This window comes from Canis lupus, chromosome 2, assembly GCF_003254725.2.
Source record: "Canis lupus dingo isolate Sandy chromosome 2, ASM325472v2, whole genome shotgun sequence".
Taxonomy (NCBI): Eukaryota; Metazoa; Chordata; class Mammalia; order Carnivora; family Canidae; genus Canis; species Canis lupus.
The window spans coordinates 62,619,090-62,744,830 of NC_064244.1; the positions used below are offsets into that span (position 1 = coordinate 62,619,090).

General features: G+C 44.8%; 1 protein-coding gene and 3 long non-coding RNA genes across 7 annotated transcripts; 3 read left to right on the forward strand and 1 right to left on the reverse strand.

Annotated features, from left to right (window-relative positions):
• Positions 1-52,459: 52,459 nt before the first annotated feature.
• On the forward strand, positions 52,460-61,422 carry LOC118354084 (uncharacterized). Its single transcript, XM_049099355.1, has 4 exons — positions 52,460-52,597; positions 53,653-53,751; positions 59,975-60,247; positions 60,940-61,422. Exons 1-4 carry the CDS (start codon positions 52,460-52,462, stop codon positions 61,075-61,077), a joined length of 648 nt encoding a protein of 215 aa, XP_048955312.1. The 3' UTR covers positions 61,078-61,422.
• A 2,240-nt stretch (positions 61,423-63,662) lies between these two features.
• On the forward strand, positions 63,663-65,182 carry LOC112660337 (uncharacterized). The gene is made up of 2 exons (XR_003136855.3): positions 63,663-64,382; positions 64,864-65,182. It is a non-coding gene; the product is annotated as an uncharacterized LOC112660337 (long non-coding RNA).
• A 6,225-nt stretch (positions 65,183-71,407) lies between these two features.
• LOC112660336 (uncharacterized) lies at positions 71,408-85,745 on the forward strand. Of its 3 annotated transcripts, XR_007407527.1 has the most exons (5): positions 71,427-71,544; positions 78,922-79,088; positions 80,963-81,042; positions 81,479-81,637; positions 84,030-85,745. It is a non-coding gene; the product is annotated as an uncharacterized LOC112660336 (long non-coding RNA). The 3 variants fall into 3 exon arrangements; XR_007407528.1 differs by lacking the exon at positions 80,963-81,042 and having other exon boundaries at positions 84,030-85,742; XR_003136852.3 differs by lacking the exons at positions 78,922-79,088; positions 80,963-81,042 and having other exon boundaries at positions 71,408-71,544; positions 84,030-85,741.
• Positions 85,746-103,153: 17,408 nt separating this feature from the next.
• On the reverse strand, positions 103,154-108,176 carry LOC112660335 (uncharacterized). 2 transcript variants are annotated; one of them, XR_003136850.3, is made up of 4 exons: positions 108,010-108,176; positions 106,705-106,796; positions 104,388-104,511; positions 103,154-103,451 (listed from the first exon to the last, which is right to left on the reverse strand). It is a non-coding gene; the product is annotated as an uncharacterized LOC112660335 (long non-coding RNA). The 2 variants fall into 2 exon arrangements; XR_004813996.2 differs by lacking the exon at positions 106,705-106,796.
• Between the last annotated feature and the right edge of the window lie 17,565 nt (positions 108,177-125,741).

A 125,741-nucleotide genomic window follows, 5' to 3' on the forward strand; every position in this document is an offset into this window, starting at 1 on the left:
CTTCATGACATGTTGGAATAGATAAATCAACCAATGCTTTATTCTATCCCACCTCTGAACTTACAGTTCTATAAATTACACCAGCTGCTTGTTTAAGCTACTTGAATTCAACTTTCTGTTGCAGAAAATGTATTCAAAGTAGTACAATTACAAACACATCAATGCAAGTATTGAAAATTGAGGCCAAAGACAACTCTCCCAAAGAAAAAGATACAAAATGAGTGAAGACTCTATAAATTCAAATTAGCAACATATAAGTTCCAACACATGCAAAAATAGACTGTGGTAAAATAACCAGAGTATAGTCCTACCATGGGATGTACCAGGGAGGAGAAGGAATGAAGCATTGGTACATGCTAGAACATGAATGAATCTTGGAAGCGTTATGCTTCCAAGAAAGAAGCACAAAAGATCCGTATTATATGAATCTATTTCTTTTAAAGATTACCTATTTGACAAAGAGAGAATGCACGAGAGAGCACAAGCAGGGGAAACAGTAGAGGGAGAGGGAGAAGCAGGCCCCCCCACCAAGCAGGAAGCCCAACACAGGGATTGATCCCAGGACCGTGAGATCATGACCTGAGCTGAAGGTAGATGCTTAACCTACTGAGCCACACAGGTGCTCCTATATGATTCTATTTCTATGAAATATCTAGAGTAGGCATATCTATAGAGACAAATTAGACTAGTGGTTGCCTACGGGTAGAGATGGGCATGGGATAATAAGAGAGGAAGGGGAATGACAGCTAGTGGGCACCTGTTTTATTTTGACAGCTAGTGGGCACCTGTTTTATTTTGTTGAGATGATAAAATTTTCTAAAACTGATTGTGATGATGCTTGCACAACTCTGTGAATATACAAAAAAAAAAACCTTGAATTGTGTAGTATTTGAACATGCCTCAATAAAGCTGTTAAAATAATTTTAAAATTATAGAAGAAAATATTTTACTCACAAAAGTTCATATTGAACAGAAATACCAAATACTGAGCAGGATTGAAAAACAAACTTCATATTTCGACTCCATTTTTATAAAAATCTACAGAGAGCAAGAACCAGTCATCTATAAAGTATGAGACTCAGGACTGCATCTAACTTGTGACAAACAATACAGGATACTGGAAGAACATGGACAAATAATCTAAACATAATAAAAAGACATGATTTTGAGTCTAGAATATTATATTCCACTCAACTATAAAAATTATGAGTTTAAGGGAGGGGTGGGTGGGGCTAAAGATATTTTCCAGACATCAAAGGATTCTAAGGTTTTCTCCTGCATATCTTTTCCCCAAACATACTTGACAATATACTACAGAAAACAGAAACAGAAGAAGAGAATACACAGATTCAATCAACACGGAGTCTGACTGAAGACTGAAGTAAGGAGCAATTCCTGGATGAGTTTCATGGAACAGATTTAAGAAAGAGTATATCCAAATTTGAATTAGAAGTCAAGGCTGTAAGCTTTCGAGAAGAAAGTAGGCTTATTCTTACCAATACTGTGATGGAGTAGCTGCATGATCTTAATCAGGGCACAAAAGTATAATTTTAGTCAACTAGAAAAAAACCCAGCAGCTTTAGAAGGAAAATATAATAAAAAGTATTGGCACAAATAAAGTCAAACTCACAAGTGGCATAAAGCAGAGCACCAGAGTGGGGTGCGTTACTTTCCTATGATGCTCTAACAAATGACTACAGACCTACTGGCTTAAGATAATAAAACATGGGGCACCTGGATGGCTCAGTGGTTGAGCATATGCCGTTGGCTCAGGTCGTGATTCCGGAATCCTGGGATCTAGTCCAGCATCAGGCTCCCCACAGGGAGCCTGCTTCTCCCTCTGCCTATGTCTCTGCCTCTCTCTGCCTCTCATGAATAAATAAATAAAATGTTTTTTTAAAAAAGATAATAAAACTTAATGCTCTTCCAGTTCTGGAGATCAGAAATCCAAATTGCTCTTACTGTGCAAGTCAAAGTGTCATCAGGTTTGGTTTCTTCTAGAGGCTCTAGTGGAGGCTCCCCTTCCCTGCCTTTCCAGCTCCTGGAGGTTCCTACACTCCTTGGCTCATGGCCCCATCTAGTATTTTCAAAGTCAGCAATGTAGTATCTTCAAATCTCCCCCTGACATCCTGTCTCTTCTTCTGAAGAGGATTCAAATATGCCATCCCCAAATACACCAATTTGGCATAAAAATTATTTCAGGCTGAAGGTATTTGAATACCTGAAATCCCTTATCTGCCTAAAAGAAGAGTCTCCTCAAAGAACGCAATTGTCATAAATCCCCTCCCTGGAAACAATTCTACTTTTCTTCTCTTGGAGAGAAGTTGGCACTCACACCCAGATAGACATCTTCACAAACCATCGTATCTCCCATCTATTCTCCGAAGGGACTGTTCCTCCTTCCAAAAAGGTTTTTGCGGCAGCCCTATGGCCCAGTGGTTTGGCGCCGCCTTCAGCCCGGGGTGTGATCCTGGAGACCCGGGATGGAGTCCCACAGTCGGGCACCTGCTTCTCCCTCTGCCTTTGTCTCTGCCTCTCTCTCTCTCTCTCTCTCTCTCTCCCCCTCTGTCATGAATACATAAATAAAATCTTTTTTTAAATATTTTTTTAAAAGGGTTTTGCTTTTTGGAAGTACCCTTTCTTTCCCTTCCTTCCCTCTATTAAGTTAGATATATAGACCCCAAATCTTAACCACTCCTTCGAGTTACTTATTTCTGGGCGCTCTCAAGTGTGTGCACCATGCACAGGAGAATAAACTTCTGTTGGTTTTTCTCTTGTTAATTTGTCTTTTGTTAGTTTAACATACAAATCTCTAGTTGGAGCATTTAGAGGGATGGAAAGAAACAGAATCTTTCCCTCCCCATACTTCCTTAATCACACTCCTTTTTCTCACTCTGACACTTCTCTCTCCATCTTAAAAGGATCCTTGTGATTACATTGGACCTAGCCAGATAATTGATAACCCAGGATAATCCCCCATCTCAAAATGAGGTCTTTCTCCTTATATGGTGACATAGTCACAGATTAGGGGATTAGGATGTGGACACCTTTTAGGAGGTCTCTACCACATAGAGAAATGGGGAAGCCACAAGGCCAATGGTAGGAACATTCTCTTAAAAGCTATACCACTGCAGTTTATTAGGTTTCAACCAGTAGAAAAAAAGTTGATTATTGATTATAGTTATAGGACATGTGTGTTATAAACCTTGACAATGTAAAAATAATGATATGGTTGATAGAAAGGAAAGAAAGTGGAAGGAGTATGTAGAAGTGTTAATTTCCTTCAAATTACAACGGGAAGAAATGAGATACAACGTGATGTTATCAGATTAAGAAAGACAACTATGTTATGTAGTAGTTAAAAACCCCTGAACAGAAAAATTTTAAAAAATATTTTAAAAATTTAAAAATATATATATAACTAAAAACGCTGAGAGGAGAAGGAGGGCAGAATGGGTTCAGATCTTCATCTTTTTTATCAGGAAGTTGATAGATAATAACAGACTGAGAGGTAAAATTGTATTTTGTGTAGCCATTTGAAATCAACTCAGGAAACTAAAAACAAACAAATATGTTTACCTCTGTGGGATGGGGATGAGAATTGGGAGAGCAGGTGAAGGGGATGCTTTGCTTTTCATTTCAGAACCAGGTATATTGGAAATGCACTTGGAATGAAGGAGATTGCTGCCCCAGCTGTTGGGAGTACCACCTGAAAACAGTCCCCAGCTATCAGCACTCTTCAGGACATGCCTCCACCTCACCTGAGTTCCCACCTCCTACAGAGGCAGCCTACGTAAAATGGTGGGTCTGGAGCAGTGAGAAAAGCCCCGACTTCTTCAGTCCCATGCAGGACCATTCTTAAGGACCATCCCAGTTTCAAGGCTTCCTATGGGGCCATCGGACCATTGATACAGCCCTGCAGCAACCAACCCCCCGCCACAGTCCCTTTCCTTGACAGCTGTTGATCCAAGAGTCTTCCATCATGAACTTCCTACATGCAAATTTCCTTCTCTGAGTCTGCTTCCTGCCTAACCTGGGTTAAATGCTTTCTACTAACTTTTTTTTGTCTGTGCCTAAACTACATTTTATAAATGTCAACACAGAGCTCAACACAGAGCTCTGGACATACTCATTTGTTTTCTCTTAGAAATGAAGGTCCAGGGATCCCTGGGTGGAGCAGCGGTTTAGTGCCTGCCTTTGGCCCAGGGTCTGATCTTGGAGACTGGGGATCGAATCCCGCGTTGGGCTCCCGGTGCATGGAGCCTGTTTCTCCCTCTGCCTGTGTCTCTGCCTCTCTCTCTCTGTGTGACTATCATAAATAAAAAAATTTAAAAAAAAAGAAATGAAGGTCCATTGATATACTATACTATATGTTGGCAAATTGAATTTAAATTAAAAAAGAAAAGAAAGAGTTAAAAATAAAATTACCCTATGATACAGCAATTGCATCACTGGGTATTTACCTAAAGAGTACAAGAACACAAATTCAGAGGGATACATGCACCCCTATGTTACAGCAGCATTATTTATAATAGCCATAGCATGAAAGCAGCCCAAGCAGAGGGATAAATAGGTGACAGGGAATAAGGAGCACTGGATGATACATAGAATTGTTGAATCACTAAATTGTACACCTGAAGCTAATATAACACTGTATATTAACTTATTGCCTGAAATTAAAATAAAAACCTTAAAACCCAAAAATTAAAAGAAAAAAGAAGGTCCATTTAATACTGGAGGGAAGATGGAATTTTTATTTGAGGAAAATGCTTCGAGATCATTTGCCTATGCAGAATTACACCAACCCCCCACGTCGATAATGGAGAGATTTTAAACAATGAAAACTGAACTGTTTTGCACTGTAATAAAAAAGATTATCCTTTTGGAGTGTAGGTGGCCTCCCATCTTCTCAGAATCCTTTGACGCAGTGTCTTTCAACGGTAGGGCTCATAAGTGGGCTGCGAACTCAACTTGGAAAGTCAAAGTCAGCATTTTTCTTCTTAAAGAAACAATAGGGTGTTGCTATGCTCTTACCAGATATGTGAATATATAGAAATTATTATCAGAAGCACCTATTGCTGTGGGAAACTATGTGGTCTTGGTAATTACTGTCAATCATTTTCTCCTAACACTAAAATCAAATCTAAAATCCAAATCAAGTTTTACCAGGCTCTACAAGGTGTCACCTCCATCTTTACCTTGGTTCACGCCCTATCACTCTCACTCTACTCATTGCTCTGGAGTCACACTTTCTCTTTGCCAACCTTGGAACTTACTAAACCTGATATCTGCCTCAGGACCTTAGCACCAGCAGTTCCCTCTGCTTTAAATGTCCTCTTGAGTTCCTCTTCCCTTGGACTTTGCTCTATCTTGTCATTCCGGTTGGCTCAAACACCACCTTAGCAATGCTCTCCTTCTCCTCTATTATATCAGCCTTATTTTCTCCACAGCACTCACCAACAACTGGAGTTGTCTTGTATATTTGTTTACTGGTTTATGATCTACTCTCCTTGTTCCCCTGGAAGGTAACCTTTTCAGAACAGGACCTTTCTTCATCTTGGCTCTGATGTCTGGGCTGTAAGTAGGCCCTATTAGGGCCAGGCTAACTAGATAATTATTGAATAAGCAAACAGTATAATAGTACTGGAATTTAGTATATTAGAAATGTCATTCCAAATTATTGGGAAAGGGCTTTTTTTTTTTTTTTTTCCCAAGAAATTAGGGGAGAGATAGCCCAAGGAGCTCCAGGTGTTGATAACTTAACTCGATGGTCCTTAGCTTATGATGAGACATGGAACGCACTGGCAACCCTGGGCATTGAAAACTAAGGTCCTTCTCCCCTGGGAAAACAAAAACAAAACAAAAAACAACAACAAAAAAACTGTCCTTATATATACACAAAGTATGGTGCATACAGTTTTAAGATTTCTCCCCACCCCCTCCACCGTTGAGAAGCCCTACTTCAAAGACTGTGAAAAAACATTTGTAAATCCACTTGGTTAGCAGGTGAGTGTTGCTGGTGTCACTGATGCCATTTCTTCCCCTTGGTACACCATTGAAATAGGTCTGGCTAGATGGGTATTGGCTCATGGAGAGCAGGGCTGGGCTGGCAGGGGGATCGAAGGGGTCATCCCCCCTAACCCTTGCCAACCCTTCTCAACAACCTTGGCAGGACTCAACGATCTTATCATCTGGCCCCATTGCCTCAGTTATCCTCTCTGAGGAGATATTAGCTCCTTCTTAAGCAATTTGTCTTCAAGCTCATTAAGTCTCTTATATTTAACTATAAATTAATTAAGTTGGGTGAACCTAAGAATCTCGAGGACAGAATTAGTACACTTTGGTGTTTATGAGGCAGATACCAAGGAGCAGGCACTGGGCTCAGAACTTTACACTCTTAAACTATTATAATTTTCTAATATTTAGTACTTACCACAATCCTGAGAGAGGTGTCCTACCAGTAATTAACTCTTTTACCTTCTTCACAAGGAAGTAAATGGCATGGGACCATCAGTTACAAGCAAATGCTGTAAATGTAGTTGAATAAGTGAATGAATGACTGAATGAATGCCAATATCATGCCAGGCACGATTCTACACATGGAAATTCAGAAGATAACAAGATAAGAAAGGCCTTGCTCTCTTAAGATAGACAAGTGGGGAACAAAGAAAGTAGATAATTATTTCATTTCAGATTGTGATAATGCTTTAAAGGAAAAAAAAAGCAGTAAGGCTGATTAATGGACTTGAGCATGACTTGTGGCAAAAAGATACTATATGAAAATAGGCAGTCAGAAGTAAATAAATAAATAAAATAGGTAGGCAGGAGAAGACCTCTCTGAGGAGGTGACATTTAAGCCAAGATTGAATGGTGACAAGAACATAGCCATGATAGGATTCTGGGCAAGATGACTCCAGATGGAGAGAACAGCAAGTGCAAAGGCCCTGAGGTTGGTGTTTGGCTTGGTCAAGGAGCAGAAAGAAGGCCATTGCATCTAGGGCTCATGGGTGCCAGCAAGAGTTCAGATGAGAAGTTTGGGGACCCTGTCAGGGGCTGTGTCATATGGTATAAAAAGTCTGGGAGCTATTCTAGTTACTCTTGGAAGTCACAGAATGGCTTTAGATAGGGGACTGGCCTAATTTCTTTAAAAGAGTACCCTGGCTTCGGTCTGGAGAAGGGACTCTAGGGAACAGAGAAGCACCAGGGAACGGGAAATGTGAACGAAGGACTGGATGCACGGCTGGCGGACAGGAATCGCTGCCTGCGAGCCAGGAGACATAGGGTCTAATCTCAGCCTCTGAGCACTTGACAGGAGGTGTGAATCTCCCTCCCTCTGGGTCTCTGATTCCTCCTTCATAAAACAAGAGGACTCATGAGGTCCTCGTTCAGGAGCCCTTCAACTGTGGCCCCCTGTGGGTCGGAGCAGCCCAGAGATGCCCCACTTCACTGTGCAGGTGACAGAGCTCAGGGTCCGTGCTCCCCACCTGCTGGAACCCACTCTCGCCCTCTTTCCACTCAATGCTGCTCCTTAAGTCAAAAGCCAGCCTGCACCGGCTATCAGAACAGCAATGCATCAGGGAGCCTTTGATAGGGTTCAGTTTCTTCTCCTGCTCTTGGCTCCCCTCCGAAGACCCCCACGGAGGCCCCTCAGGGCTCATGCCAGTGCTCCCTCTGGGGGGGTGGGGCATGTGCTCCTTCGAGGCCGGATTCCGAATGGGGTGGCTCAGTGGCCTGACCGAAGGGAAGAGGGCTGTGACCTGGCTGGATATTGAATCTGGCCTCCTCCCTCCGTCTTTCCCTTTCATCTCCCAAAGTGGTCCTCCCCTGGCTGATGGGAGAGGGCCTGCTCTGTGCTGGGGGTCACAGCTCCTCCCCTCCCCACTTCCTCAGTGCTCGGGCTCTGGGGCCACTTGCTTGTGCAGCTGCTTGATATAAATTCCTCACATACATCTCCGGCCGGCCGGTTTATTTTTATAAACAATAAATAGGACGGCATTCCTATGGTGTCCCTCCCCGGCCGGCCTAGCTTACAGAGCTGGGGGACACTGATGGAAGATTGGTGGGGTTTATACAGATGGCGGCCCGCGTGTCATAAATCTCACAAACACGAAGCGAGGGGCTTTTCTTTCTTTCTTTTTTTTTTTTTTTTCCCTTTTCTTTTCTTTTTTAGAAACACCACCAGGGCCACCACCAAGGCCCTCCCCCACCTGGTCTTCTTTCTCTCCCCAAGATCACAAAGCATTATCGAGGCCTACAAATCACCACCAGATGATATTAAGTTGCTTTGCTAACACTCGGGATCCCTTCCGGTGTGTTATATTTCTTCATTAGAAACCATAGCCCAAGTGCACCAAATCCTCTTTCCCTCTCCTCAAAATTTATAGATCACAGCCTCTAAACTAATTGTTAGTTGCACACTAGGCCGCGAGCTGTTTGTCCACAGAGCAATTACCTTCGAGGCCTTGATTAAAGGCGCGGGGAAAGCAGAAGGGAAAATGAAATCCCGGCGGGGTGGGCACATGCTGTCCTCACATCCGGCCGCCGATCAAAGCGAGGGAGGGGTCCCCTTGTCCATCACACACCCTCGTTCAAGGCCGAGGTGTGACAGGCACCGGGGCGCAGGCTGCCCTCGTCTCCTGTGACACCACCAACCAAAGCAGCGTCCAGGCCCACCTTGAGCTTCATCCTGGAGGCAGGAAGCATTTCTTCCCATTCGGGGTCTCGGCCCCCCCAGCTCCAGGGACTGGATAAGCAAAGCCAGAGGTGGCTTTGCTCCTAATCACTTGGCTTCCCCGTTCCTACCACCTCCAGCAGGTGGATCTGGGAGTGAAGCTGGGTGCGCTCTCACTGACTGGCCTCTAGGAGCTGTCCAGCGTCCCCCCATCCTCCTGGCCCCCCACCCCCCAGCCCTGGGCAGAGCCAAAGCTGAACTCCCGGGAGTTCAAGTTAAAGATGCTGCCTTCCTGCTGCCAGTTTACAGGCAGAGAAAGGGAGGCTCAGAGACACACAGCAACTGGCCAGACATCACGCCGCACCCTGGTCCCCGAGCCAGGTCTCCAGCTCCATACTGCTACTCTCTAGAAACACTGATGCCTGGGACAATCTTGCCCTCTGGAGATGGAATTTCAGCTCAAATATCAGAGGAGGAATGGTTCCCGTCGGGTCCCCAACAACGACCACTGCACATCGCCAGCTAGAAACACTGAAAGAGAGTGAGTGGTTCCTTAAAGGGATTCTAGGGGCGCCTGGGTGGCTCAGTTGGTTGGGCACCTGACTCTTGGTTTCAGCTCAGGACATGATCTCATGGGTCGTGGGATCGAGTCCTGCATGAGGCTCCACTCGTGGGGAGTCCGCTTGAAGATTCTCTGCCTCTGCCCCTTCTCCTGTTTTCTCTGTCTCTGTCTCTGTCTCTCTCTCTCTCATATAAATAAATAAATCGTTAAAAAAAGAAAAAAATAAAGGGACTCTCAAGATGATCGTCCTTCTCCAATACCTCAGGAGGAGAAATGTTATTATTCTGGTGTACAAACCATCGTGGTCAGTCAGAGGCCCTCAGCACCCACCGTTCCTGCCCGCACAGACGGCCTTCCCCCACGGGGACCTGGGACTGCACCCAAGGGCATTTTCAGGCAGAAGGAGGGTATTCGACCCTTGTAAGAAGCCAAACAGAAATGCCAGCCCTTGGTGCAGCCTTGGGTGCAGCTCTAGGGCAAGGAGGGTAGTGGGCAGGTGGATAAATGCCCTCACTTCCTCTCCCCTCAAATGCCAGGACTCAGAGACCCAGCCCCCGGGTCCCCCAGAGGCCCCCCAACGGGATTGAGCCCCAGGGTGCACAGGGCTACCTGCTTCTTGGCAGGTGCTTCCCCTCCCCCACATCACTGCCAGGGCCTGGCCAGTAACTTCTGAGATCACCGACCAAACAAATTCCCCACTTTCAAGTCCTGGTCTGGGACTCCACTCCCGAGGAGAACCCAACCTAAGACACTTCCCCACCATCTTCCTCCTTGTAAGTGGCATTGATGCCAATTTCATGGCCTGGCGTTTTGCTTTCTAAATGTTTTCAAAATGAGAATATTAAATTCAGGGTATTTTAAATACAGACAATTCCTATTTCTTTTAAAACTCAGAAATGCTGGCACCCATCCATGGCAGCCCTGAGCTGGGGCTGAGAGCCACTGCGCCTTTCAGATGGACTTGCTGTCCCCAGTTGCTTTGGTCCCCACCAGACCCTACTTGTTCTTTCATGTCAGCTTGCTGGTCCCTGTAGGCAGGCGAGTGTTTGAGTCCTAGGCCTCGATGTTATCCCAGGCAAACAACCAAGCAAGCATTATCCTTGCGTTCTGTTTCGTTTCTTCCTGAAATCTAAAAAGGGGGGCTTTCCAAGATTGGGGAAAGTCTGTCTCTTTACGCCCTTTTTAATTTCAGGGTTTTGTAACAACAGTTCTCAACTTTTGCAGCAGAAGAGATCCTCCCCCATCTCCGGTCAGACTTTCCGCCCATTGATGTCAGCTCCGTGCACTTGATTCAGATTCAACAGAAACCCAAAGCAGGGATGCGTGGGTGGCTCAGTGGCTGAGCATCTGCCTTTGGCTCAGGGTGTGATCCCGGGGTCCTGGGATCGAGTCCTGCATCCGGCTCCCCGTGGGGAGCCTGCTTCTCCCTCTGCCTGTGTCTCTGCCTCTCTCTGTGTATCTCTCATGAATAAATAAATAAAATCCTTTTAAAAAAGAAAAAGAAAAAAAAGGAGCCCAAACCACTGTATTTCCCTTTGACTCTAGTGCATGGTGGGTTCCAGGTAGCCAACCTGAGTGGTTTAACTTTGCCTTTCACTAGATGAACTCCCACAAATAATCCTATCCTCCCTCAACATCATGCCCCGCCACTGTTAACACTCACAGATTGTTTTCTATTCATATAGGTTCCCAATTGTTGATAATTCCCTTTGCCCTCCTATCAAAGTATTTTGTGGTGCCATTGTTAGCCTATTAACATAACCAAGCATGATAAGAAACGACATTCAAAGATGTATTTTTAAAAATCGTGTGTGACTTAATCTAAGAGTTGGGTATGATATTCCAGTCCTGTCGATTTGGAAATTAGATGTTTCCCTGAAAAATGAAACACTCACTTCTCATCCAGGGAACTGAACCTTGGCCACTGTCCTTTTGTTACTGCAGAGAAGATAGAGCCCATATCTGGAATAAGAAGGGAGAAATCCATTCATTTGTCCAGATAATGTGTCTACATATCTCTAAATGGCCACACATTAGGAAATCATGTTTTCCACTTTGGCTGATTTTTACCTGCTAACAAAAGACAGACCATTGAACATGTGTGGATCTGAGAAGTTCAAGTTGAGATGAATCCTTTAGTCACATCGGCTTCCCTCCTCTCAACTTCACCCCGCCTCCACCCCGCCAGAGCATCCCCGCTTCTCCTCTAGGTTTGGCCTCACAAGCTAACCCAGCAATAGGCAACTACAAATGAACATGCTTTTCAAAATCACACCTTGGCAGCAGGCATTTTGAGTTGAGAACAGCACCCCATAGAATCACAGAGAAGTCAAAGGCATCCCAGCATGAGATCAAGAGCAGCCTGGCTACCTCCAGGTGGCAAGAAGAAGTGATCCAGTGAAACACAGGGTCAGGGGGCTAAGGCACTCTCTGGATATTTTCCAGGCAAAGAGTCTATAAATAGAAGGAGTCGAAAATGTCACAGCAGGAGATCCCAGCCGGGGTATAAGCCATAGGTGTGACCCAGAGGTCCAGGAGGCTGCTGGCGCTGTGTAATCCGAGCTTGGGTAAGAAGATGCACACTCCATAGCCCCCCTAGGATGGAGTGGAGGGATCAGCAGATCCTAAGGAGAAAACTCAGATGGTCAGAATCAGAACAAAGCATAGGGCTCAGGTATGGGTCCTCCTCATAGGAACAGAGCCAGCGCTCATGTCATTATGCCAGAAAGTTCACCAGGAGCAAGATCCTACCTCCCTACTGCTTTAACCCCTCAATGGCTCTCCCTATTGCTCTCACAATAAAGTTTAAACCTCTAAGTCAAGCTTTTCAAGGCATCATGGGACTTTGAGTGCTTCTCAGCATCTGTCCTCATACCGTCCACTGCCTGACCACTGGGCCAGGCCATGTGCAAAGTGCAGGATCAGAGATGAACCATTCATGGCGCCTGTCCTCGAGGAGCTCACAGTACAGAGATGGAGACAAGCAGGCATCAAATAATTTGTAGGGTCTCCTCATGAGGGTTGTAAGAGCTGTCAGGTGACGAGAGAAAGGGATGATTGGTTAGTGGGCAAGGAGAAGAGAAGACATCACGCATAAGTCTCCCCATTGGGCCTGAAAGACTGAGAAACAATTTAGGAAGTGGAGGAGGTGGGGAAGGAAGACCATCCCAGCAGAGGCCCAAGCTTCAACACTGCCTGGGACAGGAGTTCCTTAAGGTGGGTGGTCGAGGAAATTCCTGGGCCAAAGCTCAGTTTCCCAATCTGAGTATGAGAGAGCATCTGGGCTCAGAGCCCCGTGAGGTCACCTGCACTTAGGGACTTCCAGTACCAATCAGTACTGGATAGGTTGCACATGACTCTTCCTCCCCAAGAATATTTGATTGGTTCATGTTCCAATGAAATTCAGGGAGCATCATGATTTCAACTCTTCCTTCAGGACGCTTCCTCCACCTCCTGGGTCTTTGTTTCTTGTTGGCTTTGGATTTTAGCTAGATTTTCCCCACATGATGACAAAGATGCCATCAATATCTTTGACGCCAGAACTATAAAATAATAAGCTTGTGTAGTTTAAATTTAGTTTTGACAATTGACAACAGCGGCAGTAGGAAGCCGACGCATGCTTTAAAAAAGCCATTGAAGACTTTGAGCGGAGGACTGCTACTATCAGATTTTAAGTAGCTACAAATTTTTGTCTGGGTCACACTCTATTTCACCATGTTTGGGGAGTCAGACATCAGTCACATTTTCCTAAGCTGATAACAAAGTTCTTAAGCAGGGTCGGTGGAAGCTCATTATTTTCCTATTTCATTGAACAAAGGGTCCCCATTTCTGTCACATACATCTATGACCTTAGCAACTTTCTGGAAAGACAGTGTCTCTTTCCCATTAGTTTCCATGAAACTTCAAGGGAAAGAGCCTCATTGGTGCCAACAATGCCACACGTCCATTCCTGGACCAAATGTTGGTGGTTGGGAAGATGCAGAATTTTCATTGACTGGTCTTGGGTCATGTCATGGGCTAGTTCCTAGAGCCAGGGGTGGAGTCAATGACTGTGAGTAGTAGAGAGTCGGCCCTCCATGAAAAATTGGGTGCTATTTCCAAAATGAGCACTGGAGACACAATAAGCAAAAGCAAGCACTATTTCCTATGCAAATTCAAACCGAGCCTGCCCCCACCGTCCCAGATGTGTGGTTCGTGCAGAGGACAACACTCCTACTGCCAAGATGATGACTGCCTTGACTTTAATGTTCCTCAGTTTCCACATGGACTTTAGCTCTTTTGCCAGAGCGGCATACTTGTTTGTTTTGTCTGGACAGATTTTGTAATGCTTCTGCCGACAGCAACAGCTACATCAATAAGGTCTGCTGGTGTGTTAGCTTTAGCACAAGCAGAGTAGCAGAACTTCTGCTCTGGTGAGCTGTTTTGTGACTCTAGCTATTCTTTTTTCTGTGCTAAATTTTTTTTTTTTTTAATCCAAGCCCACTTTCAAACAAAAATTGGTGGGCTCTGCGGCGACATTCTTACACCTATTAGAATTTGCTCATGCCGCCAAGGTGGCTTACATCTTCTACTTTTCTCGGCAATTAGATTTTGCTTACTGGTCAAATGGGCTTGGTAGCAATGTGACTGGCCTGAGTTTATTAAGATAGATCTTCAGAGCTCACAAAATAATCTGTGTTATGTTACTTCTGCTGTTATTGTGGCTACTTTGCCATCGTATTGACTAAGGAAACGTCAGAAAAATCTACTATAGAGATCAGAGATCTCTATATCATCCTTCCCTTCTTCCCCCTCTTCCCTTCCTCCCCCCTCCCTCTGTCTTTCTTCTTCCTTTCCTTCCTTCCTTCCTTCCTTCCTTCCTTCCTTCCTTCCTTCCTTCCTTCCTTCCACAAAGGCTTATTGAGCAACTACCATATCACAGGCACTGGAGATAGACTAGTTTTTAAATTTTTTCTTTAATAATAAATATATAAAATATGTAAGTATTTACATATAAATGAATTATATATATATATATATGTTATATATAGATGTGTGTATCAAAGCTTATTATTTGCCAAGCACTACTCTATGAAGATCTACTGGTAAGAAAGTGCAAATAGGAATTCTTTTAATCTTATAATAATATAATATGATCAATACACTCTACAGATCAGGAAATTGAGGCAGTGAGCCACCTAAAGGACTCTTCTAATACCAAGCAACCAATTAGCCGAGAAGACAGGATATTTACCCAGGCTCCAGAATCACTAGATTTAACTATTGCACTATTAATTCAATGAATAATTACGTGAAAAACTAAAAACCTGTCACAAATTGCAGCTAACATTATGATGGATAAGTTTAAGGATCTCACACGGGGCCTAACTTTTTCCAATGGGTGTAGTAAGGTGAGGGATGGCATTTCCGAGGAAGGGGGATGAGCTGGAATTACGTTGGAGGTGGGAGGTGAATAGAGAGAGGGAAAAGGCAGGTGGCAGCTGGAGGGAGTGTGAGTGTGAACCTGCCCAAAGGACCTCAGCGAAGCTTGGGGGGCTCTGGGTCTGGGAGCAAGTACTGTAAAGATAGTGCAACTAAGTTAGGGACAGGTGAGGTCATCCTTTTCAGCCTTTTATTTGTGGTAGACAGAATAATGGCTCCCTAAGCGCCCATGCCCTAATCTCCAGAACTTATAAATGTGTTACCTTACAAGGCAGAAGGAACTTCGCAGATGGGATTAATGGCAGAGAACTTGATATTGGGATGTTATCCTAGATTATTCAGTTGAGCCCAGTCCAATCATTCAAGTCCTTAAAAGAAGACTTCCTACCTCTGTGCACAGAGAAACGTGACAATGGAAGAAAGGTCAAGGAGATGTGAACTTGCTGGCTTGGAGGATGAAGCGAACGGCCATGAGCCAAGGGATGAGGGTGGCCTCTAGAAGATGGAAAAGGCAAGGAAGGAGGGTTCTCCTCCTGAGCCTCCAGAGGGAAACACAGCCCTGCCAATACCTTGTTAGCCCAGTGACACCATGTTGGACTTCCAATTCCAGAACTATAAAATCATGAATTTGTATGGTTTAGACTTCCTTGGTGGTAATTTGTTATAGCAGCAGTAGGAAACTGATGCATACTTAAGAAAAGCCACTGGGGCACCTGGGTGGCTCAGAGATTGAGCATCTGCCTTCGGCTCAGGGCATGATCCTGGGGTCCCGGGATCAAGTCCCACATTGGGCTCCCTGCACGGAGCCTGCTCCTCCCTCTGCCTATGTCTCTGCCTCTCTCTCTCTCTCTCTCTCTGTGTGTGTCTCTCATGAATAAATAAATAAAATCTCTTTAAAAAAAGAAGAAAGAGAAAGAAAGAAGAAGAAAGAAAGAAAGAAAGAAAGAAAGAAAGAAAGAAAGAAGAAGAAAGAAAGAAAGAAAGAAAGAAAGAAAGAAAGAAAGAAAGAAAGAAAAGCCACTGAAGGCTTTGAGCAGAGGAATGGTAAAATCAGAGGTGGCTTTTTTTTAAAGATTTTACTTGTTTATTCATGAGAGACACAGATATAGAGAGAGAGGCAGAGACACAGGTAGAGGAAGAAGCAGGCTCCGTGCTTCATGCAGGGGGCCCGATACGGGACTCCATCTCGGGACCCCAGGATCACACCCTGGCCCGAAGTCAGGCGCCAAACCGCTGAGCCACCCAGGGATCCCCAAAATCAGAATTTTTAAAAAATGGCTTTGTATTTTTATCTGGGTCCCACACTATTTCACAATTATTTGGGGGGGGGGAGTCAAAGAGCCACATTTTACTGAAATGTTAATGAAGTTCTCAATCAGGGTTGGTGGACGCTCTTTCCCTATGTCATAAGGATACAGTGTCCCTACTTCAGTTACAAAGCTTTTGTAGCAACTCCAGGTGTCATCACCAGCTGCTGGCACCAAACTCCTGCATCAGCAGCAGAGATCTCCAATGGCTTTGATGCTGGTTGGATCTGCGTTCAGATCCTGGCCTAATGTGGGTGACCTGGGGCAAGTTACATAACCTCTCCAAACCTCAGCTTCTTGTCTGTAGAGCAGGGACTCTGCCAATGTCCACCCCACTGGGTCATTTTGAGGATTAAAAGAAAACCCTCACACAGCCTCTGGCATAGACTAGGGCTCCAAAAATATGAACTTCTCCTTCTGGATAGCTGCCTCCTCTGATCCAGTTTCTTCCAGGTCAGACAATGCAGTAAGTGTCTGCACAAATATGGCTGTGGACATGGACTTCAAAACGTTGAAGTGCCAAGTGAGAGTCAATTTTCAACACTGTGATGACCAAGGAGCTCTTTTTTTTTTTTTTTTAAGAAACTGCCATTTATTTTTATTTTATTTTATTTATTTATTCACAAGAAACACAGAGAGAGAGGCAGAAACACAGGCAGAGGGAGAAGCAGGCTTCATGCAGGGAGCCCAACACAGGACTCGATCCTGGGTCTCCAGAACCATGACCCAGGCTGAAGGCAGCTCTAAACCATGGAGCCACCTGGGCTGCTCCCAAGGAGCTCTTCATAAAAATTCCCTCTTGGTGATAGTCCTAAAGTACTATGATGCTTGGGGTCCCCCATTGTTATTAGGTAGAGCAATATGCATGAGGTACTGCTGGCAATGGAGTTGCTCAGAAGCACAGGACCGTTGGCCAGACAGCTCTGTGCAAAGGGAGACAGTGGCCCAGTTTCAGCCCAAAGACACCTATAGTCTAATAATTCAGGGAGACCATGGAAAGAGGCAACAGGTCATTACAACCCAGATACACACACACACACACACACACACACACACACAGGTTTCCATAAATAACGTAGCCATTCTCTACTAATCCTTTATCATTTTAAACATTTGTTTCTGAGTAAAACACCTAAACCTAGAGAAGATGCATCCAGAATGGGTCTTAGCCATTTTCACTATATAGATAGATTGATTGTCAGTTGAAACTGCATCACAGATATTCATTAAGGTCCCTCCACTTCTCACAATCTAGGTAAGATGGAGTCAGGCTATGGATAGTCTAGGTCCCTCTTCAAGAGTCCTCTGATTTTCAGGGTCACCTCTGGCTCCAGGCCCCTACTTCTGCTTATTTGGAAACTCTTAGAAATTATCTGATGTCCTGTCAGTTTCTAATTGGCCAAACCAACCTGGAAGCCAGAAGGTAAGGGTGCCCACTGTAGTTCACACGGCTTAGCCACCAAGCACAAATAACAAAGCGCGAATGAAGATATTGGCTCAATATGGAAGTGCATGCGTGTATGCAAGATGCCATGTGGGCTTGGGAGGTGGAGTTCTGTGTGTGTGTGTGTGTGTGTGTGTGTAAGAGACTGGGTGCACAAGGCAGTGGTGCATCCATGGCCTTTGAGGAGAGGGGAGAGAGGAGAAGCATGAGCTCTCTTTTCCATGTTTCTAATTCCTTTCCTCAAATGGAACTGTGGAGGAAAGCGGCTAGTTGATTAATGTTTTTCTGGCTTCTCTACTGATTTAATTCTTTAGGCTCCATCCAAGTATATGTGTTACCTCTGTGGAGCAGGAAGGAAAAACCCAGAGGGAATGGTGAGTTTTGATGGTGATAAGGATGTGAAGAGAGCCAATCTCAGGGTCTTCCTGGAGCCATACCAGAGGGGACCTTCTGGTATCCAGAATTCACCTGAGAGGTGGGGACATCCCCTGGTGCACTAGGAGTGAGTATGTGGAATATCATCACTTCCTTCATCTACTAGGCCACCTCTACACCTGCTCCAAGGACTATCTTCTCCCTCTTCCATACTCCTTTGGTTTCTCATCACATTTTTAAAACACTTTTGATTAATTGCCTTTAACAATTTACCCCAATTCCAAAAAAAAAAAAAAATTTACCCCAATTCCAACCTCATATTCCCTCCAAACATTTCTTTTAATTGCCTGTATGAAGTGTCTCAACCCTAGGGACATTACTCTGGCCATATTAGTCCCTGAGAACCAAATCAAGAACAGGGTACCATATTTTGGAGAAGATGTTGTTCAACTTCTGACTACACATAACTTACATAGCCTTAAGACAAATAACCCTGCCTACCCGTGTGATGTCATATTCTTTGGCAATAGCCAGTTACATCTGAGGTATTCAATTGACATTGGAGGGGCGAAACTATTGGTGACCAGTATCCACTTAGATTTTTGATTTCCCAACTACTTAAATGATCGAAGGAGTTGTGAATTGAATCAGTTAATACGGAACTTAGAGAGATGTTCTAAGACCTCTTGCCAGTGAGATCCCCATAGTTGCCCTATTTCCATCCTACATCCCATTTGTTTAGGTCTGTAAACTTAAAGCTGAATACAAATCAGACTTTAGATTGCCTGGAGAGACACTATTTTCTTTGTCTGGTATTCCAAGTAAGAGTTCAGTGGAGTTTATAACTATTTGGCTGATTCCAAGAAGGCTTTTAAAAACCAAGGGCAGGGGGATCCCTGGGTGGCTCAGCAGTTTAGTGCTTGCCTTCGGCCCAGGATGTGATCCTGGGGTCCCAGGATTGAGTCCCATGTCGAGCTCCTTGCATGGAGCCTGCTTCTCCCTCTGCCTGTCTCTCTCTCTCATTCTCTCATGAATAAATAAATAAAATCTTAAAAAAAAAAAACAAGGGCAAGATAGGGTCACGGGATCCACCTTGTGGCCAGCTTCTGGCTAGGGCCCACCCCACATAAACAAGTATATATATATAACCAGGATCTAGAGCTTTATTTGTATTATAAAATAATAGGCATTTTCAGCTGGTGGCCTGGAGAAGAACCCTGTAGTCAGTGGAGACAAAGACAAGAAGGCAGAAGTGAAGTGGGTGTCATTTGGATCAATAGCCTGGTGTGGCCAAAGAAGTTGGACTCTCAAGTCATATTAAACCAAATGCAAAGCTCCAACACTTCTTAGCTGTGAAATTAGGCAACACGCTTAAATTCACTTATTATGTGTTTATTCAGCAAATATTTATTGAGCACCTCCTATGTATCTGACTCAGCATCAAGTCCTGGGACCTCCACAGAGACAAGACAGACAAGCTCTGCTTCTCTGAAGCTTTGCCATCGTGGGGAACTGAGCACTGTCTGTGATGTTATGACAGTGACCATTATGTGAACTACTATGAAGTCAGAGCAGAGCCTCTGGGCACAGACATCATGGGCCTTCATTGACATGACACCTGTTCTCTTTGGTCTGGGTAATACAGCTTTTAAAAAAATATTTTATTTACTTATTTTAGAGCGAGAGTGAGAGAGAGTAGAAGGAGGGACAGACAGAGAGGGACAAGGAATCTCCTCCCTGAGCAGGAAGCTTGATGTGAGGTTCAATTCCAGAAACCCATGACCTGAGCCAAAGGCAGACATTTAACTGACTGAACCACCCAGGCATCCCTCCTTTTTTTCTAAGATTTATTTATTTATCTGAAAGAGAGAGAGAGAGAGAAAACATGTGTGCAAATGGGGGGAGGGGCAGAGGGAGAGAATCTTTAAGCAGACTCCCTGTTGTCCTCAAAGCCTGACATTGGGCTTGACCTCACAACCCATGAGATCATGACTGAAGCCAAAGCCAGGAGTTGGATGGATGCTTAACCAAATGAGCCACCTAGGTATCCCTGGGTAAAAACTTCTGAGCAGCTTGATGCTTTGTGGATCTTGAACTCCTGTCTAATTCTGCATATCCTCTTCAATATCCAAAATGTTCTTACTGCGTGTCAACTATCTATCTGTCTGGCACTGTTCCAGGCACTCAGAACACATCGGTGAATCCCTGAACTCTTGGAGTTACCAGATGGAGCCAAAGAGTGAATCACTAACGGAAGAAAGAAGCAAAATAGTGTGTTGGTTTGGATGCCCCCACAAGCAGATTCTGAGAAAAGGTCTTGGTGGAGGAGGTAGACCTGAGATGTGGCCCCAAGAAGCACAGGTGAGGAGAAGAGGAGAAGACAAAGCAGGAAGAGAAGAAAGACAAAGATACATCAAAGAGCAGGTTACCACCATGGATAGGTGGGTGCATTCTACTGGGTGCCTTCTGAGAGCTTCCATGGGGCCACCTCAGATGTGAACCCCTGGGGAACAGGAGGCTGGGGCAGTTATCTGCAGACAACCATCCCCCACTGATTGGGAATTGTCTCCAAGTTGGTAAGTCCCCCATATGTCTGGTCGCCCCGGTTTTCAGGGAAGAGCAAGCACTGTGCCAGAGAAAGCCCTTAAAGACTAAAGAAAAAAGACCCACATGGTTATGTGCACACCACAGGGGACTCAAGTGGGCCATGAGCATTGAGTGTCTGCTCCCTGTGTGTATGGAAAAACGATGGTGCGAGCCACTAGCCCAAAGTCTGAGCAGGACCATACTGAGGTGGGGCTATGACCGCCAAGGTCAGCTGCATGTTCATCCTCTTCAGGGGCCACCAGCAGAGGAAAAGCAAGTAGGATGACTTTGTGAGGACCACAACTTGCTTTTCAACAACATCTGTAGTCAAGAAAGTAGAGAACCCAAGAGCCCGGCCCTGCAGGGTACCCTTCAGGGTCATGCCTGGACTCCCTCCAGCCAAAGTTATCCTGAAGGCCTCAGAATTTTGGGAGACATCTGGGACTTCAGAGTGGGCCCTGGGCATTATCAAGACCCAACACCACAGAGGAGCAAATCATTCCCCCAGGATGGCTCATGTACATGGTCACACCTCTCTAATCTCCTTAGGGATGAGCACCTTGCTTCACCTGGGTTCCTCAGACAGGTAAGAGGTAAGCCATGTGACAGGCCCCCTACTCCTGGGCTTGAGAGAATAAGATCCCAGGTGGTATAACTCCCAGTGGCAAACCCAAGGCCTGCTGTCCCTGGGAGAAACTGGCAAAACTTCCAACTTTTTAACCTAAACTCATAGTAAAATAAAATGAAATAAAATAAAATAATTCTTAAAAATATTTTATTTACTTATTCATGAGAGACGCAGAGACAGAGGCAGAGACACAGGCAGAGACACAGGCAGAGGAAGAAGCAGGCTCCCTGCAGGGAGCCCGATGTGGGACTCGATCCTAGGACCCCAGGATCAGGACCTGAGCCCAGGTAGATGCTCAACCACTGAGCCACCCACATGCCCCTAATTAAATTAAAGTTTTAAATTTTTACATGTCAACATATCTATCCAGCATGTATCGATGTATATAACTTTAGAAAAATATTTGATCTCGTGTGGAATTTAAGAAACAAACAAAAAAAAATGAACAAAGAAAAAGGAGACAAAGAGCAGACTCTTGACTGTAGAGAACAAACTGCTGGTTGTCAGAGGGGAGGTTGGTGGGGGGTAGAGGTGAAATAGCAGACGGGGATTAAGGAGGCCCCTCTTCTTTTTTTTTTTTTTTTTTTAAGGAGGCCCCTCTTCCTGAGCACTGGGTGCTGTACCGAAGTGCTGAGTCACTGTATGGTACGCCTGAAACTAATATTACACCTTATGTTAACTGTACTGGAATTTTAAAAATATTTCATATCCTCACATTATCCTCACTCTTACTACCTACCTTACAGTCTGATATTGCTGTTATTTTCTGTCATAGGAGAGCACATTTTGTCTTTTAAAATGCTGGTCAAGACCCCCTAATTATTTTTATGACCCACTTTCTGCTTACAAACTGGCACCCCTCCATTTAATGCTGAGCTAGCAGATAAGGGATTCAGGTACTGAAATAGGAGCTCTGGATGAAAATAAAGCCTGCCCCGGTCCCACCCCACTGTCTCCCTGGGGAGCTGGGCAGAAATATAAGGTTCAAGGACACCTGAAGGTCACAGCCTTTTTCTTTTCCAGGTAAGCTTTTTATTTAAGTACAGCATATACAGAGAAGGTGCAGAGAGCACCGTGAGTGCCCCAGTGAAGCCAGCACCCAGAAGCCCCCTTGCCCCCTCTCCCAGGCGCTTCCCTCCCGCCAACCCAGGACAAAATGATCTTGACTTCCAACTCCGGATGTTAGTTTCGCCTGCTTTTGAACTTTGTAAGCCTCAAATCATGCAGGATGCACTTTTCTCTATCTGACTTCTGCTCAGTGAACCTGATGAGTGTGAGCCTCTTCCGTTTCGCTGGGTGCAGCTGAATCTGTCCCCTCTCCCTGCTGTGTCCTAGTGTACTGTGTGACCAGACCATCATTTCCTTTGTAAACTCTGGGCCTTTGCACTGCCTCCAGTTTGGGGCTGTACGTACTGCTCTGAACGTTCGTCTGGGATGAACATGTGTGCACATTTCTGTTCGGTGTTTACCCAGGAGTCGAACTGTCAGGTCGTAGAATATGCATATGCTCAGCTTTAGAAAATATTAACCAGATGTTTTGCAGGCCGATCCTGAAAAAAAAGTAAAACCGTTTAGAGGTTCCACTTTTTTTCATACTCACCATGAAAATAGTTTGTAAAGAGTCCCATGGGGGGTTAAAAATAAATATTCTTACAGCTGAAGCTACTTAGTCTATTGAGGAGAAGAATGTCAATGAGAAAACTGGCCCTGTTGTCAGCCAGTTGGGGAAGCCTGAGGAAGTGTCTTCCTAGTTCGTCATTTTAAAATTAAAACATGCCATGTGGGTCCATCCGGAGGACAGCAAGTATCTCCAAACTCCCCCACCCCCGAAAGGCATCTCTCAGCTCAGGTTTCCAGAAACCCACACTTCATCCCCACCATTGTCAGGCTATGGTGCTCAGTATACTTTGGGAGAGGCCGATTTTTCAGTAGCTGCCTAGAAGCATCAAGATCTGGGGAGGCCACTAAGGACATAAATCCTTGAGTTAGACACAGAGTTGGAGGCTGGGGTCCCCTTGGGTCCCGGGTCCTCCGTTTGCAAGATGGGAATAAAAATGGTATCTCCCAGCGTGTTAGGGTGGTGAGGAGAGGAGTCTGGAATGCATGAACAGGAGTTAGCACCCTGGATCGGTGCTTGATCCTCAGTAAAGCGCAGTCAGCAGCCTTGCCATGAGGACTCGCGCTTGCTTGCTGCCAGAGCAGGGGGTGTTCCAGCTGGGTGGCATGCAAAGTGCTCACTAAAGGTGTGCTCCCTCTCCTCTGATCACCATCCCCCTACTGTCTCCTTTCATGCAGCATCAGAGCCTTCATTCTCCCTCCCCCAGCTCTCAACAGTAGCAGGAGTGTCCAGGCTACAACTGTCAGCATCACATCACACTGAGCCTGCTAATCCTCCTTGCTCTCAGATGTGGTTAGCTGGGGATGGGGGGGACGGGAAGGGGGGGGGGGCGGTGACCATGTTGCAAACACAGGGCAGCAAAGCTCAGCTGCCTGAAGTTTGCAGCCAGGAGCAAACGGGAAACAAATTAGTTCAATCCCAGAATGTAAACCAGCATTGACAGAGATGCATGGAAGAGCCATGCAAGGAAAACGCGCTGCAATTTCTCATCCAGTTAGCGGAGGAATCAATGCCACGGGATGCAAGCCGTACAGAAGGCCTTGCACGCAGCAGCGTCTGCAGGTCCCAGGCCCTGGAACTGCCTCTGAGACTCGCAGTTGCAGCGGGGATGTATAGTTATCTGGTCCATGGGTTTTGGCGCCGAGAGTCCTGCCTTAGAGCTCAATTCAGGCAGTCAGAATTTTAGGACTTGGACATTAAATTATCCGGAGATTTCTTTTTTTTTTTAATAAATTTATTTTTTATTGGTGTTCAATTTACCAACATACAGAATAACACCCAGTGCTCTATACTAGGACTCTGTGAATGTGAGGGGAGAGAGTGTCGTAGGGATGGAAAAACACTGAAGGGGTGGGAGCCCAGCTTCAAACAGAGCTCTCATCTCTTTCATACTAGGTTGCATTGTATGAACGTGGCCACTTTTGTTGCTCAGAAGCAGGACATTGATAATTTCATATGGCTCGTGTTTTATATCGGTGTTTCGTGGGAGCTACGTCACTTGAATGAAGGGTTCTGGAGTTAAATGTATTTGATGTGTCCAGTCTCCTGGTTCAGATGGGGGTGGGGCAGGCGCTAGGAGAGATCCTGCTGCGGCCACCAGCTCCAGGAGGAGGGCAGGGCAGCGGGGTGCGATCCACTTCTCCATCCCTGGCCCTGGCGCAAGGCCTGGCATACACTGAGAGCTGCAATAGCACTTGAATAAAGCAGGTGTAAATTCCGTCCTGGATTCTTTCCTTATTCATTCATTTATTCATGAATGAGCATTCATTGTACCTAGTATGTATTAGGTACTTGACTAAGTGCTGGGTTATAGCAATTAAGCAGACACACACCCTCCCCAAGGCCATTTATAGTCTAGTGGGTGAAACAGACATTAAACAGACAATGCCTGAGCATTTGTTACAATTGTGATAAATAGGCAGGGAGGAAAGCGTGCAAGAGATCCCTGAGCACGCGCTAGGTGCAAAGCGCTGGTGTGGCGGGCGGGGTAGACAGTAGCAGCTCACAAGGATTGGCATCCCTCCCCCGGAAGGGCCATCTTTTCCTCTCCTGCTGAGCTCAGGCATGGCTATGTGGCTTGTTTAGCCGTTGGAACATGAGCTTGGGGATGGGTCACTTCCAGGTAGAAGATCCAAGAGTCAGTGTGTCGTGCTCTCTTTTTCTTCCGCCACATTGCCGCAACCTTGGCCAGAGCCCTAGACCTCTCACCATGGATGTGAAATGTGAGCAAGAAGCAAACATGCATGATTATAACCCTCTAAAAATGTTGGCTTATTTGCTCCAGGTTCTTTCAGCATAAGCTTGGCTAACACAGTGATACGCACACTTACACTTGAATCTAATATGAAATCATGTTACATTTGTCTATAGTCTTCCATCCCTGCAAACATTCAGCAAATGAGGTGTGGTAATTGCAATGAAGGAAGGGCAAGCGTGGACCCCTGGAAGGCGGTGAAGGGCAAATCCACTTGCAAGTCAAAAGTGAGGCCATCTTGAGCAGAAGCCTACTCACCCTAAGTGTTCAATAAGTGATACTTACTAAAATGACTACGTTGTGACTCTAGTTCAACTCACATTTGGGGAATGGTGGGTAGGCAGGTTGGACTGGAGCCATCATACTACCCAGGACCTTTCTTCATATGCCAGGCACCAGGGGCTCTAGGGGCCAGGGCCTCACATTCTTAGAGCCTCATGACCACAGAAGAGAATACATCTCCAACACCTCCCTCCCCATGATTTTTAAAATCCCAGAGAAGACTTCCTATTGGCTCAGATGGGGGTCACGTGTCTGCCCTTGAACCAATCACTGTGGCCTCTGGGTAAGATGCCGCTGAATGGGTGTGCCAAAACTAGGTCCCAGCCTTCTGTTCAAATCTGCTATAGGAGGAACAGAGGTCAAAATAATCGTGACCGGCAGACTCTCTACTTTTATATCTTTATGCAATCTCGCGTAGAGGCTGTACTTGGCACAGGGGAGGTATAAGGAAATACACCTAGAGGGATTGTAGAGTTTGAGGAAATAGAAAGGAGAAAAAGGAATCACCTAGATCCTGTCTAGCCATGCTGCATGGACACTTTTCTGCGATACCCTGCCCCTGAAATACCAACTCCCTCCCAGAGAGCTCTGGTTGGCCTGAAGCAGCTGGGTGTCCCCACTTCCAGCCCCAAGGAGTTTGAAGGAAGGCAGTGTGGCTCTCCCCAGGGCCTGAGAGCCAAGTTGCATGAGAAGGAATGAAGCTCTTTGAAGCATCTTGTAGCTCTCTCAACTCCGCGCTGCTTCCATGCACCACAGGCGTGGGTCTCCTCTTCTGATTGTGGTGCTGGGCCGCTGCTGCACCCCCCACGCCCTCCCTGGGTGCCCGCAGGGCCATGGAGATGACGACGCTCAGCTCTAGGATGTGTGGCTCCCCTCTGTCCTCTGTCCACGGTCCGAGGCTTCACACCACAGGCACTGCCACTAGAGTGAACTGGGTCTAACCAGAGCCCTGATATGCACCAGCCGGGGACCCTGGGCTGTTGGAGCAGCTCCGAGTGAGCTGAGCAGGAAGCAGCATAAAATACGATTGCAGCAGATTGGAAAAATCAGGGTCTATTTTTCCTTCATAACAAGAAGTCCAGCCGTGGTGACTAAGCCAGGAAAGACCCAGGAACTATGAGGCTCTTTGGGCTCGTGGTCACTGCGCGTGCTGGCTTCTGTGGCACTAGGAAGCACACATGCCCACTGACGAGGTGATGCAGGGCTGGGGCAAGTCTGGGCTGTCTCTTTTATCAGGAGACCAAACCTTTTCCAGAAGTAGCCCAAAGGCTTAGGTCTCCCTGGCCAGATCTCACTCGGTGGCCTCTCCTAATTCAAGAGAGGCTGGCCGAGCAGGCGTTTTGCTTCTCAGGTCTTCATAGTGGAAGGTAACAAGCAAAGGGTTGGGAGCACCTGTAGGTCAGGTAATTAGCCACAACCGCTCCAGAGAGTTCCCTCTGTAAGCGCCATGTACTAGTTTGCTAGGGCTGCCATAATAAAATACCACAAATGGAGTGGCTTAAACCACAGAAATGTGCTGTCTCACAGTTCTGGAGGCTAGAAGTCCCTGATCATGGTGTAGACAGGGCTGGTTCCTTCTGAGCGCTGAGGGACAACATGGCCCATGCTTCTCCTCTGGCTGCTGGTGACTTGCTGGTCAGCTTTGGCACTCCCTGGCATCACTTCGACTTCTCCCTTGGCCTACACATGACGTCCATTCTTCCTGTGTGTGTGTCTGGCTCCAGATTTCCCAGAACACCAGTCCTATTCAATTGGAACCCACCCAGATGACTTCATTTTAAATTGATTACTTCTGGGACACCTGGGTGGCTCAGTGGTTGAGGGCCCGCCTTCGGCCCAGGGCGTGATCCTGGAGTCCTGGGATCGAGTCCCACGTCGGGGTCCCTGCATGGAGCCTGCTTCTCCCTCTGCCTGTGTCTCTGCCTCTGTGTGTGTGTGTGTGTGTGTGTGTGTGTCTCAAGAATAAATAAATAAAATCTTTAAAAATAAAATGAAATAAATCAATTACTTCCATAAATACCCTATCTCAAAATGAAGTCAATTTCTGGGGTACCAGGGGGCTAAGGGCTTCAATGCATGAATCTGAAGGGGACACAGTTCAATCTATAACATCCAGTTTCCTGCTCTATGAAGGGAGCAGAGCAAGAGTTCCCCACACCGCGGTGTGAGGTGTAAATGGGGTAACCCCAACAGGCGCTACCATAGTCCCTGGCCCAGAGTGAGCACTGAGTACTCAGCCCCTCTGGGGGATGGCTCCCATGGCTCTCCACTCCTATGGCTGAGGCCGAGGCCTTATAAAAGGTGGAGCCAAGGAGCAGAGGGCCCCATTGCCTTGCAGCCACCTCAGCTGCTATCCAGCATCCCCAGCACCATAGCCAAGATTTCCAGCCAATAGCCTGAGGGCCAGACACGACTCCAGAGCTCACTAGCTGGCACTCACGCCCCGGGATTGCCCCTCCCACTGCCAGTTTGGGACAGCTGGTCGCCCGAGTCAGTGGGACTTTTGTGTGCCATTCAGGGTGGCCCCCACATACTTGGCAGCCCAGTGAGCATGCACTTCCAGGGAAACAACTTTTAAGTAGTTCCAAGTGAAGGGTGGAATTTAGCGGTGGTGGAGGGGTGGGCTGGGGTGGGAGGTAGGGGTTCTGAGCCCCTGCCTGGCTATCCCTTCTTTTCTGTACGGTGATGGAGTCCCCTTCTCCTGGGTGTCCCTTCTTTTTTTTAAGATTTTATTTATTTATTCATGAGAGACACAGAAAGAGAGAGAGAGAGAGGCAGAGACACAGGCAGAGGGAGAAGCAGGCTCCATGCAGGGAGCCCGATGCGGGACTCGATCTCAGGACCCCGGGATCACGCCCTGAGCCGAAGGCAGACTCTCAACCACTGAGCCAGCCAGGCGTCCCCTGGGGGTCCCTTCAATCCCTGCAAGAGCAGGACATGCTGAGATCTCGCAGGTTCTAAGGGGCTGTTCTAACTCTGCACCATAGTGTTTTGAGTAAATTACAAGGCTCTTATCCATGGTGGGGGCTTTATTGTTCTGCTAGGACATCTCCCTTTGTCAAAAACACAATAACTTGTTGTAAGTAGTACTTTTTTAGGTTTACCATGCAGACAGACTAATTGTATCTTTTAATCTGGGTCAAACTGCTCTTGCTTATTACAAATTGGCTCTGAATCCTAAAAAGAGAGGGGGAAAAATGTGAGGAACATTCGCGAATACTTTAGAGGCAGACTTACCTTCAGACAAACATTATGTCACGTTGGGTTCAAATGCTGAGCCCATCCTCAGCCCAGCTAGGCTCTGGTTGACCCCGAGGGAGGCTGAGGGGCACAGAAGGCTTTCGTTAGGGTCTGGCTGCTAAACGCAGAGATGGTGAACCCGGGTGGCCCTCCCTCAGGCCATAGGACACAGAAGCAGGTGGGCCAGGCTGGATGCCGGTCCTCAAAGGGGCTAGATCCTCATTCCTGGAAACTAAAACGTTATCGTATTTGGAAAAAAGAGGCTTGTAGATATAATGAAGTTAGGGCTCTTAGCCTGGATCATGCAGGGAGGCCCTGAATGCAATCCCAGGTATCTTCGCAAGGGAGAGGCAGAGGGAGTGCTGGCGAAGACAGGAGAGAAGGCAAGGGTCCGGGTGACAGGGCCACAGGCCAAGGAATGTTGGCAGCCTCCAGACGTCGATAGAGGCAAGGAACAGGCTCTCCCCTGGAGCCTCTGGAAGGACCAGGGTCCTGCTGACGCCTTGATTTTGGTCCAGTAGAACCAGTGTGGGGCTCTGGCCTCCAGAAGTGTGAGAGAAGGCATTCTCTTGTTTTAAACTACAGTTTGTGGAAAATTGTTATAGCAACCCTAGGAAATGAATACATCCGGGGACTCCTGCTGGTGGTTCCCGCGTGCCCAGAGAGGACCTTCCAAGGCTGAGGAGAGGCCCCCGAGTGACATGGAGTGTGTCATGGAAAGTATGGCCTTTAGAGTAGTGCTGTCCAGGGTTTAGGTCCCATGTTGCCACTTCCTAGTTGTGTGACCACAGACAAGTAACCTAACCTCTTTAAACTTCGGTTTCAAGGATAACACAGAGCCCCTCACAGCGTGGCTTGCAGATTGAGTGACATAGCACAAGTGCACCAGAGCCGGGTGTGTCACAGTCTGGCAATCAATGAAAGTTCTCCTTTTCCAAGCAAGGTTTTTCAATTTTTATTATTCAACCTTCATTGACTTTCTGGAGCTCTCGTCAAGGTGTTGCACAAGGACCCTGGGGCACTGTAAACTGTATGCATATCCCCTATGAACCCCATGACTTGCCAGGCAGTGCCACTTGCTTCAATGTGTGGGCTCAGATCATTGAAGACTAATTTCTCCTGAGCTCAAAAAAGTTGACAGAAAGGGTTGACGACAATGAAAAAAAATGGAACCCAAGCCAGGCAGGTAACCCCTACAACAAGGGGGGTGGGGGTGGGCTAGAGAGACATAGTTCATCTAATTGACTGAAGGAAAAAGAAAGTTCCTTTGATGAAAGCAACAGAAAAAAGCATTAGGCACATCTAAGCAGCTCTGATCATTCCTACAGGGTTAAGGTGAGAGTGGCGTTTGCTGGATCTAAGGTGTGTTTTTAGGGGCACTTCCAGATTATGCACGCCTAAATGCCTTCCTAGACAATAAATTCCACCATTTGTGATTTATGTCTTTGGTGAGTTTGAGCATTTACCTACTGAGAGCCAAGTATCACCAAAAAGCCGATTCTAGCCATTATCTTAATGCAATTTGTAATTTAAAGTCTTTTAGTGGCTCCATGAACCTGCAAGAAAAAAACAGGATATCTTTCCTCTGGCCTCCAATGCCCGCATGGTCTGACCTTTTCCTCTTTGCTTTTATGTGTTTCTTCTAATTGTTCCAATGTTCGATGGTCCCTCCTACCTAGGGCCTTTGAGAAAGCTGCTCTATCTGGTTAATACACCCTTTCTCCAGTAGCCCCTGAACTCCTGAGGACAGGGGCAGGGGCTCTGCTACTCATTTCTTGGTCTTCAGAACCAAAGTCAGCGCCTGGCATGTATCTCATGTATTAAGTACATATTCTTGTGTACTGAACGACTGAATGAATGAATAAATGAAACCTATTCCAGAATGATGGCACTGAATATATAATAGAGTTTCATCTTCTTGATGTAAGGAAGAGTGGAAGATAAATGGCAAGGATAGGAAAAAGAGAATGCTGATAGAGAGGCTGTTTAGTAAAGATTACGTTTGGCTGCATATAAGAGAAAAGAGCAATTGCTTCAGATAGGTAGGAAGTCCTGAAGTGGACTGTCCAAAACTGTCACAGTGCTGTGATGTTATCAGAACCCCGTGTCCTGGATTTGCGTTCCATCAGTTTTATGACTGGCTTTAATTCTCAACTTTGCCTCAAGGTCCTGAAAGGTTGCCAAGGCCCCAGCTATCACATCCAGATTCCAGATAAGAAAAGGGAGCAAAGGGGTAAATCGTATATCACTCAGATGAATAAGACATTCCTTTTAAAGATTTTATTTATTTATTTATTTATTTATCTGACAGAGAGAGCACAAGTAGGCAGAGTGGCAAGCAGAGGTAGAGGGAGAAGCAGGCTCCCGCCGAGCAGGAAGCCTGATCCCAGGATCCAGGGATCGTGACCTGCGCCAAAGGCAGATGCTTCACCGACTGAGCCACCCGGATGCCCGGAGTAAGACATTTTCAAGGAGCTGTCCCAAAACCCCACCCAACAGCTTGTGCTTGCTTCTCGTTGGCTGCGCCTACAGGGAAATGTAATGCTTTGGTGAGACAAATTGCCAGCCAGATGAAATCGTGGTTCTGTTGGCAAGGAAGAAGGGGAAAATGCACACTGGAGAGGCAGCCAGCCCTCTTAGCACAGCAGGTAAGGCTTCAGAGGGAGGATCCGAGGCAGGATATTCCATTCATTCATTCCACTGGGGCCTGACAGGGAAGGGAGGAAATAGGAAGAGAGGGGGGTGTGCTCCTCACACCCAGAATGCTCACATTCAGGTAGGAGCACAGGCTGCGAAGGTGAAGCCAGAGCAGGAGTTGGCAAACAGCCGAAATAAGACAGGTGTGGAGAGAGAGTCTCTTTTCCTAGGGGGGCTGGGATGGGGGCAGGGGGCAAGGCTTCAGGAGGAAGCAGGAGCTTCATGGGTGGATGCAATTTTGCCAAGTAGGAAGCTTGTAGAGAATTCATTTCAGGTGGGAAACAGCAGCTCAGGTAAGGACCTGGAGGTCACAGACCCGGAGCACCCAGAGATGAACAAGAGCCTTAAAAAAAAACCTTTAAAAAAATTTTAAATCTTGTTTAACAAAACTTTTATTTTTAAAAAATTTTATTTATTTATTCATGAGAGACATAGAGAGAGAGAGAGGCAGAGACACAGGCAGAGAGAGAAGCAGGTTCCATGCAGGGAGCCTGATGTGGGACTCGATCCTGGGTGTCCAGGATCAGGCCCTGGGCTGAAGGCGACGCTAAACTGCTGAGCCACCCGGGCTGCCCAAACTCTTATGTTTTAAGACACTGTTTCCCTTCATTGTAGACCTTGTTTAGAAAAATTCATTCCTTGAAAAATTGGGATCCTTTCTCATGTTAACCACAGCATTTGTATTATATTGCTTTTTAATATATTGAAACATTTTTTAAAGATTATTCATCTGGGTAATATTCCATTTCCTTCTAGCTCCCCTTTCTTATCTGGAATCTAGATGTGATAGCTGGAGCCTCAGCAACCTTTTTGGAAAATATTGGATAGAAGTCACATGATCTTCTATGTGTGTCCCTAATGAGTCTATCATTCCTCCTCATGTCAGAGGCTTGGCTCATCCCCTCCCTTTGTCTGGAGGGTCTTCTCCACTCTTCACCGGTTGGGAACTCTTCTCACCCTCTCCATCTCAGATCAAACATCGCTCCTCATAGAGGCTTTCCCCACTGTCCTCTTCAAAACATGTCCACTGTATTGTTTTCACGCAGTATACCTTACTCTATATACCTCATGACATTTATTACAATTTGAGATATTTTTACTTGTAAGATTATCTGATTAGTGTTTGTCTCACCCATTAGATCGTGAGCTCTGAGAGGCTGGGACTGGTTCTTTTTGTCTGCCACTTGGTGAAGCTTAGAGCAGAATGGCCATCCAATGGGTATTCATTGGATTAATTGGTGTGTGTGTGTGTGTGTGTGCGCGTATGTGTGTATATGTGTTATAGCTAAAGACTTAAAGACTGACAGCAGGTTAATGTCCAATGAAGATAAAACTTAGAAAATTAATTGTGCCCTTGTATACTTTAATTCTGAGAGTTAATTGGTTATTTGATGAAATCCTGCTGGTGTAGCCAGAGATATTAAGCACAGGGAAAGACTGGATGAACAGTGGTTTCCTGGCTTGAAATGGAAGGCATGGAATTCAAGCACTTATGAAATGCAAACATCTCTTAAGCAAAGGTCTACAACCAGGTACAACTTCTTTTTTAGCTGATTAGCTTTGGGCATAGCCCAGAGTAGAGTTTTGGAAATGCCTACCATTCATTTATAGACAGATCTTGTCCTGATGGCTGTCTGCTGTCATTCGTTCACCCTGAGCGCAGGGGTGGAGGGGAGGAGGAATCTGGCTGCCACGGTTTCACTCATCTGGAATTCATGATTATTCAACTCAGCCAGGCTGCAGTGTACTCTAGGCCCCCTCAAAGAATAGTCTTCTGAGCAAATGAGACCAAATCTCGAAATATCAAGGAAGCAGTTCAATTATCTGGGAAACAAAGGTGCCCTGTAGCAACACAGAGGAACCTATTTGCATACAATTAATATATTAATTACAAAACATTAGCCATTATTCTTTGAAGTAGGGAACTCCTAAGGGTATCCACCCTAGGCAATGCTGGCAGCCTTCCTAGAGTTTCTATCTACATTTTTTCTCTCTCTCTTTTTTTTCCCTATCTACATTTAGGGGTAACACAACTACCTTTCCAGTAGATTAGTGCAAAAGGAGGGAAGCAGAAGAGGGAGAGAAGGAGAGGGATTTGCAGCTGACATTTGCCCAGGAGTTAGTGTGCCAGTCATCGGGATCAATGCTCTATGCACCACCACCCCTTAATTCTCCAGTCACTCTGAGATAGGTAGCATTATGTTTTCCATTTTACAGAGGAGCAAAATTGAGGTTCAGAAAGATAAAGTCATCTAAACCAAAGTCGCAAGACCTTACATGCAGGGTGTCAAATACAGATCAGGTCTGACTGGAAAGCACATCCTCCCCAAGCACCATTACACACCCCATTGCCAAATTCTACAGCTCTGAGCTTCTAGCATGCAGAGGGGCTCTCCACTGATGAATGCAAGCACCAAAGGTTTAAAGGCTTCTGTGTGTGTGTGTGTGTGTGTATGTGTGTGTGTGTGTGTGAGAGAGAGAGAGAGAGAGAGAGAGAGGGAGAGAGACAGACAGACAGAGATGCCATGTAAACCATAATGAGGGTACCCCATTTCCAATCAGGGCAGTTGGAAAACATTTTAAAAGAGTGGGAACATCCTTAGCTCTCTGGTGCAACTTATAAATCGGTAAAAATCATTCAGAAACACAATTTGCTGACACCTAGAAAAACTGAAGACTCAGAGGCCCAATGCCCCAAGCCTCCCTCACCCACATGTAGATGCTAGAGAAATTTTTGCACATTTTCATAAGGAGACACGTACAGGAATATTCACTGCTATAGCGCTCAAAATGCAAGAAAAGAAAATCAGATCAAACTAAGAATCCATTAACAAGACAACGGATAAATAAAAGTGTGGTCCTTATTCCACGAAAGTCTGCGGAGGAGAGAAGCTGCACCGGAAGTCCCAAACCCCAGGACATGACATGGAGAATTATCAAAACAACACTGGGGACGAAAGAGTCTCCAGCTGCTGCAGACTACCAACAGTGCTATAATATTTTTTTTAAGTTTAAAAGCAGATGGATACACACACACACACACACACACACACACACACACACACAGATATTATCAAAACATGTAAGGGAAAATTTAAAACAGTGGTTAGCACTGGGAGAAAGGAAGGAAATGGCATGGGGAAGAGACTTCGACTGCATTTGCGATGTTGCCTGTCTTAAGCCGAGTACTGGGTACCCCAATATTTATGAAAATATTCTCTGTGACTTTTATTTGGCTTGGCTGAAATATTGCAACATAATAGAATTTTAAAAGAAGGAGAGGGAGAGTAGTTGATTTTCTGTAAGAAATGCCACTGGGTCAGAGGTGAGAGGTGGCCAGACTGGCTGAACGTGAACCGAGGAAGGGCTTATTTCCCATTGCTCGGCCAGAGGCGCCCTGCCATTGGTGGCAGTCCTGCCAGCCACACAGCCACACCTGGCGATGCCTGCAAGCAGTAAGTGTGGCCAACCTCCCAGGACGCCACCCGCAGCCTGCTGCAATGCCGTGTGCCTTCCCTGGCAAGTCATGTCTCCCCCAGGTGAAGGATGCGATCGCTCCATCTCTGTCACCTGCACAGAGAAAGAAGTGCTGTAGAGAGACAGATTAGATCATCTATTATCAAGTAGACAAAAGATAGACTGAGGGGGCACCTGCAGCTCACCAGATGTTCTATCCATCATCAGAGTCATGGGGAAGGTGGGCCTTACATCCTCCTCCCTGTTCCTCTGGCCCAGCCCCTGCAGGGAAGAATTAGACATGAGATTGGATCATGGACCAGTTCCCTCAAAACTGGCCTGATATTGGGGTGGGGAGGCAGGACTGCAGGCAGCCACAGGGGACATTGCCCCTGGGCTAGGAAAAGAGCCAAGGAGAGAGGGTAATCTTGAAGATTTGTGTACTCAGGCCAGCGGCAAGGCATGATGAATATATCTCCTAGAACTCTTAAAAAAAAAAAAAAAAAAGCCCAATCAATACTACAGCCGTTGTCACCATCATCACTATCATGGTCATCATCATCGATATCAAATACTTACTCCACGACAAGAGTTCTGCTAAGAGTTTCATCCATATTTTTTTTCATTTACCCTTGGCAATAGCTATACAAGAAAAGCACTATTAATGTCCCCACGTTACAGCAGAGGAAACCAAAGCAGGGAGAGATAAGTGACCAACTCAAGGTCTCCCAAAGTGGATTCCCACAAATGCGCCATCTCCTTTCTAGCACCATGGACCTCTCAACTCTAATCCCACCCAGGCATCACTCCACAAGTGGGGGGTCAGGGGTTCTGCTGCTGCCTTGTATTCCCAAAGCACTCCTGGCAGGGGTAGTCCCAGGACAGCTGTTTCTGACCAGGCAAGACCCTAAAGCAGGAGCCTTGGGGAGTCACACACCTTCCTCCAGAACACAAAAGCTCTTCACAACTTTATGAGTCTTTGGAGATGAGTATGGCTGTTACAAAACAGTAGAAGTCTAGCAAGACTTAACTCGTTCTCACAGAAACAACCCTAAGGTTGCAGGGTTGAGGACCCCCTCATGCTCCAGCCACTCCAACTTGCTGGCCTTTGGGGAATGAGCAACATAGCATGGTGAGCTCTACTACCACCCACACAACCACCCCCATGTCTAATAGCTTTGAAGGTGAGCCAAATATACCATTCCAAAATATATGTCTTTGGCATATTGATTATTTTAAGTTAGTCATTTTTTTAAAGATTATTTATTTTTGAGAGAGAGAGAGAGAGAGTACAGGGGGCAGGGGGCAGAGGGAAAGGGAGAGAGAATCCCAAGCAGACTCCATGCAGAGTGCAAAGCCTGACTTGGGTCTCGATCTCAGGACCATGAGATCATGATCTGAGCTGAAACCAAGAGTCAGATGCTTAACTGACTGTACCACCCAGGTGATCCTAACTTGGTTATTTAAAAAAAAAAACAAAAAACAAAACAAAACAAAAAAAAAACCCAGCAGCTATAAGTGAAGCTCTGGAAACTGAGCAGAAGTTACCCTTTTGTGAGAGATAGTTACCTTTGTAAGAGAAATATCCATTTTAAGGGCATCTCCTTTGCTGTACCAGAAACAAGGTGATGGTTCAGTCTCTAGAAACTCTTATCAACGGAGAAGACTAGAACTTAAATCTGCATCAAAACCTTACCCTATGGACTGCACTTTTCCTGTCAACCTCCCCTGACTGCAACCACCTCCAACATCTTTGGTTATCATTAGCTAAAGACAGTATTTAAGGTGATGGCTTGGGCTATTTCAGGGAGTTACTCAGTTTTCCTGGGTCTCTCCCATGTATGCAGAAGATATATATACATGCTGTTAAATTTTGGGGTATTTTTTTGCCTGTTAATCTATTTTATATAGATTCCATTATTAGATTATTATTAGACCAGCCTAAGAACCTAGAAGGGAAGAAAGAAATCTTTTCCACCGCTATACCTTCCACATTCAGGTCACTTCACCATCTGATCTGGAAACTTCTTTTTACACCTGTGAATGTTCTGTCTCTCTGAGTCTGAGAGAGTGCACCCAAATAGGGACATTTATAAGGCACTCATAAGCTATACCATGCACCTACAGATTTGGCACATATTGCCTTAGGCTATGGAAGTTTCTGTTAAAAAGGAGACTTTAGGCCCAAAATGGAGTCACTTGGGCTAAACAATGTGTAAAATGAAACACAGTTCCTAATTGTTCACTTCTTAGTTTTCACTACAAATTAAGGGTTTCTGTGGGTTAAAAATTCTAATCCACAGGAAAAAAAAAGGGAAAAACTTTGTGTGGTCAGGACTGGCTAAGATTAGAATGAATTTAATGAAATAAGTACATTTTAATATGAAGAGTAGGCTGGTACAAAAATAGAATTTGGTTTTCTTCTTGTTGAAAGGACAAACTTTTCTTAGATTATTGGTCTGCTCTTAATAAGAAATTTTGATAAAGTTTTTTTTCTTTACCTTTTAAGTAATTTGCCTAGAAAGCAAAGATTTTGTGTTTTGTCAAAATAATTTCCCATGTTGTTTTTTATCAAGTCTTTGATTACTTAATAAAACTGAGTCTTTTACTTTAAAAGAGCTAAGTTTTACTTACAACTATTTCACTCTCTGTATTTGCCTGAAAAATCTTTGTCACCATGCTTAAATGAATAGTAAGTGTTGTTACACAGTAAACTGTGATCCTATATGACAAGTGTTTTCATATTTTTTACCAAACTTCCTAAAAATCAAATTCTAAATAAAGTATTTTTTCTTTAAGATTTTATTTATTCATGAGAGAGACAGAGACAGAGGCAGAGACATAGACAGAGGAAGAAGCCGACTTCCTGCAGGTAGCCTGATGTGGGACTCGATCCTAGGACCCCGGGATCATGACCTGAACCAAAGGCAGAGACATTCAACCACTGAGCCACCCAGGTGCCCTTAATGAAGTCTTTTTGACCTCAAATTAACTTTGAGAGTTTCCAGAGAGTCTCTGGAACAAGTCTCAAAAGACTTGTTCTCTCTCTCCTTATAAAAAAAAATGGGGGATTTTAAACTATTTAGGCTTATCTGATATGTTAAATTACATGGGAAGTATTGTCAAATAAGAATACTAAGCTTTCCTTATCTTGTAGTTGTACATGAAGTTCTAAAAAAATATATGAAATTCCTATAGTCTGATATCCTTAGTATAATGTTTTCAGCCATAACTCCAGTTGTTACCTTAAAATGCTGTATGTTATAGAAATAACCACATTTCCTTATCAATTTCATTACAATAAACTCTCAGCATCTCTCTAACAATGCACATTTTTAAAATCATTTGTTGTTTGCAGACAATTATTGTTTTACTCTGATATTTTACAGAAGACTTCCTGCAAGGTACCTCATCTTCAAGGAGATTCAAGGAAAGGATTTCAGACAAGTATAAGTTTTCTGATAATTTTGAGATCATAAAACTGGGAACCGGGTAAGAATTTCTAAAACTAATGAAAAACTAGGCTCAAGCTGAACAAGAATTAATAACATGGGACTAAATAAACTTAGGAGGATGATTATAAACTTTTTATGACTTCTAGTTTGAAACATTACTGGTTTTCTCATGTTTTGCTTTTCCAGATTTAAGGACATTTTTTTCTCTTAATCTATCTATGATTTACAACAATTTAGTAAAGTATACTTTGTAAGCTAAGATGCTACATTTACTTTTCCCCCTTACCTGATCCTTCCAGATTCCAGAAACTCTCTTGACTGCTTTTTTTTTTTTCCATGGCAATACAGCTAGTTATTTGTATAAGTTTAGCAAGAATCTGTCTTCCTTGTAAAAGAACACAGTTGAAAATACTGGCCATGTTGTCAAGGCTTTGGCTGGAATGTCATATTTGAGAGAGATGTGCCTAGACTCATATATGACCAGGCAGTTTTAAGGAACTAAGGTTGACTTTACAGAGTCAATAAAGGCCCTTGAAGAATTCAGCCTGGCACTTTGCTTCCAAGGTTCCAGCAAAGCAGTCCTAAAAAGAGTTTATATGACCAATCGCTATTCTTGGTGTCTTATGTAAATAATCAACTTGCATTAGAAAAAAAAAAAAAAAAAAAGAAAAGCTGAGAGTCCTGATCAAAAGGGAGAAATTGTTAAAAAGGAGACAGTAGTTCCAGAATGGAATCACTTGTGCTAAACTCCACATCAGCTAACCAAGACTTAACGTCTAAGCTAATTTTAATTTCAACCCACAGGAATGTGACCTTTAGCCAGTTGACCCAGAATTACCTGGTCAGCACTAGTGATATAACCTACCCAGTAGGGCCTTCCGATCCACTTAGAAGGACAACCTTGCCTGAAATTATGTATTCTTCCCTAATAATTTCCTTTTTAGGCCCCTTTCTGCCTTTAAATACCTTTCCTTTGAGTGCCTGGGTGGCTCAGTCAGTTAAGCATCTGCCTTCCACTCAGGTCATGATTCTAGGGTCTTGGGATTGAGACCTGCATCGAGCTCCCTGCAGAGCAGGGAGCCTGCTTCTCCCTCTCCCTCTGCTTGCCACTCCCCCTGCCTGTGCTCACTCTTACTGTGTCAAATAAATAAATAAATAAATTTTTTTAAAAAAATTTTTTTAACTAAAAACCTTTCCTATGATTTGGTGGACTCTATGACTCTTCACATGCTGTATGAGATGCTGTCCAATCCATGAATTGTTCAATAAAGACAATTAGCTCTTTACATATATTCAGTTGTATTTCTTAAACAGTTCTAGTGGTAAAATTGGATGCATCCAACTCACAGGAGAAGAAAGAGATGGGGAAAAGGGAAAGATAGTAGCTTTCCTGGCAAAGAACAAAACTCTGCTGTGGAAACACAATCCACTCATCTGTCCCCTCCTCCTTTGGGGACATTAGTGAGCAATTGGGTCACATAAGGAGCAACAATCCTCCAGAACATCACAAGCCAAGGACTGTCCTCAGGCCCACCCTATGCTGGGCCAGATCCCCCTCCTCATTCTCTTGAAATCTTTCCATCCAAAGCCAGGTTCACTCTCAAAGTCACCTTCAATTGTCCTAACCACTGGATGCTTGGGCAAATCACACCTTCACAGTGCAAGGAAAGTGTATTAGTCTACTCGGGTTGCCATAACAAATACCACAGATGGGGTGGCTTAGTCAACAGAAATTTATTTCTCACAGTTCTGGAGGCTGGGAAGTCCAAGATCAAGGTGTTAGCAGATGGGATTTTTTTTGTGAGGCCTCTCTCCTTATCTTGTAGATGGTATCTTCCTCATGTCTTCACATGGCCTTCCCTTTGTGTGTGTCCTAATTTTCCCTCTTTTAAGGACACCAATCAGATTGGATTGGGTCACTCTCATGCCCTACTTTTAATTTAATCACCTCTTTAAGTCTCCAAACACAGTCACATTCTGAACTACTAGGGGTTAGTACTTCAGGGTAGGAATTTTGGGAAGACACTGTTCAGCCCATAATTGGGGAAAAAACAGCTTGCAAAGAAATGAAGTGAGCTTATGGGTCATCTGATGATTCTTTGGTCCATTGGGATTATCTACCTGGATTTACATCCTCTCTCACTCATCTCCCTTTTCCTCCACACTCTCTAAATCCTTACATATTACAGGCATTCACACTCACTCATAGTATTATATTTTTGCTTGAAAGCCAGAATTAGAGCAAATTGAAAGCATCACTCTAAGTGCAGGAGATGAGCCCTGGAAAATATTGTTATGCAGTATAAGTACATATTATCTTCCAAATTGGGCTTGACTGTACTAATTAGTTAACTGTGAATAGCAGCCATTAGTCACCGGTGGCCTCTTCTCAGAAACTATTTGATTTTTTTTTTTTTAAATAATCACCCAAGACGGGGCCAACAGGGATGCACAAAATATTCTGAAATTCCAAATGGCTAGAAGAGGTCTGGCCTGGTATTGCCCTTTCATCAAAGGACAACCTGGAATTTATAAAACCTGGGGTTGTGGCTGGAGTGGATCTGGAGAAGTGAGGACAGAATGGAGTTGAGGAACCCTGCTGATCACTACTGGATACTCAAGAGCAGCCTGTCCTCCCCCCTCTCTCAACCCCAGGTCCCTGCTTGTCTCCCTGGAGAGGCTGCCCAGAGGTGGTCTCCTTTATAACCCCAGGAGAAGGATGAGCCAAGAACATCCCCTGACTGACACAGTGATTTCAGCTAACAATATGGCATTAGGAAGTAGAATCAGGGAATTGTTCCCATGACTGGAGTCATTTCAAAAAGCATTTGCCAAATTCCTGGGGATAATGCCCAAGATATATTTTTATAGTGCCCTCCTAACTTGGGTCAAAGCCTCTACCTGTGCTCTGAACAGAGCCTACTACCTATAGTTGCCTTTGGATGCATTCAAAAGCCCCACTCTGGGGATCCCTGGGTGGCGCAGCAGTTTAGTGCCTGCCTTTGGCCCAGGGCGCCATCCTGGAGACTCGGGATCGAATCCCACGTCGGGCTCCCAGTGCATGGAACCTGCTTCTCCCTCTGCCTATGTCTCTGCCTCTCTCTCTCTCTCTCTCACTGTGTGCCTATCATAAAAAAAAAAAAAAAAAAAAAATTAAAAGCTCCACTCTGGGAAAGCATGGTCTCCACACACACACACACACACACACACACACACACCCCATCACTTCATCAGCATCAATACCTCCATGCAGAGAAAATGCACCCCATCTGTCTCCTAGGGGATGCTGCCCCAAGTATGGGTCCCTAGAACAGTCTGGTGCATAGAAAGCATTGCACAGTAACAATTACTATTATTCACTATAAGCTCCATGAGGGTGGGGATGATGCCCTCTGGTTCACCATTGCCTAGTGCAGAGACTAACATAGCACCAGAGCAGTGGAAGGAAACAGTAGGTCCCAGGCAGATGAAACTGTAGTATGAGCAGCAAGTAGGAACCAGGATTTTTGATTTCTAAGGTATTAAATAAGAGAGCTTCTTATCCCACACTAGGCCCTCATTTTATACTTTATGACCTTAGATTAAGGGGATTATGCTATGTGTAAAAAGGCAATCTCAAAAGATTTCATATTATATTATTCCATTTATATAGCATTCTAGAAATGACAAAATTATAGAGATGGTTTCAATGCACAATTGTCACATTTGTCACACATTACCTTCCCACCCAGGCTTCCCAATGCCAGGCAAATGGCAGTGTCTAATTCATCTCTCTCTATACCATAGCTAATCCAGCACCTGGTCCCATAGTTGGTGCCAAGCATCTGCTTGTTAGATGAGTGAATGAATGGGAAGACAGTCCAGGCAAGGAAAGCAGGGGGACATCTAGGAATTCCAGGGAACCTGACCAGAAATTTAGAGAGAAGTCCAACAGTCCATAAGCTGAATCTAAAAGAGAGGTGGCCAGGAACAGTGTGGTTTTAGAGGGCCAGGTATTTCCAGGTGCCATTAAAACAGGTGAGTGGCCACACCTGGCCAGAAGGCTAGAGGTAAATCTTCAAATAGGGATCCAGAAACAGGCACACTTGCCCAGAAGACTCTGTTTTTTTTGCGAAATGACTGTTCCAGGTGGGGTAGTTTCTTGGAAGTCTGGGTGCCAATCTGAAGCTAGGTCTGTCCCCAGCCTTCCCCCCATTCTCCCAGGGCCTCCCACACGACTAGGCCCAGATGTGTTCCCCTTCTACCCACTATCAGTGCCTCCTGCCTTAAGAATCTGTATTCTGTATGTTGACAAATTGAACACCAATAAAAAATAAATTTATTTTTTTAAAAAAAGAGTCTGTCTAAAATGTTAAGACCGTGTGCTTCACATAATTCACACTGCAGCTTCTGGAAGCAGGAGATGTGTAGGTTCTCTGGAAGCAGTTGGGAAATGGCTGAGCTGAGACCAGCCTGCCCAGCTCACACAGGAGCAAGCAGGAGGTCTCATTAAGTGGAATCCCCCCCCCCTCCCTTCCTGGAGCCTGTTGTTCAGGGACCAGCAGTCGATAACTTGGCAGGGGGAATGAAATCTATGTTTTGAAGAAAATGGAGCTGAAAGCATTTAGCCTCAAATCATAAACAGAAGCAATAAATTAGAGAAAGGCCAGAGAACAGGAAATCATAAGGGAAGAGGCCCGTTCCCAGCAAAGAGGAGATGACAATCGACAGCCCTTTGCGGAGATATTGGTAACTGGGGCCAGGTTGGCCTAGCTGCTTGAACCACAGGGGAGTAGTCTGGCCCAAGGGGATGTTCAGAGGCTGTCCTTCACTGACTTCTCCATCCAGTTATCCCCAGAAGCCCAATCCTAGGGAAGAGCCTTTTAGGACAGAGAAAGGGACAAAGATCTCAGTGGGAAATGGGCATCCTTTTGTAACCCAACAATGAGTGCATAATGTATGCTCTTGGGATTTTCAAAGAAAGGATATATTTCTACCACTTCTCCAGCTGCTAACTTGATTTGCAACTTTGGCCCATTTGCATAAACTCCTTGGCAATGAAAGTCTACAGCTGCTCTGAGGGCTTACTCTGGGGCCAGTGAGGCAGAGAGGAGTGAAATATGGATCTGGATTTCCAGATCTGCCCAATGTGTAGTGGGGAGAAAGAAACATCAACCACTCAGCATAGTATCAGGCAAGGCAACTGGTGACAAGGTGGCCCATGTCAATATGATGGAAAAATAAGTCGAACCCAGGTTGCAAACTTAGCTTTACTACATCTTACCTGGTGGACCTTAGGAAGTCATTTCACCTCCTAGAGTCCCAGTTTCTTAGATCTAAGAAGTAGGGACCTCATCTCTGGGAAGATCTGTTTGGCAAGAACAAGTGGAAGAGTGTGAATCACATGGGAAAAAAGGTTCAGAACCTGCTTGTGTATGGACTGAGGTTTTGGGGCAGACATCTAGAAGCCCTATTGAGGTTTGCATCATCCATGAACTAAAAGTAATCTGAAGAAGCATCAGGCAGTGAAGCTGTTCCTCTCTAAATCTTGACATATTACACATGCTTTGGGCCTAGGATCAGCATTTAACACATGTTTGCTGAACAAATGAGAGAGAAAGCAAGAAAGTAGGGGTGCCTGGGTGGCTCAGTCAGGTAAGTGTCTGCTTTCAGCTCAGGTCATGATCCTGGGGTCCTGGGATCACATTGGGTTCCCCACTCAGTGGGGAGCTTGCTTCTCCTGCCAACATCCGCTTGCTCCCCCCACGCCCTGCTTATGCTCTCTGTCTCACGCAATCTCTCTGTTAAATAAATAAATAAAATCGTAAAAAAAAAAAGGAAAGAAAGCAAGAGAATATGTGGAGTAAATAAGAGTATTAATGCAGGACTGACTGCCTTAAGTCTAAGCAAGACCATCAGCTGAACCCCAGAAAATAAAGGAGTTATTTGTTTGCTTAACAAACATATGGCACTTAATATGCGTCAGGCGTTGTTCTCAGTCCCTTTCTTAACTAAGCTCACTTAATATTCACTACAACCCCCGGGGAGGTAGTGTTATTATTATCCTCATTTTACAGAAGAAACCTAAGCACAGATAAGTTAAGAACCTTGTCTGTGGTCACAGAACTGAGAAAGAAGAAAAACCAGGCTTGGACACTAGGCATTTGTGCTCTGGGAAGCCATGCTGCTGCTTGTCCATCTATAGGGGTCAGCTCACATGGGTAGCCCCTGAGAGGATGTCCAGAGCCCAAGTCCTGCCCTCCTCCTCTGTTTTGAGTCAAGGTGCTTTGTTTAGTGGCCTCACCATCAAGCACCCTCAATACTACTACTGAGCCCTCCCTGAGCCTGGACCCAACTCTGTCAAGTGTCCTGGAATCTGTGGCAGCCTTTCTCTCCAGGCCCTCCCAGAAAAAGCCCTACCCAACTCCTCTCCAGGGCCTCAAGCAAGAATGGCAGATAGATCTGTCCTTGGGCCAAGTGTGGCTGACCAGTTGTGGTTACCCACATCACTGAGTGGGAAAGTACTTGGGTCACATCTGGATTCACCAGGAAAGGTACCCTGGTCACTGATGTTGCCCTGGGCCTAGGACACAGGCTTTCTGTCACTGGCCTAGCATCTCACTCAACCCCATGGCTGCAGCCCACAGTCCTTTGCCCTCTTGCCCAACTGGACTGAATATCTTCCTCTGGTCACCCTCAGATTGAGAAGCGATGATGTCAGGCAAGACTTTTCTGGTTGCAAGTAACAGAAACCCAGCTCTGTATGAAAAAAATACAAAAAAGGAAAGAACTGGTTCATATCACTGGACCATTCCAGGAAAGATATCTCACCCTCTCTGTTTTCTTCTATAGTAACTTATCCTCATGTAGGTTTTCCTGCTAAAGATGGGGGGGAAAATGGTGGCCAATGGCACCAAACACGTTCAGCAAAAGTTCAGCATTGAGTCTCTTTGGCTTGAGTTGGGTCACATGGCTACCCTTAAGCCAATGACTCTGTCCAAGGGGTGTTCCAGAAGGCCATACCTGGGTCACATGACACTGAAATGGGATGGGCTCTTGGGATCAGAGGTCAATTCTACTAACATTCTGTGAATCTAGAGTGGAAGACTGGTTCCCCCAAGGAAATGTGGGGTGATTTTTCCCAAAGAAGTGGAAATGGATTCTAGGCTAGTGGATGTCAGATGTCCACCATGACTCTCAAGGATTTGTCTTGGTTCAATGGATATATTTAGTTCTTTGCTGTCTCTCCTATTCGGACCTATTTTCTGCTGCGGCCTATTTCTACTAGAACTGTTTTATTTTTTTTTTTAATTTTTTTATTTATTTATGGTAGTCACAGAGAGAGAGAGAGAAAGAGGCAGAGACATAGGCAGAGGGAGAAGCAGGCTCCACGCACTGGGAGCCCGACGTGGGATTCGATCCCGGGTCTCCAGGATCGCGCCCTGGGCCAAAGGCAGGCGCTAAACCGCTGCGCCACCCAGGGATCCCTAGAACTGTTTTAAAGGCCAATGTAGCCCACATGAGAAGGAAAAGGTAGCCTGTGCTTTCGAAGGGGACTAGATCCTGGTCATCTGTGTGCTTTTCCTTCTTTCCTCTGTGGTGACATCAAGTAGCTATGCTAGAGCTGCCTTCTTCCCAGCCCTTACCACGGGAAGAGAGACCAAAGGTCAAAGGCATGCCACTAGACCTGATAGCCCTACACAAGAGGAAAGAAACCAGGGGGAAGGGAGGTCTCAGAAGTGGTCTTGGGGCCATCACTCCTGTGTCTAATTCTCCACCATCGCTGCCCCCTGACTCTCCTGCCAAGCTCCAGTGGGGCAAGAAGGTAAAGGAATGGGACAGTAGAACGAGACCCCGGTATGGCAGACCTGGAATATCACAAGAAGGAATTTTACCTGGTGCCGTTGAGCCAAGAAGCCTTTGTGGTCTCCCGAGTAGGGATGTGATGAAACAGTATTTAAGTAGATCTTTCTGGGAGAAGTGTTTATGGGATGGATTAGAGCAGAGAGTCCCATGATCTCCAAAAACCAGTCAATCTTGGCTTCTATCCTCTGGGCTTTTCTCCATAGAACTCTGTTGAGGAGATGGGTTTTCTGTTGGTGTTGTAGGTCACTCACATCAGAAAGGAGTGCTGTTCCTTAAGATTTTTTTTTAATTATGGAAAAATTTCAGATACAATCAGAAGTGTAGAGAGTAGTCTAATAACCACCCCCTCCCGTGCCCATTCCTGGGCTTCAGCAATGATTAACTCTGGGCTACTTTTGTTTCATGTGTAGTCCCACCCGTCCCGCTCCACCCTGGATGACTTTGAAGCTAATCCAAACATCATATATCTTTAAGATGCTCAGATTGCAAGTGCCCCAGAAGATCTGGAGATTCCATTCTTCTTGAGAAGAAAGGAATCTGGTCTGTTATTACTACGTCATTTAGCGAGGCGAGTGTTGCCCTCCCTCCTCCACGAACATGGCCCAACTCTTCCTTACTTGATATTGTGCATCTTTATGGGAGGAAAATTGCACTCCAGTTATTCTTGTCTGGACATGCTCAGCGGGGGTGATTGCAATGTCATGTCTCTGGGCCACCCCCATCGATATGGCCCCCATCCTGCCATCTTGCCCACCCCCTAGCTCTGCCCACTTTCTGGCTCCAATAGCCTTGTTCTCTGGCATGCTCCCCACTCCTTCCTTCCTCGAGATTCCAAGATGCACAGATGGTCCAGGGAACCACGATAGCCTGAAAAACCAATTTCCCATTTCCCAGTCCCAACCCAGAGCCATCTTGCTCCCATGCACCGTACCAGCCTGCAAGCTGCCGCAGATGCAGGAATCAAAGAGAGATTGGCCTTCTAACGTAAACACGGGCTGACCTTGCGCTTTCAAATTATATGATATCGCGGCCCCCGTCATCCTCCTTGAATAACTAATAAATGCAAAAGAAATTCGGGAGGGGGGGAAAACGCCACAAAAATTATTATTATTACTTAAAGAGCTGGAGAAAGATAGCGAGGTCCTTCTAAAGTTACAACAGCATCTTTAGCAGCTGCAGGGTACATTAAAGCGAGGGGCCGGGGGAGGGAAGATAGGGCATATTTCAAAGCTGACTGCTGAAGTTACAAAAAGCAAGGGGGGCGTTGTGCGGCATACGCCAAGTGTTTGAAGTGGACAAGATTTCTAGCATGTTGCCTTGATGCCTGTACATACTTAATAACAGATGTTTGGTCTCTCTAGGCAGATAATTGTCCTGCTGTAAGGTTGACTTGACCTGCCTGAGCCGTCCAGCTCCGAACCCCACAGCAGTAACAAATGATCCCAGCTTCTCTCTGTTTTACTAGGGGAATGCTCAGCCACGCTTCCTTTTAAGCACATAATTACTCGGCGGCAACCGAAGCCCATACATCCCCCTCTCCTAATGGCCACGGAGCCATTCGGCCGTAATTTATGGGGACAGGGTTCAAAGTTTTAATAATATTTGGATAATATCATTGCCCACACGTCGGTGGCGTCATGATGAATAGAAGGAGAGCGGGCTGATTTCGATTCCATGCATGACAGTGCGAGCGTTAACGACTGGGTGCCCGCCACGGCCTTTATGGAAACTGCCACCAGGCCATCAGCTCATGAATTATAGATCTGGGCATGAAGGATTATAAACAGCAGTGGGGATCACACAGGGACGCTTGTTCATGAGGAACTGTCCTGTTAGCGCCTCTTCCTTATGCAGATAAATGAATTGCAGGGAATACCAAAACGGCGTAAATAAACCCTTAGTGGATAACATATTAGCACATCAACATAAAAAACCCAGCGCTGGGGCCTGCCCGGGGATATTTATGTTTATACTCTCTGCTCAAGTGGCTTCCTTGGTTTTTTGGCTTTTGCCTGCTCACCTCATAATTCGCACATCCTAACGGCACCTCTGGGCACGTTTCTCGGATGCTCTGCGGAGCCTGTGGGCATCTGCGCACCAGTTGGCTCAGAGAATCCCTTTTGGGCGGGCAGACGGGTGAAGGATGCTCACGCAGTTGCAGACGCCCCGAGGATGGCCTTGGGGAGCCCGGAGAGCCGCGCCCGGGCAAATGCTGCTGGGTTAAAGAGGAGGCATCTCCGTCCCGAAGAGCAGAGAGTAGAGACCCGTCTCATCCATAAACCAGGGAGGGAAGGGCCCTAAGCATGATTGAGTTCAACTCACACTGTTGCCAAAGAGCAGGTGGCCAAAGCGAGTCCCGGAGAGGAGAAGGAACTCCCCCTAAATTGTACCACTTTGTTGCCAAGCCAAGATTCCTGACTCCCGAACGTTGCCCCAGGCGGCCTTATCTGGCCGGGGTTTTCTCTCCCCAAAATGTAAACATTCAACACCAGTCCCAAATGATAGTGTTAAGACTAAAACAACGTTTGCCAACTTCCTCCTGCTAATCTAGACTGACTCACCCTGAACTTTGACAAGATTCGCGTGCCATGAGCAATCATTGAACTTACACACTCGATATCCATTTAATCTGAAGGATTTATTTGGAAAGAACAGCAATTATAGCTGCACCTCAGAATAACTGGGCAACTGCACATTTAAGTCTCTTTAAATAGCTTACCGGAGTTCTAAATAGCTCCCCTACGCCCAGGTTCTGAGCTCTCGCAGAGACCCCGGGGCAGTCTGGAGCAGGTCTCTAACATCCCGGCTTCCTTCTCTACCGTGAGGCACTGTGTATAATGCTTTCTGCTTGCCCGGGGCATCTAAAGACATGGCATCTTCTTGCTTACCCTGCCAGGGAAAAGGAGGTAGCAGAAAGACAGTAACATTTATCGAGCCCCAACATTTTCGGAAATGATCACGCCCAAATTCATTTTAGTTTGGTTCCTAGTTTTATGAATTTATGAACATGTGTCTACAGCCCTATCACCACCACTACAATCGGGATGCAGAACAGCTCATCAACCCCAAATCTCTCTTCTGCTAGTCTTTTAAAAAGTCAAACCCTCTCCCGATCCCTAACCCTTCACCCCCGTCAACCACTGATCTGTTCTTCATCATTATACTTCTTTTAGGAATGTCATTTAAATGGAATGATACAGTATGTAACCTTTGGAAACTGGCTTCTTTCACACAGCATTATTCCTTTGAGACCCATCCAAGTAGTTGCCTGTATCTACAGTTGCTCCTTTTTTTTTTTTTTCCTCCTGAGTAGTATTTGATTGCAAAGCCTCTGCTTAGGGTCAGGCGTGTACCAGGCACGTTACGGGATGATAATAGCAGCTAACGGATAGGAAGCTCTGGCCTGGTGTTTTGCCATATTAATTCCTTTAACTTCTCTATGTCCCGGTGGGGCAGCTACTAGCGCCATGTCGGTTTTGTAGATGGGGAGACATGCAGGGAGAGAGGTTACCTAGCTTACCCAAAGTCACACAGTAGGTAAGTTCAGGAACCTCCTGTAAGGGTAGAGCGGGGTCCAGCCTTGTATTTCATAATAGGAAAAAGTAATCATAAATGTCTCTGGCAGGGAGATGAGAAATCTAAATCCCCTGGAAAGTGTAAATGGTAGACAGCAGTCCCTTCCAGAGCAGGCTGTACTGGGGATTGGGGACAACTGACAGGACCAGGATATAACAAGGAAAGGGGACCAAGGGTTCCTTCTACTGCATGTCACTAAGGACCACTTGCAGAGTCGATGCCTACTCACACACAACCTACAAGAGAATGATGCTATATATAATGCTATATATAATATAAATGCAGTAGCTAATTAATAGGAAACTTCCTAGCCTCCACCATCCTGCCTAGTCTCAGGGACTGGGAAGGGAATCAGGTCTGAGAATTTGGGATTAGTTACCATGAATCCCAGGGCTGCTGACCCCAGGCCTCCAGAAGGGCAGTCATCAGCCTTCTTATCCAGCATCCTTCAAAGCCTGAGACACTGCTTCCTTTTTCGGAACCATAACTGCTTATAAGCATAGATGTAGAATCCAAGTGTCAGCTCATCCCAGTAATGTACATGTGGGGAAACTGAGGCCCAGAAAGAGGATGGAATTGCCCAAAGGCACACAACAAATCAGTAGCCTATCCTGAACTGTGGGCCCCTCCCCTCACTGACTCATTCATTCACCCACCCATTCAACAACTACCGGACTGATCCTGTGCAAAGCACTCTTCTAGATGCTGGAGACAAATGATGAATAAGATATAGTACGTGCCCTCATGGGGTTATAGTTTGGGCAGGAAAAAGGACACGAAACAAATGATCACAAACAAACATCACTTAAACTGTAATAAAGACTATAACATTGTCTTAAGACTCGCAGGCAGCGTGTTTCACCATAAACTTTGCTGTTACCATCTCCTAAAGGGACAAGGGTGAAATTTCCTATAGCAGCAGAAGCCTCCATGAGTCGTCTAAATAAAGTCAGGCAAAAAATACCAGTTCCATAGTCCTACAGCTTTTTATTATAGCTATCGAATGCTGCCTTCCAAGCATCACTCACAACCTGTCATGAGGCACAGCTGAGTCTATTGGTCCCCACACTGGAAAGCATCAACCACCTCAACAGAGCGTTAATAGCATCTGAAAGAGGGACAGGTGAAGTGAGATTTTACCAAGATTCCGAATCTCTGCCTTAAGAACAGTTTCCAAAGCGGCGGGAGGGAGAGTTGGTTAAAATTTGGCAACCGCCACATTGTAATAGTTTGGAACTGATGGAAACAGCAGGGTGATTTTGAGGGGGGCGTTTCAGAGAGTCTTAGGGTATAAAACGTTGCTGGATGCTTTCTATCGAAGTGTTTATGGGATATTCCTGTAATGAACAATAAAGTTAATTGACTGGGCAAAAGTAGTCATAGAATAGGAACGTTATGCTAATGAAGACAATAGACTAGTAAAGCCATGGTACTGTAAATACTACAGCCATGTGGGGTAGATGACTTTGGTTCTCATAGAAGTAATACCTGGTTATTCTAAGCCCGTCCAAAGAGATAATAATAATAGTAATAATAATAATAATAATAATAATAATATCATCTCCCCTTCCATGCCAACCAGTGAGTGTTAGGAAGGTATGAGGAAACCCATTTTATAAATGTTCAACTCGGAAGTGGAGAAGGGCAAAGAAGCTCATCCTGAAGCCTCCAGTTCAAAGCAGGAGAACCCAGATTCAAAGGCAGGCTGTCTGTCTGTCTGTCTGTCTGTCTGTCTGTCTCTGTCTGTGTTTTACTAAACCCAGCTAAAGAAATAGAAGATGAAAATTACCCTTCATCTCATCACCAATAACCAACTGGGACATTTTGGTGATTGCCTTTTGAGTGTTCTTTTCTGTGTAGAGGTGAATGTACATAATTTTACTCACAGTTCAATTATTTCTACTCAATTGTCTCTAGCTCTTTGTTCAAGTCATGTTTTTCTTTCTTGCTGGCTCAAATCCACTGTCACTTTTTCTGGGAAAACACTGCCAAGTTCTTTGGGAAACCACCTTGCATCTTCCACTGTCAGCCATGCCATTCAAATGGGGTTCACCACATACCCTACCCTCTGTCTGTTTCAGAGTTGACTTGGATTTGAGTCAAAGTGATTGATTCTGGGAGTCATGTTATGGAAGTCAGGCCTATGAGGGTCCTTCTAGAAATTTTTTTGAGAGCACGGGGAAAGCGGGGGGGCGGGGGGGGATGTCCACTTTTCTCCAAAATTTCTAGGCATAAAGATTCAATAAGCGTAAAGTTGCCAGTGACCATCTTTGGTATCAACTGGGGAAAGTCTGTCTGAAAACGAAACCCACAAAGAAGAAAGCATAACCGATATACAGTATTCTGATAAGGTGCCTAAGCCCCTGGAGCCAACTCTGCCTAAAGCTTTTTGAACTGTTTTGAATGATGCAGTGTAGAAGTCAATAAACTCCTTATATGGCTTAAACTAGTGTAAGTCAGAGTCTAGCTCACAAACCTAAAATCCATAGGATTTTTCCAATTGCTCTAAGACCTTGAATCTCATACCTAAGCCAGGACAGTTGAGAGAGAATCCTCAGTAACTCACAGTTCCTTTATGACCACCCCTCACCTCCTTCAGCAGCAGTTTATACTGTTCAAACTTTTGTATTTTGTATAAGCTTCTCATTCTGTCCTGAATGAACATTCTCCCAAGTCCAACTGGAGAAATTTGCCTCAGACTGAAAAGCTGAATTAAGAGTCATCTCTGTAAAGACTACTTACTGCCCAGCCACCATCACCACCACCACCACTACCTCCACCACCATCTCCATCACCACCACCGCCTTCTCTATCACAATCACCATCACCACCACCTGTCCTGCACTAGTCATGCAGCCTTTGTACCTTTTCAGAAAGGTTATCGCAGCACTTGCAGGGGCTTTGCAAGTTGTCTGTACAAACTGTTTGTATACTCACTAGACAGGGAGCTTCTTGAGGACAGGGATCCCTTGACTTAACTCTGAGCCTTCAGCAGCTTGCAAATGGCTTTGCCCAGAGCAAGCAGGCTACTTTCACTGAATGATGGAACATGAGATTCTGATGAAACCCAGATTCCTGAGCAAGAGGCTGAGACAGGGCTCCTGGCTCACTCCCAAGTACTATGAGGAGGAAGAGGAGGAGGAGGAGGAGGAGGAAGAGGAGATCTATCACTTCATGCCAGTCATTGTGCTGGGGTCTGAGAATTGAAGAGGAGGTCTGGGAAGGGTTCCAACCCAAGGAGTTCCCATTCAGTAGACTCCTTGGAGGCTTGCACCAAGCCATGATTTAACCAGTGCTCCAAGCCTTGTGTCTTACTCAACAGGAACCGGAAGTCAGCCAATATTTGTTAACTGAAATGAGTTTTATTTCCATTTATTGAATTTTTAACCTTAGAATTAAATCCTCTCATAGTCTTCAAATTTCAGGGGTGCATTAGAAATACCCTGGATGGCTTGTAAAACAGATTGCTGGCCCCTCACCTGACGTTTCAGATTCAGCAGGTTGGTGTGGATCCGATTAGCTAATTTCTAACAAGTTCCCAGGTGGTGCTGGTGCTACTGATCCTGGGACCACAGTAAGAACCACTGCCCCAGTGGAAAATGAGCAAGAAGGGCCTGGGACTGTGGATCTAGGAGCCCAGGAAAGACCACACTTCCCTACTCCAGCTTCTCCCATCTTCCCTACCTCGCGAAGGGCCTTCCTGGGCCACCAGGGCAAAGGTCAGAGGCTTCAAATGAGTCCAGCCTAGAAGCTGGGACTGGGGCCTGAGTGGACCCTACCTGGGGAAGGGACAGATCCCTGGGTCTGAGGGTTCCTGTTTAGCCAACAAACAGAAGGAGCCAAATCCCCAACTGGACCTGCTTTTTTAGTAAACACAGTGCAGGGCCGCCTGTGTAAACATGCATTGTCTACTGGCGGATTAAGAGGAGCAGGGGCTGGGCTCTTTTTTTTTTTTTTTCCGTTCTTTCCTTTTTTTTTTTCTTTTTTTTTTTTAAAGCACTGAGAAAAGCCATTAAGGGATTAACACCCCGATTTATGAAAATGGAGGATGATAAAGGAACAATGGGGTGACAGCATTGTGTAAACGACATTGATTCATTTCAGAGACAGGACTGTTAACTGGGAGAAATGGAGAAATAAATGGAACAATGAGGAGATGCTTTTACCAGCTTGTCATTAATTAGCCGAGAGTACAATTGTTTTATTGTCCTTTTTGAAAAATACAAAATTGGTAGGAAAATACAAGCAGTGAGCGAAGTGATTATTCTGTGTCACCGGCTGACATCTGCTTTTCCTTTTCTCGTGAAGCTCATCTCCGGAAGTGGTTTAAGAAGGTAGGAAAAGAAACTTTCCCCGGAAGAAGGTTCTGATGGGGTTTGGGAATGCAATGACCACCCCCACCAAGTATCCCCCCAAACTTCTTGCCCTGGGGAAGGTGGGCTCCACCCTGGTCCTCTCTGGTCTTCACTGGGGAGGGATGGGGGCTGGGAGGTGGCCCCCCAGGAGGTCTCCAGCAGCAGGTGGGAAGGGACAGGAGCCTGAGGAAAGGGAGGTGAGCTTCTGGGGGCAGGGAGGCCTGCATGGTGGCCTCCCCCACCCCAACCCCCAGTCCCCCACCTGGGCTTGGTGGCTGGGCCAGTGTGGCTCTGCAGGCTCTGATGAGGTTCCCTCTGTCATTCATGTCATGTATAGCTGGGAGCCAAGTGTTCAAAACATACCCACGTTGGGCTGCATGTAATGCACAGGCTTCTCCAGATCAGGAAAGTGGGCTCCAAACAAAAGAAAAAAGCAATGGCTTTTCCACCCTGCTTGCAGGAAAGGCACATTTCTGGCTCCATGGTATTTTTAAAAGGACCCCTCCAGGTCCAGGAGGGCTTCCATTAGTATGACCTGAAGGGACAACGCAGGACACAAGCTTTGGGTGCTGCAGACTCTCCAGGCTGATACACACAGCCTGTCCGCAGGGACTCTTGATGGACTAGGTTGGGCATGTGCCACCTGGGCCATCCTCACCCAGCCAGTGCAGTAGGGCCAGGCTGCCTGGCGCAGTCCTGGCCACCCCTCCATGTGTAAGGGCCATTTGGAAATCTGAGCACCCCGTGTTTAGATTCCAACATGTCAGATTAGAGGGAAGTTGGCCAACTCTGGCAATTTCTAGGAGTCAAGCAATCACCTAAGGGTTAATGGCACGTATAAAGAAGAGAGGCTCAAAGAAGCAAACAGTGTGCCTGGCAAGGAAACTGTAAACAGCTTTCCCATTGTTCTTGCCTTCTGTGACTGTTGGTCATTGTTTGGCCTTTAATCTGGAAACACTATGGATATAAATATAGCTATCTTTATAGCATTGTATCTTTGCAGGCAACGATAAAACAATGCCTCTTTGAATCTCTAAGCTTTATATTTATATAAAGATATCTTTATTCAGGAAGATTATGTCTGTATGTCTCCCATAGAAATGTTGGGCTATCATAGACTTTTATCCATTCGTACCACACACTCAGTGTCCCCTATGTGCCAGGCACTGCTCTAGTGCGAGCACACAGCGGTAAACAAACAAGAAGCCCCCCGCCCCACCCCCTATAGAATTTATATTGCTGGGTATGAAAATAGACAATAAAATGTAAGAAATAGGTCACGTTATAGTACTAGAGAGAAAAACGAAGCAGTCTCAGAGGTAGGGAGTTGGGAGGAAGTGTTATTTTATATGAGGTGGTCAGGCATTCCTCCCTCAGAAGGAAACAGTTGAGTGGAATCCTAAGCTGGCAGCCAGGCTGAGGAAGGGTGATGCAGGCAGAAGGCAGAGCAAGTGCAAAGGCCCAGAGGCAGGAGTATACTCGGTGGGTTTGAAGCACAGAAAGAGCCAATTAGGCTGGAGGACAAAAAGGAACAAAGTTCAAGGGGCACCTGGGTGGCTCAGTCTGTTAAGCATCTGCCTCTGGCTCGGGTCATAATCCCAGGGTCCTGGGATTGAACCCCGTGTTGGGGGGCCTCCCTGCTCAGGAGGGAGCCTGCTTCTCTTTCTCCCTCTATGCCACCCCTCCTGCTTGTGCGCTCTCTCTGTTTCTGTTAAGTGAATGGAAAAGAAAGAAAGAAAGAAAGAAAGAAAGAAAGAAAGAAAGAAAGAAAGAAAGAAAGAAAGAAAGAAAGAAAGAAAGAAAGAAGTTAGTTCAAGACAAGGTGCTTTTAAGGCCATTGGTGTTTACGCTGAGGGCACTGGGGCCACTGAAGGGTTGTAGGCACAGGAGTGACATGATCTGAGGTCTGAGGTCAACAGGACCATGCGGACTGCAATGCAGAGAACAGACCAAAAGACCAGGTGTGTGGCTTGTATCCTCAGCAAGGCCCTACGTTCTCCAGGGTCCCTACAGGGGCCAAGCGGGGGCGAAAGGGAATGAATGCTAGAGAACGGCAGGCAGCCTAGGAACAGGAGCCTGCACGCTGGTCTAAAAGGGCAACCACTCCTGCGGCTCAGTGACCCTGAGAGGTAGGAGCACGCAGTGGCCAAATATTGTCATTTTCAAGCAAGGCTGCATTTTTTAAGTGAACTCACCTGATTTTAAACCTTTTACAATTAAACAATGCAAACTTGAGGCCAGACAAGCCATCAGTTTATACCCCTCCCTGAAACTCTCATCAGCAAGGAAGAACTCATACAACACATCTCCTTGCCCTTTGCTCTTGCTCTTCTTGCTTCCAGGAAACTCAGGAACTTTAATTTTATTTTTATTTTTTTAAAGATTTTATTTATTTATTCATGACAGACATGCAGAGAGAGAGAGGCAGAGACACAGAGAGAGAAGCAGGCTCCCTACGGGGAGCCCGATGTGGGACTCGATCCCAGGACTCCAGGATCACACCCTGGGCCAAAGGCAGATGCTCAACCGCTGAGCCATCCAGGTGTTCCGGGAACTTTAATTTTAAAAGCATCATCATGGGATCCCTGGGTGGCTCAGTGGTTTGGAGCCTGCCTTGCCCAGGGCATGATCCTGGAGTCCCAGGATCGAGTCCCACGTCAGGTTCCCTGCATGGAGCCTGCTTCTCCCTCCTTGTGTGTCTCTGCCTCTCTCTCTCTCTATCATAAATATATAAATAAATCTTTAAAAAAATAAATAAATAAAAGCATCATCACTATCCTGCAAATTATTGGCAAAAGTCATCCACTTTCTTCTTCCAGTCCTCCTAGCTTATTGTGGCTTTATTTTTTTATTTATTTTTTATTTTTAAAGATTTTATTTATTTATTCATGATAGTCACAGAGAGAGAGAGGCAGAGACACAGGCAGAGGGAGAAGCAGGCTCCATGCACCGGGAGCCCGATGTGGGATTCGATCCCGGGTCTCCAGGCTCGCGCCCTGGGCCAAAGGCAGGCGCCAAACCGCTGCGCCACCCAGGGATCCCTTATTGTGGCTTTAAATGTCCGGTTGCAGAACGTGTGCTTTTTGTTACAAGTGATCTCCAGTTCTGTTAAATGGGGAATAGATTCTAGCAAACTTACACTGCGGGGGAACAGCTACCCTCTTCTGCATCCATGTGCGGTAGGTGCTCAGGGGAAAGAAAAGTATTGTGAGAACAATACCTTATGAAAAGTTTGCTGTTGTGAGGCTCACGTCCTCCTGGCTGGAGGTGTCCCAGGATCAGAGCTAGTTGCCCCTTCTCCGCATCCTCCTCCACCCCTTGCAGATTCTGTTGCGGCCATTCCCCGCCTTCCTAATTGCTCCTGTTCTGCTCAGATGATTTAAACTCAAAATGGGCCCTGTCTTTAATATCCACACTCCCGATGCCAGCTCAGCCTGCCCGCTGCTTTGATTCCGTAGAAAGGCACCTCTGGCTCATGCCAGTTGGAACCCACGGGAGGGGAAATCATTTGCATCTCATGTGCCAATTCTGGTCAGTTGGAAGTGGCTATATCAAAAGCACATGTGTTAAGAAGGAATCTGAGGTCATGCTTAGGTTAAGTAGGAAAATGCAGGCTGGTAGATTAGGGATGTTTGCTGTCATTAGCAATTAGGCCTTTGCCCATAGTGGGAGGAGGGGCAGGGGAGAAATTAGTGCCTTCCCTTCTAACAGTCTCCTACGGAGGCTCAGGTGAAGCCACCAGATGTAGGCGGCACCCATTTTGTTTGGCCAATTGTCATCAGCCTTCAATGGCAAGAGCCCTGGATTCAATTTTTTTCACAGGCTGCATCACCTTTGTCAGTTCCTAAACCTCTGAGCCTCAGGTCCTCATCTGTAAAAAGGAAGTAACATTTGGATCCTATCTTACAGAACAAAGGGGATGATTAAGTGTAAAGAACTTACCTTGGCCCTTGTTAAATACAAGTAGACATTCAATATTATCTATTACTGCCATTATTATCAGGTTTTTTTTGGAGAGTCACTCTTGGGTCCATGTCTCACCATGTCCTTGCCTCATGCTCTCTGCCATATGCCCTGCCCTCTGGGAGGTCATTACCCTTCACGATCTTGGGCTGTGGCTGAGGCTCAGCTCCCCATCAGCGTCCTTCTCCCCAGCTCCCCACTGCTCTATTCCCGAGGCTCCCCCAAGGCTGACTCTTGTTCCAGGACTGGAAATCCAATGAGTTCACTGGACCCTTCACCATCTTGACTCAGCCATGGCCAGTCTGTAAAAGAAGAGCCCACGTTGCACCACTGGGCAGGACTCAAGTTAAGCATACCCAACGCTGAGACTCTCAGAGGCAGGGGCCCCTGGTGTCAGCCACAGCATCCACCCCACCTCCATCCCTGTACCAGGGAGTCCTTGCTGGAAAGTTTCTAAGAGGTTGACTGTCGGGGGGGGTGGGGTGTTGCAGTATCAGCCTGTGACCTTGACTGTGTCCCTGCAGTAGACTGTAGAGAGCCTGGGGGCAGGACATATCTAGGTCACCATGTGGCCCCCACCCCAGCACTGGGGGATACTCAGGAAAGGCTTGGCAGGTGAGAGACGGCCACATCTGGACTCCAGTCCTGATTCTTCCAGAAAAGAGTTAAGATAGCAGGGCCCGGCCACTTTGACTCTGCAGGCCTATGTTTTTACATCAGAGAAAAGGGGTAAAATTGCTGTTATTTCACTGAGTTCCTGCAAAAGCATATGATTTACTTATGAAAAAAAGGAAAACAGGGCACACTTATGATTAGTCGTCCTTACAGATATTCCCTTAAACTTGGTATTAGTCAGCCATGGACAAAAGTGCATTGGTCAGCACCCTTCTTCAGGGGACAGAAACCCAACTTCCACTGCCCTGGGCCAAATCAATTGAAGAATTAACAATGAGGAATTTACTGGCTCCTGCAGCTGAAAGGTATGGGAACAAGAAATCCTGGTTCCAGGGTATCCCACCTTTTTGCTTTGAGAGGCATCTCAGCCTGGACCCCAGAGCCAGACATCCTGGGTTCAAAGCCTGACTCTGTCACATTAGAGCTACAGGATCTTGGGTGAGTCAGTCAACAACCTGGACCTCGGTTTCCTCATCTGTTGATATGGGAGGGGTAAGAATAGGACTGACCTTGCAAAACCCTTGTGAGGATTAAGTGATGCGATATATGATAGTTATCAAAGCACCTGACACATTGTAAGCGCTATAGTATTTGTTTTATTTTTTATTTTTTTTAATTTGAGAGAGAGTGTGTGTGTCGAGTAGAAGGGAGGAGCAGAGGGAGAGGGAGAAGCAGACTCCCCACTGAGCAGGGAACCAGACACAGGGCTCGATCCCACAACCCCAAGATTCCCTGAGCCTAAGTCAGATGCTTAACCCACTGAGCCACCCAGGCGCCTTAGGCTATAGTATTAATTGGCTTCTATGATTATGAATTTTTTAGTGGCTAGTTTTGCATAGTTATTCTTTTGGTTAGCCAACTCATTAACCTCTTATTTGGGGAACATTTGCCACTTTTTGGATCTTGGAAGGTGCAGAGCCCACCTTCCTCAGGCAAAAGATGAAAATGGCAGATGTCCATCCTCCCAGCATTCCTCGGAGCCAGAGAGGAGGCCTGTCACCTGTGTTCTGCCGATCAGAAACATCCACCTAGGTTATTAATTTATTACCCGTGATACAAAAAGGTTGGGCCTGGGAAGTATTCTTGGGGTGGTGGTGGCCCTCACAGCAATGCAGAGTCCCCAGGGCAGCTGTGGCAGGAGCTAGAAGAGCAGCTGGCAGGGTGCCCCCAGCATGGTCAACTGTGTCTCTCTGGTGCCTTGCAGTGGTGGCATTCGTGCCCTTACCAGAACTTTCTGTGACACCATTCAGGTGTTTCCCTGCTATGTGGCCTTGGAGCCTGGCTCGCCACCTCTACTAGCAAGGGTGATGAGCCACCCATATCCCTCAATTCATTTCTCTCCTGCTCAAGTCAACCAGAGTCGGCTTCTTTTAACTAAATACCCTTCCTGATTCAATAATGCAGGACAGAGACATTTCTCAAAGCTCTGATAGGGTTTTGGCTTTAATCCTTTTCAATGACTAACCTCTTAAGGATGCCTCTTACCATGACCAAGCCGGAGTGGCATGCCTAGGTGCTAGGACCCTGCAGCTGGCAGTGACTGACACCCCTGCATTATCAACAGGCAAATGCGGCCAAGACTGTTGCCAAGAGCCCTGGAATGTGTGTTCTGCTCACTACTGACCACGCTAGGGTGCCACCTGGACTCCTCAGGGAAGACGGGGATGAGAGGAAGTTGTGGAGGAGGGAGGAAATGCGGAGAAGCTCGTGGCAGCCATGTGCTTACTGTACTAGAATCAAATACAAAGATCTCAAGGGCACAGAAAAACATGGCCTGGCCACTGCCCGGAGAAAGCTCCTTGGAGAGGAAGCCAACTCGTTTCTAGAGGCTTTTAAGGTACTGGCAAATTAAAATCAAGCAGCCTGATGTCCTCAGCTGAAATCTCCTTCCTGCAGTAGCTTCTGAGTCACAACATGTTATGGTCACTAGTTACCGTCCTTCCCTTTGAGATGACCAAACAGCTGCAGGGCATTAGCCCTGGTGAGGGTTGGGGGAATTGGGTTTATTCATTGACCTCAGAGGCAACAGCAGGCACCTGAATTACCTGAAGGGCCCATTAAAATGCAGATTGCAAGGCAGCACCTCAGAGTTGATGGTCTGGGGGGGAGGCCTGAGATTTTGCATTCTGGCAAATTCCCAGGTGATGCTCATACTTCGAGAACCATTGACTTAGGATGAGTGATTTACAGTTTCTTCATCTATCAAATGGGCACGGTGACTCATTTTGACCTCACGAGATGGTCCTAAGTGTCCATTACATTCATGGATGTGAAAGTCCTGTGTAGAACTGCACAGTCTAAATCTGAGTTGTTTGTAATACTGCAATAACAAATGTTCCCAGAGTCAAGCTAGAGTAGGGCTCTGCAGTCATAAGGAACGTGCTTGTTGAACCCTGTAATGTGCTCAGGACCGTTCAGAGTACAGGAAGTGTGGAAATGATCCCTGACACCCCCATCAGCAGCCTGTCCCCTGAGATTTTTCATTTTACACTCAAGAAAACCCTTTGGTTGAGTATCTTTGTTTTACAGGAGAAAATGGTAGCCCCAAGACATGAAGAGACTTCCCATAGGCCACCAAGAGTGGGCACTTTCTGGGGTGCCTGGGCATCTCCTCACCAGCCCTGTCTCTTCTTAGAGCTGACTTTCCACCTTCAGGGCTTGATTTGATGTCATCTTCATGCTTTGTGACCCTGACACTGTGGCCAGAATTGTTGGATCAAAGGTTGACCCTTGACCTAAGCTGGTCCAATTAGTATCTCCCTCCTGGAAATGTGGAACTTCTACTAAGAGACACTGACTGTGTGTGTTGACCGGAGGATGGATGTGTGAGAAGGAAGAGGGATAAATCCCTCTTTAAAGCAACAGAGACAAGATCCAGAGTGTTTCCAGTAACTTCGTGGGATCCCACTGTATTCCTAACTCTGGATTCCATAGTAGAGAGTAAAGTTTTTTATTTTTGTTGTAAGTGAAAGAAAACTTATATCAAACTTGTATAATAAAGATATTACTGAATGTCACTCATGTAACTAAAAAATCCAGAGGTAGTTCTGGCTTCAGATAGAGCTGATTTGGTAACTGATATGACCAAGGACTCAATTTCTCCCTATCTCTCTCTTCTGCCTTTTGTGATGAAGAATTATTCTCAGGAACCATAGGGTCCTTTGCAGCTCTCGGCTTTTTTTTTTTTTTTTTTTTTTTTTTGGTGGTGGTAGCAAAATGGCTGCGGTAGTTCCGGACCTCACATCATAACCCAAGTTATTAAAAGGGAAAGAAAAATCTCTTCTAGTTGACCCTGTACACATCCTTGGATTCCCTGTCATTGGCCAAAACTAGGCCATGTACCCATCTCAGAACCAATGGATAAGGAGATAAGCTATATGTCCTTTAGATTAAATCAGGGAGAGCTCTGTATTGGAGCTAAGGCAAGAGTCTATCCCTTCCACACTACACCACTGAAGATGGAGGGAAGAACTGCCCAAAGGACAAATGAGCACTTTTGGTGGAGACAGGAGGCAAGGGAGAGATGTTACAAAAACAAGCAACGCATTCCTACTATATCTTGCAGCCTTAATAAATGATTCTTTAAAAAAAAAAAAAATCTTTCTTGGAGCGCCCGGGTGACTCAGTTGGTTGAGGGTCTGACTCTTGATTTTGGCTTAGGTCATGATCTCCTGGGTTGTGAGATTGAGCCCAGCCGGTATCAGGCTCCACACTCACTGGGGAGTGTGCTTAAGATTCTCCCTCTCCCTCTGCCTCTCACCACCCCTCCTTCTCTCTCTCAAATATACAAATAAGATCTTTTTTAAAAATTAAAAATAAAAAATCTCTCCTGAGTGAATTTCTAGCTTTTAACCAAGGAGTCCTAGCTAACTAGGTGTGTGTGATCTTCACACCTTTTCCTTTAACTAATTTATTCAAAATTGTTCCTAGGAGCTCCTGGGATACCCTTGCCCAGTTTATGTAGGCAAGGAGAGAGAGGAGCCAGATCTCACTCATCAAGGAGATAGAAAGATAGTCAGATTTGATCAAGCTCTGTAGCTCTATAAAAATTTAATTATTGTGACCGATAGTAAGATATAAACAAAATCTAATAGAATGATACTAAGTAAAATTACTAGGACTAATCGAAAATATTTTAAATGCAAATCCTACGTCTTTCATAATGTTTCATTAACTTATAATAATCCATTTCAATCAAAATTTTGTTGCTTGACTCATACTGAAAAATCATAGTTTGAGTCATTTGATTTTTTTAAAAAAAAGGCTTTTGTTTTACTACATGTCTCATATTATATGTATAATATTCATATAATATTTTCAAAGAGGAAAACTTTCGAAATCTTACCGGATGAGAATAGCGTATAACATTTCAGAACCATCACAAACAACGTAAGCCATAAATAATGGCGTATAATTTGCAGGATGGGTGTAATTGCCCAGGGAGAAAATGCCAGAAACAATAGCCATGCACCGTTTTAGGAAATGCTGAATCACCAATGTGCATGGTGGCAGAGGACAATGTTGTATGAATAGCACAGACACTGAAATCTCAGAGTCGAGAAACGAACTGCAAGTGTTGGACTTCTAACGTGAAGACACTTTAGCAGTGCCTTATCACTATGCTTCCCCTCTAGGTTTGCTCAAGAAGAATATGGGACTAAAATTGTGTTTTTGTTTTTTTTTTAAAGATTTATTTACTCATAGAGACAGAGAGGGAGAGAGAGAGAGGCAGAGACACAGGCAGAGGGAGAAGCAGGCTCCATACAGGGAGCCCAACGCGGGACTCAATCCTGGGTTTCCAGGATCACACCCTGGGCCAAAGATAGGTGCTAACCCACTGAGCCACCGGGGCTGCCCTAAAATCATGTTTGAACGCGTGTACAAAAGCACTTTAAATCCACTTCATTTCCAAATTCTAACGATGAGAAAACACTGCATCATATTTACTTGATGGCACTTTTTTCCTGCTTAGTGGCATGTGAAATAGTCACTTAGCGACATCCCAGATTTGACAGAGTCTCCTAACGTAAAAGCTCACAAGATGCAGCCCCACAAAGCTACTATTCCAGTTATAGTGATTTTTTCTTTCCTGCTGAGGGCCATGCTCCAATACTCCGTACACTATTTTCTCCACCACCACCACCACCACCACCACCACCACCACCCCATGCATACATTGCAGCCTAAGTAGAGTGAAGCTGGGCGTTTAGCACCATCGCTGGTAAGGATGCTATTCGTGGTTCTGTGTGAAAGAGCACGTGCATCTTACAAATGATTTTACAGTAGTACAAATGCAATTATATCACAACTTTTTCTGCGGTGGGACACCCGGTTTCCTCCATGAATCCAAGATCTGGAGCACAAAACATAGTAACCATATTCAAACACATCACCATTTACTGACAGGCACTGATGACTCCCATGCAAATGGAGAGCAGTTCAAATCAACAAATGCTTAGTGTTGTCCAATGAAGTGTAAACAAGATCCGAATAAATGAGTGGGCACATTTACTTCCTGCGCAGGCGTGCGCTCGGTGCTGGTGGATCTCCTGTGCCTTCCAACGCCTCCACCCGGCCGGGATGCATCAGCCAAGCCGCCTTACACCTCTGACTTGTGTCTGCAAAGCGAAGGCTAGAATTAATGGTAGAACCGCGTTACAGCGTGGTGGTGCCTCTTGCAAAGCCTTCTCCTGGTTCGTGGCGGATCACTCCATGACGTCATAATTATCATACAGCTATAGCGTAAATACATAGTTATTTCCATCTCTCCATCCAGATGGTCGGTTACACGATAATTACAGTATGTTTGTACTTACTGGGTTTAATTACCAGATAATCAGAAAGAACATGCAAATTGCTAGGTTGTTGTTACACAGTACACTGAACCAAGTAAAACCTGTGTGCTGCATCAAAGTAAACAAGCTCCTCCACGGGATCGTGCGCGGTAACCTGTGACGACTAGAGGGCCTGAGGTTTGCTGGGGGTCCGCTGTGTGGGTTAGCATTACACGTGCTGAGCTTGGATTAAGGTCCAGATCACAATGAAATGTAACAGGAGACGCTGTCTCAAGCGTAAAACTGGATGGGGGGCGGGGGGCACGGGAGAGGCTGAATGTGGTGCAAGCCCTTGGCTCTGGAGTCCCGCGTGCTCCAACCAAGTGCATTCCAGTGTCACCTGCAAGCACCTCTTCTCAGGCAGAGAGAGATTGCAAACCACCAACCAAGTCACCTTCTAGCTCCCTGGTGCACCCGTTCTGTTGACTAAGACTACAGCCAAGGGTCCCCCTGTGCCGCTGGAAGGGGAGCTGCCCGGGCCAGTGTCTTCTGATTCCCACCATCAGACCACTGTGGCACTTCTGTGGTTGGGTCCCCCGCCCGTCTACCTTTCTCCTTTTGACTTCCACTTGGAATTCCATGGTGTTCCAAAGTAGCCAACTTCATCTCTTGCTCCCAGGACTGAAATCCATGACCTTGGCGATCATTATCTTCCCCCACCCTGCCTGCGGTGACTGGTTGAGAGTTGAACTTGCCCCAAGCCACTTAAGCCACTCCTGGAACTGAACATTTTCTGATGCCAAAATCAAGGCACTTGGTCTTCCCTCCGGAGAGTGATCAAGTCCAAAGTCTCAAAAGCCATTACAAGGCATCGTGCAATGGACAAAGTGGGTCTTTAATGACATCACTGAACTACAGGATCAAGCTCTACCTGAAAGCCAATCTATATTTTCCACTCACATGGGCGAATAAACTCTCTTTTTTGTCTGGGCCACCAACATTTGGGTTTCTGTTATTTACAATGAGAAAAATATTTGCCATAATTTATCATCCTCGCTTGCCACAGAAAATCTCACAAATTATTTTCAGGAAATTTCTGCCTCACTGCCTGGACATGAGCAGTCTTCATGTTCTAATACATCATTTTCCCCCAGTCTTAATGACATATAATTGACATATAATGTTTAGTTTTCTGATTTGATATATGTACATATTGCAAAATGACAACCACAATAAGTTTAACATCTATCACTTCATATAGTTACAAATCATTTTTTCTTGTGATGAGAACTTTTAACATATACTCTTCTAGCAACTTTCAAATATACAATATTGTTAATTAGAGTCACCATCGTATACATTACATCCCCAGAACTTATTTCTCTAAAACCAAGTTTGTAAGACTTATTTATCTTAAAACTGGAAGCTTGTACATTTTGACCACCTTCACCCACTTCTCCCAACCCCATCCCTCCCCTCTTGCAACCACCCCTCTATTCCCTGTATCTATGAATTCAGTTTTTTTAAGATGTCACATATAAGCAAAACTATATAGTATTTGTCTTTCCCTGTCTTATTTCACTTAGCCCTCAAGGTTCACCCATGTTGTTGCAAATGGCAAGATTCCTTCTTTTTTATGGTTGAATAATATTGCATTGTGCGTATCCACCATATTTTTTTTACCCATTCATCTGTCAACGAACACTTAAGTTGTTTCCATATCTTGACTATTGTAAATAATGATGCAGTGAACATGGGAAGGCAAATATCTTTTTGAGATAGTGATTTCACTTCCTTTTAATATCTACCCAGAAGTGGGATTGCTGGATCATAGGGTAGTTCTATTTTTAAAATCTTCAGGAGCCTCCATACTGTTTTCCATAGCAGCTGCACCAATTTACATTCCCACCAACAGCGCATGAAGGTTCTCTTTTCTCTACATCTTCCCCAACACCTGTTATCTCTTGTCTTTTTGGTACTGGCCATCCTAACAGGTATGGAGTGAAATCTCATTGTGGTTTTGATTTGCATTTCCCTGATGATGAATGAGGTCGAGCACTTTTTCATGTACCTCTTGGCCAGCTGTATATCTTGTTTGGGAAAATCTCTATTCAGTTCCTCTGTGCATTGTTTAACCAGATCGTTTATTTTTTTTTATTATTGAGTGGTATGAGTTATTTACATATTTTGGATATTAACTTCTTATCAGATAAATGATTTGCATATATTTTCTCCCACTCTATAGGTTGCCTGATACATCATTTCTAAAGCTTATGCAATGATTGCTTTTCCTGCTGACTCGACACGGCATCCCGGTGCCTACCTATGGGAAAGGCAGCCCCATCTCTGGGAAACGAGAAGCTGAGAAAGCTGTCTTCATCCATGGGTGGGGGCTGGGGAGAGACATACTCACCAAAGGTCTGCACTGCTTCCTGTAGAGAAGTCTGGTAGGGGGATCTGGGCCAGTCAGGTTGAATGTTGCATGTGGTGACTCAAGGTTACAGGTCACGATGGACAGGAAACAATGACACTGCTAGCATGACCACTGACTTATAAAAGCAGAGAGCAAAGGAAAGGCATACTGGCAGAGGGTGGGAAGGGCTTTGGGACAGATATGTGAAGTGGTCTCACACTTATGGGTGAAGAACATGCGTTGGGTCACTCCTGAACATGGGGCCATTATCTGCACCTGAGCCCAAGGCTTGAAGCGGCCATATTGGGCTGGACATTCATTTATCCCCCCAACACTCCTTACATGTCAAGGTACAGAGAAATAGAACTGCCCCAGACATTGAGTTAAAGATACATACACTCCATGGGGCCCTTGTGCTAATCCTTCCTGCATCTCTCAAGTGAGGCAGACGATGAAGCAGTTGTAACACAACATGGCAGTCGCCAGTCTAGAAGAGGGGTGAGATGTCATGGGCAGAATGCAAGAAGACAAACCAGCTCAATTCAGGTTCAGAGACAACTTCCTGCAGGAAATGACATTGCCCTGACACCTGAGAGATGAGAAGCTTTAGTTGAGGGGTGAGCAGGAGGGGATGTGTTCCATGTAGAGGTAAGAGCATTGGGCAGAGAAGAAGGGGGCATAGAGATTTCTAGGAACAGGAGAGGCCTGTGAAGTAGGAAAGGGGGCAGCAGGAGGGCGAGATGGGAAGTGCAGCCCCTGACACAGGCAGGAGCCCACCTTCCCAGGGCTCAGTCAGGTAGGCAGAGGGTAGGGTTTATCACAAGGGTGGTCTCCAACAGACAGAATGGCCTGTTTGATCAGATTTGCCTTTCAGTGGGCTCTCGCCCACATTTTGTCCCAAATATATCTCTAAACCAGTGTTCCAAGGTCTTCTTTTGGGGCATAAAGGGAAAGGGGGCAGTGCCAATAGAGCCCCAAAGGGAAAGGGGGCAAGCCAATAGAACCCCAAACATATCTTCCTATAAAATCCATGTGCAGTAAAAGTGAAGCACGACCCATGGGTTTCAGATGCACACGCACTTCTACCTCCAGCCCCCTTTGCACAGCTGTTTGATGTTCACGATGCCCTTGGAATCCTTTCAATAAATCTTTTTAACTCTGTTTTTCCTCGAAGTAGGAAGCCTTGTGCTCAGCATGTGATTAGGTTGCAAAACCAGCATTTTCTAGACTCTGTTCAGGAGGCATAATGGAGCTCACAACCCCACCAGATGTCCTGCTCCATCCTGGCCACGATGGCCATCACCCACGAGGATACATTGCTAACCTCTTTCTTCTGATTCTATAAAGCTGGAGGGGGACCTTAACCCAAGATGCTGTCAGAATCAGAAAAGAAAACTATATCGTGAGTGTGGCGGCCAAAATTGTGCCTTCAGCTGGCCTCTTCTGGACCAAGACGCATGACAAAGTCAGGAAATGGATTTTCATTTCCATGAGTTGGCATCTCTGACTAGTCATTATCATCAGAGGCAGAGAAGGAGATTATTAGTAAGAATAATGATCTACAGCCACCTTTGACAATAACGGCTACCAGTGATCCAGTTCGCAAGGTGCCAAGTCTGGAACAAAGTACCTTAAATAAATTATCCCACTCCATCCTCACAATAGCCTTGTGGAGCAGAGACTATCATTAATCCTATTTTACAGATGTGGACATTGAGGCCCACTCTCTGGAGGGTTTGAACTCTGGCTATCTCCCTGGAATGTCCACAGTATGCTTCACCCCAGGGGATGCGGGTGGGGCGGAATCCATTCCTTAGGAACAAATAAGAAGCTGGTCCCAAGTCCCCCTGGCCCTTTAGGTCTTGTGCTGCCCAACAGAGGATAGAAATCTGCCTGCTTCCCCAGGCATTTCTCCCTGGTGAACTCCCCTGTTAGAGCCACAGTGCTGAGCCAAGAGAGGTCCAATCACCTGGGCCAAGTTTTCATTAAAATGTGTGCGTGTTTGGGGGGCTTAATGATTATTTTCAGTCCTGGTTCCTGCTTATTTGGTTTGGGTTTTGCACGATTAATTAGGAGCCTAAATTAATGAGAAGGGAAACACGTGTCCAGCTGGTCCTCCCAGATGTTCCTGGAAACAAACTCTCCAATTTGCACAGCATGACAGTGTAAACATGACTTGGGGAACTCGCTCCGAGCTGGTTCAGTACCCAGCACTCCTGGCGGTGAGGAATGGGCCTTGCCTGGAGTCGGCGCTTCCCCAGGTCGGAAAGAAGGCCTCCCGGGTGCTTGCTGATCTGGTTCTCTCTGGTCCCTATGAGAGCGCAGCCACAGTTACACTTCCTCGCCTGAGCCCTGGGAAGAAAGAAATCCAAACTGCAAGCAAGAGACAGAAAAGGAGGGAAATGAGGAATGAGGACAGCCATTCCTAAATAAAGACGTAGAACAGAAAGTTTTCCAAATTTTGGTAGTGATGTCAATTTCACAGGCACCCACGGGTACAGGAGTCCAGCTTTCTTTTCTATCCTATCCCCATGTTCTTGTTGTCTTTCTAATGAGAGCAGACAGGGGCACCTGGGGGGCTCAGTCGGTTAAGCATCTGCCTTGGACTTGGATCATGATCCCGGGGGCCTGGGATGGAGCCTCAGGTTGGGCTCCCTGCTCTGAAGGGAGCCGGTTTCTCCCTTTCTCTCCACCTGCCACTCTGCCTACTTGTGTGTGCTCTCTCGCTCTCTCTCTGTCAAATCAATCAATCTTTTTTTTTTTTATGTTATGATAAGAGCAAACAGATCCATTGGTTCCAGTTACATCCAATTTGGGGTGGTGACTGAATGAAACTAAATCAGAATCCGTTAGGGTCATCTGGTGTATGGAATGAAATGCCATCAGGGGACCCTCCCCATCCTGTAACCAGGAAAAATATTACCAACATTGAAGTGGACAGTTCTAGAAAGTCCACAGTTGGTCAGGGAGCTTTACGTTGTCTCATTTTAGCATATTGGGCACCTGCTGTATTCAGATGCAGAACACCAGGGCCAGGCAACGAACAAGGTAAGCATGATTGCCATCCTCAAAGCACTGATGGTCTGGCTGTACTCCTTCATCAGTCACAAACCTGACCATGTCCGGAAGTTCCCTTGGGTATATATTTAATAGGAATATTATTCAGCCTTAAAAATTCACTTGGGAAAGGCAAATTAAAACCTCAATGAGATGCCTTAGATGGCTCTTAGAATGATATGCCTAAAAAGTAAGCCTTTACCAAAAAAGGAAATCCCTTTTACTTAAAAAGGAACAACATTCTGATGCATACTACAACATAAATGAACCTTGAAGACTTTATGCTAAAGTAAAGGAACTGGACACAAAAAGACAAATATTGTAGGAGGTGCCTGGAGTAGTCAAATTCATGGAAACAGAAAATAGGATAGTCATTACCAGGGCCTGGAGGGAGGGGGCAGGGGGAGTCAGTGTTTAAGGGGTACAGAGCTTCGATTGGGGATGATGATAAAGTTCTGGAGGTGGAGAGTGGTGATGATTGCGCAACATTGTGGGTGTACTTGGTGTCACAGAACTGTACGCTTACAAATGGCTAAAATGGTAGATTTTATGTGCATTTTACCACAATAAGAAAAGAAGGAAGATCTGTTAGGTCTCACCAGACACAGTCCCTGGGTGGGTGGGCAAGTTGAGATCACCCTCTATAAATGATCTCCCATTCTACACCCCTGCTGCAAACCCCTTATTCAAATAGGACCATCACTGATCTACATAGCATGTGTTTAAAAAATATTAACAGCGGGGATCCCTGGGTGGCGCAGCGGTTTGGCGCCTGCCTTTGGCCCAGGGCGCGATCCTGGAGACCCGGGATCGAGTCCCACATCGGGCTTCCGGTGCATGGAGCCTGCTTCTCCCTCTGCCTGTGTCTCTGCCTCTCTCTCTCTCTCTGTGACTATCATAAATAAATAAATAAATAAAATTTAAAAAATATTTTAAAAAAAATATTAACAGCATATTCCCAACACTGCTAGGTGTTGCAAATACAAAGGTAGCCAACACAGAGGAGGTCCTGCCTCAGAGACCTACATTCTAGCAGAGGTCAGCCAATGAGCAAGCACATTGCAAACCCCACCCCAACATGCTCTGTCCTGGCCCTATTTTATGTTTCTACTTACCACTAGTCACAATCTAACATAATTCCTATGTTGCTAATTTATCCAGTGCCTGCATCTGTCCACTTGGGTATAAGATCTGTTATAATGATTTTATTGGTGTAACCCAGACCCTAGACAGAATAGTATTTGGCACACTGTAATCATCAATATGGGTGTAAAATAAATAAAAGTAAACAAAAGGATCAAAAGGATCGTTTTTGATTGCCCAAAATACCTTAAAGGAAAGAAACAGTGTTCCGCAAAGCAGTGTAACTTATAGAGAAGAAAAGATAAAATAACTTGGGGTGTAAGATTTTGAATTAGATGATCAGGGAATTTTTTTTTTTCTTAATGACATTTGAACTGGTGCTAGAGGGCAAGAAAAAGATCTTCATGGAACCATCTGGAGGATGAACACAGAGCTCAACTTGGGGCTTGATCTCACCACCACAAGACCACAACCTGAGCAGAAAACAAGATCTGGACACTTAACCAACTGTGCCACCCAGGCACCCCTGCATTGTAGCCATTATTAAGTGTACAACTCAGTGGCACTAAATACATTGACCTTTTTTTGTACAATCATCACCACCATCCATCTCCAGACTTTCCTCGTTGCCCTAAATTGGAACTCGGAACTCATTCCATTATAAGGGCCCATTGTCCCTCTTCCCTCGACCCCTGGTAACCACCATTCTACTTTCCAACTCTACAAATTTGACCATTCTAGATACCTTGAATAAATGGCATCATACATCTTTTTGTGACTGGCTTACCTCACATCAACATCTTCAAGGTTCGTCAGCACCATAGCATGTGTCAGAATGTCATTCCCTTTTAAGGCTGAAAACTATTCTATTGTATGTATCTATCACATTCTGTTTGTCTGTTCATCTGTTGATGACTATTTGGGTTGTTTCCACCTTTTGGCTATTGTGAGTAATGCTGCTATGAACATGAGTGTACAAATATCTCTTTGAGACCCTGCTTTCGATTCTTTTGGGTGTATGCCCAGAAGTGGAATTGCTGGATCATATGGCGATTCTATGTTTAATTTTGAGGAACTACCCTAATGTTTTCCACAGCAGCTCGGCCATTTTACATCCCCATCAATAACACACAAGTGTTCCAACTTCTCTACATCATCACTCATGCTTGCTACTTTCTGTTTTTTTCAGAAATAGTCATCGTGATGGCGGTAGGATGGGATCTTATTGTGGGTTTGATTTGCATTTCATAACAATTAATGATTCCAAGCATCTTTCCATGAGCTTATTGGCCGTTTGCCTATCTTCTTTGGAGAAACTTTTATCCAAAGACTTTTAGTCCAGTCTTTTATTTTTTAACTGGGTCTTTGTGTTTTTGTTCTTGAATTGTAGGAATTCTTTATGTAATCTGGATCTGAGTTCCTTCACAACTATATATTTTACAATTTTTTTTCTGATTCTGTGGGTTTCCTTTTCACTCTGTTGATAATGTCTCTTGATGCACAGAAATTCTAAATTTTGATGAAGCCCAATTTATCTATTTTTTTCTTGTGGCCTATGTTTTTGATATCGTATCAAAGAAATCATTGCCAAGTCCAACGTCCTTACACTTTTCCTCTATGCTGTCTTCTAAGAGTTTTATAATTTTTGTTCTTACACTGAGCAATTTGATCAATTTTGAATTAATTTTTGTATATGGCCTAACAGAAAAGTCCAGCTGTATTCTTTTGCATGTGGATATCCAGTTATCCATCACCATTTATTGAAAAGACAGTCTCTTTTCCATTGAATGGTATTGTCTTCCTTGCAGAAAATCCTCAGACCAGACATGTGAGGGTTTTTCTGGACTCTGTTCTCTTTTGCTGGTCTTACATGTCTGACTCTATGCCAGTGCCACACTGTGTTGCTTACTGTAGCTTTGTAGGAAGTTCCAAAATCAGAAAATTAATACCTCCAACTTTGTTTTGTTTCAAGATGCTTTGGTTACTCAGAGTCCCTGATATTCCATGTGAGTTTTAGGATGGAATCTTATGTTTCTCAAACGCATAGTTGGGATTTTGAATCAAATTGAATCAAATCTGGAGATTGCTTTGGGTAGTATTGTTGTCTTAACACTACTGAGTTTTCCAATCCACAAACACTGGATGTCTTCTCTTGATTTATGCCCTTAACTTCTTTCAGCAATATTTTGTAGTTTTCAGTGTGTACATCTTTTACCTCCTTGGTCAAATTTATTGAAGTATTTTCTTATTTTTGATTATAATGTAAATGGAGTTGTTTTCTCTTTTTTCAGATTTTATTTATTTGAGAGAAAGAGAGAGGGTAAGAGAGAGCATAAGCAGTGGGGAGTGGGAGAAGCAGTATCCCCTGCTGAATAGGGACCCCAATGCAGGACTTGATCCCAGGACCCTGAGATCATGACCTGAGCAGAAGGGAGATGCTTGACCAACTGAGCCACCCACATGCCCCTAGAATTGTTTTCTTAATTTCCTTTTTAGATTGATCACTGTTAGCATATGGAAAAAAAACCTGAATTTTCATGTTGATCTTGTATCCTACAATGTTGCTGAATTCAGTTATTAGCTCTAACAACTTCTTTATGGGATCTTTTTGGTTTTCTATATATAAGATCAGAGTATCTGTGAAATGATATCATTTTACTCTTCCTTTTTCAATTTGGGTATCTTGTATTTCTTTTTCTTGCATGACTGACCCGGCTAGAACTTTCAGTACATTGTTGAAAAGAAGGGGCAAAAGAGAATGTTTCTGTTTTGTTCCTGATTGAGAGGAAATGCTTTGGGTCTCTCACCAGTAAGTATGATGTTTGTTGTGGATTTTTCATACATGGCCTTTACTGGGTCGAGATGGTCTCCTTCCAGTCCTAGTTTGTTGAAGTGTTTTTATCGTGAGTGACTGTTGAATTGTGTCAACTGCTTTCTCTGCATCAATTGAGAAGATCATATGTTTTTTTCCTGTATTCTGTTAACGTGGTGTAATACATCAATAATAGTCATCTGTTGAACCATACTTGCATTCCAGGAATAAATCCCACTGGGTCATGGTGTATAAGTGGTCATCCACGTTCATACGTTGATGAATTCTGTTTGTTAGTATTTTTTGAAAATTTTTGCATCAGTATTCATAGGAATATTGATTTGAAGTCTTCTTTTCTTGTAGTGTCTTTGTCTTTGGCATACAGTTAATGCTGGCCTCATTGAATGAATTAGAAAGTGTTCTCTCCTCTTCCTATTTTTGTAAGAGTTTGAGAAGGATTGGTGTTAATTCAGTTTTTAGAGTTCGATAGGATTCACCGGTAAATCATTTGGTCCAGAACTTTCCTTTGTTGGAATATTGTTGTTTACTAATTCAATCTCCTCACTAGCTATAGGTCTACTCAGGCTCTGTATTCATGATTCAGGCTTGCAGGATTGTGATTTTTCTAGGAATTTGTGCATTTCATGCAGGTTATCTAATTTACTGGCATACAATTCTTCATCATACTCTCTTACTGTTATTTTTCCTCATAAAATCAATAGTAATATGCTCACTTTCAATTATTTTAGTAATTTGAATCTTTCCTCTGTTTATAGAGTCAATCTAGCAAAAAGTTTGTCAATTTTATTGATCTTTTCAGAAACTAACTTTTGGGTTAGTTGGCTTTTTTTTATTGGCTTTTTTCTATTTTCTCTCATACAAGTATAACCACCTCAGTCCACTTTTGGTTACTGTTTGCATAGAATATCTTTTTCATAATTTCACTTTAGCCTAGTTATGTCTTTGGACCTAAAATGACTCTTTGGTAGAAAGCTTCTAGTTGTATTGTGTTTTTGCAACCATTCTGCCAACCTATGCCTTTTGATTGGGAAGATTAATCCATTTACATTTGAAGTGATTACTGATAAGAAAAGACTTACTTTTATCATTGTGTTATTTATTTCCTGTGTCTTATAGCTTTTTTTGTTCCTCATTTCTTTCATTACTGTCCTTTTTGTGTTTGCTGATTTTTTTGTAGTGGCACATTTTGATGCTTTTTTCACTTTCTCTTATGTATATTTTATAGTTTCTTTGTGGTTTTCATGGAGATTACATATAGTATCCCAAAATTATAGCAATCTATTTTTAATTTATATCATCTTAACTTCATAGCATACAAAAACTCTGCTCCTTTACAACTCTATCCCGGACTTATTTTATGTTATTGATGTCACACACAAATTATGTCTCTCTGTATTGTGTATCTGTTGGCATAGATTTTTTTTAATGCCTTGTCTTTTAAAAACTATAAAAATTAAAAAGTAGTCCCATAAACCAAAATTTCAATAATATTGGTTTTTATATTTGCCTGTGTGTTTACCTTTCCCAGAGATCCTTGTATCTTCATAAGGCTTTGAGATTAGCATCCTTTTATTTCAACCTGAAGGACTCCTTTTAGAATATCTTATAGTACAGCTCTTTCAATAATCACCCCCTCAGCTTTTGTTTACCTGGGAATGTCTTAATCTCCCTTTCATGTTTGAAGAACAATTTTACCAGATATAGAAGTCTTTGTTAGCAGGATTTTTTTTTTTTTCCAATCAGCACATTAAATAGAACATCCCACTGCCTTCTGCTGAGTAATTGGCATAATCTTTTGAGGATCCCTTGTACAGGATGAGTCACTTTTCTCTTGTTTTTTTCCAACATTCGCTCTTCATCCTTTTCTTTCAACAGTTTAATTATGTGTCTGAATATGTATCTCTCTGGGTTTATCTTACATGAAGTTCATTGAGCTTTTTCAACTTGTATTCTATTTTTTTACTCAAGCTTGGGAAGTTTTCAGCCACTATTTCTTCAGGAAAGTTCTCTTAGCCCTTTTCCTCTATCTTCACCTCCTGAGACTCCCCTAATGCACATATTGGTCCATTTTGTGGCCTCTTATGCTCTATTCACTTCTCTTAATTCTTTATTCTTTTCTGCTCTTCAAACTCAATAATTTCAAATGTCGTACTCTCCAGTTTGCTTTCATCCTGCTCCCTGCCTGGGTATGCTACTCAACCCTTTCGTAAATTTTTCAATTCAACTATTATAATTTTCAGCTCCAAAATCTCTGGTTTGGTTTTTATGGTTTGTTTTGTTTTTATGATTTCTTCTCTTTATTCATAATCTAATTTTGTCCATATATCATTTTCCTGATTTTCCTCACTATTTGTCTTTGTTGTCCTTTAGCTCTTTAAGAATATTTAAAGCAGGGGATCCCTGGGTGGCGCAGCGGTTTAGCGCCTGTCTTTGGCCCAGGGCGCGATCCTGGAGACCCGGCATCGAATCCCACATCGGGCTCCCGGTGCATGGAGCCTGTTCCTCCCTCTGCCTGTGTCTCTGCCTCCCTCTCTCTCTCTCTCTCTCTCTGTGTGTGACTATCATAAATAAATAAAAATTTTAAAAAAAAGAATATTTAAAGCAGTTCTTTTAAAGTCTTTGTCTAGTAAACCTAATGCCTTTCAGAAACTATTTCTACCACTTTACTTTCTCTGAATAGATCATGTTTTCCTTTTCATCGTGTGCCTTGTGATTTGTTATTGTTGTTGAAAATTGGCCATTTTTATCTAATTTTATTTATTGACTTACTTATTCTAGAGAAAGAAAGAGAGAGTGAGGGAGTGGGGCAGGAGAGGGCAAGAGAGAATTTTTTTTTAAAGATTTTATTTATTTATTCATGAGAGAGAGAGAGATTGAGAGTCAGAGACACAGGCAGAAGGAGAAGCAGGTTCCATGCAGGGAGCCCGACGTGGGACTCGATCCCAGCTCTCCAGGATCACGCCCTGGGCTGAAGGTGGCACTAAACTGCTGAGTTACCTGGGCTGCCCAGAAAGAGAGAATCTTAAGCAGGATCAACACTCAGCATGGAGCCTGATGCAGGGTCAATCTCACAACCCTGAGATCATGACCTGAGCCAAAATCAAGAGTCAGATGTTTAGGGGCACCTGGGTGACTCAGTGGTTGAGCATCTGTCTTTGGCTCAGGTTGTGATCCGGGGGGTCTGGTACTGAGTTCCGTGTCATGCTCCCCATGGGGAGCCTGCTTCTTGCTCTGCCTCTCTCTCTGAATAAATAAATAAAATCTTAAATTAACAAAGTCAGACATTTAACCAGTTGAGCTAGCCAGGTGGCCCCCCAAACTGACCATTTTTAAAAGGAGCTCTTGCTCCCTGTCTTTGCAGACTAAGTAGGGAAGTCCATAACTAATTAGCTAGGCATGCTCTGAGCCTGAAGAGAAAGCTTAGGGTCTTCTCAGATCTTTTCTGGGCATTAGTCTTTCTTGGGCCTGTGTGCATTTTTGATTCTCCTGTCTACAGAGCTGCCTTTAAAAGCTTTAATTTCCCTTAGAATCTCTCACCAGCTTCTCCTGGGGGTCTTAAGTGGTCTATTGTATGTTTCTACTCATGATCTCTTGATCCAAATATCCATGGTCTTAGTTTCCCTCCAGCTTCCCCAAGTAGCATCCATTGCTTCTTCCCACCTGAGATCCATGTTAGGTGAAACAAAGATGAGTTCTTTGGCAGTCCCCAGATAGGTGAGAATGTTACCACTGAGGACGGCTCTGCTCTCTCCAATTTAAGGAAGGGAATTGGGAACTAAGTTGCTGTCTCCTTCATATCCAGACCACACTGCTCTTGAAGAAGGGATAGAGCAAGGGCAAGCAAAAATGCTACAGGCTTTCCTAATGTTGTGTGCGTGTTTTCTTCTTAATTGGGTATTTCTTTGATTGCTATAGATCTTTGATGATTTTCCAAAGCTCCCACAAGGTTATATTCGCAAGTCTGTGAGGGGTTTTTTGCTTGTTTTTTGTTTCTTTGTTTTTATGTCTCCAGAGAGAACAAGGACTTGGAGCTTCCTAGTCTACCTTTTTGCCTATGTCGTCTTCACAAGAAAGTTCTTGTGGATCAGTCTTTGCCGAAAAAAATCACAGACATCTCAGGAAGACACAGCCTTGAAAGACTGAATGAGTTTATTTAAACTTGGGCCTCAATAAAACATCTATGTAAATGAATGTTAGCAGGGCACCTGACTGGCTCAGTCAGTTAAGTGTGGGACTCTTGATTTCAGCACAGGTCATGATCTCAGGGTCAAGAGACCAAGCCCCATGTTGGACTCCATACTGGGCACAGAGCTTGCTTAAGATTCTCTCTCTCTCTCTCCCTCTGACCCTCCCCCTACTCACAATTGTATGTGCTCTTTCTCTAAAAATAAAATAAGATGAATGTTAGCACCAAAATCAAAGCAAAGAAGAGGGGCAAGGATAAGGCTCAAGAGGGATTGGTTTGTCTCAGGGAGCTGTTCAGTAGACCACTGAAGCATTTTTAAAATAGTTTTATTGAGCTTATGATTGACTCGTGACATTTTGACACATGTATCTACCTATGAAAGCAACACCACAATGAAGAAAACAAACATCCTTTGCATGCTAAAGTTTCCTCCTGGTCCTTTGAAATTCCTTCTATCTTTTTTCCATCCCACAACCCCCAGCATCCCCAGGCAACCACTGATCTGCTTTCTTTCATGATAGATTCACTTATATTTTCTAGAATGTCATATAAATAGACTCACACAGTATATATTCTTTCTGTCTTCCTTCACTCAGCACAATTATTTTGAGATTCATCTATGCTGTAGCATGTAATGATAATCATTCCTTTTTCTGGCTGAAAAGTGTAGTATTCCATTACACACAGATGCAACAATTTTTTATCTATCTATTGATAGATAGTTGGGTTGTATCAAGTTTTGAACTATTACAAATAAAGCTGCAATGAACACCATATAGACTTAAGCTTTCATTTCTCCTGGGCAAATAGGTAGGAGTGATCTGGCTAGACCATGTGATAGGTACTCATTTAACTTTTTAAGAAATTGCCAAATTATTTTCCAAAGTACTTATACCATTTTATGTTCCCCCCAACAGTGGAAGAGGATTCTAATTCCTCTAAATCCTCACTGACATTTTATATATTCAATCTTTTTAATTTTAGCCATTTTAATAAGTGTGTAATGGCACCTCATTGTGATTTTAACTTGCATTCCCAAATTACTAGTGATTTTAAGCAACTTCCTGTGTCTGATTTGCCTTCCACATTGTCTTCCCTGTGTCTGCTTTTGTTCTTTTTTATTATTATTTTTGAGGTTTTTTAAAGATTTATTTATTTATTTTAGAGAGAGAGAGAGAGCATGTGAGCAGGGGAAGGGGCAGAGGGAGAGGGAGAGAATCTCAAGCAGACTCCCTGCTGATTGAGCCTGATGTAGGACTTCATCTCACAACCCCAAGATCATGACCTGAGCTGAAACCAAGAGTTGAACACTCAACTGACTAAGCCACCCAGGTACCGCAGTTGTTGTCTTATTATTCTTATTATTGAGTTTTGAGGATATGTGAATGTATGAGTGTGTGTGTGTGTGTGTGTGTGTGTGTACTCTGGATACAAGTACTTTATCAGATATGCAATTTCCAAATCTTTTCTCCCACTGTGTATCTTCTCTTTTAATTTTCTCAGCAGTATCTTCTGAAGAGCCAAAGTCTTAAATTTTGGTAAAATCTTGTTTGTTATTTTATGAATCATGTTTTTTATGTCAAATCAAAGAAATCTTTGATGAACTTAAGGTCAAAAAAATTTCAACCTATTTTTTTAGACATTTTATAATTTTACATTTTACATATAGATCTGGAATCATTTTGAGTTAATTTTTTCTTTTTTTTTTTTTTTTTTTTTTTAGGTTGTAAAGAATAGAGTTTTTTTGTTTGGGGTTGTTGTTTTTCTAGTTTGTATATGGCTGTTCAATTGTTCTACCACCATTTGTTGAAAAGACTATGCTTTCTCAACTGAATTGCTTTCCCATTTTTGTCAGAAGTCAATTGTCCACGTATAGGTGGGTCTATTTTTGCACTCTCTAACCTGTTTCATTCACCTACTTTTCTATCTTACACCAAAACTGTTTCTCTTGATTACTGTAGCTTTTTAAAGGGGTCTTGGAATCAAGCAATGTCAGTCCTTTAGTTTGCTCTTTTGCATAGTTGTTTTGGGTAATCTAGGTCCTTTCCACTTCCACATGAATTTGAAAATCACTTTGTTTTTTCTACAAAATGAAAACCTGCTGGAGTTTTGATTGGGATTGCATTAATCTACCTAGAGATCTATATAAATCTACTTGAAATAAAGAATATTGAGACTTCTAACCCATGAATATAGTATATCTCCCCATTTATTTAGATCTTTTTAATTTCTTACAACAATGCTTTATAGTTTTCAGCATACAGGTCTTTTATCACACTGAAGTATTTTAAACAGGAAACTGGTGTGGTCTTCTCTAATTTCTAACGTGGGATTAAGGGACTGGAAGAAGATGAGAGTGGGAACATGAAGACCTTTGGAGACCGCAGCATAGTCTACACAAATGAAGATGGTGGTTTGAACCGGAATGGTAGCGATAATGACGGACAAAAGAGCTGATGTGAAATTACTTAGGTTGAATCATATGGAATTACCACTTTTCGTGTGTGTAGTTCAAAGGAGATATAATATTGGCAACTTCACCAGAAAAAAAAAAAAAAATATTGGCAACTTCATATGGTTCAACGTAATATTTTGGAGATAAGTCAGGATTCAGGACTTGCTGTGTTGATTCGATGCAAGAACCAATGAAAAGGAAGAATCAGGGGTGAATCTCGGGTGCTTAGCTCCAACAAATGAAGAGATAATGGTGGCATGTCCTCAAAGTATAAACACTATAAGGAAGTGCTTGAGGAACCAGGCAGCCCCATTCTCTCTGACTTTTTCTTTATTCCCAGTTCTTTTTTCTTTCTCTCCATCATCTTTAGCTTTTTAGGGAACACAGTTATCACAGGGCTACATGTTTACTTTTAAACATGTGTTTTTCCCACCCAGCTCCCTGTCTGACACTTTAATGACTTCTGCTGGCTTAGCTTTCATGGGCATAGCATATAGAAAGAACATATTTCTGCGCACAGTTTGAGGTTCATGCATACTCCCTTGATTTTAATGCCATAGCAACATGCCCCCTTACTTTTTATTTCTCTGAGCCCGGCCCCTCATCTGGAAGGGTTCTGGGCCACATTTTCAAGCAATTTGGTGCCGATCATCGTGAGGCTCCTGCATTTATGAAGGGAAGGCTCGGAACGCATGCTTGAGTTTATACTCAAATTACTATCCTAAATGACTCCACGGGGGGTTTCTTTTAGGGGTCACTGAGAGCCAGAGTGGAATGTTTTTCCTTCTTCACTTTATCCCAGGCCTTGAGGCACAAGGACCATAAATGCAGGTAATGTGTTTTATAGCCAGATTCTCTAGGTTCATTTTTCCACCTCTCTCCCTTCCCCCAGTGATAGCCATGAAACTCACAAAGATGGCTGGAGACTTCTATTGTCCTACCCTATTCCTACAAAGACTAAAAGAGAATTGGGTGGCTGGGCAACATAGCAGGGTGTATTTGAGGAGCACGACCCTTCCTATCTGTGACTCAGCCAGACATGTGATTACTCTCAAGACCAACAGAGAGGTCCATATTGAAAAAGAGGTTCTCATAAGGTAGTAACCTCCCCATCACTGAAAGTATTCAAGCAGTGCACAGACAACTGCTTTACAAAGGTGTGATAATTGATGATTTATGCATCTGGCAAGTTGAATCATAAACGTTTACGTGTCCCTATAACATAGACATTTTTTTAGGCTAAGATATCCCTTCATTGTTTCAACAGATACTTATTGGACACCTACTGTGGGGCTGGGAACTAGACCCTGAGAATACAGCAGTGAACGAGGTGGACACGGACCCTGCCGTTAAGGAGCTTGCCATTTAGTGAGAGGGAAAATAATAAGGAATTTACAACGAGGTGATGAAAATAACTGGCTATCAGGTATGAGGCCAGGGTCTTTGTTGTCCTTCTACAGGGTTATCTCAAAAATGTTTTCTGACCCTAGTAGGGCAAACTCTACCAATTATGAAATGCAGGTCAGAAAGTCTGCATAAATTTCAGCTTACACGGCAGTCACCTACTGAAGTTGGAACAGCAGCCCAGACCTCTCCATCTCTAGGGCCTATATACTTAACTAAACCTCTAGTAAGATTCTTACAAGACCAAGTTAGTTCTCAGGTCCTGACGGCCCAGGCCTCCATGTGCCCTACCCCCACTCTCACCCTGAGAAAGGTAAACACTACAGGTTTGCTCACTCCCTCTCTACTCACTCAACATACTAGCCCTCGGAGGCTTTCAAATAAAAACTATCTCTATGCCTTATGCAATTAAGTTGGCCAGCCCCTAAAAAAATTATAATAACACGTCTTACTTAAAACTTGAGACTTGATACTGGCCAGAACGCCCATCGTCATTTGAACGTGAAGAGCAGAAAAAGGAAGGCAAGACACTCTGTGGAGGTTCTCCCGTGTGCGCAGCCCTAGAGAAGGAGGTTCTCCCTCCTAGAGGGTTGGGAGGCCGGAATGTGGTACCCAACTAAAATTCAAGATGTGCTGTTTGCCCCCGAAGAACTGAAAATCTCATTGCAGAGATGCAGAGGCCATAAGTTGAGGGTAGGCAACAAAGAACCAAGAAAAAGACTAAGATGGCATCATGATTTTCAAATCCTGGGTCTTGCTGTGTGTCTTTGGACAAGTTCCTTGCCTCTCTGAGTTTCAAATTTTCATCTATAACAGTGCTGTCCAAGAGAACTTTCTGCCATGAAGAAAGTGCTCTACATCTGCCATGTCAACAGGGTGGGCTTAGCCATACATGCCTTTGAGCTTAGGAAATGTGCTGAGCATGACTGAGGACTGAATTTTTAATTTTATGTAATTTTCCATTATTTTAAGTGTAAATAGCTCCAGGAGACTAGGGGCTACCACTCTGGGAAGCATAGGTCTAAAGAGTTGTGACTTAAGAGGCTTTGTCTATTCCATATAATATGTGGAGAGAAATTTTCAGAAATGGACATTTTTGCCTCTGGAAAAAAAGTATTAGTGAAATACTTGGGCTCTGGAACCAGGGTCCTACATCCCAGGTTTAACATTTCTGGTTCTGAGGCTCTGGACAAATCCCTTTGCCTTTTGGTGACTCAGTGTCCTAAATGGGGATAATCACAGACCCTCCTCACTGGGTTGGTATGAGGACTAAATGAGGTAATAGATGGGACTGTCTTAGAACAGAGCCTGATACTTGGTAAATACTCATTAAATGTAGCTGGATTTTTTTGTTGTCATTATTTGTCATCATTTATTTTTATTTATTCTTTTTTTGTTGTCATTATTTGTCATCATTTATTTTTATTTATTTTTATTTATTCTTTTTAGAGAAAGTGTGTGTGCACACAGGAGGGTGGGGGAATACAGAAAGAAAGGGAGAGAGAGAATCCTAAGCAGACTCCATGCCCAGCAGGGAGCCCGATGCAGGGCTCGAACTCACAACCCTGAGATCATGACCTGAGCCAAAATCAGGAGTCAGATGCTTAACCAACTGAGCCACCCAGGAACCCCTATCATTATTATTAATGGCATTCAGCATTATTCAGCCTCTTGGAATCTCACCTAGACCCCCTAGCAACTCACTCTTCCCCAGGGAGGCATCAGGAGTAGCCGTACTCTCACTTTTAGTTGCCAAATCCAAAGGATGAAGACTGAGTCCAAAGTCTAAGCTCACCCTCTGGATACAAAGAACATTTCCCATTTTAACAAATACTGAGAGTCTCCTCCTTTCGAACACCTGAGAAGACATAAAGAGAGCTTAATATCTTTATGGCATTGGCCACCCCGGAGATATTTGCCACAGAGATTAAGATTGTTTTGGGGTTTCTAGATTAAATGTTAAGTACTAATCAACAAGATAATGATTAAGATGAGACATTTAGACATTTTTATCTGGGAGATTGTTTTTCTGGGTCGTGAACAAAATTCACATGGGCCTGACAAAGAACACAGCACTTCCTTCTTTTCCTTTCTTTACTCATTGCCAATGCATTCGAGAAAGGAAAAAAAAAATCCTTCCAGTATGGAAATCTGTTCTTAAATTGGTTTGGATTCAATTAAATTTAATGGTTACCATGGGATTTGAGTGTATGGGCAACTCCCCGTGGAGCCTTACTGATGTCACCAACTCAGTATGTGACCGTGGGCAAGCATTCTCTTCGTTGGGCTTCAGTTTCCCCTTGAATTCACCAGGGATTTGGGCTGGATTGGAGAGTGGGTCTTTAAAGATCTTTTCAGCTCTGAGAGGCTACGTTTCAATGATACTCTTTCTTTTCAAATTGACAATATGACAGGGTCATAAAGGATTCATCATTAAACAGCATTTCCACTCTCCAGGCCCAGAAATGCACGGATCAGGAATCAAAAACCTCAAATGCCTCCAGGAGCCAAGCAGGTCACAGAAATGAGTGAACTGGGCTGAATAAGAACTAAAGGGAACTGAGGAGCTCACACCCCGTCCCAAGGATGCCATTGCCCTATGTCCCTAGCTGATGTGACCACACGGGAATGTGGGCATATTTGGACAGATCTTCAATTTCCCAAGCAACACCAGAAGTCTGGATTTTTAAGTAAAACACCCAATTTTAAATGCTGGCTCAAACAAACAAACAAACAAACAAACAAACACCCCTTTGTGGGCCAAGCTAAGAATATGTGTAGGATAACGTACATATGACTGCATCCTCACCTCTCCCATACCAGCTATAGATGATTGAACCAAAAGGGCTTGAGTCCAGGACAGAACTTGGAAGGTGATTTTCAAAAGAAATCTAGAGAGCAGGCCAGTTCTTTTCATCAGACTCTTTCTGCTAAAAAAATCAACACAATGACCTTTGACCAAAATCAGAAAAGTCCAACCCAGACCAAAAACCAGCAGCAAACAAGATTCCTGCTAATTTCAGGGAGTTGGCTCTCTCATGTCAAGAGTTGACTTTCAGAGATCTCTATTGAACTCTATCAAATTTCCAGGTAACTGGACCCAAAATTTCCTGGGTCATCTTGAATTCCTGGGCAGCAAAGCAATCAAGAAATTCCCATTGCTGAGTCATAGAATCATGGTCCCAGAATTGTTAGGAAACAAACACCCAAAGGAGTGTCTGATTCCCTTCAAAACCATCCTGGAAATGGTGGAAAACGAGACCCCTCTCACTCCCGACCATAGCAGCCTGTCTTCGACCTTTCTAGCATGCATCACAATGTACGTTTTTAAAATATCTGATGTTTTTTAGTTTATGGTCTCTGCCCTCCACCCCACTAAAATGGAAGCTCCATGAGAGCAGTCAGGGACCCTGCGTTCTTCACAGCAGCAAATTCCAAATACACACCGTGAAATAATAAATTAATGATCGATCATCAAAGTTATATTTCAGTGTCCCCGGAGACAGGGAGCTATTACTTCCCAAAGCAGACAATTATTTCTTTGGACACTCTTGCCAAATAGAAAACTTTTCTAAAATAGATCTGAATCTACATAATCTCTGTTAGCTCCAGTTTTATCTCTTGGCGTCGTACAAGCTAAGCTTATATTCTCTTCCAACTCACGGGTTCCTAGATATCTAAACACAGGTGTCATTTCTCTTTTAATCTTGCTTTTAATCCAGGCAATACTTGTACAGTTCTGCAGTTTGGTCTCTTAAAGGGGGATAATAAGTGTTGGGGTTAGAAAAGAGGTAGGAAGAGGATTGGAGGTCAGTAAACTAGAAGTCCTGAATACAGGGCATACTTGACAGTCTCCCTGGCACTCTTGTTTTCGATGTGCATTTTAAAGCCAGATGATCCAGTTTTTTTTAAATGTGCATTTCTTTTTTTTAAGATTTTTACTTATTTATTCATAAGAAACACACAGAGAGAGGCAGAGACACACACAGAGGGAGAAGCAGGCTCCCTGTGGGGAGCCCGATGTGGAACCCAGGATCACGACCTGAGCCAAAGGCAGACACTCAACCACTGAGCCACCTAGGTGTCCCTAAAATGTGCATTTCTCGGTCATATTTGGATATATACATTGAAAATAAGCCTATGTCTTTGGGCCCAGTCATATTTCCATGTGACTATAACAGAAGGATCTGTCAGTCATGCTATGAAAGAATTATCTTGAGACCTGCCAGCCTTGAAACTCTAGGATGCTGGGAAGAACATCAAGCACTGAGTTTCTAACAATGGTGGATGCTGGCCTTGAATGAGCCATACTTTTCTGGTGTCCTGGGGAAAATTAATCTTTATGAAAAATAAGGCTATGCTTCTGTTAACAGACTAAGCCTGCTAGTTATCTGATAGAGTCTGGATGGGAAGCAGATTGGGAGGCCCAGCCAAGGCTCTCCTGAGACCAGGACATCAAGCTCCATTCTTAGCTAGAACCCACATGCTACTCATGAAGACTTTGCCCTCAGAAGGTCCAGTGCCCTGGAAGGGGAAACTTTTAAAGCACCAGAAAGCCAGAGAAGAAGAAGAAGAAGGAGTAGATAGGGCACGATGTGTGATCAGTTGAACCTCCTTATGAAGGAGAATAAATACAAGAATATGTAGAGCTGGAGATTGTATGTGCCTGAAAATCAGGCAAAGTTGTTGTTTTTTTCTCTAAAATTATTTATTGATAAGAGAGAGTTGGATTATATTTAAATCTGCTTAGAGTCTCTCATGTTGTAAAAGGCTCTCTCAAATATTTTATTTTGAACAAACAGTACTATTTCAGGAAAACAAATTAGCCTGAAATAACCTCGGCCAGCTGGTTGGGGATGCGGAGAGAGGTCACCTGACAGAATCAATAAAGAAAGAGGGCAAAGACATTTGAAACAGATTTAGTCATTCTTCCTGAGGGTATGACTTTATAAGAACAAGTTTTGAATGTTGTTGCAAACAAGTTTTGAACCATTGGTTCAAAAAGCAATATAGTAAGTTATTGGTAGCAGAAGATTAGGAACAGGTCTTATGCATTGGGATAAAATTTCCAATGATAGCATCATTCAAAGATTTAAAAAGTAGAGAATCTAGACACAAAGACATTTCGTGTTGCTAAGAGGGTCAGTCCAACATGAAGATGCACCATCTATATACGCATCTTTTATAGAGCCCTCAAAATTTATGATGCAAAACCAGACAGAATTGAAGGAAAAATAGATATTTCTGTAATAATAGCCAAGGACTTAAATACCTCCCTTTATACAAGGGGTGGAACAATTAGACAGAAGATGAAGGAACTAGAATGCTATGACCCACTAGACCTCACAGATGTCTAATGGAATACTCCACCCGAAAACAACAGAATAATACACATTCTTCTCAAGTGATCTTAAAACATTCTGTGAGATGGGCCATATGTGTTAGACCATAACGCAAGGCGCAATGAATTTAAGAGGATGGAAATCCTACAAAATATATTTTCTAGCCATGATGGAATAAAATTAGTAACCAGTAATCAAAAGAAATTTGAAACATTTGTAAATCTGTGCAAACAACACTCTCTTAACTAAACAACGGGTCAACAAATAACTCACAAGAGAAACTGAAAAATACTTTGCGGCGAATAAAAATGAAAACGTAACATATCAAAGCTTATGGGATGGATTCAGTGAAAGCAGTGTTCAGAGGGGAAGTTATAGCTGTAAATGCCTATATTTAAAAAAGAAAGAAAGACATATTTTAAATCAGTAATTTAAACTTTCTCTTTGAGACACTAGAAAAAGAAAAGCAAACCCAAAGCCAGCAGAAAGAAAGAAATAATGAAGGTTAGAGTGGAAAAAAATTAAATAGAGAAGAGAAAAATCAGAGACAATCAGTGAAAAGAAAGATCGCTTCTTTGTAAAGGTCAACAAAATTAACAAACCTTATTGAGAATGACCAAGAAAAAAAGTGAGAAGATTTCTTACTAAAACCAAGCAGGAAACAGGGGACGTCACTACTTACCTTACAGAGAAAGTGCTGTATCCATGCTTCTGTAGGTTTTAACAAACTGGTTCTAAAATACATATGAAAAGGCAAAGGAACTCAAAAAATCAAAAGAATTTTCAAGAAGAACCATGTTGGAGGACCACACTCCCTATCCTGTGAGGATCAGATTTCCTGGGTGGCCCTCTTGGATTCCCTCCAATCAGATCCCTCTGCATTCCTGCTGGAAACTGTGCAACACTTCAGCAGAGAACCCTTGTGATGTGCTTCTCAAAGATGCAGATGGCATCCTTTATTCTTACACCCCCAGGATCTAGTAGAATGCCCCAAACAGAGAAGATAGACGATAAATGTTATTTATTTTAATGGACAGATGAAGCATGGATGGATGGATGGATGGATGGATGGATGGATGGATGGATGGATAAAGGTTTTGGAATCCTTTACCTGTGTACACATGGGTGAGGCAGTGTGGTTTCTTAGGTGGTTTAAGACAGAAGAAACACTAAATCAGAAAACCAGGAGACTTCCAGTTCTGCCACGAACCCCCTATATGATTGTAATCAAATTATTTCCTCTTTTGATCCCCTGTTTCACCAGGAAAATGTGTGAGTTTTACTAGATGATTTCTAAATATCATCTAGATTTAGGTTCTATTATCCTAGGGGTAACCAGATTCTTCTAGCCATGTCCAGGACGTTTAGCATTTTATGGAATTAACCCTTTAAAAGCTAAATTTAGGGACACCTGGGTGGCTCAGCAGTTGAGCGCCTGCCTTTGGCTCAGAGCGTGATCTCAGATCCGGGATCGAGTCCCACATTGGTCTCCCTGCATGGAGCCTGCTTCTCCCTCTGCCTGTGTCTCTGCTTCTCTCTCTCTCTGTGTCTCTCATGAATAAATAAAGAAAATCTTTAAATCAATCAATCAATCAACAAATAAATAAAAATAAAAGCTAAATTTAACGGCGTACTGATTAAATGTTTCAAAGTGGTCATAGCAGCTGAGTACCTACAATACTCTATCTCTTTCAAAACTTTTTTGCACAACTCGAACTCAGTACCCTTCACACTGCTTTTATAGGAAATGTACATGGCCCTCAATCAGCGGTCACAACAGGTTCTTGGCATGGATAATTTGTCAGCCACAGCAATGTCACTCTATAAATGCCCTAAATTCCATTTTCTGTTGCTGATGGAAAGGGCTATGCAATAGGACTTTATGGGGTGCCTGTGGCTTGACAGTCATGTGAGTGAAAGAAAAGGGCAAAGGTGGTCTCCTTTGATATTTAAAATCACAAGTTCCCCTGTAAAACCTGGACATTGTTTTTGATGTGCTTTAGCAAAAGAAAGAACTGCTCCGTCTTTTTTTTTTTTTTCTTTTTTTTGCCTCTTGGTTTTAAAGACAATCTAGTTCAAAATTATATTCTTTCTCAAAGATTTTCCTAACACAGGAAAAAAAAAAGCAAGCCCAGTCTAACTGCAGAATTTTAGCTCTTTTTAAATTGTGACCAAGACACCCACTCTATTTCTCATTCTGACTCCAACCACAAGAGATCTGAACAGGACTCAATTTTCACCATCCTTGTCTGGGCCAACATGGTGATTTAAATATAATATTTAGGCACAAACTCTTGCAATCACTTAATTATCCCACCTTTGCAGTAATACTAGTCAGTTTTGTACTGAATATTTTCTGGAATGAAACACTGGAGGACCTGAGCTCTCCTCATTTGACATCCTAAAAGAAAAAAAAAAAAAAAAGCACAATCCTTGTTAATAAAATAAAAAAGAGTCATCCTTTAGTGAAAAGAGTGGCCAATTTCTTTTTTTTTTTTTTTTTAAGATTTTATTTCTTTGAAAGAGAGAGACAGGATAAGCAGGAGGTGGGGGCAGGGAGAGAGGGAGGAATACTCCCCTTGCTAAGCAGGGAGCCAGACTTGGGGCTCCATCCTAGGACCCCGGGATCACCAGAGCAGAAGGCAAGCACTTAACCAGCTCAGCCACCCAGGTGCCCCAACAGTTGGCCATTTTTCCACTAGAACTCATTGTTCTAGAAATGTTATTGTTGAAAACATCTAGAACTGGGGATCCCTGGGTGACTCAGTGGTTTGGCGCCTGCCTTTAGCCCAGGGCGTGATCCTGGAGTCCCGGGAGTGAGTCCTGCATTGGACTCCAGGCATGGAGCCTGCTTCCCCATCTGCCTGTGTCTCTGCCTCTCTCTCTTTCTCTCTCTCTCTCTTTCTCTCTCTCTCTCTATCATAAATAAATAAATAAATAAATAAATAAATAAATAAATCTTTTTAAAAAATGTAGAACTAGAATCTGCTTTTTATAAAGCATCAGTCTAGTGATTATGCAAAATGTTTTTCCCTTCAGTCACTATCGGAAATCCTTAAGCATTACTAAAAACACCTACAGGGACACCAGGGTGGCTCAGCAGTTGAGTGTCTGCCTTAGGCTCAGGTCGTGATCCCTGGGTCAGGGATTGAGTCCCTGCATCGGACTCCCTTCAGGGAGCCCACTTCTCCCTCTGCCTGTGTCTCTGCCTCTCCCTCTGTGTCTCTCATGAATATATAAATAAAATCTCTTTTTAAAAACCTACAATTTTTATGCAAAATTATGATTTTGGCTTACCATTTCCCTAGTTTGATTTCTCGCAGAGAAAGACCTCCATTAGGCTAAAATGGAGGGAGAAAAAAAGATGTCTTTCTCTGACTTTCAAGGGAGCTCACCAAGAGGCCATCAGAAATCAATGAAAATGCATTCATTGGAGGATACAGATCCATGAAAGAATGCCTCTGTGTGTATTTGGTTGGTGACCTTGGGATATATTTTCAGAATTTCAACTCCAGCATACATCTCATACCAGGGGGCTGAGAATTTAGCTGGAGAGCAAGGTGAGCTCCCCAGTGCCTTACATACACCAGCGCCCTCACTGCATGCCTGAGTACAAATTAAAGGAGGGGAATTTGAATGTCTGGCTTCCTGGGAAATGAAAAGTCACAGGGTTTCTTAGCACCATCAAGCCTTGATTGCCCAGATCCATGGAAAGGAACAGTGGCCCAGAACTCCAGGTGACACTGCCATTCCTTCCATAGAACCTTGGAGTACTTTACCTGTCCCATGTTTTATTCGATCACCCTCCCTCTGTGACAGTCTCCTCCTCTGGGAGGAAGTCATTTGTCAACCCTAAGGATGGATCCAAAAAAGAATCCTTTCAGTTTTGAGGAGTCGCCTACCAAACTCTGGATGCACCTTAGCGTGTTATAGGCATGGGCAAATGGTAACATGAATGAATTAAAAAATAAGACAAGTTGAGCCTGGTCTCACAGATTTGGGAGGCAGAGGGTAGAGGGGATGGGGCCTGGCCATATGCCTAACACTTCAGTCCCTCAGCAGTCATTTCAGTTCCCCCCACAAGTCATCCTTCTATGCTTCCCAGTTAGGGAAAGGACACATTGATGGCATCCCTCATATTTATGCCATTGCTTCTCAAAAAGGTTCTGTAATTTCTTACCATCAGAACCCAAATACCATCCCAGTTCCATGATAGAAAAGATAATCCTAGCAGATAGGCAGATTCTGTACAAAAAAAAAACTTAATAAGAGAGGTGAAAATAGATACATAGATGATAGATGGATAGGTGGGTGGATGGTTGAATGGATAGATAGATGATAGATGGATAGATAGATGATACAAAATGGAAAGAAGGAAAACAGTAATAAAAAGAATTGAAGACTATGGTTTGCTGCCTAATGGGATTACAGAACATAAATCTTCTCCTATCTTGAGACTCTGTATTTCATCCTTGGCAAATTACAGAAGAACATATCCCTTCAATAAACTTTTAGTATACTCCACTATTTCTTTTTTTTTAATTTTTAATTTTATTTTATTTATTTATGGTAGGCACACAGTGAGAGAGAGAGAGGCAGAGACACAGGCAGAGGGAGAAGCAGGCTCCATGCACCGGGAGCCCGACATGGGATTCGATCCTGGGTCTCCAGGATCGCGCCCTGGGCCAAAGGCAGGAGCTAAACCGCTGCGCCACCCAGGGATCCCTACTCCACTATTTCTAGAGTGAAATACCCCACAGGCTGTAGTCTGGCTTCATTGCTAGGAGAGCTCTTCAAAAATACACATTCCCAGGACCCACCCCGAAGATCTTAACTATAGGTTAAAGGCGAGACTACCTCCATCTTCTTCTCTGGGTAATTTTATTGATTTGGGTGGTCTGAGAACCTCTGCTATAGGGTCTGCAAAAGAAAACCAAGCCATAGGGACTTCTGTCCCAGAGAAATGGAAATATGGTCCACTTCCTATTCTAACTTCAATGCATCTGAGGGAATGCTGGAGAAGGACTGGGTTGGAAGCCAGCACTGAACCCAAGCTCAGCTACCTACTCACAGGGACAACTTGGCCAAGCCATTGAGAGTCTTCTCAAGTCTAAAATGAGGCTACCACCAATAGCATCTAATTCCATGGGGTAGTTGGATGGGTGGAATAAAACTACATATAAAGTACTTGGCACAGGCCCTAGGACCAATTCTGAGAGTTTTTAAAATTTGGATTATGTTGTTGGTATTCTTTTGGGGTCAGGCCCCATTCAAGTGTTGTGAAAGACAACAGAGAGGGTGTAAGTTTAGTAACTGATTACTAGTCAAGGAAAATATAATAGTAATAATAATAGTAACAGTTGGGAGCTGCTCACTCTGTACCAGGCTCTGTGCTTGATAGATTTTAATTTAATTTAACTTTTTTCACAGGGGGGTGGAGAGGGGGTAGAGGGAGATAGAGAGAGAGAGAGAGAGAGAGAATCCCAAGGAAGCTCCACACCCAGCAGCACCCAACTCCAAGCTCCATCTCACCAACCTGAGATGATGACTTGAGCAGAAATGAAAAGTCAGACTCTTTACCAACTGAGCCACCCAGGCGCCTCTGTGCTATCAGTTCCAAACAGTAAGTTCCTCTTTCCAATGCTTTCATGGTGGCCCTTCCTGGGGACCAAACCGAGTGTTACCCGTGCTGAAGACAGTACTAAGAAACCAAGTAGGGACTTAGGCAAAACAGTGACTCTGGGCTTAGCTTACCTCTGTTTCCTTGGCTGGTCACCTTGGCCTGACTTCAGACACTTTTCCTTCTTAACCATGCTTGGGTCTTGTCCTCCCTCCCGGGAAAGGACTGATACACTCAGTTCTGGGGTGCTGTAAATGGCACATGGCCCCAAGAGAGATCGCCCCCCGTGGCCACTTGGAAATCTGCACATTTTCTGAGAACAAGAAGCCTTAAACCAAGGGGATTATCTCTGATTGAAGAACTGGGGATTTTCACAGATCAGATGGGATGGGCCACCAGATGTTGGCCCATCCACAGGAAGTGAGCACCTGCTGCCCCCAGAGGTACAGCACTCCCAGGAAGCCTTCTTATTAGTGCCTCTAGGCCATTTTGTAATGTAAACAACGAAGATGAAGCCAGTGGCTAGAGCTTAAAGAGCCCTTAAGGATCATAAAGTCCAGAATTCCCAAAGTACAGGATGCATATACAGGTATCCCCTGCTCTTCGAAAGCTCGAATTCACCACTTCACTTTTACAAAAGACTTACTTTAGTACCTGCTTTCAATACCTAAAAGAAATCTGAAGAGGATTTTTGCTTTTACACCCCCCCCCCCCAAAAAAGGGCAAAAAATAAAAATTAGCATTCAGTGTTTGCTTCCCAAGAAGTGATCATAGAAGCAGTGTATACCCAGAGGAGCCAGAAGGGCCATGGCCAAGCTCCTTCCTGGAAACTCCAATCAGTGTCTCTTCATCTAGCCACCAGAGCTTTGAACTGTGTCTGCGAGCATCTGTGCTTTATCCTGATCTATTTTGTGCATCCCAGCAAGATGTGTCCTAAGGTTTCAGAAGAGCTTAAGAGAGGTTATTTGTTGGGTTTGCAGTCAAAAATGTTTCCATATAAATTAATAGTAATTGCTTCTTCGCTTTACTCCATTTCGGCTTAAGAAAGTTTTCATAGGAATGCTCTACTTTCAGATAGCAGGGACACCTGTAACACATGAGCCACAGTGATTGGCTGTACGAGCATATCGGGCCATCACAAGACAACCTGTCAGCCCACATCCTGTCCCTCTGATGAGCTATAGAGAAAAAACAAGTCTCCAGGGGTCCTAGTGTGTCTTCTCTAACACTGGCCCATTACTGTTCTGAAGAACCACAGGTGGACCTGTGGCTCCGAACTCTTAGCAAGCCACAGCATTCGGTTAGAATTTAATAACAGATTTTTGTTTTATCTGCATCAAACTTATTTCTTATCCTACCTCCTATTTATGCCAACTGATTTTCCACCTGTGAAAGTGAATAAAGCTTCCTTTTCAAAAAAATGTTATTGAGCATGTAAATTTAGTGAGTCCATTAAAAGAAAAATATTGACAATATGACTAAGAATATGTGTTCATAGATCTGATAAAACTTGGAAAAACTGATAGACACACATTCTTTCATTCAGAAAACCCCCAGCAACCTAACCCAGCACTTTACTGATAGAGAGCCAAGGCTAGGGCCAAGGTCACTTGCTTGCTTGCGGGTAGCCAAATTCATGCTGAACATGCAGCCAACTCTAAGGCACGAGCAACTGAAGAAATATGATGTCTGGCTCTCGTCAAGCAGAATGATGGGACAGAAGAAGCAAAAGGCAAAGGCCCTCAAGGGTCTGAAATCTGATCAACAGTGAACCCGTGGTAGGAACCTGTCTGCAGGATTAATTCTGCTTCGGGAGGCAAAGTCCAGGGTATTAGCTCAGCTAAACCCTCAAGTTCAGGGCAGAAAATTTATCTATGGCTAAGATAGAAACATCTCAGGTCCAGTCTCCCTGACTCATTTGTTGGACTTTAGGAAACAACCTATGAATGTGTGAATGTGAACCAAAAGAGCCAATATGGGGCACCATTTTTTACCAGTAGAGATTCATGGCAGAAAGAATGACTAGACTGCCCTGGACCAATCTTAATAGTGACTCCACGTGGTAGAGATAAGCAATTGTGGTATTCCATTGATTACCTTATCAGGTCTCTTTGCTTGGTGTTTGGGCTAGAGTTGACCACCTGGGATTAAAGCATGCTTTCTCAATTTTGGCACAATGGACATTCAGAGCCAGATAATTCTTTATTGTAGGAGACTGTCATGAGCACTATAGCATGTGTGGAGGCATCTCTGGCCTCTACCCAGGAGATGCTGAGAGCAGCCCACTTCCCATCCCCCAGCAATGTCCAAAAATATCTGTAAACATTGGCCAATGACCTGAGGGGAAGGTGGGGCAGTGTTGTCCCTGGTTGAAAACCACTGGGCCAACATAATCCCAAGAGGCTCTTGGACAATTTAAAGAGCGCGTAGTGGAAGTGTCAAGAGGGAAATATTGTATACATCTTGGTTCCAGGAGATGCAGGAGCTCAAGAAACGAATTGGAAAAACAAGAGTTTATGCTACAGGACTCTCTGGATATAAGTATAAAAAGTCTGGCATCCAGCCGGTGCTCAATATTTTAATTTCTTTGCCATACTGCTGGTCTTTGCATGTCTATTTCTTTCATAAGCTTTAAAAAAAATAATCATGAAGGTGTATATGTTCATTTCAAAATCAGAAAGTGAAACCAGAGCAGGAAAATTGAGGGAAAATCTCTTAACTGGGTGACGGGCATTAAGGAGGGCACATGATGAGATGAGCACTGGTGTTACACCATATGTTGGCAAATTGAATTTAAATTTTTAAAAATCTTCTCTTATATAAAATACTATGAAAACAGGACTGTGGTGGGCATCATAGCTTCTTTGCTTTTGTCAGTATGGTATTCCTTCATCTGCATATAGTGCTCACTTTTTCTTTGGGAAAGAGACAGCTTAAGACACCACTTGGTCTTAGCCACAGGGTGAGAATAGAATAACCAAGGCGAATCAAAGAGTCTTTCCTGAGAGTTTGGCTCTTGAATAGAGGTGCATAGGAACAGGTGTTAGGAGTTTGGCCATGTGGTAGTTGCCCTCGAGAAATAGGTCATAATTGAGATCACTAGAGATGTTTTGCATCTGGCTGGTAGGCATCTCATAATTCCTTGTTCTTGCTCCTTTTTAATTAAGCACAGGCTACTATTGGCAACCAAAGGACCCACAATTAAGTCTTTGAAACTCAAAGAGTGACACAGATTGAACCAGCTATAACAGGAGCTTTGGAAAATTAAATTCTATTCAACCAATCAGAAATATGTTAAGGTCAATGACATATACTGTGGAAGTAAAGTTATCAAGTCTCAAGGGAGCTTGATGTGGGGAGAGGCAGGTAGTATAGATGCAAAAGAAAAAAAATTAAATCAATATAGTCAGCACTGGACAACAAAGAGATGCATCCTATACAAAGAATCGCAAGGACATTATTCTACAATGGTTGAGTGTAGTCTGGTTCTTATATTAGGAGTGGAGTTTGTAAATTTATACAGAATTGTTGCATTGTACAAGAATTGACATCGTTCAAATCAAGCTAAGGAAGCTTGGTAGAGATAGAGAAGGAGAAAGAAAAAGAGAAATTGAAATAGGACAGGATGAGCCAGAAGTAGTGTGCAGTGTGATTCATGAATCATCCAGTGCCTGCCAGCCTCCAAGTCTTCATGCCCCACTCATGCCCCACACTGTATGAGCATCTTGCTCCAGTGTGACTTTATATTTTTCACACACAGCCCCAAAACTACTTAACCGTATGCTCAACTGATAGAGTGTGCTGTCTTCCAACACTGGAGGAAATTCTAAGAAGTTGGGATTTACTGAGAAAAGGTTAAAGAATAACTGAAATGTTTTGCTTTGAAACCCTTTGGTTTGGAGGAGTTTGGTTTTGCTTTGTCGGTTTTTTTTGTTTGTTTGTTTTATATTTTACAGTCAGGATCTATGTCAGTTATTCCTTATTTGTCCTGGTAGAATGGGGAGGGTTGATCTGTGCTCATGTCTTGTTACCATGCAATTCTGTAAGCTCAAGGCTGCTTGAAAGAAGAGTGGATTCTCTGTCTTGGGCTCTTTCTCTGGCTTTGGAAGTGGGGAGTGGTAGTTTGCCAACTCCCTGGAAACCTTAGTTAATAGCAGACAGGGAGTCAGTAGATGGACATGGCTTCCTCGGCTTCCAGAAGCTTTCACTCTACATTGAGTGTTCTGCTCTGACTTCCCGAGTCCTCAGTGGGAGGGAGTCCCATGTATCTGTGGTGACGACTCCTCCTGTATTTGACTGGCTGCTCTTCCCTGTCCCGTTTATAAACCCTGTGCTCTCAAATTCTTCTCTTGGGATCTACTTCTGGAAGAACCCAAATCAAGACTCCTGGCATTTTTAACATCTATGCTTGTGACCTCACTGCTATGCTCCAAAAAAGGAGAGCTTAGTCATTTGTGAGAGTCAAAATCCAGCCAAGCATTGCCTACTGGGTCATCTTCTCAAATAGAAACCATAGATATGCTAACAGCCTATGGCTTTTTGAGGGCCTGCAAAATGTTTGCAACCCTAAACAAAAGGCACTGGCTCCCAAATATGAGAGAAATCTGTAAAATCAAATGTAATGTATGTTTGACTAAGTGTCTACAAAATGTAAAATGAGGTCAACTAGTCAACCACACCTCAAACAGGTTCGTGTGCAGTTACAGATAAATTATAATGAATGTGGGGATGTGGGTATTTTCAAGCTCATGATAAGTAAGGCAGAGCCGGAAAAGCATGCTCCTGGACGATGGACGTTTACCCATCCTGGGATTGAGACTGAAATCCTCATGCCCAACATGACACTCAGACTCTTCAAAACAGAGGCCAACATGTCTCTCCTGCTCACCCTGCCTCCCCCTGAGTTATAGATCACTATCTGCAGACAGAAATCTTTTCTGGGGAGAAGGTGTCACCAACGTTCAGAATCCAATATTTGCCCTGGCTTTGTTCTGCCTTCGCAGGAATCCATACTTTGAGGCAGTTCTGAGGGAGTCACAGTCTTCCCTGCCGGATTCTGACACTGCTGGCCCCTCCCCCACATTAGCTTGCTATCCAAATGTGACTCAGAAGCAGGCGAGGCTCAAGGGGATCAATGACAGCTCCAATCAAAGCCACCCAGATAGGCTGTGGCTGACCGCTCCTTGATATAAAAGGTGTTTTATTTCTCATCCCTTTATTTTTGTCACTGAAAGAATGCTTCCCATGTGTGGATTAATTAAAGTGTAAACATTAAATATTGATTGATGCATTATCAGCGTGGAGCAGTGGCCTCCCGTCTGATTGATTCCTGCAGTGATTTATTGTCATATTTGGGGAGTCATTTCGCTTGATAACCAAGAGGGATGGCCTGCCTCCCCCCTACCCCCGCCAGGCTGGTCTCACTCCCCCCTTTCCTCCCCGGCACCTCCTCTTATTCTTCTAGGTGACATCTGAGTCCTAATAACTAAAACATCTTCATCTTACTGTCGAGAGAAAAGTGTGTGGCCTGACATTTGTTTTGTGTATGTGTATGTGTGTGTGTCTCCCAGGTAATTATCAAATCAATTAACAACTTAACACTGAAAATAACAAATCTACTGGCTTCTATGGGATAGTTCTGATTAGCAGAGCTTGCCCCCACAGAGTGCCAGGAAATATAATTATGAGCAAGGTGGGGGGAAGGATATAAAATGAAACAAAGAAAGAAAGAAAACCCCACAGTTCCAGTCTTGTCATTTCTCTAAGGTGCATTTCACTGTGGAGCTGGATAGTGAGGGGGGAATAAAGTAATAATTCATATTTGTAATTGGTCATGAGTCTCTACAGATAGGAATTAGCATACCACATTTCATCAGATTGACCCACACAAAATTACTATTTGTACAGGTCAAAAGCAATCTAATGTTGACAATTTCATATGGCTCCACCTTCTATATTTAAATTCCCTTCAGAGGGAGGATATGATGGTTAGTGTTTACCCCATCTCTTCCCCCAACGAGAACATTGACACAAAAGGGGTAAAGTCACAGAGAGCCACCATTTAGTTTGAGTGTAGGCATACACCAGGCATTAATCTAAACATTTTCTATAATTTCTTCATGAAAAACTTATCACACAGCTTGTGATATGGCGCTATGGTCTGAAGGTTTGCATCCCCCCCAAAATGTATACGTTGAAATCCTAACCCACAAGGTGATGGTATTAGGACGTGGAGCATTTGGGAGGTGATTAGGTTGTGAGGGTGGAGTCCTCACGAATGGGATTTGGTGCCCTTATAAAACAGGCTCCAGAGAAATCCTGTCTGCCATCCCCTTTCCACCACATGAGGGTACAATTAGAAGTCAGCAGATCCTTAGAGAACTCCCACCTGACCCCACTGGCACCCTGGTATTGGACTTGGAGCCTCCAGAACTCAGAAATACATTGCTGTTTATTAGCCACCCAATGTATAAGAGTCTGTTACAGCAGCCTAAACAGACTGACAGGTAGGCAGTATGATTTTACCCATTTTACAGATGAAAAACACAAACAATAGAACTACTATATGATCCAGCAGTTGCACTACTGAATATTTATCTCAAGAATATGAAAATATTAATTCAAAGGGATATATGTATCCCTGTGTTTATTGCAGCAATATTTACAATAGTCAAATTATGGAAATGTCCATCAATAGATGAAAGGATCAAGAAGATATAATATATATATTATATATATATAACAGAATATTATTCAGCCATAAAAAAGAATGAAATCGCCATTTGTAACAACATGGATGGATCCAGAGAGTACAATGCTAAGCCAAATAAACCAGTCAGAGAAAGACAAATACTATATGATTTCATTCATATGAGGGATTTAAGAAACAATGCAAATGAACAAAGGGGGGGAAAAGAGAGAGAGACAAACCGAAAAAACAGACTCTTAACTATGGAAAACAGATGGTTACAAGAGGGGAGGTGGGTGGGGGGGTGGGAAATAGGTGATGGGAATTAAAGGCTCACTCATCACAATGAGCACTGAATAATGTATGGAATTGTCAAATCACTATGTCGTACACCTGTAACTAATACAACACTGTATGTGAACTACACTGGAATTAAAAAAAAGAGAGAGACGAACACAAACAACAATGTGAAAGAAAACAAGGCTCCAAGAGGTTAAATAAGTCAGTGGAGATCCCATTGGACACACACAAGTCTAAAGGTGCCATCACCCCTGTCATGTGTCTGGTTTGAGGCACTCATAGGTCAAGGGGAGACTCCCAGACACCCCAGAGCCCTAATTCCAATCAGTGGCATACAGGAACCAGCAGCCCCATGCATGGGTTGAAGACTTAGGCTTGGTTTCTTGGTTTCTTGGTTCCTTCCTCTTGGCAAGAGAGAAAGTACTGGCACTGCCCAGACTGCTGTAGAAAAAAAACATCGATGGGGGTGTTTGACCCAATTCTATAATTGCCATTCTGAGCAGGAGTCCAGAGTCAGGTGCTGTTTAAAGAAATGGGTGTCGGAGGTCTTCTTTGCTGTAGCCCAGATAGGACTTTCTGGTGGTCTTCTGTCTGGATGACATCCTCAGGGAGATAGGAGTCTGGTTTCCTATTAGTCATCAGATTAATTATCAAATGGAACTAGATAAAGGAAGCCAACACACTGTTCCCCTCTACCTCTCTCTACTGCCCTGGAAATTCCAGCTGGTGGCTGAGGGTCCTCCCTTCCACATTACACTCTGGTCTCCAGGTCCTCCTTGATGCCATCCATGACCATTTTGTACAAATCGCATCACCAAGCAAGATGCCTCTTCACATGATCAAGGGTCTGCTTCCCACAATCCCCTTCATCTTCCTTGACTGGTGCTTTTCCAAAGATGATGTAGATAAAACATGACTGTCTATTACAGAATGGCTATATCCTCTAGAAAGCTTCACACTCTGAATAAGGCACAATATAATAGCAAACTATTGATTAAAGGAAAATGTATCATTTTCAGAAAATCTCCTGGTAGAAACATATCCCACTATCCTAAGACTTTTCTTTTTTTTTTTTTTTTTTCCTAAGACTTTTCCATGAAAAATTCAGGAGGAAACGTTTTCCTTCCTTCCTGTGTGTGTGCTTGCATGCATGCATGTGCACACACGTGTATGTGTGTGTGCAGATCCATGTTGGTACTGGTGTGGTGTTTGTTTTCCATCTTCTTAAGTTGAATATTCAGTTCATGTATTTCAATCATGTATTTCAATAAATCTCTTTAAGGCTATAAATTGTTCTCTGAGTAAGGGTTTAACTACATCCCACAGGTTCACATGGTACCATTAATTTCTAAATAGTTCAGCTATTTCAGTTTTGACTACTTAACCAAAGAGTTTATTTGGAAAGGTGTTTTTTCATTTCTAAGGGAGAAAGTTTGCAGCACATTTTCTAGAAATATTATCTACTGTAAGTAGTACTGTAAGTCCTAGAAGTAGCTAAATTTCCCTCAGTTGTTCTTTTCAAATCAATTTCATAGCTCTTGAAATTCAAATATCCAGTAATAGATAAATAGTATTAAGCCAACTCTCTAAGGCAGAGCTGGTGTCACTGGCACGCTAGATGAAGTCCATAGGAGATAGGTAGTTTTCCCAAAGCCACAGAGCAGAGAAGGGACACACCTTAAGGCTTCCTGGCACCTAGTGGAGTGCTAGTCCCTGCCACATTCAGTCCTGGCTCTTTTTTTTTTTTTTTTTAATTAAGCAATTTCTACACCCAATGTGGGGCTTGAGCTCACGATCCCAAGGTCAAGAGTTGAACACTCTTCTGACCAAGCCAGCAAGGAGTCCCCAGTTCTGGCTCTTGGTAAGGTTTATTTTCTCGACAGTATTGTTGAAAACCTAGGATACGCCAGGTACTATTCTAGGTGTTAGGAGGCAGTGATGAACAATATAGACTAAAATCTCTGCCTTCCTGTGCATTTGTTGGGGAGTTTACTTTCAGGATAATGAGACCATAGGTGTGACAACAGGACCTGACAATAGCAGAGGACCCAGGAGTACAGGGGAATCGCCACTGCAAAGTCTGGGAAACAGCAAGGCCTTGTCTACCAGGAATTCTTACAAGTCCCCTTCACTTCTTCCTTGGTGGCACTGGAGGTAGTGGCAGCCCTGCAACACACTGCTTCTCTCCGGAGTCACCTGAGACACACTTTATTCCAGCCCCCAGACATCTTCTGGGCACCTACCACTCCAGCCACAGCGCTAAGAGCTTGTACCTAGGATCTCTTTTCATTTCATCCTGATGTTTCCACCAAGTTTACAGAGGAGCACACCAAGGCTTAGACAAGCTAACTCACCCAAAGCTAGTATCTGACTCTAAGAGTTTCAGTCTCTAAGACCAGTGCCTATTTCAGGACCCCAAGGGTTTAGGTCTTTGGGGTTTTGGGGGTTTTGTTTTTGTTTTTTATCATTTGAAGGAGTCTGTGGGGAAGAATTAGTGGGATTTCAGTTGGTTTACTGGTCCCTGTTACCAACATGTGTGAATTTTGTTCCATCTACCTCATTGCCAACATCACTGCCATCCCATCGGTGGGATAATCGTTGCTACCACCGATGAGCACCCAGGGGCTGTGCTAAGCAAAGGATGGGGGCTAAACACAGGGACTCTGGGTTGGAGGTCCTGGGTTCAAATGCTGGCTCTTCATCTTATCACCTGGGGAGGATGGCATTGGGCTTAGTCTCACTCACTATTGCCCAGGAAGTAAATGGCAGCCTGGACTCAACCCAGGTCTGCCAAGCTACAAAACTCATGTTATTCTGCCTCCCAGAGGCTGGTTATGGCCTTCAAACAGAGTCCTTGAGAAAATAATTCTAACATCTTCAGGGCTGCACATGGTTCTGTAACTCTCTAGGCCCCTGGATGACAGTAAAGGTGCCTGAAAAGTCCAAAGTCGTAGTGGGAACACATTTTGCATCAATAGACAAAGAGGGAGAGAGGAGACACACAGACGCTTTGGGAAACACAGGTGGACCTGGGGAAAGCAGAGGCCAAGTTTTCTTCACCATGCAGAGCATTCCTGGAAGCCAAATGACTTAGGGAGGGTTCCCTAGAAGCACAGCCTGAGACAGGAATCTGAATGCCTGGGATGCGTTGGTGTGCTCAAGGGAGGGAGACAAACAGGCCAAAGGAATCAAAGGGCTGAGCAAGACCGTGGTCTGGAGCAAGGTCTAAGCGTGGTCTGTGGAGATGAGGATGCTGAATGGTGAACTGCCCCTTGGGACTGTTGGGACTGTTTCCCCGTGGGGCTGGCCACCCACGGGCCATGGGCTGCTCAGGGAAGGCTGACTATAAGTCTTCAGGAAATGGTGAAAAGGTGGCATTGGCAACCAACACTCTCCGTGGCTGGAGAGTGGTTGCTCTGACCGAGAAATGGGGATCAGGACCGAGACCCAGCTCCGCGTGAACACACAGCTTGTGTGTGTGTGCATTACGGAAGGGCCCCCTGGGCAGCCACATTGGTACTTTATCACTGATGCTAGAATCACCGGCCCATAGTGATAATTGAAAAGAGACCACTTTTAGTTGGCATTCATTTTCTTTTATTTCTTTTTAAAAAGATTATTTATTTGAGACAGAGTGCATGCACATGAGCCTGGGGAGGGGCAGAGGGAGAGGGAGAGGGACGAGCAGATTCTGTGCTGAGCACTCCCAAGGTGGGCTCGATCCCACAACCCGGAGATCATGACCCCAGCTGAAAACCAGAAGTCCGCTGCTCAACGGACTGGGCCACGCAGGCACCCCTGGTGGTCATCTCCAAATTCTCTGCAGTCGATGCCTCCCAGATTGTGTGTACACCACCCTTGGTGCACATTTACACACCGAGGCTTCCTAAGCAGAGGAGAAGCCAGGCAACCCGTTGCAGAAATGACCAAGAGGCGCCCCATGGTATTTCATGCCGCTTAGGCCTCCGGCTTTTTCCATCGCCCAAAAGGAGTTGCCCCATCTTCACCTCCTCCCTCTCCTCCAATAAGAGAACAGGATTTCTATCCACAGGAAGAATAATTCAAGTCTCACCCAATCTGACTGCTTCACTCTTGCTTATGAAAACCATAAAATCAGATACCCCCATGTGTGACCTCTGAAGACATGGGGGTTGAGAGAGTGTCATAGGATCTCAGCATTCAACAGGTTCAAAAAGAATGTGCAAATGGCTCCAGGATGATCTCTATCGAAAGACACAGAACCTGGACAGTATGTTCTTACAGATGTCACCCAAGGATGGGCGACTCCTTCATCTTAGGAAGGAAAAGTCTGACATCCCAGGGGTGTCCCTCCCCCTAAGGGTGCATTTCAGAGAAACTCACTGCAAATTGTGGCTGCATTTATTTTCAAAAGGATCTCTAGAGGCGAGAGGGCCGAGGGCCACCTTCTCACACTGTGCCTAGGGGCCCCTCTAACACCGGCATTAATTCAGAGACAAAGGGACACCAGAAAGTCGGTCCTGTGTGACTGAGGGGGGCCCAGAGCTGTCACAGAGCAGGAACCCGGATAAGGAACGCAGAAACAATATGTTTGAAAGGCAGGTGGGGGCTTTATGGAAGCAATCTTTACGGAAAGGCACGAGAATCCCCTTTTACACAAAAGCTATATCTGTAGCAAATGGCTGGCCTCTTTTTCACTGTCCGGGAAAAATGATTACCCGAAAGAAAAAGCATCTAATATTGTACCTTGTTCTCCTCCCCCCAACATGACACAAAAGACATCCTTATCACCCAAGCTCCATAATTCTACTTGGACTTGGAACCTCTTATCATGCAAGCTTACCTAGTGTTCCAAAAATGAGGGAGGATCTAGAAGAAAAAACAGCTTCCTTTCTTCTTCCAAAATGGCTTTCCCATTTTTTGAATCAACAAGCAGGACCCATGTCCTAATGTTGGTGTGTTATTTCCTGAAATTGAATATAATGGGTTTAGAAAAGTGGGGGGGGAGGGAGACAGAGTTTTGAAGTTTGCTAAATGCCCACCATCTCCATAACCACTCAAATCAGGCTATTTTTTTTGTAATTCCTTTAAATTAAATATCTTTGATAATAAATGCAAATCAGGGAACAATAAATTATAACTTCTAGGCTGACCAGTGACTAATTATATATATTATAATTAACTCCAGTTTCCAACACAAGGTATTTATCTTAATAATCAGCCCATATACATTAGCATATCTTAAAGGGATTTGTAAAACAGGCTTTACCATCTGAAGAGCCATCTGAGCTTCCTCCCCTGGACTCTGAAAGGGTGCAGATTCAAAAGAGAAGAAATTACTTTAAAAAGAAGTCTGAGCTAAATATAAGTTGAGAAACTCAGATTATAGGCATAAAACCCTGACTTGAAAATATTTATCCTAAATACACCCTCTGACCATCACTAAAGAGCCTTCAGATTCTAAAAATCTACAATTGCCACGAATCCTGTTCAAAATATCTTTAACCCTGCAAGGCTCTTAAAACGCCACCGTCAAAATGTTGGGTTAAGATTTGAACTTTCTCGAAGGAGACAGATTTTTTGGAAGCCTCTGACCAGGTTTTCTGAAAATCAGCAAGGAGAGCCCACTTTGGGTGTTGGTGGGACAAAACGGCTTGCCACCGATTCCATTCCTATGCCTGCCTTCCGGTCATTCTAGAAACTTAATTACTTCTCTGCCCCACAGTCGGCTGAGCTCTTGGGATTGTAAACAAGGCAGGGAGGGCCTACGCGGGCCCTCTGGAGCCCAGTTATCTGCCGGCTTTTTGTAAGATTTGAGTTTTGTTTTCCAGATTTGCCACGGAGTTCAGGGGTTCACTCCGAGAGCACCGAGAAGGAGGAGCGGTTTCAGGTGCTCCCCCTCTCTGCCTGCAGCCTGCCTTTCTTAAAGACCATGCGAGCCTCCTCCTAGGGCTTTTTCTCTGGCGCTCAGGAGTCTCTGGGGTGAGCAGTTAAGCCTTTTGATACAGCTGGTAATCCCAGCTCTGGCCATTATCTGTGCATTTTCCAACTGTCCCTGGGTAATTGTCCAAGGGACTTAGACAAGTCGGACCAGCCAAAGGCACCAGGAAGGTCAAACCGCAATAGAGCATGCCCTGATTTTATCCAGGAGATTGATGCGCAAATCACCTTGATTTCGATTTGGCACTGGGGTTATAAAATGCACTCGCAATCACCGATAACATGTAAGATCAGACCCAAGCATGGGACACTGTATTTTATACCCTCTGTGGAGTTTGCCCTAATGCAACCATAAATCAGCCCACAAAGCAGGGCATTTGGTCCATGCTAATAGAGACAACAGGGAAGACACCCAGGGTGCGTGGGGGATGGAGACATTTGGGGAACTTGGGATGAGCTTGAAATCTTTAGCTTGGATCAGGGCCACCCAGATGTCAACCAAAGGGGGACAGAGCACGGCAGGCCTTTAGGGGAAACCACAGAGGCAGTCAGGGTCACCCACGGAGACGTGCTTGCACATGTCCCAATGTGTGCATACATTTATGTTTCTCAGCGCTTGCAGAGATTTGAAATCTCCAGGGAGGAGAAAAAGGAACAAAACAGAAGGCAAAAATTAAAAAAAAAAAAAAGAGAGAGAGAGAGAGAGATAAGAAGAAGGCAAAATCAAAATCTAAAAAAATAGAGAGCAAAATCTTTCTCATGCACACCTTTGAGTGTGGAAAGAGGATAAAGTATTGTAAGGAGGAAAAATAAGCAGTCCAAAGCCGAAAATCTTTTGCACAGTTTGTAAATAACTCGGCAGAAACTACAATATCATCCCCCTGGAATCCTTCCTGTCTACCCCCATGAAAGGCTAGCATCAAATTAATTTTTTTTTCAAATTAATTTTAAAAAAGACAAAAAAGTACAGACTTTACTTTTTAAAAACTCTCCAGCATCAGTCACAGTAGTTTATATAACCATTTTGTAAAGCATCCTGAGTGGGAGATTTACTGGTCTTCAGATGAAACTCAGTTATCAGGAAAAGAAAGAAGCAGCTTGTCCTCCAGGAGATCCATCTTTCCCTTGCCTGGTGGCTGAAGTTCAACCCCCAAATCTGTTTATGGAAATGGCTCTGCTCCCCCAATCTTTCTTCCCTCCCTGTGCAGCCCCCCATTCACCTGTGGGGGAGTCCAGGCCAGCAGGCCTCTGCCTTGCTCTGTGCGGGGTATAGGCAGGGGCAGAGCCAAGGTTTACCATGCCTTATGAGGAGCTACGTAGAAAGAAAGAGAAAAATCTAGGTTGGAAAAAAAAGAAGAGAGACAAGTAATCACTTGCATTATTTTTTTCCTGCCATCTTTATTCTTCTAGAGCTTCATGACTTCCTCCCCCACGTAAATAAAGTGAATAAAGCAAACATCTAATGAAAAGGATTCCTCTGCTTGGGGTTCCACAGTTAGCTCTTCTCCCTGAGTGAAACAAAAACCAGCAGACTGAATTTGTGGAAAATATTGACTCCATTTAACACAACCGAAATTCCCTTAAATTTGAAGAAATGCTGCTTCCAATCCTGCATATATTTAAGCCTTCTGTAAAATCTCACATTTGTATTCCTGAATGCCATTGACGAGTGAACATGATTTGGGTTGGAAAATGAAGCAACTAGACAAATCCAGAGCCCTGGTGTAAAGAACCCCGAGGGTGGTGGTGGCCGAGCTGGAAACCCGCTTCTCAGCAGACTATCATTCCATGGTTTCCTTTTCCTTTTTAATTAAAGTGGAAAACACACACACACACACACACACACACACACACCATTTCTTTTTTAACAGTCCTTTCTCTAGTGATATCCTATCAAGGCAGGAAAATAAGTTACTAAGTGAAAAATTTGCATTGAGGCCAGAAAGGGGAAGAATCCTACAAATTCTCAAAACTCCGAGTCTTGAAGGTAAGTTATGTTTCTGATATCTACTGCATTGTATCCAAATGAAACTCTCCGACAGTTTTATACTTTTGAAACCGACACAAAACAAAAAGAAAAGATAAGAATGAAAGGAAGCTTCCTGTCGCACTTCACCCAAGGTCACCATGTCAACCTGAAATAACGAAAGGAAAGAAAGAAAGGAAAAGAAGAAAGAAAAGAAAGAAAAGAAAGGAAGAAAGAAAGAAAGAAAGAAAGAAAGAAAGAAAGAAAGAAAGAAAGAAAGAAAGAAAGAGAAAGAAAGAAAAGAAGAAAGAAAGAAAGAAAGAAAGAAAGAAAGAAAGAAAGAAAGAAAGAAAGAAAGAAAGAAGAAAGAAAGAGAAAGAGAAATCGCATTCTCCTTCCAAGAGGCAGAGGCTGTGCTCAGGGATTAGAGAAAAATCCAAACCCCATTCTGGCACATGGGCTCCCCTTTCTCCCGGTCACTCTCCCACCCAAGGTGAACAGTTGAGGGGCATCTGTGGGCAGAACCGGACCACCTCAAACCCACAAACAGTCTTCTTACCGAGGAGTCGCTCCCTGACCCAGCCAAGTGGGAGCACAGAAAGTTCTTCCTTCTGCTTCCAGATAACAGGGATCTTTCTGGATGGTCCCACCCAGAGAAGACGGACAGAACCCCAAGGAGCAAGCACAGACGGCGGAGGCCAGGCTGGCCCAGTACCAGGCCCAGGCAGCCACGTGATTGCCCAGCTGAGGGCTCGGAGGCTGACCTCCTTGTAAAATGTGTCAGCTAGAGCCAGAGAAGGTGGCAGGGGAGGGTGGGGAGGAGGTGTAGATACATCCTTGGAAGTGGCGGGGGGGAGGCTGGGGGGGACATGTGAGATAGATCCTGGAGCCCCCCAGTGCAGGATGGCATTTACTGTGCCTCCTTCATCTTCTCCTAATCATTGTCTCCTCAGGGGAGTCGGGCCGGGTGGGGGGTGGCGGGGTGCTGATCTAACCTAGCCTGGCCACTTAGGCTGAGCTGTGAGGCCTTGGGAGTTAACCTGTCAGTCTCCTTGCTGGGAAAAGCGGTGATGACGCACTGCACAGTGCGTTTCTGACGACCCACCTGGACATCCTCGAGGCTAGGCCACCTGCAAGCTCTGTGACAGTCTGTCCAGCACCTCTACCCACAAATGAGGGAAGAAGTAGTTCCTATTGTCACCATTGAGATTAGGCTTTCCTTTTGAAGGAAAGGGTCCTGCTTGGAGAACCTTAGCCCCCAGTGACCAGCACACAACAAAGCCCAAGGAAAACAAGCGTGTTTGCATGTGTGTTTGCTTCCAAAAATATTATCCTTGGGGCGCCTGGGTGGCTCAGTCATTAGGCGTCTGCCTTCAGCTCAGGTCATGATCCCAGGGTCCTGGGATCGAGCCCCGTGTCCAGCTCCCTGCTCAATGGGAAGCCTACTTCTCCTTCTCCCTCAGTCTCTGCCCCCACTCTGACTCTCTCTCTCCCTCTCAAATAAATAAATAAAATCTTTTTTTAAAATATATTGTTCTTAAGAAAAGGCAGAGATGGGGGCGGAGGAACACAACCTATTTGAGTGTCACAGATGCATTACTCCTACGAGGGTCTCACTAATACAGTCAGGAGACATGGCAATCCCAAATGACCTCAGTCAATGCCAGTTGTGTCCTTGTAAAGGTTGCGAGATCAAATGGCAGGGGGAGTGGGAGGAGAAAAGAAAGTCAATAAAATACATACAGATTTAATCATCCTTTCAGGGGGAGAACACCTCAAAACAGCAGGTATTGGGGATCAGAGAAAACATGACTTTAGAGGAGAGTTTTACAAAGGTATAAGGCAAGTGACATCATAGAGGAGCTCGCAAATGGCCAGTGGGTCCTTGAGGCTTGACTTCCACTCCTGGTGACAGCTTCACACAGAGATTCCAGAAGTGCTACACCAGAAACTGCGTAGAGCAAAGGGCCCAGGGAAGGAGCATTAAATTTGGGGATGATGGGGGTATCTGGGTGGCTCAGGGGTTGACTGTCTGCCTTTGACTCGGATCATGATCCCGGGACAGATCATGATCCCGGGGTCCTGTGATCGAGTCCTGCATCGTGCTCCTGCGAGGAGCCTGCTTCTCCCTCTGCCTGTGTCTCTGCCTCTGCCTCTGTGTGTGTGTGTCATGAATAAATAAAATCTTTTTTAAAGAATTACAAATTTGGGGACGATGAAGACCCCGGTGACATCCAGGTGGCATTTCTAACTCCCTACACTCCCTCCCCCGTGGCTAGACCTGGTACCCTAAGTGGGCAATGAGCAAACCCCGACCTCGCGCGGAGTTAATGGGGTGTCTTTGCGGATATGACACGGAGGCTCTCAGAGTCTTACTAGGGATTCCAAGGGCAGATGTGGGGGCGCGAGGACTTCGGGGATTTAAGGAAACCGGTGCCCCGCGTGAGGAGGAGCACGGAGGTCGGTGCTGCACAAGGCAGGTGAGGCTTCCCGCTGCAGCCGCACGTCCCTCCTGTCGCCGTCTGTCCCCGGGACCCCCGCCCCCACAGACACCAGTCCTGATCATTATAGTTTATTGATTCTCGCCGTGCGGGCTGCCCCTGGCGTCCTGTTCTTCATCGCGGCCGGGGCACCTTCTCGTCCATCACAGCCTGTGTTTCGCAGGAGACAAAAATGCTCCGGGTTCCAATCCGGAAAGAGAGAGACAGAGCTGCTGCATCGACCAAGGCCTGGCCCCACCCCCGTCCCCCCACCTCCACCCTGGCCCTGGGGGCTCAATCTGGCGACCCTTGAAATAAGAATCCTGGCAGGAACCCTGGGTTGACCCTCACCCTGCACCCCGCGAGAGGCAAGTGCTGCTCTCAGCATAGTCTCCACATCCTCCCAAATCCCTCCTACTCATCACTACACAGAGAGGTTCAGGGCTGGCCCGAGGTCGCACAGCCACCAAGTGGCACAGCTGGGATCTGTACCCCAAGCCCCTGTGCATAGAGGTCCCCAGCTGTCCCTCAATAGCCGTAGGACCAATAATGTGGGTGAAGCAGATGGTGTGATGGAAAATGCCCCAAAATGCTGGTTAAAAAAAAAATTAGCCCTTGAGACTAGCGTGACTGGCAGATGCCCCGCCCATTGCCACCCAGAAAGAGAAGGTCCCCAGCCAGCCTGAGCGAGTGCCCCAGCTGCCGTCAGAGACAACCTGGCTCCCAAGCTGTTTACTTCTCAGCCATAAACAGGAAGGCCATAAAAGGGGCCCCGTTTGGTCAACCACTCAGAGGCTCCTTCTCCCTCCTCCTCTTCCCTTTCCGCCTCCCCAGGCAGAGGGAGCGTTTCCTTTAAAAGCTGCTACCTCCCAAGTGCCTTGAAGTGCCTCCCCTGGGCTGGAAATTCCATCTGCGAAAGTCACTCCTAAGGGGAGGTCAGGGGGAGACACCAGTGTCACCCCAGAGAGCCCGAGGACAGGCGGTTACAGTGACAGATATGCTGTGACCTCCCCCGATCTCCACTGGTCCCCCTAGTCCTTTACAGTAATGGGTAAGTAGAAACAACCCATATCCTGGAAAGGGAAAACTGCAATTCTTAAAGAAACCTGTGAAGAAAGGCAAGGATACTGAGAGGTGAGGAGAGGAGCCACAATTGAAAAAGTAGACAGGATCTCTCAAAGAATGTTCTCTATGACATTTCTTTCCAAGAAGCTCTGAAAAAAAAAAAAAAAGATTCCATGGCAAAGCAGGGTGCCATGTTGTACTTGGAAATACCCAGTGCTTATGAGATATTAAAGGTTCTGAGAAGTCCTGCAGCAAAGCGTTTTGCTTCCTGTGTAATTCAGTTTTCCAACTGTCTTTGCTTACAGTTCTAGTTCCATGCATGGCCCATTTATCCTTTTTTTTTTTTTTTTAAAGTAATCACTACATCCAATGTGGGGCTTGAACTCATGACCCAGAGATCAAGAGTCACATGTTCTGCTGACAGAGCGAGCAAGGTGCCCTTAGCCCACTTATTTTTATGGCATTTGGTGTTCTCTTTATGTTTTGGGAACCTCTGGGTTAATGCAGGAGGTCAGATGTTCTTGGACAGGCACGAGTCTCATCTGACCATGACTTTCCTTAGTGTTAAGAGTTACATGGACATAACCTTCTTAACTCTTTATTGTCCTATTCCCCGGGAATAAGTTGAGCCCCACAGACAAATAGCTGAAGGAGAGACAAGTTAGATTTAAATACCTTGGCCTCATCAGGGAGCAGCTTCTTTGGGGTCCAAGCCAATCTCCTATTGCTGGGAAGACTTGCTCCATGATAGCCCTTGTCCCTCTGGCTGAGTGACACCCCGTGCCACATCCTGCTTCACCCACATGTTCACAGTGACAGCCAAGCTTCCAGATATGCATCATATGGAACAATTTGTGTTTCCTTGAAGAGTATTTGCATGTGAGGATGACAGCCTCATATAAAAGTCTGAGTGACTCAGACAAAACATGTTCTGTGCGATTGTATGTTTGAAAATGTGTGTTCCTCTCTCGACACCCAGGAACACCCCTAACCCCGGGTCATCTTGCTGCATGAGACCTCTCCTCCCTAGGCCCCGGACACCTGATGACAATCCTTCATGCCAGGCGCTACTGCCTCCTTGAAGCCTTCTCAGATGCTGCATGTCACAGCCCTGTCACTTAGCACATACTTGCTACCAGCCTGAATCTCCAGTTGTTTTTGTTCCTCAATGAGAGGTTGGATATTGTAAGATCTCAAACTAGTGAAGCAAAGCAAGCTCACTGATGTCTTCATCAGAGAAAGAAGAAAGAAAAAGAAAGAAGAAAGAAAGAAAGAAAGAAAGAAAGAAAGAAAGAAAGAAAGAAAGAAAGAAAGAAAGAAAGAAAAGAAAGAAAGAGAGAGAGAGAAAGAAAGAAAAAGGGAGAGAGAAAAAGGGAGAGAGAAAAAGAAAGAAAGAGAAAAAAAGAAAGAAAAAAGAAAAGAGAAAATGACTTCAATCATTTGCTTATCTACAATGTTTGGGATCTCACCTTGAAACTCTGGTTTTATGGCCTCTCTTTCAAAAAAATCAGAAGATCTGGCCACAATTGGCCCACATTCCTCTTTTACAGCCATCAGCTGGAGCTGAGTAGCAGCCTCTTCATGGGACAAGTATCTTCAGTTAATAAAGCCCCACCCACCCCTGGTAGGTCACTGGGAAACTAGGACACTTTATCCCAGGTCTACCACTAACTAGCTGTGTGGCCTTGAGCAAGTTGCTAGACCTCTCTGTGCCCCCATTAGTCATTTGGAAAATGGGAACAATGATAGTACCCTACCTGTATCAGTTAGGTTCTGCTAGGTTTGCTGTGGTTAAAACAACAACAACAACAACAACAAAAAAAAACAAAAAAAAACAAAAACAACAACAACAACAACAACAACAAAGACAAAAAAACAAATCTCCAAAATCTTGGTCAATTAACAAAAGCTCAATTCTCACTTAATGCTCTGTGTTTACTGCGGGTTGACGCAGGGCAGGGTGAGAGGAGGAGATGCTCTCATCATTTTAAGGACTCTGAGTCCCTGGGCAAAGGAAGTTCCATCTCAGCATGTGCTTCCACCGTCAGTGCAAGGACCGTGAACGTGAGGATGGGGAAGAAAAGGAGGGAATCACACACTGAGTCTTAAATTTTCTTCTTGGAGGTGACACGTGAAGTTTACTCACGTTCCATTGACCAACGTAAGGCAGGTGGCCCGGCTAACTTCACAGGGGGCAGGAACAGGCAACGCTAACATGTGGGAAGGAGAAAGACGGACACCAGGGCAGATTTACTGCAACGCTTCAGAGCTCTTCTCCTTGGGCTCCTTGCAAGACCCCGGCCCTGCATAACACATATTTTTGTAGGGCCTGTATAAGCTTCAGGCCCTACAAAACCTCCACCTGCCTCTGGGCAGAAATATTTGTTAAGAACCCGGATGGCTTCCCCTGGATCCGATGGGCTTGCTCTTAGAAGTGAGTTAATCCACAGACTTTCAAGACAGTGTCCGGCACTGGGTCTGCACTCCATCAGTGTTAGACTTTATTATTATTAGGACAATAGTAAACACATAGTTCTGACTCATGCTGGACACAAAGCATACACACACACACATACACACACACACACACACACACACTAAAGTCGCTTGGTAAGGAGCTCTGGTGCATCAGGAAGTGATTAGTAACTAACATGAAGAAATGCCGTGATACTATAGCATCAAGTGTGTGTGTGTGTGTGTGTGTGTGTGTGTGTGTGTGTGTTGGGGAATCCTGGAATGGAAAGTCAGGGCACCTGTGACCTTACAAAAGTCTCATCCTTTTTCTGGACCTCAGTGTCCACCTGTGCCCACGGGGGCTGGTCCCAGATGACTTGGCTGCTCCATGATGCTAAGTTAGGGACCCCTTTAAGGGGTGCGGCTGCCCAGGGAGGAATGCGACTTGTGGCAAAGAAAGCAGATTCATTATGCGGACAGTCCCACCTCTGCAAACCACCCATCTGGGAGGTCAGCCTGCACACATTGTTCCTCCTGATATTATAGGCCTGTGTGTCTTTGCCCTTAGTCACCCAAAAAAAGCTTCCCAGCAGTCGGCTTCCGGCGGCCTCCACGCCCTGCCCCCACACATTGTCACTGGCTCGCAGCTGTGAGTCCTTTCTCTAACAAGCTTTTCTGGTCAGACACAAGAGATGAAAGGAAGGGCCTCCCTGATGCAGCGGTGGAACCCTTTGGCCGACGTGTCCTCTGAATGGTCCTCGTGCCTTTTTTCCAGGCGCCTTCTTGCAGTGCCTCTTGCAGCGCGATGCTCACGTTGTTCCTACTTGAGAGCCAGAGAGAGGAAAGCAAAGGTCGCCCCCTCAAGTCACAGGAAAAGCCCCACCCAGGCTGCCTGCTCTGATCACTGGCTGAGCATCTCTGGCAAGCGCCCCCCCGCCCCACCCCCTCGTGCTCCTCACCTGTAAACACCGACACACCTTTCCCACCCATGCCCGATCAGAGCAAGGTGCTCAGCTCCGTGTAGGACACCTTACAAGTGTCACGGGGTAAGGCCCAGTGGACACAATTAGCTCTGATGGCTCTGAGGCTGGGGCTCCAAAGAATGTGCTTCCAAACTCCTCTGGGGTGTCGGCACCGTCCTGTGGCTTGTAAGGGCCGGCCTGGGGTCCCACTCCTTCAGAGGCTGTCCTCTGGGGTTGCTCTCCATGTCCCTCCCTGTGCTGTGCACCCTCCTCCCCCCATGGTCCCGTAGCCTTCCAAGCCAGCCAGGGGACTTCAACAAAGCCTTCTCAGTCTTGCGATCAAGGCCTCGGCTGATTGGGTGAGACCCCCCCACAGATGCTCTCCCCACTGGAAGGTCGCACACGCCAGACTTGCATTCCACGGGGTGGGGGGGGGGGTGCTTCAGCAGTACCTACGTTGGGGTTTGATTGAATAATCCAAAGAAGAGAATCTTGGCATGGGGCTGGGGGGGTGGGGGTGCATTTTTAGAGCTTTGCCTACCACGCACAAGGGGATCCTTAAACTGCATTTTTGCAAAGGTGAAATGATGACATTCTGTGAAGGGATTCATAGTCCCCTCACAGTGGGAAACAGAGCAAAATCACTAGCCTTTTTTTTTATTCTTTTTTTTTTTTATTGGAGTTCAATTTGCCAACATATAGCATAACACCCAGTGCTCATCCCACCAAGTGCCCCCCTCAGTGCCCATCAATCACTAGCCTTTTGTTCATTAGCCTTTCACTTGGGGACACATCAGGGCCGCTGACAGGTCTCATGACCCTTCAACGTGTACTTTGCCCAAATATCCTGACCTATCATACCCTTCTCTGCCAGAACACCTGTTATTCCTCATAACCCCATTGGGATCCATTATCAAATTTTTATTTTTTATTTTATTTATTTTTTTTAGACTATGGCTCAGCACCACTTTTCTTTCTTTCTTTCTTTTTCTTTTTAAAGATGTGTTTGTTTGTTTATTTATTTATTTATTTATTTATTTATTTATGTATTTATTTATCTATTTATTTATTTATTTGACACAGAGAGTGAGTGATCACAAGCAGAGGGAGAGGGAGTAGCAGACGCCCCACTGAGGAGCGAGCCTGACGTGAGACTCGATCCCAGGATCGACTGGGTCACCCAGGCACCCCCAATTATCACATTTTTAAAAGGAATTGTAGCTATTTGTCTAGCCAAGGATTCAGATTGATAAAGAAGTCCCTGTATCTTCATACATCCATTTTTGGGGACGTGTGACCTGAGAGTTCCCAGTTGTCTCATTATCTTTTGGTCCCTTCCCAGGCACAGTCCTGGGTGACGGGTTAGCAGAAGGAGTAAACTATTTGCGGTCATCCCAGGGACCTCCAGGTCGCTTCCTCCAAGAGGGAGGTCCACGGTCCAGGGCCCTGCAATCATCTTCACTGCCTCGGAGGCACCGCCCCAGAGCCCAGTCTGTCCTCAGTCACATCTGGAAGGTGGAAGTGAGCCTCACACCTACGAAGACCAGAGGGAAGGGATCTGAAGGGTAACAATCGATCCACTGAAACTGGGCATCCATCTGTCCATTGCTCTTCCCAGCTGGGCTTCTCTGACCAGAGCCTGAGGCAGCGAGGAATGCCCCTTCATGGAAGGTTCTGTCTGGAAGCAAGTAGCCCCCGTCCCCTTGCTGCCCCTCTCCACTCGCTGATGCAGGCCTGGCGCCCCTTCCAGCAACTGTCCCAGGGCCATTAGGCCGGTGACAGTTTGGAACAGACCTATGGTCACTCTCTCACCTCTGTGCATTTGGAAGAGGAAATTAGTGCAAATTTTATAGTGTGGCCCCTGATATCAACTCCAAAATAATTTTTTTCAACCCATTCATTTGTCACCATAGGCCCGATTGCAAATCATGGCTTATTTTCCCCCTAAGGATCCCCTGGCCATCTCCTGGGTGTACAGCAAGTTATGTTCAGGGCACTCTAATAAATTGCAACTTCAGATGGAAGGTAGCTCTTGCTGGAGGGAAGTGATTAAACATTTTAATAGTGCAGCGAACTTATCAACAGACTTACCCAAAACAAGGAAAAAAACAAAAAAAAAAGGAGGCGATTTTATTCTCCTAGCTTGTGTTTCAGGGTATTTTACTACTGGGGTCAAATGTCTGTCAAAGATTTTTGAAGCCCAAATTTGACTTTGAACAAGCTCAAACGGTTTCTGTAATGCACACTGCATCACGCCCTATAAACAGCCAGGGATTTTTGCCTGCAAATGTCTAACTATCCAGTTCAATATCACCATGGCGCCTAAAAGGTTTTTAATATAGATATTAAATATATCCATATCATCGCTTCAGTGAGAGCGTGAGCTGTGCTTTTTCCTCTGGGGTCTTCCAGGCTATTTGCTGCTGACATACACTATTAAAAATAAACCTACCCTGAGGAACTAGTCATTTTACACGGTATTAGGACTAATGTTATCATTTAAGTAGCTGTGGAGATTTGCCAACTACAGAGGCCCCAGATAACGATGGAAACATGATCATGTGAGATAATCTTCTGTGCGGAAATGACTTTCATCATCTGTAATATGTCGTTTAGATGCTTATTTAAGACTTATACTATTGAACAAATATTGATGCCTTCAACAGAATGAGAAACATCAATGCCATGCTGAGATCGAGCCCCAGATTCACTTCGTGGGCTTGGGACCCGACTGGGTATGAGATCTCCTAGGATCTGTGTCGGGAGGAAAGGAAGGAGGGGACAGGGAGGGGAGGAAGGGGATCCACTTCAGTGCCGCTGCCTTCCGTTTAGGGACATGCCAGGTACCAACGTGAGCAAGGTTAAGGAATCTGCACAATAACTTTAAAAAGAAGCTATTCTGCTTATCCCCATTTTACAGATGAGGCAAACAAAGTCACTGCCAGGGTGTAGCAGAATGGGGATCCGCGTGTGGTTCTGACCCCGACGTCTATGGGCACCATGCAGGTGTTGTCCTCGCCATTGCTAGGGGGGCCAAGACTCTGGCTGCTTTTCCATCTTGAGGGCAGAGAAGTAAGGTTATGATGTAATTCAGCAAGCAATGAATATCTGTTGAGCACCTACGATGCACTGTGTTAGGAACGGAGCATACAGAAGTGAAAAGGAGGGCTCCCTTCGGTTCAGGTCCTGGGATCGAGTCCTGAGTTGGCTTCCCTGCTCAGCAGGGAGCCTGATTCTCCCTCTCCTGCTCCCCCTGCTTGTGTTCTCTAATAAATAAAATCTTTGAAAAAAAAGGAGGAGGAGGAGGAGGAGAAGGGAAAAGGAGATGTCCACATGCTAGACAGTTTGCTAGAAGCTGGATGCCCTCACCGAATGCCTGCCCGCCTTGGGAAAAGTCAGGGCCATGTCATATGCCTGCACAGCCTTGTAGCCCCTTGGACAGACTGGACGGGCCTCTTCAACGCCTATCAGACACAGAGCTTCAGAACTGAGACTCTCACCATCACAACAGGCTTGAGGCTCCCAGAAGGTAGTCTTACTCCACATACACAGCTAGCTTCTGGTGTCTTCTGTCCTGCAACGCCGCGTCATCCATCCACCGTTTACGTGACCCTCCCTGCCGCCCAGGAAAGTGGGCAACATTAGCCTGTCTCACCGTGAACTATCCCACTACATGCTAAAACAGTGCCACACATAGAAGAAAAGTTCTTAAAAGACCATCCCAGGGGTGTCTGGTTGGCTCAGTCGATTAAGCATCTGACTTTGGCTCAAGTTATGATCTCAGGGTCCTGGGATCGAGCCCTGCATTGGGCATCCTGCTCAGTGGGGAGCCTGCTTCTCTCTCTGCCTGCTGCTCCCCCTGCTTGTGTTCTCTGTCAGATAAATAAATACAATCTTTTAAAATAATAAAATAAAGAGGCTTTTAAGAAAACTATGGGAATCTGCTTTTATATTTAAAAGTCACATATTTGGCAGGAGGGTAGGGTAGGGAAGAACGTGGGATGAAGGGAGGCCCCGGAGCTGGTTCTGGGGAGGGCGTGGTACTGGTGGTGTGGCTCTGGGTAAGCCCGCAGCTGGTCTGATGGGATTTGGCAAACTCAAGCCCTGTCTCACTGCTAGTCATTTCTACCTGCTGCATTTGCATATACATATGATATCTGTTATCCTAATTATATCTATTTTCCCAGGTACAGACAGACATACCCCAGAGTTGGGGTGCCCATTAGCAGATCACACGGGCCTCTGCAGCTGTGTTTTGATTAGCAGAAAAGGTTCCCTGGCATCGGAGAACCGAAATCACCTTTTAGAGTATGACAAGCGCAGCCAAGCGTCTCGCAAGTGAAAATCAGAGGTTTCTCTAAGGAAGAAGTGAGAACGACCACAAAGAATTAAAAGGAGAATAACCTTTAATGGTTTCAACTGTGAAAGCTCAGTCACGCTTAAGAGCTGCCATCCATCAGGCAGCGTGGCTCCGGAGTGCTCCTGAAGCCTGGATTCGCCCCCATACGTGCTTCTGGAAGGAGGGGATGGCAGTGGGAGCCCCCAGGGGAAGCCCCACCCACCATTTTTCCAGGCTGGGCTCCAGCTGGGAGGCCAGGAAGGTGGAGAAGCCAGGCAAGGTTGCAGGAGGGAGGTAAGAGTATTAGGGATCTAATGCTTTCTTATCTGCCTGGAATGACTCGCAAAGGATATGCAAATCCTTATGCAAATCCGCAAAGCCTTCTTTTAAAGCCTGAGACTCAGGGACTCCTTTCAGAGGACTTGTGGTATTTTCATGTTTGCATGCTCCCACCGTGGGCTTGCGCACTGCTCTGGAGACTTCCTTGCAGGGCTTGTGTCTCTATGCTACGAATGTGGCTTATGGGTCAATAGCTTAGATGTTAAGTTTGTGAGTCCTTTGTAAGACATGGCATGTTCCTAAGTTCTATCCTCGTAGGCTCTTAACAACTGGACAAGTAGGTGTTATGACCCCAACTACACTGAGCCTAGAGGCATTCGGTGACTTGTTCAAAGTCAAATGGCCAGGCGACTAGAACTGTCTTTAACCCTTGTGCCCTACCTTCAAAAGCCTGGGTGCTACTCCCTCTCCATTTCCCTGATTAAAATATTGTTCCTGCATGGGATGCCTGGGTAGCTCAGCGGTTGAGCATCTGCCTTTGGCTCAGGGTGTGATCCTGGAGTCCTGGGATCGAGTCCCACATCAGGTGCCATGCAGGTAGCCTGCTTCTACCTCTACCTGTGTCTCTGTGTCTCTCATGAATAAATAAATAAAATCTTAAAAAAAAATTATTTTTGCACCTGCAGAATCGTGGTGGACCAGGAATCAGGAGAGGGAATTCTCAATATCATCCTCAAAAGGGCCACACCAGAGAGAGGAGAAGGGTTTTGTGGATTGAAGATGTTCCCCAAGTGGTTACAATGTGTTCCCAGGTACATCTGGTTGAGAGGTATTCATTAATTCATTCTTTCCCCCAATAAATATTTACTGACAACCTAATACATGACAGGCATTGTTCTACAGAGCTGATACTCAACCAGAGGCAGACAAGTATCAATTGTGCTAAGGGCTCCAACCAAAAGAAAACAGACCTTCTGAGACCAAATTAGAGAGGGCAATCTTTCTGAGGAAGAGCATCTGAGCCATGGCTCTCTATGGACCATGAGCCAGCCCTGCAAGAGTTGAGGAGGGAGGCTTCCACAGGCGTGCACCATGGCCAAGGTTCAGGAGCTCCAAGAAAGGGCTGTTTGAGCTGGCTGGAGCTGGCTAGAGCAAGGCGGTCAAGGGCAGATGGTATGAGAGGAGTTTGGAAAAGGAAGCATGGGAGCCCATGCAGAGCCCCAGAGGTTTCTTTTAGGTAGCCTTTAAGCTACCACCAAACTTGTGGCTTGAAAAGAAGGTTTTTGTTTTTTTTTTAATTAATAGATTAGAATAACATAGTATATATCATCCAGTGGTTCCCAAACTTGGGAAAGTATTAGAATCACTTGGAAGTCTTGGTAAAGCTCCAAGAACCTTTTTTATTTTTTTTAAGATTTTTATTTTTTTATTCATGAGAGACACAGAGAGAGAGAGAGAGAGAGGCAGAGACACAGGCAGAGGGAGAAGCAGGCTCCATGCAGGGAGCCTGACGTGGGACTTGATCCTGGGTCTCCAGAATCACACCCTGGGCTGAAGGTGGCACTAAACCGCTGGGCCACCAGGGCTGCCCAGAACTTTTTTTTGAAAGAGAGGAATGAGGGAGAGAGAGAGTCTTAAGCAGGTTCTATGCCCAGCACAGAGCCCAATACGGGACTCAATCCCACAACCCTGAGATCAAGACCTGAGCCAAAATCAAGAGTCAGATGCTTAACCCACTGAGCCACCCAGGTGCCCCCAAGAACTTCTGATAGAGCATATCTGGGATGGGGCCTGAGAGTCTGCATCTCCAAGTGATGCTAATGCTGCTGGTTCAGAACCATCCCTGAGAAGCACTGTGTTGAATCTACCACCTGAAAAAAAAAAAAGAATCTACCATCTGTTTTATGAGAAAGTTTTATTTTTTGAAACTCTCGTTTCCATATGTATGTTCATGCATACTAAGATCCTGATATAAAATGTATTTTTAAAGAATGAGTCATATTAAAAAAAAAAAAAAACAAAGAGTTGGTCATATTTTAAGAAGTTGGAAAGCCCCTGAATTAGAAATTTAGAACCTTTCTTTAAAAGAGAAATCATCATCCTTCAAGGTTCTAATCAACTCTGCTGGAAATCTGGTGACATCCCTAAAAACAAATAGGCCAGCAAATACCTGAATGAAAAACAAAATAAATTAAAGAAAATCTATCTGGAATAGGAAATAGGGCTTATTCACAGCTTCACCTTGGCCTTTTGATTTATCCTCCCAAATCTTCTAAAATACTGTGTCTCACTTGGGCACAGAGCCTGGGATCATCCTGTCCCTTGTCTCCCTGGCTCCTGTGCTGCTGAGACCACTTTTTCCTGCCCTGGGGCCATCTCCACAGTACTGCCATTCTGCAGAAGGTCACTAGCGTTGAGTCCCTAAGATGTAAATCCTACTCACCTGGTTCAGCCTGTAGCTCAGGCAGCTTTCCACACACATCTGTTGAGTGGTTCCTCTGTCATTCGGCCCTTCTTCTCTCCTTTAAGCTGCAGTGGTTCCAGATCCCCACGGGAAATTGGGAGTCAGTCCCTACTTCTCGCTCCTGGCAAGTTCTGATATGTTATATACACGCTTTTGCATGTCTAATCCCCACTCAGAAATAGACCACCAGCCTGGTGGGGAACTTGAGGGTTTCTCTGTGGAAGCCCAGTAGAAAGAATGGAAAGGTTTCTCTGTGGAAGCCCAATAGAGAGGCAGCCCCATTTCTTTCCAGAATCTGCACAGTCTCAGTCCTTTCAGCTTGCTCTGACCAAGGGCCATAGACTGGTAGTCACTGTGAAGACTGTCTAGTTGGAAAGACACAGAGCACCTGGAAGATGTGGTGGAGACCAGGCAGTGGCTGAATTTTAGGGACAAGTCAGGTTTAATCGCTATGACTTAGGTGGTGTTCTAGGGAGTATGTTGGGTTGTCAGAGCCCAGACCAGGGAGAGGAGCATCAAGAAGCCTGCAAAGCCATTCAGAGGGAGCGGACCTCCCACCCTTCCTCCTTTCATCTAACTCTCCGCCCATCTCCTGGCCTCTCCAGGCATAGCTCCATGCAGGCCACATCTGTGATGCCTTTCCCAGCTGCCCCTGCTCTCCTCTCATGAGTAGCCAGACTGCACCTCTCTTGGATTTTGCCTTGCACAGAGGAGAGGCTATTCATTCCATCGCTTACCTGCCGCCACTATGCAGCACCAGGTCCGGAGCATGGCAGAGATTCCGCAGAAGCCCACTCCTGGGAAACTGCCATGATGTACAATGAGTATTCCAGCTGAAGTCCTCAGGAGTCCCCACGCAGGCTCCTAAGCTGTGTGCGCATCTGTCTCCCTGGCCCATCTGTAGTCTTTTGGAAGGTGGGGACTAGGTTATACCCATTTGTCCAGCCCTGTTAACCACCAATGCCTGAAAGTTCCAGCAGCTTCCAGAGAATCCTCAAGAGGAAGAGGTGAGATCACAGGGAGCTTTAGTCTCCTTGGAAAATCCTAGGCAGGGCCAAGTGCCTGGACTCACAAGGGAAATTCTCTTCCCTCTCTCCTGCCACCCTCCCTCAATGGCGCTAGATGCGTATGATAGGGTCCATGGGACGGTGCTCCCAGGACTTCCCTTCTTAGAACCACCCCACTCCCCATAGGGAATCACTCTGTAAGTACAGCATGACTCTTGACCCCAGGTGACTTAGCACCTGAGCCACACTGAACCAATGAGAGGCCTTCAGGGGTCCTCGAAATGAAAACTGAAAGAGAACGTCCGATATCTTGGAGTGAGGCGTGCCCTGTCCTAGGCAGCCCCATTTCTTTCCAGAAGAGTCTCGAAAGTGGAAGAAGCCAGTATGCAAGTAGATAGGATAAAGCAGATCCTCTGTGAGGAGCAGATAAAGAAATGAAGTGTTCTGAGGTCACGTGAGCCCCTCATGTCATTGGTTCCCGAAGTCCTGTTGCATCTTTCTGCACCCTTATCCAGGATCTCCTTAGTCTCTTTCTTCCTTATGCAGTGGTAGCTTGAGCTTCTGTTGCTTGCAACCCATAGCATCCTGACCAATGGTACAGCGCTGCTCTGAGAAGTCTCTCCACCTGGGAAATGTCATGCCTTTGGTGAAGTTTCTTCTCTGCCCTGCCCTCACCCTTACTCCAAACTGAAAGTCACCCATGGATGGTACCGGTAACTCCATTAGGGAGCAAGCTATGTTTTAAAACAACATTGAAAGATGAAATGAATATGTAAAGGAGATGGGAGGTGGGTTAGCAAATCTCCAGGGCAGAGTGTCTGTGAGAGATGTGTTTCTGTCACAGACTGGTCAGATGCTAAAGCCCAGGCTGGCAAGAACAACAAACAAATAATGTATCTTCATTCTTTTCATACAGCTGCTATGTAAGTAAAAGCACTTATTAACTAGAGAAAGAGACAAACTGCATCACACGTATCAGTATGGAAAACACGTTCGCTAGCCTGGGTCCTTGTTATAAATAAAAGGTAAGTTAAATTCGTACGTATTTATGGATGCTTAAGTGCATTACTATTTCCTTTAGTGGCCATGGTCAACTCCCTAATCCCTGCTGTCATCTTGGAAAGGCCATGCACTTTGGGGTTTGTCTCCACCTCTAGGGACAGGTCTGAGGTTAACCACACCTAAACATGTGTTTTAGTAGTGGTCATGTGACCCAGTTCTGGTCAATGAGACTCCAGGAGAGGTTTGCCAGAGACTTCTGGGAAAGTTCTTTCTTGTCCTTTAAAGAGAGAGGAGACGACCATTTACTCTCACTTTCCCCAGTGGGAAATGAACAAGGAAGCAAGGAGCCATGACGCCTGTGATTGCCACCGTAGCCACAAGGGGACCCAGCCTTCCAATGGGACTGGCACAGGTCCCGGATAGCATGATGGAGGCCCTGGATTAACCACCTCTGAGCATGGGAGCTAATAAACTTCCTCACTGTTAGATCAGTCTGAGTAGAGAATCATGTTAACAGTCAGCCCAGAGCTCATCCCAACCGATGAAAGGAAGTCCCCGAGGAAAGGCAGAGCTGCTCAGTGGTCAGAAGCTTACCATGAAAATTGTAGGAGCAAATCCCAGCTCTGCCACTTGATGCCTGTGGAAACTGGGCAGTTGGCCCAACCCTCAGAGCCTTGGTTTATACATCTGTACAATGGGGCCATTAACGTTACTGTGGCAGTTATCTGTCACCTTGGGCCATGTACAATCCAGTCCCCACACGACATTCAAAAGTCCTTTGGGGATCCCCAGTGGTGTGCCATATTGGCAGAAGATGGAGCCTGCCTGGCAATGCTGGTGCTTAAAAGATAAGATCTTGTTTCTGCCCTGACCCAGCCAAATGGCAGGTTTGGGGTTTGTTTGTTTGTTTGTTTGTTTTTTTCTTAAGAAAACTCTATGCCCAATGTGGGGCTGGAACTTACAACCCCAAGATAAGAGTCACATGCTCTACTGACTGAGCCAGCCGGGCAGCCCACATGGCAGGTCTCGCTGTAAGCCCAGCACATCCAGATTGAGTGACTCTAGGGCACAGAGAGGATTGGAAGTCATGTTGATTGGTCAGCAGAGCCAGCACGCGGAATGGCCCTCCTCTGCTGCCTGGCCCTCTGGGGCTCACCGGGTCCATTCCCACAGCCTTGCGTTCCAGCCTCCCAACCACTCTGGAAGCCCCAGCACCCTTCCCATAAACTCCGTCCTTCTGGAATAGCAAGTCGGCTTCGGTTGCTTGCAGCCAAGAACGCTGCCATATAAAAGGGCCTTCTTTGTAAGTCTGCTGTGAAGCCTATAACTGAGATTGCACTTGTAAAGCATTTCAGTGAATGCCTGGCTCAGCGCATGTAAGCTATTGAGATTATTACGAACTCAGATGGCCCCAGAAAGGGATGATCTGAGTAAAACACAAGGTTTTAATTGACCAAAAAGGGTACACAGAATCCTAGTTGCCGAATTGGCAACCTTCCCTCCACACTGAGCCTCTGGCTGCTTGGGGTCCCCCGCTTGCCGTATTCACCACCAATTGGCAACACTCGATGAACACAACAGCATGAAGGCACAGACCCTCCAAAAGCCAACACCAAGCAGACAAGAGTGTCGAATAACGATTTTGGCAACAAATTCTCCTTAACCGGGGTTTGGGGGCTGCAACGTGAAAACTGCTTCACAGTCTTGGGACCCACAGCCAACCAAACAGCATGAGGAAGTCAGGGCAGTGGAGGGACAGGGTTTGAAGTCAGAGGGCAAGACCAGATCTGGAGTTCAAACAATCGTCCCACAGCCACATTCTACGACTGCTCGGCAAGCGTGCTTGGAAGTGGGTGAACCAGCTTCTCACCTGATGGGGTTATGGGTCAGACACGGGCATCAGACTGCACTTTGTAATTTGGTACGCTGCAGACACCAAGTGATCGTGGCCATCTATGTCACCACCAACAGCATCTTCTTCCTCCTAACATTTATGGGGCCATCATGAAACCCCTGAGACGGGCTATACATTTTACATACGTTAGTCCATTGTCCCCATCCAACAATCTCAGAGGCCAGGTCCTGTTATTGCCACTAACACACTGAGACTTACAGAAACTGAGTGGCTTGGCCTAGGCGTCATCTGTACCCCAGCCAGACTGCCAGGAAGGCCCCTCTCCCCACCGCACACACTCCCACGTGCTGACTCCTTTCAGCCGGCCTTATTCCCAACAGACCT

What these genes read in the sequence shown, in the direction of transcription:
- LOC118354084 (XM_049099355.1), top strand. Translation starts at nt 52,460, where the DNA reads ATGGAACATGAGATTCTGATGAAACCCAGATTCCTGAGCAAGAGGCTG. An exon ending in TCCGGAAGTGGTTTAAGAAG is followed by an intron (nt 53,752 to 59,974) that starts GTAGGAAAAGAA and finishes CATTATCAACAG; the next exon opens with GCAAATGCGGCCAAGACTGT. An exon ending in CGTTTCTAGAGGCTTTTAAG is followed by an intron (nt 60,248 to 60,939) that starts GTACTGGCAAAT and finishes TTTGTTTTACAG; the next exon opens with GAGAAAATGGTAGCCCCAAG.